The sequence below is a fragment of the Labrus bergylta genome, chromosome 15, assembly GCF_963930695.1.
Source record: "Labrus bergylta chromosome 15, fLabBer1.1, whole genome shotgun sequence".
Classification (NCBI taxonomy): Eukaryota; Metazoa; Chordata; class Actinopteri; order Labriformes; family Labridae; genus Labrus; species Labrus bergylta.
Window position 1 is genome coordinate 26167352 of NC_089209.1, and position 129248 is coordinate 26296599.

General features: G+C 42.0%; 2 protein-coding genes and 10 non-coding genes across 15 annotated transcripts; 1 reads left to right on the forward strand and 11 right to left on the reverse strand.

Moving 5' to 3' along the window:
- The first annotated feature begins 9520 nt into the window (after positions 1 to 9520).
- Positions 9521 to 14879, forward strand: LOC136182682 (uncharacterized). The gene is made up of 2 exons (XM_065963392.1): positions 9521 to 12256; positions 12437 to 14879. Exons 1-2 carry the CDS (start codon positions 11712 to 11714, stop codon positions 13947 to 13949), a joined length of 2058 nt encoding a protein of 685 aa, XP_065819464.1. The 5' UTR covers positions 9521 to 11711; the 3' UTR covers positions 13950 to 14879.
- A 2846-nt stretch (positions 14880 to 17725) lies between these two features.
- LOC110002207 (adhesion G protein-coupled receptor F5) lies at positions 17726 to 55116 on the reverse strand. Of its 4 annotated transcripts, none has more exons than XM_065963943.1 (30): positions 55045 to 55116; positions 49867 to 49940; positions 49574 to 49625; positions 43190 to 43225; positions 42778 to 42918; positions 42487 to 42654; positions 42201 to 42230; positions 40964 to 41104; positions 40673 to 40840; positions 40358 to 40387; positions 39112 to 39252; positions 38821 to 38988; positions 38506 to 38535; positions 37260 to 37400; positions 36970 to 37137; positions 36796 to 36825; positions 36074 to 36676; positions 33138 to 33220; positions 32962 to 33014; positions 31643 to 31764; positions 31278 to 31499; positions 25933 to 26130; positions 25723 to 25794; positions 25448 to 25626; positions 23884 to 24048; positions 22439 to 23794; positions 22264 to 22305; positions 20022 to 20072; positions 19868 to 19931; positions 17726 to 18228 (listed from the first exon to the last, which is right to left on the reverse strand). In XM_065963943.1, the coding sequence occupies exons 1-30, from the start codon at positions 55094 to 55096 to the stop codon at positions 18170 to 18172; spliced, it is 4839 nt and encodes a 1612-aa protein (XP_065820015.1). In that variant the 5' UTR covers positions 55097 to 55116; the 3' UTR covers positions 17726 to 18169. The 4 variants fall into 4 exon arrangements, with proteins under 4 accessions (XP_065820015.1, XP_065820012.1, XP_065820014.1 ...); XM_065963940.1 differs by having other exon boundaries at positions 25723 to 25854; XM_065963942.1 differs by lacking the exon at positions 55045 to 55116 and adding an exon at positions 54662 to 54743 and having other exon boundaries at positions 25723 to 25854.
- A 7727-nt stretch (positions 55117 to 62843) lies between these two features.
- On the reverse strand, positions 62844 to 62916 carry trnav-aac (transfer RNA valine (anticodon AAC)). The gene has a single exon. It is a non-coding gene; the product is annotated as a tRNA-Val (tRNA).
- A 413-nt stretch (positions 62917 to 63329) lies between these two features.
- trnav-cac (transfer RNA valine (anticodon CAC)) lies at positions 63330 to 63402 on the reverse strand. The gene has a single exon. It is a non-coding gene; the product is annotated as a tRNA-Val (tRNA).
- Positions 63403 to 64893: 1491 nt separating this feature from the next.
- trnav-aac (transfer RNA valine (anticodon AAC)) lies at positions 64894 to 64966 on the reverse strand. The gene has a single exon. It is a non-coding gene; the product is annotated as a tRNA-Val (tRNA).
- Positions 64967 to 65379: 413 nt separating this feature from the next.
- Positions 65380 to 65452, reverse strand: trnav-cac (transfer RNA valine (anticodon CAC)). Its single transcript has one exon. It is a non-coding gene; the product is annotated as a tRNA-Val (tRNA).
- Positions 65453 to 66496: 1044 nt separating this feature from the next.
- trnav-aac (transfer RNA valine (anticodon AAC)) lies at positions 66497 to 66569 on the reverse strand. The gene has a single exon. It is a non-coding gene; the product is annotated as a tRNA-Val (tRNA).
- Positions 66570 to 77510: 10941 nt separating this feature from the next.
- trnav-aac (transfer RNA valine (anticodon AAC)) lies at positions 77511 to 77583 on the reverse strand. Its single transcript has one exon. It is a non-coding gene; the product is annotated as a tRNA-Val (tRNA).
- A 579-nt stretch (positions 77584 to 78162) lies between these two features.
- Positions 78163 to 78235, reverse strand: trnav-aac (transfer RNA valine (anticodon AAC)). The gene has a single exon. It is a non-coding gene; the product is annotated as a tRNA-Val (tRNA).
- Positions 78236 to 78648: 413 nt separating this feature from the next.
- On the reverse strand, positions 78649 to 78721 carry trnav-cac (transfer RNA valine (anticodon CAC)). The gene has a single exon. It is a non-coding gene; the product is annotated as a tRNA-Val (tRNA).
- An 855-nt stretch (positions 78722 to 79576) lies between these two features.
- trnal-uag (transfer RNA leucine (anticodon UAG)) lies at positions 79577 to 79649 on the reverse strand. The gene has a single exon. It is a non-coding gene; the product is annotated as a tRNA-Leu (tRNA).
- A 9478-nt stretch (positions 79650 to 89127) lies between these two features.
- trnav-aac (transfer RNA valine (anticodon AAC)) lies at positions 89128 to 89200 on the reverse strand. Its single transcript has one exon. It is a non-coding gene; the product is annotated as a tRNA-Val (tRNA).
- Between the last annotated feature and the right edge of the window lie 40048 nt (positions 89201 to 129248).

Genomic DNA, 129248 nt, shown 5'->3' on the forward strand with positions numbered 1-129248 from the left:
GGAGTTATGAGAACGGGTGGAGAATGATCAGACTGAATATGCCAGTTTAAAAAGATGTGTTTTGAGATGAGATTTGAAAATGGAGAGAGTGTCGATATTACGGATTTGTGGTGGGAGGGAGTTCCAGAGGTGGGGGGCAGAGCGGCTGAAGGCCCTGGACCCCATGGTGGACAGGCGGGCAGGTGGTGCAGTGAGTTGAATGGAAGAAGAAGACCTGAGAGTGCGGGTAGGTATGTTGATGTGCAGGAGTTCAGAGATGTAAAGCGGAGCGAGGTTGTGGATGGCCTTGAAGGTGAGAAGCAGAATTTTGAAGGTGATGCGATGTTTAACCGGGAGCCAATGAAGCTGCTGTAGGACAGGGGTGATGTGATTAACAGAGGGCGTTCTGGTGATGATGCGAGCGGCAGAATTCTGGACCAGTTGAAGTTTGTGGATGGACTTGAGAGGGAGACCAAAGAGAAGGGAGTTGCAGTAGTCAATGCGGGATGTAACCAGGGTGTTGACGAGGATGGCAGTACTGCTGGGAGTGAGGGACGGGCGGAGGCGATTAATGTTACGTAGATGGAAATAAGCAGACCGGGTGACATTATTGATGTGAGCTTGGAATGATAGTGTGCTGTCAAGGATGACACCCAGACTCTTAACCTGAGGGGAAGGGGAAACTGAGGAGTGGTCAATAGCCAGAGAAAAACTGTCAAGTTTGGAGATTGTTGATTTGGTGCCGATGAGGAGAAGCTCGGTTTTGTCACTGTTTAATTTGAGGAAGTTGAAGGTGAACCAGGATTTGATTTCTTGCAGGCAATCAGTCAGGGAAGTGGGAGGGAGGAGGTGGGTTTGGTGGACAGCTAGAGCTGGGTGTCATCCGCATAGCAATGGAACTGGATGTTATACTTACGGAAGATATGGCCAAGAGGAAGGAGATAGATGATGAACAGAAGGGGGCCCAGGACAGAACCCTGAGGAACATCGGTGGTGACTGGAAATGGTTGGGATTTGAAGGTTCCGAGTTGAGTGAACTGAGTACGACCAGAGAGATAGGATGAAAACCAGTGCAAGGGTGTGTCAGTGATTCCGATGGAGGCAAGTCTGTCAAGGAGTGTGTGATGGGAGATGGTGTTGAAGGCTGCACTTAGATCAAGGAGGATGAGGATGGTTAGAAGTCCGGAATCAGCTGCCATGAGGAGGTCGTTGGTGATTTTTACCAATGCTGTCTCTGTGCTATGGAGGGGCCGGAAACCAGACTGGAACTGTTCATAGAGGTTATTGTCAGACAAATGAGTGTGAACCTGAGATGCAACTGTTTTTTTCAAGAATTTTGGATAGGAAAGGTAGATTAGAGATAGGACGGAAGTCATTTGGGTCTGCAGCAGGTTTCTTAAGTATAGGGGTTATTGAAGCTGACTTGAAAGAAATGGGAACAAGACCAGAGGTGAGGGAGGAATGTATGATGACCATTATTAGGGAAGACAGAGGGGGTAGGCAAGCTTTTACTAGGACAGTAGGGAGAGGGTCTAATGGACAGGTAGATGGTTTTGATTTCTGAATGAGGTCAGATATTTCAGCAACAGAAGGAAGTTTGAAACTTGAAAGTGAGAGAGAGGAGGTAAGAAGACTGGGAGAGATGAGATGTTAGGAGTCAGTTGCTGGTAAATCTTGTCTACTTTGGCAGTGAAAAATGACATTAAAGAGTTACAATAGGCGGTGGAAAACAGATGAGAAGTCCGGTGGTCGTAGTATGTTGTTGACGATGGAGAATAGTGTCCTTGTATTCCCTTCACCTGAGCTGATGATACCTGCGTAGTGAGTTGATTTAGCTGTAGAGAGACTGTCCTTGTAGTGGAGAAGTGTAGGTGTATTGTACATTTCTCTGTGAATAAGAAGTCCAGTTTTCTTGTAGAGACGTTCCAGGCGACGACCTTTTGTTTTGAGTAGGCGAAGTTCAGGTGTAAACCATGGAGCAGAGTGGGTGAATGAAACAGTCCGGGTTTTTAAAGGAGCCAGGGTATTTAAGAGGCTATGAAGACCATCATTGTAATGAGAAACCAGTTCATCGGGGGTGGATAAACAGTTTATGCTGGGGAGGCTGTCAGTGCCACTGGAGAGAGCAGTTAAGTTAATGTCCTTGATGTTGCGATATGAAATGACACGTGGCAGATATTTTTTGGATAGTGTAAGTTTGACATTGAAAGATATTAACATGTGATCAGAAATGGGAAGGACATCTGCAGCGCAGTCAAGAGGAGTGACACCAGAGCAGCAGATTAAGTCCAAGATATGTCCTTTGGAGTGTGTAGGAAAATCAATATGTTGCTGCAATCCAAAGCTGTCAAGGCAGGATGTAAAGTCCTTCGTCAAGGCATTGTTAGTTTTATCCATATGTATATTAAAATCTCCCAGCAATATTATGTTAGGGGAGAGTGAGCACAGATGAGTTAAAAATGAAGCAAATTCATTCAAGAAATCAGTATTGGGCTTTGGTGGACGATAGACAGTGGCCACTATGGTAGGTGTAGGCCCATTCAGTTGTAAGGCAATAGATTCAACTGAACAGGGACAGAAACAGGCGACACTTTTCAATTCTCGCGGTAAACTATCGCGAGACCTCCACCTCTGCCAGAGGCACGGGGTTGACAGATGTAAACAAACCCTGGAGGGGTACATTCATTCAGCTGTGAAAAGTCATTAGGTTGTTGCCATGTTTCGGTTAAACACAAAAAATCAATCTTACGGTCAACCAGGAGCTCCTGGAGGAGAGGACCTTTGCTGGTAAGAGAGCGGGTGTTGAATAATCCGAAGTTGACATCGTTGTGGCCGTGTTTGACAGTGACGTTAGCCGACCTGGCTAGGCTGGCTAGGACAGTGTGGTCAACTTTCCGGCTGGAGTTTCTTCGGGGTTGGCGAGATGAGGACCAGATGGATTGTATTGGTGTGGAGTCGTCAATTTGAAAGCCCCGTCGGGAACCACAGTGGATATATTTCCGATGGGCATGACGAGCGATGTCCAGGTAGAGATGCAAAGCCGGTGGAGGATCGGACAGGTGGAAGCGTAGTTGCAGGAGCTCAGCGGCTGTGTAATGGAGTACCGCTGCCGTTGGGTTGAAGACCAAGGACAGGGCAGTCCAGACGAGCACGGACCATACAAACATTTTATTAATCCACATTGTTGCCGATGATGGACTGGATAAGGGCTCCGGCAGCAGAAGCAGCCCAGGTGAGGAGTGGGAGCCCTGCACGCAACAGGTAAGCTAATAGGCTACCAGTCCAAATTAACTCACCGGGTAATCTGATCTTTTGGAAGTATGTCCAGGGAAGAATACAACAAATGCAAAAAGGTCCGTAGATCAGCAAAAACAGTCAGAGGAACCGGAGAGCAGCGGCAGCTAAACGCGCCAGCGTTCACTCGTTCCATTCCCTCATATTCCATCATTCTGTTTACATCCATTGAAACCATCAAACCCAAAACCATCTTCAAGAAAATAAAAATCAAAGAATAAGAAGAATTGAGTTGTCCTTTGCATCCTTCAACAGTTGATCAAGCAGTTTTTCAAGTTTGGGCAGAGTTGTGGTCACAAAAACACACAGAACTTGACACTTATCTATTTGGTCATCAAAACACCTTGAGACTGTTTAAACTTACCTGTTTTAAGTGCTTAAATCCATTAGAAAACACTAATACACTGTTAACACTTTAATGTGGGCCCACACAAAATAACAAAAGCCGGCATTAAAATCAACAAAACCCCATTGCAGGCCTAAATTGAGTTTGATGCAATGAACGTTGGCGGCACACCGTACTCACTCACCCACGTCGAACAGTCAGTTCAACGTTAATCCAGAAAAGGCAATAAAGAAGACATGTCCAAACCCGATTCAGCCGCGCTGAAGAAAACTCCACTCTCTGTCAGTGGAGGAAGAAAAGTCTGCACCTCCTCTCTGTGGCACTGATGAAAAGTCAGCAGCTCGTCTCAGGGGCCATCAAGCAATGTCACCAGCTGCCATCAGCCGTGGCAATGAAGAACAGTCCAGGAGCAAAGCAGAAAGGCAAAGCAAGAGGGAAACAGCGGCCTCTCTCTGTATCAGTCCGCTCCCACGACGCACTGTCTGGTGCTAAGCGGCGGCGCCACTGTCCGTACATTTGCTAGCACAGAATTAGCATTCGGGCTAACAAGCAGTAGCTGAGGAGGTTACAGTTAGCTTTCAAACAAACATACTGAATAAATCTGGTAGCTGTGTAGCACCTTACTTACATTCACTTCATCCAACTCTTAACTCAGTTATTTAGCTCATTGCTAGGAAACACACACGCAGCGGTGTGAGGAAAGCTCACGTTCACTCCGCTTCTCTCGCTACTCTCTCTTGGTCTCATCTTCTGTCCCGCCCCTCGACCAATCATAATTAAAGAAACGTAATGTGTCTCTAAATTGACCCATTAGAGGAAGATAACAAGAACACACAAAACACAGAAGATAGTCTGTCCTGCCTCATGTTGAGGTACGCATGTTTCAAACAAACTAGTGTAATCATTTTTGATAAGGGTTAGATTGTAAGCTGCCACCACCTTTGTTAATCCGGTCTGGTCCGGTGTCAGAGGCAAGAGGAATTCACACCACACTTTTAGGTATAGAAATATAGGCTTTATTAACAATATTATTTAATTTAAACAATGGCTAAAAACCCTAGGTAAAAAAGGGGCCCACTGAGGTAAACCCAACCTCGCCAAGGTAGCCACCCTACGACCCTAAAAACACAGCAAGTGAGGATAAACGCACCCTTAAGAGACACTGCACACTAATACACAGCAATCAATTGCACAGCACAATTACGGAAAAGGGTGAATGCATGCACGTCCAACAACTAGGGACCACTTCACACTGTCAAACGGTCAAAACCACTTCAAACCATAGGGGGAGGCAGAGGGGTGCCTTAGCCACAGCGTCACCCTCAATTAAGACCCAGACCGGGTATTAGCACATCCAATATTAGGTTTAATGACATATGCCTACAGTCAAAACTTAGTTGAGACTAACAAAACAAAACATAAACATGAATACGATAATTGACTTAACTCGCCCGGTCTGGCGATGAGACCCCCCCCCCGTGGGGCACAAGCATGGAATCTCCCGTATAGGATCAGGAAGTAGATTCAGCCTGGCACACAGTCGCAGCGAGAAGACGATGCATGTAGCCTCAGTGATGCATGACCTGTAGTCGGAACAGTCTAGTGGGCACGGCAAAGGCACTTACTACCCCGAGTCCCTCACTACCTAAAGGAGGCTTCCAATCCCCCCCTCCTGGCACAGGAACAACTCTCCTATCTAACTGTCTTCACTGCCGCAACACTAAAAGTCACGGCCAGCACACGTATCCCCTTATCGTTTTTAGTACCAATGCTACAGCCCCGAACAACAGCCGTTTCGTGCGTTTTCTTTCTCATCTCCTCCACACAATACCTCTCACAATCCTGGCGCTCCCCAACTCCCCACACAGGTTAGAGTCAACAGCTCATTAGTTTAATAGTTCTCCAATCTACGGAATCTCTGCCCAACAAGTGTCTGCAGGGAGCCAATCACCCTCCCCCCACATTGTTTCACTACACTATCATAACGGGACTTTCTTAAAGTGATATAACTTATTTTGTAGTAACTGTGGGGTTTCTACTAATATGTATATTTTACATTTGGGGGAAAATCATTGTAAAAAAACCCAAATTTTGTCAATACATTTCCCCCTTCAATTTAAATTCGTATACCCTTAAAATCAAAATGTCTTGGCGACACCCTGGGAAGTTGGGTCGCGAACCCCAGGTTGGGAACCACTGTACTACATGACGAATGACAATGAGAAGTCTTTTGTCCGTTTCCGTAGTGTAGTGGTTATCACTTTGGCCTAACATGCGAAGGCCAGCCGCGTGTAGCCTTGTTACCGGCTGTATTTTATATATCGGACCCTAAAGTTGGACATGTTTTCCTCAGGTTCTCTGTATAGTCCTGGTAAATACTGGAAGGCTGCCATCAGCCCGTTTACGAACCAAAAGCAGCATAACAGAAGTCCTCATTAGTATAGTGGACAGTATCTCCGCCTGTCACGTGGAATACCGGGGTTCAATTCAATTCAATTCAATTAAAAAAACTTTATTTGTCCCCGGGGGGCAATTCAAAGGCACACAGAGCAGTAAATTAACAACAGTGCAAAGAAACAAAACATTTTAACCTAAATAGAAAGTGTCAATTTAAATACAACTTAAAGCTTAAACTTAACTTAAAAATACAAAATATAAAAGAGTAGATCTAAGTGGACAGTGATCGGACTAACGGATGTAAACAGATGTAACCATAACTACGTGCAGTAGTGACCAGATGTAAACAGAACTATATGCAGTAAACGAGAAATAAATATATATATACAGAACTATGTGCAGTAGTGACCAGATGTGAACAGAACTATATGCAGTAAACGAGAAATAAATATATATATATATACAGAACTATGTGCAGTAGTGACCAGATGTAAACAGAACTATGTGCAGTAAACAAGAAATAAATATATATATACAGAACTATTTGCAGTAGTGACCAAATGTAATCATGTACTAATATATACAATATAACTGTAAGGTAAAAATTAGATAAATAAAGTGACCATAGCTGTAAAGGTAAGAATTAGATAAATAAAGTGAGCGTAGTGCAATGATGGATAAGAAACAACAGGAATAAATTAACCAGAACTGTATGAATACTGATATAAAATGGATAGAATAAAGTGATGTAGTGCATGAGACCAGATAAAGCAGAGGCAGTTAAGGTGCATGTCAATATAAAGGAAGTTCACAGCTGAGAGTCTGCATTGGGTGAGAGGTGTCTGTTGGGGGGGGGGGTTAGGAGTTGAGGAGCTGGACAGCCCTCAACTCCAACAACAAAGGTTGCTCTTCTCCTCTGTGTCCTGCAGCAGGGACAGCGAAGCCGGCGTCCTGAGGGGAGCCACTCAAACGCTGGGAAGAGAGCGTGTGAGGGGTCCTGCATAATCCGACCTGCTAGCCTGATTGTCTGTTGCTCATAGATCGATGTCAAAGTCCTTACAGGTAGTCCAATGATCTTAGAGCAGACTGTGACCGTGCTCTGCAGGCGGTTTCTGTTCTGGAGGGTGGTGGAGTGGAACCAGCAGGTTATAGAAAATGTAATAATGCTCTCAATGAAGGAGTAGTAGAAGGTCAGAAGAATGTTCTTACTGACTCCAAAGGAATTGAGCTTCCTTCGGAGGTATTTTCGCTGCTGACATTTCCTGAGACTCTCCTTGGTGTTGGAGGCGAATTTCAGCAGGCTATCGAAGATGGTACCCAGGTACTTATACTCCTCTACTAGTTCGACAGGATTCCCATGGATTGTGGTGATTGCTGATGCAGCCAGTTCCCTCTGCTTGTTGGAGAAGGTCACCACCATGTCTTTGGTCTTGCTCACGTTCAGTTCAAGGCAGGAGCTGTCACACCACTCCACAAACTCCTGAAGAACTGGTCCATGGTGCTGAGAGGGGCCTGACAGCAGAGACAGGAGAACTGTGTCGTCCGCGTACTTCACCAGGTGACAGTTTGGCTGTGTGGTTCTGCAGTCATCGGTGTAGAGGATGAAGAGCAGAGGTGAGAGCATGCAGCCCTGAGGGGAGTCAGTTTAGGTGTGTTGGAGGTTGGAGAAGGTGTTGTTGACCAGAACTCTCTGTAATCTGTTGGTCAGAAAGTCCAATATCCACAGGATAAGCTGGTCGTTCAGATGGAAGCAAGTTGAAAGTTTGTCAGCCAGGATGTGAGGCTGCAGGGTGTTGAATGCAGAGGAGAAGTCTGCAAACAGGAGTCTGGCTGAGGTGTTGGGGTGCTCCAGGTGTTTTTGAACAGTGTCTATTATGAATGTTTTTGCATCATCGACACCTCTGCCTGCACAATAAGCAAATTGTAGCGGGTCCATCTGGGAGTCGGTTTCTCTGATGTGTTGTTTTATGATCCTCTCCATGGCCTTCATCACCAGAGACGTGAGGGCCACAGGCCTGAGGTCATTCAGTGATTTGGCGGGGCTTTTCTTGGGGATGGGGATAACTGTGGAGTGTTTCCACAGCTGGGGGACTGTGCTGCTGTCCATAGAGCTCTGGAACAGGGTCTGAAACACGCCCCCTAGCTGCTCGGCACAGTGCTTCAGGATGCGGCCACTGATGTTGTCTGGACCAGGTGAGCTGCTCTCCCTTGTCCTCCTGAGGGCTCTCACCACATCCTCTCTGCTGAAGGTGAGTGCAGAGTCACTGGGCTTGAGCATGGACACTGTTCCTTCCAGCTGGGTGGTGTTGTCCTTCTCGAATCTGGTGTAGAATGAGTTGAGATCGTTGGGAGAGAAGTAGAGCTGCTGCCTGCAACCTTGATGGTTTTGATGTTGGTAGCAGCAGTGTTCACAGCAGCCATGTTTTTGAGGCCCTGCCAAGCTGAGCGGAGGTTCCCCTGTGTGAATTTTTCCTCCACTTTGTTCTTGTACTTGAGCTTGGCAGTTTTTATGGCATGCTTGACTTCTCTGTTTACCTCCTTTTTCTCCATTTCGGAGCCGGTGGAAGAAGACCCTTTTCTTCTTGTTGAGGACCTCCTTGAGCTCTTTGGTGATCCACGGTTTATTGTTGGGGTAGATTGTGACTGTTTTGGAGGGGATGATGTTGTCCACACAGAAGGAGATGTACGATGAAACAGTGTCCACATGCTCATTAATGTTGTTGGAGGGGGTCAAGAGGTTATCCCAGTCAGTGGATTCAAAGCATCCTTGTAGTGTAAGAATGCTTTCGTTGGTCCACTGCTTGATGTTCTTAACAACTTTCTTAACCCTCTTTATTACAGGAGTATATGCTGGAGCAAGCAGGACGGCATGGTGGTCAGCAGAGCCAAGAGGGGGGAGAGCAACAGATCTGTATGCGTTAGGAACTGAACCATAGCATTTATCCGGTGTCTTCCCCAGGTGGGTGCTGCATGCAATGTACTGCTGGTAGCCTTTTAGTGCTTTTTCAGGAGAGCAATGGTTGAAATCGCCCAAGATGAATTTGGGAGAGTCCGGTGATATGAGTTCCAGTTTATTTAATAAGTTTGTGATGTGTTCAGTGGCTGTGGCTGCGTTAGCTCTGGGGTGGATGTAAACAAGGATGAGAAAAAGCTGTGGAAATTCTCTGGGGAGATAGAAAGGGCGAAGGGAGACAGCCAGAAGCTCAATGTCCGAGGTGCACAGTTTCTCCCTCACGACGATCGTCGAGCACCAGCGTGTGTTTACATAAAGACACACGTCGCCGCCATGTTGTTGTTTCCCAGTGAGCTCACTGTCTCGATCAAGTCTTAAAGGGGGAGAGAAGCCATCAACGTTGAGTGTGTTATCATCGTCGTTCTTATTTAACCACGTCTCAGTAAAAGCAAGAACAGAGGCAGTCCTGTACTCATGCATGTGGAAATGTTGGCCTGTAACTCGTCCGTTTTATTGCGGAGGGAGCGTACATTAGCCATGTCTCCCGTTTAAGCCTGGCTCTGATTCCTCCCTTTCTCTTTCCCCTCCTGGTTACCTTGTTATTTTTGTGAGCGGAGTTGTCTTGGCTGACTGAGTTATCCCGGAGAATTTCTTCGGGAAGCATGTCTGTGTTGATGGCATGATGAGTTTTAAATCCGAGCTGCAGCAGAATGTCTCTCGAATAGGTGGTTCGCGACCCGCCAGGAATGTTGTTTCTGCTCGCAGTCACAAACTCCCAGAGTAGCCAAACGTGCAGAAATGTCCAAAAAAGAATTTGGGTATCCATGCTAATTGTAAATAATTCCGGGGGATGAAAAAGAAAGAAAGAAGAAGACTGCCGTGTGCTGTAGTCCGTTTGTCGCAGTGTTCACGGTTGTAAACAAAGAGCAGGGCTGCGAGAGGACGAGCGTGGAAAAAAGAACGTCTGCTTCGTCTGTGTAGTAGTGGTTAAAAGTTATAAAACACACTCTTCCTGTCTGTCTTCGGGTAAAACCATGGAAAACAATATATCTAAAGAAAAAATAAACAGTAGAAAAACGTAATGAATGCTAAATAAACGCAAAATAACTGCTCTGTGAGCCGGCCGGTCTTCCGCACGAGCCGCTCAGGAGAAATATTCTGTCTACCAGCAGTCCCATTACTTGCCACCTAAGAAAGGGGCTTCACGATAGCCCTACTCTCAAGCTGAGGTGAGGAAAAGTTAACTCTCAACCGTTTATTCAGAGTTGTCTTTTCTACCTGCTGGTGGTTATGCACAATGAACGACAAAACTACCAGCAACAAACACCACGTCATTCTGCACAGGTGACAATATGGTTACTTTCAGGATGAAAGCTAAAGAGAATGGAAAGGTAAGATGTATGCAATACACTGCAGCTCAAATGGACATAACTATTGGAAATGGACGGGGTGATTGAAGTTGCTGGTTCCTGTCTTTTGCCTTCATCAACCAATGTGTTCACTGTGCTTTATATCACAGTTTGGACAGAGTTGAGTTAGAGATAAGTACTCAGGGGGGTAAAACACGCAATAGATTGTTTCCGCCCGGTTTCACGTGTGAAGTGAATGTGATAACCACTACGCTACGGAAACTGGTCGGTGTATATCCCTTGTGATTCCTTGCATGCACTATATCACCAGCGAGTGTTGATGCAGCATGGGGAGGACTTAACCCAAAATTTGTGGGACTTTCACCACTTAACACTGTCAACGAAACTCTGCCTACTGAACTGGCTGTATTTTATATATCGGACCCTGTAGTTGGACATGCTTTCCTCAACCCTAACCCTAACCTACCCTATCCCTATTTTATATATCAGACCCCGAAGTTGGACATGCTTTCCTCAGGTTCTCTGTATAGTCCTGGTAAATACTGGAAGGCTGCCATCAGCCCATTCACGAGCCAAAAGCAACACAAAAGAAGTCCTCGTTAGTATAGTGGACAGTATTTCTGCCTGTCACGCGGAAGACCCGGGTTCTAAGAAAGGGGGCTTCATGCTAGCCCCACTCTCAAGTTGAGGTGATGTGAGGAAAAGTGAACTCTCTGTACCTGTAAGGAGGAAAAGTTAAGGACATGGGCCAAGGAGAGAAATTCATACATGGTAGGTGAAAGAAAATCAGAAATTGGCATTGTGACAGTGAATTTTTTAGTCCTTCTCAGCTGTACTTATCATCAAACCCCACACCATGATTTACACAGTGCTCCAAACATTGTGAGGTTGCCTGAGTATTGGACTGGGCACAGTCTGATTGTTATACTCCTAGCAAGCTCAGGGCGACAGACAATATTTCTGGACCTCGACACAAGCTTTGAAGGACATCCTGGCCATGACTACCAATTCTGTGTGCTGGTCATCTATAACAGTGTGACTAGCTACTCGAGACACCAGCATGGAGTTGGGGTGGAGAGATTACATTTACCACCTGATTGCTCCCTGCCGCAATAAGCAGATATGTTCTGAGAGATTAACATAAGGCTATGTAGTCGTCAGATGAGAGCAGATAGGTTCCAGGTTTGCCTCTTTTGCTCTCAGCTTTGATGGACTTCCTGCATATAAGCCAGGTCCCCTAAAATGCCATTGGTAATTGCTATTGGGCTACAAAAGGTGACCTGAATGCCTGTGAAAAGGGAGATGCGGTCCCTGCGTGAGGATTTAGCATTCAAGCAGACGTGTCCGCCAAAGGAGATTATCCACAGCAGTAATGGATGAGCTGAGGCGCAGCGGCAGATCAGCAGAGGACATGTCTAAACAGCTGACAGAGGCACTGCATTTAAAGTATAAAAGAGCTCACCTGGCCTACCTGCAGAGCATCCCCAACATCAGGGATGCTGAAGCAGGAGTCCACGGCCAGAGGACCATCACGGTGCTCCTCAGACCGACTGACACTCCTGCTCCCTTCGGTGGATACTCTGATCCTGATGGCTGGTGTGGAGTGTCCATTTCTGCCCACTACCTGGTCGACTGCGTGGTGAGTGAATATCAGCAGGAGCAGCTCCTCACTCTGCTGCTACAGGGGACCTTTGAACAGGCACTCAGGTCAGATCATACCTGCAAAGTGGCTAGGAAGGTTGTGCTTTCATCTGGCACAATGTCTTCCTACGCCACCATGAATGGGAACTGGATGATCTTGAGCTGGGTGTTGCTGCAGTCAGAGTGTGATCGGTCCCTTCATCCCATGTACGAGGGTCTATCTCACTGCTACACCGCAGCTGGAGTGGAGAAGGTCAAATTCCAGTGGGTGGACAGGTATAAAGAACACATTTTCCATCACAACATGATTTTTAGTTAATTGTATAATCTGACTCTTGCTATACGTCCAAATATATTGAAAAATGTTTTGGATTAATTAAACAGAATAAAGCATTGCATAATATAAATATATTCAACTTTTATTGAGATAATTTAAGTTTCTTTTCAATGTTTTAGGGACTGCTTTGCTGCCTTTAAGGTCCTGGACTCTAAGGCTCAGGAGCACCTCTTGTGGGACAGCTGGAGGACAACAGAGGCAACCTCCGGAAACCTGGTGAACACATGTGCATCAAGGAGCAAGTTTAACAAAGACATCACCATCAAGTTGGACTTGTGTCACTGCATGCAGCATTTGACCAGAGAGTGTGTCTCTGAGCACTATTCATCCTGTACAGCTCCTTTTTCCAGTTCCTGTCTGCAACATTTCTTGTTGTGGACCAGGGTGACCTACAACAGCTCAAGGACGCGTACAACTTCTGTGGGCTCTCTCCTGCTAATCCCACCCAGAGAGCACTGCAGGACGAAGATGCCACAGTCCAGAGAGCTGCTGCAGAGAGTTGAGGACGTTATGTATCACTTTCACCTGGCAAAGGATACAAATGATGTTCAGCTCTTCAAGGCCTCCATGCTGAAGGAGTGGAGGATTCAGCGAGTCCACATCCTGAGAGGCTGCCTAAGTGACCCAGAGGTGGGGGAGGGTATTCTATACAGGTATGGTGGCACTTTGCAGCTCAATTACACCAAGGGTCAGGGAGCTGCTGTACCTGTTTGGATCCCTGTGAGAGGCACATCGCAGCAGGAGGGCTTCCACTTCCACCAAGCCCAGTGGGTGACGGGCAACAGGGTATCCAGTGAGTTGTTTCAGGCCCAGGCCATGACTGGAGTGGTGCGCTGGAACTTCCAGAGGCTGGTGGACCTGAAGCTGCCAGGTGTGGAGCTGCCTGCTGTGTTTGACCCTCTTTTACTTGCCCAGCTGAACACAGCTTCTGTACATGTGACGGGGAAGGCGAAATATCCAGCCATGCAGGTGTCTAACAGGGACACAGGGGAGAGGTTTGGGCTGCAGTATGTGGAGCCAGGCTGCCGTCCTATTTTCCTCTACACAGGTGGAGTAGAGAAGATTGTGACAGAGATCATGGAAAAACAGCAGCAACAACAGAAGCAGAAGAAGATGACTAGGAACTGTTTAGCCTGTGGTCAGCCAAAGTCCAGATATCTTGGGGATGGCTCTTCAATCCATTTCTTTTATCAAACCCCAATTGTGAAGTACTTTTATTGTTCCACTAAGGTTTTTAAGACCTATGAACATGAAGGCCTTAAAAACCCCAGGATGTCGTTTGAGGACTTTGCTGCCACTCCGTTTTTTGAGCAGGAGCTGGATGCTGCCAAACAGAGGGGGGCAGAATGGAGAAAGGTGGTAGAGGAGAGGGCAAAGAGGATTTCAACAGTGCAGCTGCCAACAGGTTGCCTCTGCAGGTTTTGTCACCAGCCACTAAAGCAGGGTCCGAGCAGCCCTCACATTCATACATCCTTCCCGGGGGTGCTGGGAAAGTACATTTACTGCCCCTCCAGAGTGTTCTCCTTGTACAGGGCACAGGGCATGGTCAAAGAAATGACTTGGGTTGAATTTCAGCAGTCTGGCTTTTACGACACTGAAAGGGACAGATGGGTCACTGAAAATAAAAAGTGACTGCTTTAGTGCTTTTGCACTGATATTGTAAACATGTTTATAGCTACAAACTTTAAATATACTGTTTATTTCTCTTCAAGTTCACTTATTGTGTATATCATATTTGTTTTTGTGTGCTTTGGAATTAAGAATTCACAGAGGTTTTAATAATAGATCTTTATTGTTGTTGTGTTCCAAAAATAAGAATTTGTTTTACAGCTCTTCATCACAATGCTGCATAAAAGTTCAATAAGGAAGAGCAAATACATTCAAGGGAATTAAAAGTGACCTTTATTGTACAAAGTTGGTTGGATAAAAGCCTGTAGGATTCAATATGTAAAATAACAGCAGTCAGTCTTTGCCAGTGTTGGGTAAACCGAGGTTACAGTACTTCAATTCAAGTCTTTTTCTTCTTCAGTTTTTCAGTCAGTTTGTAAGGCCTTTGCTTGTCCTGTATCTTTATCTTGATTGTGCAGGGCAGGAAGAGACAGTACTGCACAATATCAGGAAAACCTGCAATGAGACTATCTTTTTCAGTATTGCAATGTTGGCATGAAGTGTGTAAGCTAAAAAATATTCCATATCGACTAACTTACTGTTCCAATGTCTTCTGCTGTCCCGTGTTTGTGACATGTCTCTCTTGAATCCAGAATAATTCCTAACTGGAGAACTGCTGTTTTTTTTATTTATAATAAGACACTTGTTATCGCAGCTGTTGAGACAGTTTAGAAGAAGAGTAAACAAGTTATTGAAAATTATATATATCTATGTACAGCATATCTAACTACATTAACTATAACAATATACAGATAAAATAACAATAGATACATATACATTTTTACAATTACACAAAACCTCATACTTCCTGTAAAGATACATCAGTGCACATAAGTTTATTTATTCTGTCATTTGTTTAGTTGTGTTTATCATTGTGTATAATAAAATACTGTGAAGGCATTTCTGTTTTGCTGTCTTTTCTTGATATTGGAACTGAAAATAAACTCACTTAGTTAGCTCAGGGACTGTTCTTGTACATTTCAGGTCATTTTCATTCACATGATATCAATTTAATGTAACCTGAAGTATCTTTTATGAAGAATTTGTTTATAGACAAGACATAGTTTATTATAACTATTCAATTTAATTAAACATTTAATAGTAACATTATTATAATCTTATCTTTCCTCATGATTTCACTTTCTCATGTACAATGTAGTGAATTATTCTGGTCCAAATATTGGATTTATTTTTTGGGTCGAGCTGGATTCGAACCTGCTCAAAGCTGAAGCGCCCCCGGTTCGTGGATTTGTCCTCTACGGTTATACACGGCTGGCCAGAAGTAGACAAGAGAGAGTTGTGATTCTTTAAAAGTGAGGTAAGCGATACGTTTCTCTCTGTGTTGGATTCAATGATCAAGTAAAGCTCTGTTTTGATTATTCCTAGTCATACTTAATCAATATTAGGACCGGGTATAAGCAGAATAAAACATTTCGTGAGAGCGAAAGCATCATTCATGATTAATCATGTTGGCCACAAACATTCAAAGCCTCTAGTATGGATTGAACAGGTATTGAAGTTGTGGTACTGTACTGTGGGATTTAATTTGGAGCCATATCACCTGTCCTAAAATTCAAAGCTTTGTGTTGAATAAAGTCAGGAAAGTTCACTCTGTCTCTCCTGCTGATCTGCACAAGATTTTGGTCGTACCTGAATATTCCTTCAGCCTTGCAGTCAAACATTTCCTGAGCAGCAGCAGATGGGAGGGAGGGGGGCGTGTTGTTCTGACAGCTGAGAGAAGGGACCAAGCATTTCTCTGACTCAGACTACAAATATGGGTGCCACACTTTTGCTCTAAACCTTTTTAAAGGTCACGTTATACAAAATACACTTCACCATGTTTTTCTAACACTAACATGTGTCTCTAGTCTGTCTACAAACCCCCCAATGATGAGAAAAGTTAATCCTCTCCATCTTTTGCCTGCTCCACTTTTCCAGAAAATGTGTGCTCAAACAGGCTGTTTGGAGATTTTCCCTTCATGACATCACAAAGAGCAGTAACCCCTCCCCAGGTGGCTGACACTCCCACAGCTAGGTGTTTGTTCTGCCCTCTGAGTCTGCCTTCTCACCGTAAACCATAGGACATGGAGAGAGAAAGCCAGAGACACCCCAGCCCTTCTAGAGAGGGGGCGTGGTCAGACACAGCTCATATACATATTTAAAGACACAGAAACAGAAACAGCCTGTTCGGAGCAGGGCTGAAATAGAGAGGTTTATAGGCATGATCTAATACAGGATCAGAGTGGATTTAGAACAGGAAACTTCACACACGTTTTGAGGAGCTCTGAGAATTATTTAAACTGGTTGAAGAGGAGGAGAATATGTGTCCTTTAATTATTTCTTATTTTCAGAATATTTTAAACCTATTTTAAAGTCAGGGTCGCAGTTTCACGGTCACATGTATTCTGTTACTACAGACAGTATATAAGAGGGGGGTTTAAAAAGTGCCTTACACCCACATGCTCAGCAGGGCGTGACTGAAATGTTTTAAACCAGTAGGTGATGTCCCGATCGCTATGACTAGTGTGTGTTAACAAACAGTTGAATACAAGCTGCTGCCTGGATCACGGTGACCTTTAATTGATCTGCCCATGTTTGTAACATGCAGAGTTACGTGTATCTAATCAGTTCACTTTGATTTGCTACAAAGAGTAGGAGCATTGCTTACTCACCTAAATGTCAACCCAGTTTAAACATTATGCTGAGCTTTTGCTTTTTTTTAAGTACATATTGATTCAAAATGTTTATTTTTGGGCCTTTTATGCCTTTATTTATAAATAGAACAGGCTACAGGTGCCCCGGACACATATTCATTTTATATGTAGTGATCATGAAGGCAGAGTTGAATCATTATCAGTGCTACTCATGTTGAAGAAGTGTAATACAATCTGTAATGCTGTTTGACATGTTGTTTTCATAGGATGGTGATATGTTGTGATAAAACGAGCAGTCGACGACATTTCATTTCACACAAGTGACTAAATTGAATTTTTCTTGTTATGCTTAGATGACCAGAAGGATGTGTTCTTGCTCAGACTTTGACATGTTTGTTCTGTATTGGACCAAATAAAATGTACACTGAGTACTGTTCTGTTTTAATTATCTGCCTCATTTTTCTTTATGTATGCATGGCAACAACATGTTCACTGGCAAGATGACCTTAAAGAAGGAGTCAGTAGAAATGTTTGTTGCAGCTTGTAAACGCAACTTTCAAACTGGGCCCCTCCTCCTGGGCTCATTGCCCCCTCCAGAAGCTCACACTCACTGCAGGACGTAGTGCATACGTTTACTGCTTGTACCTACACTGCAAGCAACCGCACGCTAACACAAGCTAACCGCAGGTGTTTGCACCTGCCTGTCCAACAGGAAAGGGAACAACTCCACGTCTGAGGGTGAAAGACGACACAAGATTCACCCTTGTTTCAGAACGAGCTTTAGCTGCCTCACTATGATTATACTTTCTTTTTGCCGCTATACCCATGTCTGGCATATTCGCAGGTAGGAAATCGCACCCAACTGCTGAACTGTTTCCACTCCTAAACTCATCTGAGCACTATCATTGGCTGGAGGAAACACAACAACTCCCCACCCAGAACCAGCCAGAGTCAACAAAAGCAAACCAAAACATAAAAATCCAGTCAGAGGACAAAGTCTCTGCAGACTCAGTCACCACCACACGTGTGTGTGTGTGTGTGTGTGTGTGTGTGTGTGTGATGTGTAAAACAGGTTATTAAAGTCTCTGCATTCAAAAAGTATTTATTATATGACAAAAACACAGTAATATAAGATCATTTATTAGGATTAATGCCTTTTATATGTAGCTACATGTTTTGTTTTTTTAAGTTCATCAAGAAATTAAAGTACCTGAAAGAAAATATCGGTGCACTTCTGCCTCTAGTGGTCAGAAATGAGAATGACGACACACATTTTCCAGAGTATATCTCCTGACCTATAGCAAGTACATGAAACTCCTTTCTCAAAGAAGATAATTAATACTATTTATCCAACATAAATTAATGTAATAACATACATATAAATGCTTGTATGTATAACAGAGTTGTAAGCTGTGCAGCAGCTTTAAAAAGAAAATCGTATTCATGATTAGTTGTCGTAACATTGGAGAAAAAGTGTCGAGCTCCGTTGGTTGTCTTTCAGAGTGGACTGGTTGAAGCGCTCTGCAAACATTATGAAGGGTCGAGAGATTGAGTCACATTAGAGTCGTTGGATGAGATGTTGTAACCATCTGGAAAAACACAAAACACAGCAACAAAATATTGTGTTTAGTCGTTGGCCAAAAAGGAAAGAAAAACGATTGATACTAAAACAAGTCCACAGACTTCCCAGCTCCTTATGAGGCTAAACCTAAATCAAATTAGCCGATACCGATAGTCACTTTATAGCCGATATTATCAGCTGGCTGATTAATCGGTCGGGCTCTAATTATTGCCTTGAGTCTGTAAAATGATCCTGCCTTTATGTGGGACAGGCATCAATACGAGATGGGCCTTTAATCGTAAACAAAACTTTTGCAATGCAAAGGTAGGACACTACTCAATTATAAATTTACCAAGGGAAGAATATTTAGCTGTGCACAAAATCAGGATACCACTAAACTAATGGAATCAAAAATCATGAATTTGATCTAGCTTTTTAAGGCAGCCCATGTCTGTCGACCTGCTGCACTTTGGGAGAGAGAGAGCGCTCTTGATATAATCACTACCGAGTGCTGTGCTGGCTTGTGGAGCTGTGGAAACACATCAGATTGTCTTTAGTTGTTTAAAGCAGATGACTATAAACCTAAAGTTGGCCGGAAAAAATGTCACCTGTTGGTTGCACCAAATGAATAAACAGAGTAGCTATACTGAAAAATATGAATAAAGGTGTGCCACAATTTGGGCATTCTCTGATACATGTTGAGATTTTTCACTGGATCAGAAAAACACCTTAACCTGCTTATTGGCTACAGGGCCCCAACACAGTATTTGGAAATGAACTTTAAAATACAAAACTTTCTGAATATCTATCCAAGTATTGTTTAATTTCAGCCCTGTTTGTGGGTAATTAATGTAAAGGAACACCTCACAGGTGTATGCCGCTATCAATCAGTTAAGTTGTAGTTTACACATGTTGTTCTCATGGGTGTAAACATTGGATAACAGAATTAAATATGTACCAGGTAAGATAAAACTCCCTGTGAATCGCCAAAAATGGACGTTGTACTGGACTCAGTGGACTTACTGTACATTTGTCACTATGGTCATAATATATTTTTTGTAGGCCTAGACATGAGTTATATGGGTACCAATGTTCATACATGTAGACTAAATGCAGTTCAGGGGCTGTACTTTAGGGGGCGCTGCCAAGCCACTTTGCGTCACACGTACAAAAACACTATCATACGTACATTTTATGCTTTCTTGAATTTTGTGCAAAGTTTCAGGCATTTTGAAGCTCTCAAATAAGCGATTTATTTGTGACAAGAATAACAACAACTCCTACAGTTTCAATAGGGTCCTTGCACCCTACAGTGTGTGCTTGGGCCCTAAAAATGTACCTGGACATAATGTCTTCACTTTATCATTTTATGCTGCTGATCCTTTGTATAGTTTTGTAATTCTTAGCGTAACTCTACTTGAGATATAACTATTGAACTTCTACCAAAGTCAGATAAGGTCATCATTTGAGTCCATTCAGTCAATTTAAAGATATTCGTTCCAGCTGCTACTTAGATATCACACTCACAAGAATAGGATAGACGGACTAATACAGCGAAAAAAAGTTTAGTTTCCGACCGTGGCTTTTGACCGAACTGAGGCATTGTGAAAACACTACAGAAGCATTGAGACAGAGCTTTTTTCTCTTTTTTGAAATTACTGCTTTACCTCGTCCTCGTCTCCAGAGCCGGAGAAATCCAAATGCACTCGATGAGTTTCCAGCACTGGTGCTCTAAAACAAGAATAATTGTAAACAAAGAAATTAGTAACCCCAATATTTCCATCAGCTTTGAAAAATGACAAAATAAATAAAATATCTTACCCTGGTGCCACTTCCGGATATCTGTGACTTTATTGTTATTTCTGACCGCACCTGAAAAAATTAATCAACAAATTAGCTTGGTTTTTGAAAGCTCCAAAAGTCTGATGTTGCAATAAAAAATGTTTGTAAAAGGGCAACTTCTAAGATGAAATGCAGTTCAGTAAGCGGCAGATTTGAACTGTGACTTATTTATGGTTGTAGCTCACTGATGGGTGGAAAAGGTTGACATATAAACCAGAGCTGATATGCTTGCTGACAAATCAGTCTTATTATTGTATACATATTACTTGGCTCTGTTGAATATTGTTAAAAGTCACATATTATGACACTCGCTTTCCTCGCTCAACAGAGCTTGTTAGCTTGTTTTACAAAGTGGTGATAACGGTACATTAATTAAGATTAAGATTAAGATTTTGGCGCGGGAGTCGGGAAATTTCAGTTTTTGCACTCTGTAATTCATGCAACACAAGCACTAATAGAGAGATGTCAGAGGGACAGAGCTGCCCACAGTGGGCGCTCCTGAGCTGGTGGTGGGGAGGGGGTTTGGTGCCTTGCTCAAGGGCACCTCTACAGCTACCAGTCCAACGTCCTTGGTCCGCACCGGGACTTTAACCGGTTACCCTCCGGTTCCCAACCCAAGTCCCTACAGACTGAGCTACTGCCAGTCTGTCATCACATTCTACAAGTTCTCACATCACATTCTACAAGCTCACGTCACATTCTACAAGTTCTCACATCACATTCTACAAGCTCTCACATCACATTCTACAAGTTCTCACATCACATTCTGCAAGCTCTCACATCACATTCTACAAGCTCTACAAGTTCTCACATCACATTCTACAAGCTCTACAAGTTCTCACATCACATTCTACAAGTTCTCACATCACATTCTACAATAAACATCAAATTCTACAAGCTCTCACATCACATTCTACAAGCTCTCACATCACATTCTACAAGCTCTACGAGTTCTAACATCACATTCTACAAGTTCTCACATCACATTCTACAATAAACATCAAATTCTACAAGCTCTCACATCACGTTCTACAAGTTCTCACATCACATTCGTCAAGCTCTCACATCACATTCTTCAAGCTCACATCAAATTCTACAAGGTCTCACATCACATTCTACAAGCTCACATCATGCTCTACAAGTTCTCACATCACATTCGTCAAGCTCTCACATCACATTCTACAAGGTCTCACATCAAATTATACAAGCTCTCACATCACATTCTACAAGCTCACATCACATTCTACAAGTGCTCACATCACATTCTACAAGTTCTCAAGTCACATTCTACAAGCTCTCACATCACATTCTACAAGTTATCACATCACATTCTACAAGTTCTCAAGTCACATTCTACAAGTGCTCACATCACATTCTACAAGTTCTCAAGTCACATTCTACAAGCTCACACATCACATTCTACAAGTTCTCACATCACATTCTACAAGCTCTCACATCAAATTCTACAAGCTCTCCTATTTTGCAACATATCTGCCTTCATAGATGTGTCTTTGTTAAATAAATTCTGTTATAATTTATTAGAGCAGTTGTTTGCAATTACTGGTGTATTTTGCATTGTGAAATAAGCTGGGTGCGAGGGCTTTGTGTACGGATTTCACGCCTTCAATTAATTAAATACAGTTATTAATTATTTATAATATTAGTAATTCATTAACTAATTTGAGACTGAATTTAGTGATATTTGGTTATTTGTACTCTGATCTCAGAATGGTGCTCACCAAGTTAATTAAACGTAGTTTAATAATATTGTTATTTATATGAATTAATAATTAAATAAGTAAAGTAAAGTATAAATAATATAACCAAATTTGACTAGATAAAATCCCAACAACAGCGAGCGTGAGATCATGCGCGATGCATCGCGATATCTACTGTTACTGAAAAATTAGACTTAATCAGATCTCTAGTTTATCTAATAACAAAACCACATGTATAACTACTATTGTCAAAATAACTATGTATCTCAGTAAAAAAAATGTAAAATAAAAAGTTTTGGCAGCTACAGACTCGACTTGACTTTGATTGACGAATACTAATCTCTTTGGAGATTCTGTTGTTGTCAGTGTATTACCTGCACATGTTGCAGTGCACATTTTGCAATGATAGGGAAAAAAGCAAAGGAAAACTATAATTCAGAATGTTTTCATCTAGTATTTAACCGTGCAATTAAATACAAATATGAATATTGAGTCTTAAATACCTTTTTGTCCAGCAGCAGTCCAAACACCAATATGAAGAAACCCTTTCAGGACAAAAGCACACAGTGGCATCACAAGGCTTTAATGACAAAACACACACTCATAATTCAAAATACATCAAAAGCGTTAGAATTATACAGAATGTCACACAGTTATGTTTAACTATAGTATTCATACCTGCAGTGAATTGAAGAATGAAAAAGCAATGTGGATGCCTTGATTTTCTGGGTCGGCCAGGGTTCCAATTCCCAGACCCCAAGTTAATCCAAATAATGGTGTGAGGACAGCCAGGGTCCTTGCAATAACCAATAAAACATTCCTCTGACCTGCTTGGGCAGAGTCTGTCACTGCCCTTCTCCTCAGCATTTTGAATAATACCACAATCAAGATGATGAGGTGAAACAGCACTATCGTCAGAGCAGGCAACACAAAGGCTATTATGGCGAGGGACTCTGTAAAGTTGAGCCAGCAGAATATACCTTGTGTGTACCTTTCACTGGGTGCAGTGGCAGCTATAGTTATGACCGCAATGATAATAGGCCCTCCGTAGCCTACAGAGAATCCAATAGCCAGCATAGATCTTTTGGACAAACCTCCATCAAAGACACTGACTGTGCGGTAAAGCAACAGAAGGGCTGAGGCTAACATCCAGAAGAACATGGCTAGGTAGAAAAAATGGATGAAAAATGTAGCTGCAGAGCATGCGTCACGGTTATCACCCGGTGCTTCTGAAATAGAAGCCCCTATGATAAACCAAATGTCTGCAATCAGGAGAGACACGGCGATGTTAACAATGGAGACATGACGCAGGTAAGATGTGGTGTTCCTTCTAATTTTTCTCCATATGACAGCCTCAATTATTAAGCATATGACCAAGGAGGCCATGGATATGCCAACTCCAATAAATGTTATCAGAGAACACACTTCGCAGTTAACGAAGGGCGACATAAGGATGGAGAAGGAGGTCAGGTGGTTGCAGTTGCAGGTGACGCTTCCATTTTTAATTTCTACAGGCATACAGCCTTCGTTGTCCCATCCCCCCCGATCATCAAAGAGGCTGAAGTTCCAGAATACACACTGTGGGTCCACCAGTGAAGTGTTATTGAGGTTAAATGTAAAGGAAATATTATTAATGGGGCTGTTTCCAATGCTGGTCTGAACAAGAACGACTCTCCCATTGATGTCAAATCTGGAGGAATTTGCTTCGTCTCTCGCGGGAAGAACGTTATCCATTGAAGCAAATGTCATCACAGTGATATTCTTCTCTCCTTCACCAGGTTCTGATATAACTATCGTCACTGAAGAATTAAAGCTGGCATTGAAAGAGTCTGTGAATGTAGTTTTGTTTAAGAGAATAGAAGGTGTGTCAATTGCTAAAGAGACACCAGTAATGAGACCTGTTATAGTCTCCAGTGACTGCAAGAATGTGGAGCTTCTTCCTGTCTGTGAAGCATTTCTTGTGCCATTGTTCAGGGACTCCCAGGACGCCCTTGCACCATCTGTGGTGAGGACACCTGCAGTGAGAAGGATATCCTGCATTGATAGGAAAGGAGACATTAGACCATGTAAAATGTAAAGTATACTGTTACATAAAGTAAACCTCACCCTTCTTGTTCACATACCTCTGCTAAGTCACTATTAATAGGTAGGGATGTATTTGCAACATTGCTGAGTATATCAACAATGGCATTTATGTTTGTGGGAGATTTAACCACTTCCTCAGTGAAGTTGACGGTGACATCGCTGAGTGTGTCCAAGAAACCTGGCAGTGAATTGGTATTCAACAACTGTGAAATTTGAATGAAAAAATATCATCAATGTTAAAAGTATATCAAGGATGAACATTGAAGTGATAATGTCAAAGTTGTTGTTATTATTAAAGACGGCTCTAAATGTTTTTCTGTTGGGAGGAAAGCCATAAAAATTTACTAAGGGCGCCCTCACACTAGGCAATCCGTACACACGGTACATGTTCTCGGCCTTGGCACGGTTGGAGGAAGTGTGTTTTGGCTAAGTAGACAGCCTTCGTTAATGAAGAAATCCCAGAGTGTTCTGTCTGTATCTGAGTAACATGACTGAAAATAAGTAGCAGTCTTGTTCTCTGTGTTGTTCTCCAATGTGCGGATGCGGTCTCAACCGCTCATCCCTTTTTTATTTTTTGAGTCCATCTGTCTTATGAACTGAGCACGCTTCAGTATCACCTAAAGCCATGCATGTGTTGTATTACGATGTTATGTACAAGAAGTCAACGTGCTCAGGCCCGGTTTGTCCTGGAGCAGTGTGAGTGCAGGTCAGCGGAGGAATGGGGAGGGGGAACAATCAGGCTTCAGCACAGTACGGAGCAACTGGGCCTATGAGTGCATCTTTAATGGTAAATGGACTTGAGCTTGTATATTTATTTTCTAGTCTTCTGACTACTCAAAGCTCTTTTACCTCGCAGGTCACACCTACACATTCACACACTGATGGTAGAGGCTGCTGCGTAAAGAGTCCATCAGTATTAACTAAGTCGTACACATTCATATGCCGCCATGTAAGCAGCAGGAGTGACTTCGGGGTTAAGTGTCTTGCTCAAGGACACCGTGGTTGCTTTTACGTGGGGACAGAAGGTTGTAGAGATGACCGAATCTACCACTGAGTCACAGCCACCCAACAAAATACACAACTACACAATCCTACTGCAAGTGCAGCAGTTATTGCCTTGATCCACCAGTGATCAGAAAATGAGCGGATTAGATCTTCCAGAAAACGTAGGTGTTTAAGGCGTCTTTTATTCTTGATATACCAGCAAAGGTGCGCCTTCTTTTTGTAGCTAATGCATTCTGTAAAAATCTTTATGTAGATTCTTCTTACACTCATATTAGTGTAAATTGTAAATTAATAATAATCTTTATACAGTCTATGATTTAGACTAATAACTCAATTATTAGATGAAGCCTTCATTCTTTATTGTAATTTAATTGTAATGTCATAGAACAGGTTGTCCTAAATTAATGCAAAGACAAAGATAATACAGTTGAAGCTCAGACGTCGTTGTGGTTCTACAATAATAGTTTTAGAAAAGAAAAAGTTACCAGTAGCCTGATTTTTGTGACAAAGGCTGGAGCAGCAAGGAGTTTGCTTGAGGCCCCCAAATTATTATTATTAAAAATATGTTGTGTAAGCATGTGCTGGTAAATTCCTCACGTCAGACTGCAGGAGCAGCTCCTGAACCGGTCCTAGGATACAGTTGTTTTCAACTTCTCTCCATGATCCATCTTCCTGACAAACTCCTTTCCTCTCTCCCACCTCGTCACGTTCACAGGAACCGACGGCCATCTGGCCAAGATTTCCAGTACCAAATACATCATCTTCACAAACAGGATCTAGGAACAAAAGAAATGAATGAAACAACATTACTTTCAAGGGAAGAAAAATATTTTGATCTGATCTGTATTTCATTCCCTTTAATCAACACTTACCTCCTGTAGTTATCTCCAGCGTAGTTCGTTTTAATTCTTTGCGGCCGAACACTTGACAGGTGAATGTATGTTCTGTTGTTTCACAGATGGGGATGAGAAACGAGTTGCTGATAGAATTACCTGTGCCTAAGACTGCAAAAATTCAATTTATTAATATGAATATAAAATATAAAAGATTAGCCTTTTGGTGTTTGTTTGGTTCAGGCTTACCTCCAGTCGAGTTTCTTAACTCAACAGTGTAGGGTTCGTTGACAGAGCACTCTATTTTCACTTCTCTTATGACCTCACAATGGATTTGTCTGCTGAGCGGCGTCAGTTGTATCAGAGGTTGCTCTTGGAGTGTAAAGTTTCGATTGGATCTCTCTCTGAAGATTTTCTGGCCAGACTTAAGCCTACATTCATATTGACCTAAAAATCAAAGGGGATTTAAAGTTAATGTGAAGTAGCAACACCGGGTTCTAAAATGGAAACAATCTGAAGCAGCATTCATGTAGTGACTTTTAATGTCCTAATGTTCTAACCATACTTTTCCTCCATCGATGTATTGGAAAGGTCTTAACGCATTTCTAAAAGATAAAGAAATGTCCTAAATGAAATGACTTTGAGTGGTGTTCCCGTTTATTGCGAAAGGTGAAACAGACAAACTGTGATGATGATATCATGAATGATTGTTGCAGACATTGTAATTGTTCGGTGACATTCGGTTACTAAGGTTGACGTGTGTTCCCACCAAGCGACGACCTCCGGTGTTGAAAAATGAAGCCATTGCAGAACTTCAAAATCCTGCAGTTCCCTAAGTGTCCTCTTGAGGCTGGCTGCAGAAGCATCAGAAGTCACATACACACCACATGCAAAAAACTAACATGTTTACAGCCTGGTACAAAAATGAAATAGGTCTGATTAGTTTTTGTCCTCACTAGAACACACTGTACGAGGGTGTAATAAGGTAGAAGTTATTTTCTGATATTGCACATTCTTTTACGCATGCTTTGATACTTTGGGTTTTATTCATGTTGTGATATTTACGATTTGGTTTTATTTGATTGCCATTGCTGTGTTTTTATCAATACTCTTGGTTTTATGCTTGTTTTTATATTGATATATATATATATCTTTCTGCCTTTGGGAGACTGATGACAGATTACCTGCATCTGTGTAGCTTTGTTTTATTTCATGCTCAGTGAGGAGCAACAACAGAGCTGCTTTGTCCAATCGGCGGCAAAGGGGAGGGTCATAAACAAGAAACACGGAAGAAAAAACAGGAAGAAATCAGAGGAGAGAGAGACAGACGAGAGGCAGATTAGGTGAACGAGAGAGCGGTCCCCGGAAACTTAAGAACACAACACGAGAGCGGAGCAACGGCGCAGGAGGACGGAGAAGGACCTGCTGCAAGAGATGCCGAGAGACGAGACAGAGAGCCAGTCAGGAGCTCTGCCAGCGGTGTGAGTATACCTCTGGGACAGTAGTAACACTCTGGTTTTGGAATTACGGTCGGTGGTTGTGTGATTTGGTGTGGGTAGACACGATTTTCTTGTTTCGGCAGTGCCCAGCCTGCAGCCCGTGTATGTGTCAAGCGACGAGAGGAGACCCTACAAGGGAAGCAGAAGGCGTGGGCAGTCGCAGATGATCGGGTCAATTTGCTCACTGTTTTAATTTTGTTGGAACTGAGTGACTTTTAGGCTAATACCTTTTAAGTGCAGGACTTTTAGCTCTCCCTTATTTTATCAGACTTCTATTCCTCTCTTTTAGACCACTTTTTCAATGGCATTTTAAGACAATTTTATTTGTTTTTAAGTGGAATTTAATTTGGTGAAATTTAACGTTAACCTACCCAAATTGGCTCATATTGGTTTTTTTTAAAGTTATTTCTGAGGCTTTTTTGCCTTTAAAGGCTTTATATGCGATTTTTTGATCCAGCAGATGTCGCCCTTGAGCACCAGCATGAAACCAAAACAACTCGTTGTGCATTGTTGTGTTAGCATGCTAATGCTAGTGATCTTTATCATGCTTGTATCTTCACACTGCATGTAAATTTACCCGAAAAGGAGCTGGGGGGTACCCGCATCAATGTACAGCTGGCATACATGGGCGTGCAGGTCTTAGCCCTCCCTTTCTTACAGTACACACAAAAAATGGGGAAATTATTTTCAAAGGACTTAAAACAGTTCGTTTTTAATTGTGTTGGGACCCTGAGCAGCAACTGAAACTAAAAGCTAAAAAAAAATTACGCAATATTTCTAAATGGGAAATCTTTTTTTTTTTACAGCCAAAGCACTGTTAGTGGTAAATGATAAAAAGGACTTGAGCTTGTATCATTTTTTTCTAGTAAAAGCATTTTTTACTCTGCAGGTCACAACCTCACATTCAAACATTGATGGTATAGGCCACGGTTGCCAGGTCTGTGTGACAAAACAAGCCCAAATGAAACCTATAAAACCTCAGTCAAGACTGTGCGCGGGTGCATGGGCTTGTGGGTGCGGGCACATCGCGACTATGTGTCTGTGTGAGTACATGTGTATTTGGTTGCGGGATATGTTCTATATGTTTGTCGATTTGGTTGGTTATTTATTTTATTATTCATTTACATCACAAATTAATAAAAAAAATAGGTCCACTCAAATAATACCTGTGGCAGCAGCTAAAAAGTAGCCCAATTCTGCGGGAAAATCGTGGCCCTGGCAACCCTGGAAGAGGCTGCTATGTTAGGAGTCCATCAGTATTAACTAATCCATTCATACACATTCATACACTGCTGACGAAGCAGAATGAGCAACTTGGGGTTTAGAGTCTTGCCCACGACCACTGAACCACATCCACCGCCACTGTAGAATTCTCAGCTGCTGAGAAAGTCACGTAGTATACCTTTGAACTTGAAAAGATCTATTTTACTTAACATTTATAAATACAAAGATTTACAATCTTCAGTAAAAATCAGTAAGAAACTGCTGCCCTCACCGGGAGAGCAATCCACCAGTTCCACTGCCAGGGAATTCATAAATTGTGGTGGATGTAACATTTGGGGTTGGGATAAATAATTTGGGCTAGCAAATAAATCATCTTTAAAACAACATTTGTGAAAAAATTAACAGCTAAATACTAAGGTTACTTAAATAAATTTCAAGGCTAACTTTTTATGTTTTCTCTTTATTTGATTGGTTTTTTTTTTTTTTTTTTGTTTATTTCTTCTTTTCTTTTTTCTTTTTTTATTGCTTTTCCCTTCTTCCAAAGTTTTCGGCTACATGTTACTTACAATCCTTCATCAGACATATCATCATAATTAGTATTGCATATTTATTATTATTATCCCTGTTTCCCCTTTCTTTTTTCTTTTTTTCTTTTTATATATATACTGATCTTTCCTCACACACACACACACACACACACACACACACACACACACACACACACACACACAAATACACTCTGTCACACCACCCAAACAAATCACCACAGAGCTGTTTTTGTTGGGGAGGATGCTCAAGAGGGAGGGGCATGACAATAACAATACGGGGGGTGGGGGGGGCTCCCTCCTCTGGGTCTGGTGGCCCCTCCCTCTCGTGTGCTCGCTGAACAGGCCGGGTCCTGCAAGCGACAAGTCCCTTCCTGAGGGTCTGGGGGCTGCTGCTGCAGGACCCGGCCAAAGAAAAGAAAAGAAAAGAAAAATAATAGCTTTGCCTCTCCCTCCATCCTCCCCTCCAATAAAATAACGTTCAAACCAACCCCAAAACTTCCGCTAAAACATAATCATTACACAAACTCTCACCTCTCACACCACATCATTGTTTAACATCAACATATTCAACACATACCACTGCTCAACTCTTCAACTCTCTTCCACCTCTCAAGTCCCCCTTACTAAGCACCTTCTCTCCCTCCCCTTCTCTCGCTCTCTCTCTATCACCTCTTTCACTTTTTGTATCCTTTCTTAGGTATTTCATATAGTTTTGTAGTTTTTCTGTTCCTAGTATGATGTGTGTCTATTGATGTCTTATTTTGCTGTCTTTATTTATTTATTTATTTTTTACTGTATTTTGGAGTCGTTGTCCTGACCTTGTCTGTTTGGTTTTTTTGTGCCTAATTTGTATATCACCAGTTTGTCACTTTATTGCACCTAATTAAAAATAAAATAAAATAAATAAATAAATAAATAAATAAATAAATAAATAAATAAATAAATAAATAAATAAATAAATAAATAAATGAATAAATTTCAAGGCACAGTGGTCAATCACAAAGAAGTAATGTGCTAAACATCCCCTGCATTGAAGGCAGAATGTGGGATTTTTGATCCAGTAGATGTCGCCCTTGAGCACCAGCATGAAACTAAAACAAACTGCTGTTTGGCCACAGCTCCTCCTCACTAAATCCTCCTCTCTCCTACAGCGGCACACCTCCAACCCCCCCTCTCCCCTGATTTTGGTGCAAAATCGAGTAATAAAATTGGAACCAACATTAATTAAGCGCCAAGTGCAAGTGCTGGACAAAATTGTCCTTGTCTCGTGCTGCATTGTTGTGTTAGCGGGCTAATTTTAGCACACTTTAGTTAGCTCGTAGCTTCACATGGCTAATACATTTACACTGAATGGCCATGATCTAAAAACGCTTATGTGACATTCAAATAAGCAGTGAGCATGTTCTTCTTCTTGTCTCTAGTTACAGAGGATGTACTTCATTCTGCTTCATTTATGTTTTATGTATTCACATTCTACCTTTAATCGTCTATTTTACTCTAAATGGGACCTAAATATACAAAACAAGCATCATGCTGTATTGAAGATGACTGAGTTGGGTTGACAGGCCGTTTTAAGGTACACCTATATACTATGAAACTGTCTTTTTGCAATAACTGAATGTAGATATCTGCCAGCTATTTAGTCATTACTAGGGTGTGTCTATTGTTGACTAATCTGCATTACTGCATACTTTGGCATTTGTCAGTATCGATTCCCCGTCCTGCAATTTAACTTTTAAATTCTGGGCTTTAGATATATACCGAAATCAATGAATCAGTTATTCTTATAGTGAAAAAATTAAAAAATTAAAAATATCTCATGACAATTAACAAATTGAGCAGATAAAAATGGAGCAGTTCTGAAAAAAAAACCACTTCCTTACAGTGTGTGCCGATCAGGACAATAACTAATCAGACCTATTTATTTTTTGTACCAGGCCTTAAAAATGTTAATTTGTGCTGTAAAAAACTGGCTTTTTTGAATGGGTTTGTATGTGACCTCAAGCGGATACTCGGCGAAACCCAACATTTCTCCACCATTAGCGATAGTGGAAATGAAAAAACTTCCAGTAAGAGGCAGAAATCACAAGCAGAATGAGACTCATTATTGATAAGCCATCTGCCATGACCATATGAGCTGAGAAAGTAAAGGGAAAGACAAGAGGTGTAATGGTGACGGCAAAAAAGACTGATGCAAAAACTATGGGTTTTATTTCAGGAGCAGTCCTCCTGAAATTAACTAGATATGGGATACGATAAAGCAGCTTTGGAGACAGAAATAAAATCTACAGATGAAATGCATATTACTTGAATGATTTCTTACCAATGTCTGTACCAAAGAATCTTTTCAGAGTTAACACTGCTTTTTCATTCACTTTTGAAAATTCATAGAGATTTTCATCTCTGGTTATTGGTCTGTTGTTGAACCTCCACTCTGCAATCCAGTTGGTTCCTAAATTGAGATCAGCTGGAGGAGGACCACATGTCACAGTTGCCTCTTGCTGTGAGATAACTGTAGTCGGTTCCAACTTTAAGGATGACTGACCTAGGAAAAAAATAACGTGTTCAAATGTGCAAACAAGAGTACAAAATGATCAGATAAGATAAAAATGTGTATGGAACCATTGCAAAAATTACAGAAAAATATAGTTTCCTTCATTTATTAGAGAAAAATTAAACCTGTCATACTGTCAAATATTATAGGGTAGGTTTCCGACAGGTTTAGAAAGATCCCTGTTTGTATAGCTTGAAGCTCTGTGTCTGATAATGAAGGTCCTCTTATGGTATAATCTCCAATGGTGCTTCCCGGTCTGCAACACAGAAAATACATTTATGACCATTTGACATTCGACTTGGACACCATCTGCTCCTGAAACCATGATTACGCTTTTCCACATTCACCCGTTGAAACAATGAATCTGTATTGACATTGGGTCATATATGTAGTAGAAATGTGAAATACATTTTGAAGTTGGTGCCTTCTTGGCTGAGAAAAGGCAGAAAGTGTCTTTTTGGCTAGCGGCCCCGGTGGCTAGCGCGATTTTTTTGCTTTGTGTCACCAGTTCCCACATACATCTATAAAACACTAATATGTCCCTGTTTTGGACAGTCCCTGTTCCGGTTTTAACCAACTAAAACACTACACCATGTAGTGTGCAACACTGATTCGTCTCTTTATATGTCAACCAATGTCGATGCAGAGGCTGTTTCTGTTTTAACCAATATAAAAACATCACTAAAACATGTCATAGTTCAACACTGCTTTGTCTTTACATGTGTCAATCAATCTCAAGGTTGCTGCTGTTTCTAAGCGAGCCCAGCTTCAAATGCTAACAAGACCTGTGGGTAATGACAGGTAGGCTAGCTGTCATGTCCAAAAGGAAGCCAGCATTTTCCAGAGCTCCAGGCTACAGCCTCATGCATAAAGTACCAGGCAATGAATATGCTGCTTTGTTCACAGTGCAAGGGACCACCGGCTGTGGCTCAGTTGGTAGAGCCGTCATCTCTCAACTGGAAGGTTGAGGGTTTGATCCCCTGCTCCTGCACCAACAAGTCCACAGTGTCCTTGGGCAACACACTTAACCCCGAATTGCTCCTGCCACTTCGTCGCCAGTGTATGAATAGGATTAGTTACTTCTGATGGTCTTCATAGCAACCACTGCCATCAGTGTGTGAATGGGTAGGTGTGACATGTGGTGTAAGAGCCCTTTGAGAAGTCTGAAGAATAGAGAAGTGCTATGTAAGTTCAAGTCCATTTACTTTCAGTCGCCCATGTGAAATGCTGACATACAAAGCCATAATAAAAAGAGCAAACGCAAATGGTTGGTACAGGCAGTAGCTCTGTTGAGATCTTCTTCAGTGAGGCAAACGCCAGCAGGACTCACTGTGGACAGTCATGACTCAGAGAAACATGTACACAATATATACTTGACTTCTGCTGTATGATGTGTCAAATGCTACACCTTCTGCCTTTAAAAGAGGGTATAAGATGAAAAAAACGAGCTTACCTGAATCCACTTAACTGACAAGATGATTGTGGAGTCCGACATTGCGTTTGAATCTGTTAAAAGAATGTGACAAAAGCTTGTCTGTTATTGGTTTTAATATTACTCTTTTTTTAAATCAATGATTCAACTTTAGAATAAAACAATATGACTGAGAAAGAAGAAACACAAAGACTTACAGCTCTGTTTGCATTGATGAAAACAATATCTGATTCTTCATTGAAGGATTCGTCAAAGTCTATATCCAGGACAAAGGAAAGTTCTACGACAGATACAGCAGTTATCACACGGGGGTAATTTCATGTGAAACATAAAACTTAATTACTTTTTTGGTTGATTTGCCTTTTATTCCTTCCTTAAATAGATATCTATGAATGAAGAATCAGTGGTTGGGGGTGTTGAGAGCACAAGAGGTGATACACATACAGTACTTAGAGTTTTTAGAACAAGGTCATTCCGTGTAAATTTACATGCAATATGAAGCTACGAGCTAACAAAAGAGCGCTAACATTAGCCTGCTAACACAACAATGCAGCTCGAGACACGGACATTTTTGTTCTCCGCTTGCATTTAGGGCTTAGCGCTCAGTGCTTAGTGCTTAATTAATGTGTGTTCCAGTTTGATAACTCCTTTTGTGCAAGGGGAGAAGGTTTGGAGGTGTGTCCCTATAGGAGAGCAGAGGATTCAGTATGATTCAGCCAAACAGAAGTTTGTTTTTGTTTTGTGCTACAAATGTACCCGTTTGATGCAGTCAAGCATCTGTGCCGGCGCTTCAGCCAGTTTCTCAATACAGGGGGCCAAGCTGACCGCCATCTCCTAAGAAGAACCTCATACAACGGCACACCAAAAACCTGAACTATCCCTTTAGATTATCTAACAATTTTCTCGACTTAACATTGTACAGTTACACTGTAAATGTCCAAAGATAAGGATCTTTATGAAGGTAGATATGTTGCAAAATGTGAGAGCTTGTAGAATGAGATGTGAGCTTGTAGAATGAGATGTGAGCTTGTAGAATGATATGTGAGAGCTTGAAGGAAAAAAAAGTGAACTTGTATGTAAAAATCATAATTTACTCAGATTTGTTTTTATTACTGGTGCCTATTATTTTTTACAACCACAACTCTCCAATTACAACTTCTCAAATCTGCAGCTACAACTGCACAAACTACTTTTCTCGTGTGAATCTGCGCTGCTTGAGTTTTGCAACACATTTTGCGAGACGTCTGTATCAAAACAAATTTGTACTTGTAGAAATGCCCCCCTCCCCCCCCCTCTCCCGTGTGTGTGTGGGGGGAGGGGGGATTGACCAATCAGAAGGGAGGAATTGCAGGTACCGGGGTGAAGATAGTTTCATATTTGACATTCGCCTGTGTTCACGTCGATTACCTTCAATAGCTCCGAGTCAAAGCCTCGATTTCTCACAGTTTGGGGATATGTTGGAGAGCAGATTAAGGCAGACGTTTCACAGTTTTGATAAACTTCAAATAACCAAAAATGACGATGCAGCTGTGAGCGCAAAGAACTGAATGTCTGTCCAACGCGCCGGTGACTATAGGCGGAGTTAGGGACCGTCGTAAAAGTGCAATACAGCTCATTTCAATATTCAATAACTTCTTTGTTTTTCAACATAGACATCTCAATCCACTGCTATTATAGAATGTGACAGCCCTTAACATTTCAGACCAATGAATACAAAAGAAAAAGAAAGAAAAAGAAAAATAACTCTGCAAATCATCATTATCAATGACATATTGCCTTAAATAAGCACATTTCAAGGTTATAATCTCAATAGATTTCTCATTTTTGATTTTATTGACATCAAATCAACTCTCATGTGTCCCAAACATCCTCTCACAACTTTCACAGCTCATAGTTTGTGAAGAAGGCCATTAACAAATGCCTTAATACCATTATCAGGGGCCTGTCGCTTTAAATGTGCAATTTTCAAGGTTGGAATGGAAAATTAAAATGCACCATCAATATTCAATTAATGTGTACTGGTTCCTGTTGACACACACTCCTTGAAGAAATGTTGTGTCTGTCCTGCCTTCATTTTCCCTTGAGGTGGGAAATCTTTGTATTTCTATGTCTGAAAAGGAGCTTCCAGTGAGGCAAAATGACGATTTTTGCATCACAAGACCCGTCTGTCAAAAAATTAGAACTCTATTGACATTATAACCTTGAAATGTGCTTATTTAAGGCAATATGTCATTGATAATGATGATTTGCAGAGTTATTTTTCTTTTTCTTTCTTTTTCTTTTGTAGTCATTGGCCTGAAATGTTAAGGGCTGTCACCTTCTATAACAGCAGTGGATTGAGATGTCTATGTTGAAAAACAAAGAAGTTATTGAATATTGAAATGAGCTGTATTGCACTTTTACGACAGTCCCTAACTCCGCCTATAGTCACCGGCGCGTTGGACAGACAATCAGTTCTTTGCGCTCACAGCTGCATCGTCATTTTTGGTTATTTGAAGTTTATCAAAACTGTGAAACGTCTGCCTTAATCTGCTCTCCAACATATCCCCAAACTGTGAGAAATCGAGGCTTTGACTCGGAGCTATTGAAGGTAATCGACGTGAACACAGGCGAATGTCAAATATGAAACTATCTTCACCCCGGTACCTGCAATTCCTCCCTTCTGATTGGTCAATCCCCCCTCCCCCCACACACACACGGGAGAGCGGGGGGAGGGGGGCATTTCTACAAGTACAAATTTGTTTTGCTACAGACGTCTCGCAAAATGTGTTGCAAAACTCAAGCAGCGCAGATTCACACGAGAAAAGTAGTTTGTGCAGTTGTAGCTGCAGATTTGAGAAGTTGTAATTGGAGAGTTGTGGTTGTAAAAGATAATAGGCACCAGTAATAAAAAAAAAATCTGAGTAAATTATGATTTTTACATACAAGTTCACTTTTTTTTCCTTCAAGCTCTCACATATCATTCTACAAGCTTACATCTCATTCTACAAGCTCTCACATCTCATTCTACAAGCTCTCACATCTCATTCTACAAGCTCTCACATCACATTCTACAAGTTCTCACATCTCATTCTACAAGTTCTCACATTTTGCAACATATCTACCTTCATAGATCTTGATCATTGTGCCTCACCATTTATTGTTGTGGTCACTGGCATTGTTGTTGTGGTCACTGGCATCATTGTTGTTGTGGTCACTGGCATTGTTGTTGTGTTTGGCATTGTTGTTGTGGTCACTGGCATTGTTGTTGTGTTTGCCATTGTTGTTGTGGTCACTGGCATTGTTGTTGTGTTTGCCATTGTTGTTGTGTTTGGCATTGTTGTTGTGTTTGACATTGTTGTTGTGATCACTGGCCTTGTTGTGTTTGGCATTGCTGTTGTGTTTGACATTGCTGTTGTGGTCACTGGCATTGTTGTTGTGTTTGGCATTGTTGTTGTGGTCACTGGCATTGTTGTGTTTGGCATTGTTGTTGTGGTCACTGGCATTGTTGATGTGTTTGGCATTGTTGTTGTGTTTGGCATTGTTGTTGTGGTCACTGGCATTGTTGTGTTTGGCATTGTTGTTGTGGTCACTGGCATTGTTGATGTGTTTGGCATTGTTGTTGTGTTTGGCATTGTTGTTGTGGCCACTGGCATTGTTGTTGTGTTTAGCATTGTTGTTGTGGTCACTGGCATTGTTGTTGTGTTTGGCATCATTGTTGTGTTTGTTGTTGTCCTCACTGTTGATGTTAACATCTCTGTTAAACACAAGAATTTAAAAGACTCAGCATCAATAAATAATTTCATTTCCCGACCTTCAAATACTCCAAGCTCTCCTAACTTGATCAACAAAAACAATAGCAAAGAGTACCCTTACCTGGAGTTGGAGTGGGACATGGATTGATGCCTGTGGAGCGACATTTGAGTTTGAGTTTTTTCATTACAGATATGATAAGAAAGTCACATCTTTAAAGATAATTGAACACAACCAAAACCATGTGTCAGAGCAGATATCCATTTTCAAGCATTTCGCAAATGTGGAAAATCTTACTTGTGATTGGTTCACAGTACTCTCCGTCAGAAGGACGTCCATTGATGCACTCACAGGTTGGACCGGTGACATTACTGCATGCACCGTAGACGTCACACTTGTCACACGGCCAAGCAAACTGATCCTCGCACTGACACTGCAGGCCTCCGGTGGAGTTTGGAAAGCACGCTTTCAAAGAATATAAGAGAGAATAAAGCAGTGTGTACAATTCATGCATTTGTGGACAGTAATTCATTGATTTAGTCATTTAAATTATACCTGAAAATGAATAAAGCAGCTGAAGTTCTTACCTGTGGTGAACTGAATATCCAATACTTGTAGAGACTGATTGAGCGTGAAGGGGAATGAGATGCTATTCAGACTGTTCCTCAGTAGTGGCAAAATGGAGACTGGGATGGTCAAATCAAGCAATAAATCAAAATCCATTGGTACTGCGGAAGAAAACAGGATAAGCCGTAAACTGGTAAATATGGTAAATGGTAAATAAACTTGAGCTTGTGTATTACTTTTCTAGTCTTCTGACTACTCAAAGCGCTTTTAAGGCCCTGACACACCAAGCAGACTGTCGAGAACTGGTGGTGACGAAGGCCACCTGTGGCGACGGCGGGTGACGCCTTTTGTCTTAGCCAAAAAGTTGCACTAGAACACACACTTCAATGACTGCAGTATATGGCCAAACAACCATGGACGTTCTGCGCACACGCGAGAGGCAATAACTCTCCATGCCAGCAGGTGGCGATAGTCTGTAATCGTCAATCCAAAAAGGGGAAACCAGAAGAGGGCGAGGAAGAACGCGGAAAAATAAACCGTTCTTTTGACACGAGAAGACAATTTTCTCACCGCTGTCGCACAACACTAGGTACTTCTAATGGAGAATAATATCTGATAAAAAGTTGAAAATGGCACTGGCGTTGTCAGCCCTTGGTCTTTTATTAGTGGAACAAGAATAGAAGAGGCGCTTCCGTATTTCTTCCCGTGCACTGGCTCTCCTGTTTCGCTGAGCTGAACAGCCAATCAGGGAGATTCCTACCCCCAACTGCGCCGGCTCCTCAGATTCAACATGAAGAGTCGGCCAAAAAAAGGCCAACTGGGGCTGACGGGTAGTGATGGAGCTGGACACACTGCAAAGACTAGGGTGGTGACCGCTCACCAACAGACCGACGTCGGACGGTCTCCTTGGTGTGTCAGGGCCTTTACACCCCAGGTCACACCTACACATTCCCACACTGATGGTAGAGGCTGCTGTGTAAAGAGACCATCAGAAGTAATTAATCCATTCATACACATTCACACGCTGCTTACGATGCAGCAGGAGCAACTTGGGGTCTTGCCCATGGCCACATCAGACATGTGGCAGCAGGAGCTGGGGGTCAAACCCCCAACTTTCCGGTTGACCCACAGCCGCCTGACTTTAAGAAACTTTTTGCATCAATAACTAATCTTATTGACCCTTAAATATTCTCAACTAGTAGCTTTAACTATGGACATCTAGGTTCAACTTTAGTAATGCAAAACATAGAAGGTAATTTTCCATACCAGGAGTTGGAGTGGGACATGGATTAATACCTGTAGAGAAACATGAGAAAGAAAATTGTGAGGAAATCACATTCGACTTGACTCTGTGGTTAACGAATCAAAGAACACAACCAAACTTGTGTTTCTGACATTATTATTATTATTATTATTATTAGGTGTGCAGGACGAGTAGGCAGATAGAGCATATCTTCAGATATTAACCTTATAATAATCACAAAAGCAACACAGCACTGATGTTAACTTACGATCCAGTATAGTGCTCCAGAAAACTGAGCAGTTTTATTATCTCAACACATCCAAAATAGTGACGCTTACTTGTGATTGGTTCACAGTACTCTCCATCAGAAGGACGTCCATTGATGCACTCACAGGTTGGTCCGGTGACATTACTGCATGCACCGTAGACGTCACACTTGTCACACGGCCAAGCAAACTGATCCTCACACTGACACTGCAGGCCTCCGGTGGAGTTTGGAAAGCACGCTTTCAAAGAACATAAGAGAGAATAAAGCAAGTGTTTACAATTCATGCATTCGTGGACAGTAATTCATTGATTTAGTCATTTAAATTATACCTGAAAATGAATAAAGCAGCTGAAGTTCTTACCTGTGGTGAACTGAATATCCAATACTTGTAGAGACTGATTGAGCGTGAAGGGGAATGAGATGCTATTCAGACTGTTCCTCAGTAGTGGCAAAATGGAGACTGGGATGGTCAAATCAAGCAATAAATCAAAATCCATTGGTACTGCGGAAGAAAACAGGATAAGCCGTAAACTGGTAAATATGGTAAATGGTAAATAAACTTGAGCTTGTGTATTACTTTTCTAGTCTTCTGACTACTCAAAGCGCTTTTAAGGCCCTGACACACCAAGTAGACTGTCGAGAACTGGTGGTGACGAAGGCCACCTGTGGCGACGGCGTGCGACGCCTTTTGTCTTAGCCAAAAAGTTGCACTAGAACACACACTTCAATGACTGCAGTATATGGCCAAACAACCATGGACGTTCTGCGCACACGCGAGAGGCAATAACTCTCCATGCCAGCAGGTGGCGATAGTCTGTAATCGTCAATCCAAAAAGGGGAAACCAGAAGAGGGCGAGGAAGAACGCGGAAAAATAAACCGTTCTTTTGACACGAGAAGACAATTTTCTCACCGCTGTCGCACAACACTAGGTACTTCTAATGGAGAATAATATCTGATAAAAAGTTGAAAATGGCACTGGCGTTGTCAGCCCTTGGTCTTTTATTAGTGGAACAAGAATAGAAGAGGCGCTTCCGTATTTCTTCCCGTGCACTGGCTCTCCTGTTTCGCTGAGCTGAACAGCCAATCAGGGAGATTCCTACCCCCAACTGCACCGGCTCCTCAGATTCAACATGAAGAGTCGGCCAAAAAAAGGCCAACTGGGGCTGACGGGTAGTGATGGAGCTGGACACACTGCAAAGACTAGGGTGGTGACCGCTCACCAACAGACCGACGTCGGACGGTCTCCTTGGTGTGTCAGGGCCTTTACACCCCAGGTCACACCTACACATTCCCACACTGATGGTAGAGGCTGCTGTGTAAAGAGACCATCAGAAGTAATTAATCCATTCATACACATTCACACGCTGCTTACGATGCAGCAGGAGCAACTTGGGGTCTTGCCCATGGCCACATCAGACATGTGGCAGCAGGAGCTGGGGGTCAAACCCCCAACTTTCCGGTTGACCCACAGCCGCCTGACTTTAAGAAACTTTTTGCATCAATAACTAATCTTATTGACCCTTAAATATTCTCAACTAGTAGCTTTAACTATGGACATCTAGGTTCAACTTTAGTAATGCAAAACATAGAAGGTAATTTTCCATACCAGGAGTTGGAGTGGGACATGGATTAATACCTGTAGAGAAACATGAGAAAGAAAATTGTGAGGAAATCACATTCGACTTGACTCTGTGGTTAACGAATCAAAGAACACAACCAAACTTGTGTTTCTGACATTATTATTATTATTATTATTATTAGGTGTGCAGGACGAGTAGGCAGATAGAGCATATCTTCAGATATTAACCTTATAATAATCACAACAGCAACACAGCACTGATGTTAACTTACGATCCAGTATAGTGCTCCAGAAAACTGAGCAGTTTTATTATCTCAACACATCCAAAATAGTGACGCTTACTTGTGATTGGTTCACAGTACTCTCCATCAGAAGGACGTCCATTGATGCACTCACAGGTTGGTCCGGTGACATTACTGCATGCACCGTAGACGTCACACTTGTCACACGGCCAAGCAAACTGATCCTCACACTGACACTGCAGGCCTCCGGTGGAGTTTGGAAAGCACGCTTTCAAAGAACATAAGAGAGAATAAAGCAAGTGTTTACAATTCATGCATTCGTGGACAGTAATTCATTGATTTAGTCATTTAAATTATACCTGAAAATGAATAAAGCAGCTGAAGTTCTTACCTGTGGTGAACTGAATATCCAATACTTGTAGAGACTGATTGAGCGTGAAGGGGAATGAGATGCTATTCAGACTGTTCCTCAGTAGTGGCAAAATGGAGACTGGGATGGTCAAATCAAGCAATAAATCAAAATCCATTGGTACTGCGGAAGAAAACAGGATAAGCCGTAAACTGGTAAATATGGTAAATGGTAAATAAACTTGAGCTTGTGTATTACTTTTCTAGTCTTCTGACTACTCAAAGCGCTTTTAAGGCCCTGACACACCAAGCAGACTGTCGAGAACTGGTGGTGACGAAGGCCACCTGTGGCGACGGCGGGTGACGCCTTTTGTCTTAGCCAAAAAGTTGCACTAGAACACACACTTCAATGACTGCAGTATATGGCCAAACAACCATGGACGTTCTGCGCACACGCGAGAGGCAATAACTCTCCATGCCAGCAGGTGGCGATAGTCTGTAATCGTCAATCCAAAAAAGGGAAACCGGAAGAGGACGAGGAAGAACGCGGAAAAATAAACCGTTCTTTTGACAAGAGAAGACAATTTTCTCACCGCTGTCGCACAACACTAGGTACTTCTAATGGAGAATAATATCTGATAAAAAGTTGAAAATGGCACTGGCGTTGTCAGCCCTTGGTCTTTTATTAGTGGAACAAGAATAGAAGAGGCGCTTCCGTATTTCTTCCCGTGCACTGGCTCTCCTGTTTCGCTGAGCTGAACAGCCAATCAGGGAGATTCCTACCCCCAACTGCGCCGGCTCCTCAGATTCAACATGAAGAGTCGGCCAAAAAAAGGCCAACTGGGGCTGACGGGTAGTGATGGAGCTGGACACACTGCAAAGACTAGGGTGGTGACCGCTCACCAACAGACCGACGTCGGACGGTCTCCTTGGTGTGTCAGGGCCTTTACACCCCAGGTCACACCTACACATTCCCACACTGATGGTAGAGGCTGCTGTGTAAAGAGACCATCAGAAGTAATTAATCCATTCATACACATTCACACGCTGCTTACGATGCAGCAGGAGCAACTTGGGGTCTTGCCCATGGCCACATCAGACATGTGGCAGCAGGAGCTGGGGGTCAAACCCCCAACCTTCCAGTTGAACCACAGCTGCCTGACTTTAAGAAACTTTTTGCATCAATAACTAATCTTATTGACCCTTAAATATTCTCTTCCTGCCAAAACTAGTAGCTTTAACTATGGACATATAGGTTCAACTTTAGTAATTTTCCATACCAGGAGTTGGAGTGGGACATGGATTAATACCTGTAGAGAAACATGAGAAAGAAAATCGTGAGGAAATCACATTCGACTTGACTCTGTGGAATCAAAGAACACAACCAAACTTGTGTTTCTGACAAGGTGTGCAGGACGAGTAGGTAGATAGAGCATATCTTCAGATATTAACCTTATAATAATCATAACAGCAACACAACACTGATGCTAACTTATGATCCAGTATAGTGCTCCAGAAAACTGAGCAGTTTTATTATCTCAACACATCCAAAATAGTGACGCTTACTTGTGATTGGTTCACAGTACTCTCCATCAGAAGGACGTCCATTGATGCACTCACAGGTTGGTCCGGTGACATTACTGCATGCACCGTAGACGTCACACTTGTCACACGGCCAAGCAAACTGATCCTCACACTGACACTGCAGGCCTCCGGTGGAGTTTGGAAAGCACGCTTTCAAAGAATATAAGAGAGAATAAAGCAAGTGTTTACAATTCATGCATTTGTGGACAGTAATTCATTGATTTAGTCATTTAAATTATACCTGAAAATGAATAAAGCAGCTGAAGTTCTTACCTGTGGTGAACTGAATATCCAATACTTGTAGAGACTGATTGAGCGTGAAGGGGAATGAGATGCTATTCAGACTGTTCCTCAGTAGTGGCAAAATGGAGACTGGGATGGTCAAATCAAGCAATAAATCAAAATCCATTGGTACTGCGGAGAAGAAGAGGTTGAAATATATAATACAAGTCTAGCACCTATTTAAAACTGTTTTTTCAAAACAAATATTCCCATGTAGAGAGATTAAAACATGAATTACTGTACGCTGAACTAACTGTTGGTGTACAAAATTTCTGTGAGCCTAGAGGCATACATACTGAATATTTTCTGCATAGTTAAAAGCTATGCCATTTGATTTACTTTACAGAGCCAGTGGGTGTGATTAAAGACACCAGTACAGATCTCAGCATGTCATGCGTCATACCGTTAATTGTTGTAGCTGACGGTTGTGTTGGTGACACTGTAAATATACAATACAAAACAAAACAAAAAAAATGATCAGTATTCATATCATAAATTTCCCAAACATTTTCAAACACAGCGGAGGCAAGGCAAGGCAAATGTATTTCTGTCGCACTTTTCAGAAACATGCCAATTCAAAGAGCTTTACACAAGACATCAACCAGTGATGTGTAGTCGTGAATGATTTGTTCAAAACGAACGAATCATCTGGGTGAAAGAACTGAACTGAATCACTTACTGAAAAGAGTTGTTAATTTCTCAACTTCATTTGCGCTCTCCTCTCTCCCGTCTCGTGTCTCTCTCTCTAGACCGTAAGAGTCGCTCAAAGCCCGCCCTCCCTCTCCCTTTCATGTCAGTGATACGTACTGACTGAATCAACAGGACGGAGTCGGTCGGGAGCCCTGTATCGCTCAAGCCCGCCCCTACTTCTCCCTCTCATGTCTCCAAAATTGAGGAAGTAGAAAATATATTATTTAACATTTAGGTGTCGCGAAAATGTTTGTGCTTTTTATAGCTGCTGTCAGTTTGCAAACGGCTTTTATATCCAACTTAATTTCACTCAGCTGACTGTTTTAACATCTACTAATGATCGTGTTTCAGTCAGTACAGTGTGTGTGTGACTGAGGCTGGTGACTCGCAGTCTTGCTCGTTCACGTTCAGTCAGTGTTTCGTTCACTGAACGTGCTGACTGAAGCTCTGACACGAATCACTCACTGAACGTACTGAGAGGGAGAGAGAGATTCAAAACTCCTGTTCTGTGCGTTCAGTGAATTAATGACTGACTAACCCACAATTCACACATACTCCGTGCGGGCCGCGGACCGTCAGCACCACAGTTTTGCTCTGTCGGACGACTCGCGGCCATTCACACTGGAACCGTTTCTGGGACGTCAGCACAGCGGAGCGCACCCATGACACATCACATGAGAACTACAAGATCCCGCGGGAATAAAGACAAAAACATGCAAACAACATGTTGCTTTGTCTTTCTGAGGATGCATTGTTGTTAATTCGGTGTCTGTTTTGACGTAATGTTGATAAAGTGGTGAACAATACGATCGCGAGTCTGTATATTGTGTTTTATTTTGAAATTGACCGGATTCTCTGTGCGTTTTCTTGTCTGACTTCCTGTCCGGGCTGTCATATTCTGTCCAGCTTGACGCAAACTTGCAGCGTACTCCGGTGAAAATAGACTCGCTGCATATTTGGACGGCAGTGCCGTCGGTGGCTCGTGCCGGAGACGGACCGCAGCGCGCCCTGTGTGAACACAATGATTGACTAGAGTGAAGTACAACGTAGTGCGCGGCGCTGACGGACCGCGGCGTGCACGGAGTATTTGTGAATTGGGCTTGAGAGGGAGAGAGAGACTCATAAAGTAGCCTAAGCCCATCATTTTTTTTGCTCTGCGTATATAATTTAAAATATAACTGTTCTGGCATAGAATATATTTGTGGGGGGCAATCGTGCTTGGGTACAGCACGGTACAGATGACCAGTGAGACCGCGCCCTGACTGATGCTCAGTGAGTGACTCGTTCACTGAGCGGGAGCTCCGAGTCACTCTCTTCCTCTCAGTCGGTCAGTCAGTGAGTGATTCGTTCACTGAACGTACTGAACGAGAGCTCCGCCTCCGAGTCTGTCTCTCCCTCTCAGTCAGTCAGTCAGTCAGTCAGTGAGTGATTCGTGTACTGAACATACTGAACAGAACGGTCAGGGAAAATAAATGTGATTGTTTTAGCAGCTTTCAGTTTGCAAACTGTAGCTTTATCCAACTAAATTCTCAGCTCATTGGCTTATTATTCACCACCGGCTGTTCTCAGTACGATCGCGAGCAGAACTAACTGTTCGGCCGTGTTTCAGCTTATTAAATTCTGATTCACAGGCAGAGCTGCAGAGAAGTACTGAACGATTCGGTGAACGAATCTTTTGAACGAATCACTTTAATGAACTGATTCTACTGATTCAGTACACTGAAAAGAACTGCTTTTCCCATCACTAACATCAACAACATCCTGACAGATGGGAAAAAGACAATAAAGAGGGAAATAAAAACAGCACAAAGAATAAAAGTTACAGTACACTGTGAATGTGAAGGTATGGGATTTGTTGATACAGAGCGGGAATGTGGTGTGAAATAGATTTACAAAGTTAAGAAAACATCAATTTAAAAGAAGAATGTGCAACATTTTACACATAAATTTATCAGAAATCCAGTCTATCCTCTGTAAATGTCTCTCTGAGTCTTGACTGTCTACAATGAGTGAGACGCTTGAGTCCCGCTGGCTGTGTTGTTGTCAGAGCCGTGTTTACATGGACGGGACGGCCGGCTCCTCCCCTTGTGTATAAAAGCTGTTTTAGTCAACTACTAGAGAAAAGAAGAAGAACATACTCACTACTTATCTGAATGTCATGTAAGCATTTTTAGATCACGCTCATTCCATGTTAATTTACGTGAAGCTATGAGCTAACTAAAGAGCGCTAACATTGGCTCGTTAACACAACAATGCAGCCAACAGGCAATGGCAGTTCAAGCCAAGAACAATTTATGTCCGCCACTTGCGCCTAATGGTGTTCAATTATGGTGCGTTCCAATTTATAACTCCTTCATGTGAACAGCATGGTTTCATGTTGGTGCTCAAGTGTGAAATCTACTGGATCAAAAGGTTGCACATCCTTCCTTTAAAGGTCCCATATTATGCTTTTTCTGGGTTTATATGCTCTTTAGTGTGTTTTCCAAGTGTCCTGTGCATGTTTAGGCACATCTATGTGCAAAAATTCAAAGTCCGCGGAAACGCGGCTTCTCCTACGTCCTCCTATTAGCTGCAGCATTAGCTGCACGTAACGCTCGGTTCTAGACCCCCTCGATAAAAATTTCATCATTGTCAGTGTGATATCACTGATCTAAGCCCATTGGCTCGTTGTGGCAAGCCCAGCAGCTCATGTTGAAATTTCCGAGAAGCGTGCTGAGCAACTGACCAATAACAACAGAGCGAATCGGCAGACCAATCAGAGCAGACTTGGCCCATGTGGGGTCTAACAGTGTGGGCTCAGCAGAGTGTAGCTGACAGACTCAGAGCGTAGAGGGAGCAAGGAGGAGCAGTACATGAAAACAGACGCTTTTTTCGGACTTAAGCTATTGTGAACGTACAAAAGTAGGTACATAGATTAAATATACGAACCCCAAAAAGGACATAATATGGGATCTTTAAAGGAGTAATAAGTAGCATATGTAGTGAATTAACTGTTAAAATGACCCAAGTGTACCCCAGGGGAAATTTTTTGCAACAGTCTTGCACAGTTGGTAAATTTTTATACATATCTGAGTATACCGCGATTTTAGGGAGGAGTTTGGACTGCAGTACCCATTTTAAACACTAGGGGTCAGAGTTACATATTGCTTCTTTAAAGGGGCTATATGTAACTTTCAAAAATACTGTGTTTGTAGCGATACTGCATGGCCGTTAGGCGAACTGCACCTGTTGCTCGCTCTCCCTCGCACGCTCGTCATACATGCTCGTACGTATACAAACGAGCATCATCATCAGCCGCGAAACACTAGATATTTAGCGATTTTACAGAGAAGGTAAGTGATCATACACATGTGAAAGTCTGTGAAGGAGTCTGTGTGTCTGTATTCATTCTCCATCCTACAAACGACAGTCTCTGCAGGCACTGGCTGAGAGCAGGAGTGTGTGATGAGTTTGTACTGTTGATCTCTGTAAGCGGAGCGGAGTGAGGAGGACGCTGAGAACGTGCATAAAATGTCACTCCCTGGAACTTTAGCGGAAAATACGACTCGGGGAAAAATTTTATACAGGCAACACAGATAGACAGTGAACATCTACTTTTTCACATCAGTTAACCGTTCGCTTATTAATGGGCGATAAAAAATGATTTATATATTTAAAAAGTTATAGCCCCTTTAACAACACAGCATTTAGAAAACAATTGAATACCACAACTCTACCAAACACCAGTATCACAACACAACACTTGCATGTCTCTAAACATGTGTTGAAAAAGTCAATGCAATGTTTTAATATGTTTATTTTTGTGTATAATTAACATACTGTGTAGTTATTATTGTTATTGTGGTGAAAATACATTTTCAACTTTATGTACACTGTGTGCCTGACGTTGCTTTTCTATAAAACTGTGAATGTTCAGACCACATGTGTAACAATTGCAGCTCTGTCTTGGCGGCTGTAACGCTGCACATTTCTTCGTTGTGGGATAGATCAAGGTTAATCTTATCGTATCTTTTTCTGTATTTCACAGTGTGTTGAGATGTTACATAGATTCAAGTAAACCATACAAAAACATGACATACTTTTACTACATATTGATTTTTCCAAGTAAAAACTGCCTCAAATTACTCAGAAAAAAGTGAAAAATAGTAAACCACAAAAACCCCTGTCTCAATGAATTACTGATAGGACAATCATGAAAGCGAGGAGTATCTTTGCAGATAACTCCCATCCCCTTTCTGCCAGTTAAATGGAAATGGAAAATGGACTTGAGCTTGTATATTTATTTTGTAGTCTTCTGACTACTCAAAGCATTTTTACACCGCAGGTCACACCTACACCTCACACACTGATGGTAGAGTGTGCTGTGTAGAGAGACCATCAGTTTTAACTAATCAATTCATACAGTACACATTCAGACACCGACAATGAAGCAGTGGGAGCAACTTGGGGTTGTGTGTCTTGCCCAAGGACACATCAAACATGTAGCTGCAGGAGCCCGGTCTTCCGGTTGAGAGACAATTGACTACCAACTGAGCCACAGCCGCCCACAGTTTGAGCCTCTGAGCTCTGAGATACGCTATAGAGTTCCTTTGGCAACTAAAAATGTGTTTAATTAAGAAGTCAATTATCCCGAATGCAGTAAACAACCTTAATCTTACAACATAACCAATGAGATCTGAACTGTTTTTAATGTGTAAATGTAGCTGCTATGTTGTCTAAGTTATTGGCTTCCTACGATAAAGATGTATTCTATTATATTATATTCAAAGAAAACATAATGGCTTCAAATTTTAATCTTAAAGGTGGATTTAATTTAACACTTAAAAAATTATATTCATATTCTGAGGCTTGTAGGACATAAACAGGAAAAGTTGTAATCTCTTGACATGGAAACCCTGTGGGTTTTTTTTTATCACACTGCATGCCTCGGATTCCAACGATCAGATCAAAGTTCTCACACCTGTTTCAGAAAGAGTATGAGGAAGCATTCCTTTATCTTTCACAGATACTTCTTTGTTAGGTAAGGTAATTACCCCACACAGCATAAATCAGACAGAAACAGAGCCTTTAGTTTAGGGTTTCAGGGCATACAACACATCAGCTACTGGCCAAATGGTACTGTAAATGGACTTGAGTTTGTATATTTATTTTCTAGTCTTCTGACGACTCAAAGCACTTTTACACCTCAGGTCACACCTACACATCCACACACTGATGGTAGAGGCTGCTATGTAAAGAGTCCATCAGAAGTTACTAACCCCATTCACACACATGCATACGCTACTGACGAAGGCAGTTGGAGCAACTTGGGGTTAAGTGTCTAGCCCAAGGACACATCGGACATGTAGCTGCAGGAGCTGGGGATCAAACCAATGACCTTCCGGTTGAGAGAAGACCGACTCTACCACTGAGCCCCAGCTGCCCCAACAATTTATGAATCTAAAATGAGTAAAAGACTATAACGTTTGTCTACAAAGGTTCCTGATTTAAAGTCAACCACATTTTGCATTGGATTGTGTTGAATATCACTTTTAAAATTCTGTTGCCTTCAGAGATCTAATCAGTGAAATACCTACAAATTGAAAATGACTACAGTGTTATTTGAAATGTGCGAGTTGTCATAGCAACACTAAATAATGTGTGCACTAATATGAGGAATGTTAATAACTTTTGATCAGTAGTTTTCTGTTTATGTCCTAAAAGCCTCAGAATAATAATAATAATTAAGTGTGAAATGAAATCAACCTTAAAGAGTAACATTAGAAGCCACCATGTTTTCTTTATAGAATAGAATAGAATAAATCTTTATTGCCTTCAGCTCTCCAGGCAGTCAATAACTATTTGGGAGGAGAGAGTGGGGGATTCTGCAGTGTAGCTGAGCTAGTAGCGTCTTTAAGTTGTTGTGACGTGTGTTTTCCTGAGCAGGGCATCAGGTGATGATTTGTTTGACAATTTATTTGACCCATAGACAAGAAAAAGACAGCCAAACAAGTGAACACTCTGTGCTCTGTTGAGCGCACACACGTAGCAAAGAGCACCACTTATAGAGCTGAAACATTTGGATGAAATCGGATCTGTCGTTGAAAATGTGACTCACCCTGTCTTTTGCCTCTGGAATGATTATATGATGCTTTTGTTTCCATCACTTCCTGGAAAACATATACAATAAATAATGATAATTATAATAATTCACTCGTAAAGCCCGTCTTAAACAAAAGCAAATCTGCACCTCATTACCAAACATACAAAACATGATAAATTATTTGTTATGTCACCAAATCACTCCAGATGCAGTATCTCATGATGCAGCACTTCCAACTTGAGGGCTATAACTTAATAATTGTTTTTGATTCTTATGTGAAGAACGACATGTAGAGACTGTGTTCCTACCTGATTATCCAGACTGTAGTATATAACCAGGAGAACAGCTACGCATGCTGCGGCCTTTGGCAACCCCATCCCGACTAGAGAGGAAATACAGCCAACACAAAGTTTTGTCATTACTTATTTGATTTAATGGGAGGAAATAAGTAGAATTTCTAGAGATACTGAAAATGAGAAGGTGGTTAAGAAATAGATACAGTTTCAAACATCATTCTTTATCAAAGACGGAGAGTGTTAGCGTGGCTGCAAAGGGCATACCATGTATTTGTAGGTCTGCCAAATGAGACGTATTTTAAAATAAAATGAAATCGTGATGAATCACTATTTGTTCAAGGTTCATTTTGGGGCTTTTTTATGCCATTTAGAGATGGGAGAGAGTTAGAAATCATGGAGAGAGAGAGAGTAGGGAACAACGTGTGGACTTGAACCCAAACCACAGCCTCCGCGCACTTTTAAACCAAGGCCACCAGCACCCTAATCACATTTAACTCACATGTTTAACATTTTCTTATTTTGCATTGCCTTATTTCGCCGGTTCATTCCAAGGGGGGGATAAATCTGGAAATTGGTCTTGCTCTTGAGCAGGCAACGAACCCAAGGCCGAGGTTAGATTTGAAGACCCCAGTTGCTAGATTATAGCCTCTGTACGTGGGCTATCAGGTACCCCAAAGGTTTAAGAAGGTCAGATGTCTGTGTAGGTTCTCAGTCATCCAGGTCATGGTAAATGGACTGGTTGAAGACCTTGAAGACGTTTCACGTCTCCTCAAAAAGGCTTCTTTAGTTCTAGACTCTCTGACACAGACCTCATTAGAGCACGTACAACCACCCAAACAGATCCCAACAGAGCAACCCGTCTCCCACGGCACCAGCAGACAGCCACGCTGGGAAGGAACAACGAGCGTCACGGCCACTTTCAGACCAAAACCACTTCACCAACAACCGGGCTCTGCCGTGCCACAGCGATCCACCACGAGTGGAAACGAAAGGAGAGAGGGAGCCAGGTATGACCCCACCTGTATTTAATGGTGCGCATGGCACCGCCCCATCATTAACATGCCGGTTAACCTGGCACAGTGCCATACAGCGGCAGGGAGGGAGAGAACCCCTCACTACACTAAGATTGTGACATACTGTATATGACGAGCTGTTTATAAACTCTGCACAAAGTTGAAAGCAGATTACCTAATCGTAAGGTTTCTGCAACAATGGTTTATCTTTTTACTCCGACAGTATCAGAAATCAAAGCCTAGAGTATGGTATGGGTTTTGCATGGTTAAAAATGACAGAAAGGTTTTTGAATCTTTAGGAAGATTATGACTTGTTTTAATTGATTAAATATGATAAGTATTTACTGTCTTTTGTTTCTGAGTGCTCTAAGCAGGTGGTAGATTCCATTCCACCAGCCGAGACCACTGTGCATACCTTCCAACCAGGTGACCACTTCCTAGTTTGAAACTTGAACCCAATAGAAAACAAAATACATTATGAACCACCCACACGAATGCTTCAAGAACTAGTTGAGGTTAAAGGACAACTGCAATAGATGCTGTGCATGCATCCAGAGTCAATGTGGCACCACAAACGTCTTCAACATTAGACACAACATCACATAACCACATTCTGAACAAGTGAGATATCTACAGACCGATACAACAATCTGATGGTGAAGGGACACAGCAATACTCAAAAGCCATACTTGAAATGAGCATGTAAGATTCTCCTGGTCTATTTGTAGTATTCGTATTTCTACATTGAAATTTTAATCTTTTTGAAATTGGCTGATACAACAGATTTTTGTACGGTGTATCGGTGAAGATGTCCACCACCTATCATATCGTCCAATAGGAGATCTAAGTACAAGCAATCTTAGACTAAGGCATTTTAGGCAAAGAACTCCACATTTTTCATAGTCAATAATTCTAATTAAAGATAAGCTTCTTATTGAAAAAAAAAACATGAAATGTTGATAATGTTCAAGAGTGAAGTTGTGTTTTATTTTGCACAACATCCTCAATTCAAAATAATTCAAATACATTCAACCATATCTAAAAGAAGGAGTTGGTCTTGTTTTAATCTGCTTACTTCTATTCTAAGGTAATTGTTTTTAATCAATTTCAATTAGCGATAAAGTTTTTTCCAATTTGAGATCCATCCAAGCCTTTTGTCATTGGACTTTCTACTGCTCTCATTGCGATGAGTACTTGGGACACCCAGACACCAAGGCCAGGTCTTGCACGACATGATACAGTAAGCTGTTTACATAAACATCAGCAGGGTGTACCCCACAGAGAAAGTTTCCGAGTCAAATCCGAACTACCTGTGAGACCACAGCAAATACAGCTGTGACAAATGGTTAATGAGCTCTGTGATCCAAAATACATCCAAATTCTCCCTTTTCTAATTAACACAGGTTTTCAATTTCAATTTCTTTGCATTAATTATATTCATTTTACCACAGTAAATCATACTACTCTTGCTCAGTAACTTCATTCATGATCATTTTTTTAATACCGGTTACCTATTATACGAGTTCCAGTATTTCATTTATTCGTTAGATCATTCTTCTTGTAACAATAATTGATGACCTACATGGGAAAGTTATAGTTAAACTCAAAACTAATTAAATGTTGACCATTTTTGGGATTTTCTTAAATTTTGAATAGAGCTGTACTCCTCTTTACTGTCTTGATAAGAGTTTCTATTGTTATGAGTTGTTGTTTTATTTTTGTTTGTGCATTGATTCTAAGACCTATCAACTCAGTAACTAATTTTACTGTTCAAAACCTGATCCTAGACCGTATAAGAACTACCACATTGTTCCATGGAATCTGAAAGATTTTTCTATTTTTTTTGTTTAGATAAAACGTTTTTTTCTCTTGTTTTTTGGATAGACAGGAAGGTCAGAATTGTGTTTATTTTAAACATCATGTGAGATTTCTTTCATTTCTAGTTAGCAGAGATTTTGTTTGTTATTTTGAAGTACCCTGAAGTCATTGCTTTTATTCTATAGATTAGCCTATCTTTCTAAAATATATATCTGCTAAAACATTTTATCTATTGTTGTAAAAAAAATAGCAAAAAATGAAAATAAGAATAAAAAATAGGCTATGTGAAAACAAGACTAATTAAAAAAGTGCGGGATGCGATATAAACTATTTGATTTTGGTTTGATTTTACAGAATGTTTTAGATATCATTAAATACATTAAGTTTTGATTATTTAAACATCTTTGTTTTCAAATGTTCTGTAAATTCACCACTGACAATATCTTTAGATTTCATTCTTTGAAACTGAACATGATCTGAGTTTCCAAATAGATCATTAAAGGTTTTCTACCTTTTCTGTTAAGTTTTGGTATCTATGTATAAGTATGTGACCTATGATCTACCTATATTTTCTAACCACTCCTAAAACATTTTGATGTTATGTGGACAGTGTTAAATCGATCTTATTGTCTTAAGGGTGAAATTCAGAGGCCATGTACTTAAAGAAGGCAATTGGTGAACACCTCAAAGAGAAATTAAAATCATGTTCAAACTTTACTCCCTTTAAAGAAAAATATGGTTAAATTAAAAACGGGGGAACTGTTAGTACATATTTTCATGAATTCATTCATCTTGATAATTGTGTGGATATATCTTTGAATTGTGTCAACCATCTTGGAGTAATTCTTCTTTTGGGTCTGTGAAGCTGTATGGTAAAACATATTTTAAAATTAAAATTTTAATTAAAACATAAAATTGTAGCAGATCTTTATTTGTGTAAGAGCCAACCATATGTTGTCAACAACTGTTTGCTAGACAAAGAGTCTACATCTGTTACATATACAAATCAGTGTCATGTCATCTTTATTGTTTTATAGTGATGTACCCAAATGGAAAGGAATTTGTGGGCAGTACCTTCTAGCAGAATATAAGCAACACTGTGAAGATGAAGACTTTGCCATTTTGCCACGTTGCCAATGATTGTCAAGGATTGTGAGATCTTGGTCAGCGATGGTCTGCACTTTGTCAGCCATGTGTGTTTTGTTTCTATGTTGTCTGACCGTGGCCGATCTAAGATGATCCACAGTCTATTTCACGATTTCATCATTGTCCATCTACTAAAAAAATAACCCCCACCTAACACTAACATAGGTAATTTTCATTTCAAGACACCCGATTGGCAAATATTTAAATGTATCAAAAGCAATTCAGGCCTTACAGTGTTTTTGGATTTTTCATATCTTGATATCATATTATTATCTGGACAGCTTAATGTGGCTGAAAATAAGTATTAGATATTCCTGAAAAAGAAATCAGACAAATATTACTAAGATTTGTAATTTTGCAGTGCCTTTTCTGAGATATTCGATACAAGTCAAATTTGACTAAGAACATCCTCAGTGTACAAAATATGAGAGTCTAAGAAAATTACAATTACAATTTCATTTCTGTATTTTGAGTCACTTTAGGAAAAGTCATGTCTAAGGCAATGACATTTAGGGCGCTTTAACAGATGCTGTCAAATGTCAGAACGGGTCATGAACAGTATATCACCCAAAAAAAACAGACAGTTTTCTTTGCTTTGTCAGGACCTCTTCATGCTCTCTTATGTCCCGACATGCTCGGACAGAGATTAGGAAGAAGCCTGGAATCTGTTGCAGAACGACTTTAAAGTCAAGGAGCTGGTGTCCTTAAATGTTTAAAAATCTACCACGGAAGCCGATTCTACAGGATGCCGATGTTTTAAGCTCGACTGCTTGAACTGAATCATAGATGGTTCTCTCTTGATGCAAAGTTTACTGTTTTGTGAATCATACTTTTTCTCCTTTTGTGTCTTTAGCTTTGTGTTTTTGCTGCTGACTGTCTCGGACAGGTCTCCCTCTCGGACAGGTTTCCCTTTGAAAAGAGAGTGCTCATGTCACTACTGTTTCAATAACTCAAAGTACATTTGTAGTAATTACCAATCAAAACTAAAGTTCTAATTTCTCCTTATTTGCCTTTCCTAGCTTCTCTAAATCTTAACTGTTGTCGAAGATATGATATGTGGTACTGGTTTATTTTCTACTTTCAAGGTTAAGACTGTCCTAGCTCATTCAAATCTGTGCTTCCCCTGTATTGTGAAGAATCTCCCCCCTAACATATGCCTGTAAGGACAAAGAAATAACACACACAAGCTGTGACAAGAATCAAATTTGTTTACCTCGATTTGTCTCCCGTCTCCAAAAAAAATGCCTCTTGTCAGGAGGGAACATTTAACTGCACCTCTCCAGAAATGTAGACTGATAATCAAAGACACACACACACACGCACGCACGCACACACACACACACACACACACACACACACACACACACACACACACACACACACACACACAAACACACCTGTCTGGCAGGTTAGGCGACCTGATCCGTGGTATGACTTCAGATGCACCTGTTGATTGTAGAGAGGAGAACAGTGATTTAGATCAAAATGTTTTTTCAGTATCAAAAGACAGTCGGAAGGTGGTTGTGGTCGGGTGTTCTGACTGCTTAGAAGTCAATGTATTGTCAAGGTGCCTCAGGTTTAAGACTTTATTCTCTATGTGCGGATTATGTGTCGAGCCACCTTGACTGCCAGAGGGCTCTGTTGCACATTCTTTTGTGCCTCAAGCATTTACCAAAAACATATTCCTGTGAAAACAAAGCACATGACACCACATACACCCTGAAAGCTACTTCCTCCAAGGCCAAAATAGAAACAGAAATGGAGTTTGCTACAAAAGTCTGGAAAGGCTACACAAAAGTCTCGGCTAGATTTTTTTATTTATATCAGCATGTCTAAGAATTAATTTATTGACCATTGTGTCCCGGGGGGAAAAGGTACAATGACAAACTCTGTGTTGTTGGTCTCAAGTGTCACTTGTGCTTTCCTTGTTTCTGCCAAAAGTCAAAAATCTTTAAAATGACACCATTAACATTTCAATTTTCTGAATCTGTGTGTGTAGAAAACTGTCTTTGGGTATCACATTTTGTGTTGCTTTCCCTGTAATTCTATGTTTTATTAGGGCTTAGTGTTCATTGGTCCAGGAGCAATCAATCATAGCAGTCTCCAATAGGCTATATGCACGCAGGGGTGGTGACGTAGTTCCGGTAAAATCTCAGCCAACCTCATCATATCCGGTTAATTTCCAGTTTCTGATCGCTTCACTGCTGCTTCTAAAATCCGGTAATATCGGGGAAAAGCTATACATTTCAACGGACTATTAGTTCTACATTGTTGTGTGCCATTATGTACTGCATCAAGTAAATGCAATTCGGCACTCAGTTTTCACACGTTTCCAACGGATTTTGAAACAAGACGAAAATTGATTTATGCTATTAGGCGAGATCACTTCGCGGTTAGCCCCCATACCCGCGTTTGTAGCCGGCATTTTACAAACGAAGATGTTTGTGAGCCCCTATCTGAGACAGCAAGATGGTTGAGGAAGGGAGCAGTCCCTGCCTTGTTCGAGTGGAACAATCTCTCTCTTCCACTTTCAAGACAGACGGGGGTGTGGGAGAGGAGAGAGCGGCCAGTAGAGGAGGAGAACACATCATGTGAGGAGGCAGCTAGCATCACAAATGACCACGACTACGCGGCAGCTCCAGATCCGGCAGTTGTAGACCTAGCTCTCGATGAAAACAAGGCCCTAAGAAGTGAGATCGACCAGCTGAGAAAACAAGTCCATACACTTCATTTGAAGCAGCGGCTTGGCATTCACCGGTTTGCTGGCTCAGACAGACACATACGTTTTTTCACAAGGTAAGATTCCAGCATACCTGTTAACCTACATTCCTGGGAGGCAGAGGTGTAAATGTGCAAAACAGTGACAGTTACATTATAGACAGCTGTTCATGTGCAAATTCAGCATTAGACATCTAAGGTCCGTCTGATTTACTAAAGGTTTGCATGTGTTAAAACAAGTAGCTGATCGACGCATATCTTAATGAGTCGAGCTTGCTGTTGAATTAATGAAACTAGCATGTGTGACCTATGTAATAGTAGGCCGTCTTCAGTGAATCAGTCTCTGGAGCCGCTCATGTGGGTTGTAACAGCCATTTATTACATCTGCATTGTAATAAGACAAACAGAGTAGAAAGATGAATCTTCGACGTTACAGCACATACACCTGCCTTCGGTAAATCCTTCATTGCTGTTAAGGGATTTACTGTATAAAATAGTTAAATATATCTATAATCTTTACAGGACATGGCAACATACTGTGATCGTATAGTGGATAATTAAACTGAGGCATACTGGCAGAATGTAAATAAATAATAAAATAAAAAGTATTTCTGTCATTCTTACTTTAAACAGCATGGACATATACAGAAAAATATAAAACAAATTATCTGCACTGTTACTTTGGCTATTTTAACAACAGTATAAAAACAGTGCATTGTTTTTTTTAACTTGCATCACATCACAAACTATCAAAACCAGCAAAGGCCAATTACATGAAATAGTAAACCTCCGTGTTTTTGAACAACATTTCTTAACTTAAGGCACAGCACAACATACCTGCATTGTAATAAGACAAACAGAGTAGAAAGATGAATCTTCAACGTCACAGCACATACACCTGCCTAGAAGATGGTAAAATGCTAATGTTAGCGAGCGATCTTTTAGCAAACTTTTAAATGGACAAAACGTACAAAAACAGAGCTTCAGCTTATCAAAAACATGACGAAATTACTGTTGAAACTTATTACAATTAACCAGATATGGCCATCTTTACTTGTATGTGCATTAACGACACTTTAATTGTAATTTCTCTGAGGAATTAACAGAAAGTTACCTTCTGTAAATCCTTCGTAGCTGTTAAGGGGTTACCCACAATACCTTGTGATTTCTACTCTGGCGCTGAGCTGCAGTTGCTTATTTCTGACAGCAGGTGTCATTTTTGTGCAATTTAGCTGTATTTAATCCAGATCTTATTAACTATGTTACACATGCAGTGCTGCCTCAAAATTTGTGTGCAGGATTTAAAGTATGTGGCTATGTAGAGGAATAACAGCTGTCAGAATCCTTGTACATGTAATATTTAAAACATATTCTTGTCTGTGTGTGTGTGCGTGTGTGTGTGTGTGTGTGTGTGTGTGTGTGTGTGTGTGTTTGTTTGTCTGTGTGTGTGTGTGTGAGTGTGTAAGAAATCAAGGCTATGTTAATCATATTTTATGGTGGTTTTTATGAAAAATACAACCATTCGAATTTGGATATTAACATCTAAATTTTATTATTTAAGGCTTGGATCTTATGACCTCCTCATGCGCTTCTGGACCCAAATACAACCTGCAGTACCATCTATGGTCAGGGTGACACAAGCACAGAGAGGCAACTTCACAGAGCCCACTTTTCCAGCAGTAAGTACTGTTAATAATGAAAATAGCAACAATAATTATTTTTCAACTTTACCAGTTTGACAAAGATCAGTTTTGACTAGACTGCACAGAGCTGAGGTGCCAGTGTCCGAAATCACAGCTTCTCCAAAGCGAGGTATACTCTGCATACAAGTCCAATTGCACTCTCAAAGGGCTGCTTAGTGCGAAATATTAATCTTGTAAATAGCAATTATCTGTATATACTAACATGAAATGTGTTTTATATTCTTCTAGTGTGAAATGTTAATCTTGTAAATAGCAATTATCTTTATATACTAACATGAAATCTGTCATGTATAAATGTAATTTCTAAAGAAAAGAAGGTAAGCAAACTAAATCTGGGTCCAAAGTGAATGTATTTCAACAGACCAATATTCAATGACTTCAACAACACTCCTACAACAACATGCTATTGATCACATTGTATTGCAGAACATATATTTTATACATGAAACACTCCCATGCTATTGATCACATTATATTGCAAAACATACATTCTCACAAGTGTAAAACATTTCATTTTTAAGCACAATGGAAACATTATAACCAAAAAATTAACGTAGGGCAAAACAACAACATACATTTAAAATTGAATCCATCATGGAGAACACACTGCTGACTCCTTTGCTTCCTACTGAGCATTTTTGCTTGGCAGTCTAATTTCAGTCTAGCTATCTAAGGAAGTGGGTAGGTACTCATAGAAAAATAAATGGTCATTTTTTTCTTTTGGTTTTTTGTGGTTTCCATGTCTCTGGGAATTTTCTGGATAAACATGTCTTCCTGTGTATAGACAACAAAGTCACACCAGTCTAAACTGGAAATCAGCATCTGGCCCTGGATTTGCCAAAAGTAAGGATGAGACTTTCTGAGTGTGTGTGTGCCCTCACTGATCTTTATATATGGGCAGTCCACATAGCTCACTACATTTGGGCATTTAATTTCTAGGAGGCCAAAGACTGGTTGCCCCTGTGGGTCATAGACAATACCATCAGGTGATGATCCCATCCATGGTGCGCCGGGGTGGATGAGGAACCCACAAGGGTAGCGGTTCACATCCCTTGCTCTGCAGTACTCCTCTACAGCTGCAGGCTCCATTTCAAGCCCCCTCCTCATGTCTGCAGTCTGATGGCTGGGTCTCAGGAGCCTTTTAACAAGATTTACAGCAGAGCTGTGACTTCTGGTGTGACAGATCTCTCTAAATTTGGAGGATGTGACTCTGTATCTTCTTAATTGGTGCCACTCAATGCAGGAGCTCTGCTCTTTTGTACTTGATTCAATTTTATGTGCTGTTTCGAAGGATGTTTCCAATGACATCATGTGGAGCTGCTGATGTTCAGTGCAGACAAAATAACATGTACATGGTCCCAGTCTGTACTGGTGAAGGGGCAGCTGTGGGGGAGAAGGGGCATCTGTGTGTGGACAGGTTTTTGGCACTCTTTTTGTTGGTATGTGGTAAGATAATATCGAGTGCATTTGGATTCCTCCGGCTCTGGAGACGAGGAAGAGGTAAAGCAGTAATTAAAAAAAAGAAAAAAAAGTCTCAATGCTTCTGTAGTGGTTTCACAAGGCCTCAGTTCGGTCAACAGCCACGGTCAGAAAATAAACTTTTTTTCTCTGTATTAGTCCGTCTATCCTGTTCTTGTGAGTTTGATATCGAAGTAGCAGCTGGAACGAATATCTTTAAATTGAGCATTACACCCATGAGAACAACATGTGTAAACTACAACTTAACTGATTGATAGCGGCGTACACCTGTGAGGCGTTCCTTTACATTAATTACCCATGCAGTCCACTACTGAAATTAAACAATACTTGGATAGATCTTCAGAAAGTTTTGTATTTTAAAGTTCATTTCCAAATACTGTGTTGGGGCCCTGTAGCCAATAAGCAGGTTAAGGTGTTTTTCTGATCCAGTGAAAAATCTCAACATGTATCAGAGAGACTGCCCAAATTATGGCACACCTTTATTCATATTTTTCAGTATAGCTACTCTGTTTATTCATTTCGTGCAACCAACTGGTGACATTTTCTGGCAAACTTTAGGTTTATAGTGTGCTGGAAATTTCTGTTAACGATGCAAAAGAAAGGATCATGAGTCAATCAATGTCTTTGTTTAGTTTAATTCTTCTTGCAAGTAGAAGGAACAAAGCTTTCAGAGTGTCAATACAGTCTGAAGGAAAAGCTCGAAGTAATCACAATATGCTTGGGTTTATATACACATGCTTCACAGATAAACCTTCATGATTATATAAGGATTGCAGATACAGGCGCAGTCAAATATCAAATACATTTTGTCATACATTTTAACACATCGCACAACAGTAATGTCAAAGAAAGTTCAAGTCTGAGTATCTTTGATATTTAACTATTTGTGAGAAACCTTCATCCTTGGGTAAAGACAAAACAAGAATATTACGTATTAACTTATTGTAGGATTTCTCAAGCGAGCTGTAAGTAAAATGTGTCCTCGACAGTAAACAGAATTTTTCCATGACAATAGTCATCTGCTTTAAACAACTAAAGACAATCTGATGTGTTTCCACAGCTCCACAGGCCAGCACAGCACTCGGTAGTGATTATATTAAGAGCGCTCTCTCTCTCTCCCCAAAGTGCAGCAGGTCGACAGACATGGGCCGCCTTACAAAGCAAGATCAAATTCATGATTTTTGATTCCATTTGTTTAGTGCTATCCTGATTTTACAAAATCAAGGCAATAATTAGAGCACGACCGATTAATCGGCCAGCTGATAATATCGGCCGATATTAGCATATCAAGTGACTATCGGTATCGGCTAATTTGATCGCATAATGCGCTGATATTTGTAGCTTTATTCACTAGTCAAATAGAATTTCATTTGAGTTTAAGTGCATTACACTAGCAGTTCTCTTTCTGGCTGTAGAGTGATGATGCATGTTGTAATCCATTTAGCACACTTTTCTGGTGTCAACCATTGATGGACGTAAATGCACAGTTACTTTCCAGTTGTGTTTGATAACTGAATTTGAGGGATCAACGCAATATATGTGTATATCTATCTCTGCGAATCGAAGATCGATCTAAGAAAGGTATCAGCCAATATATCCGTGTCGGATGTTCTGTCTCCCCCATATTGATATCGGCCCCAAAATTCCCATATTGGTTGGGTCCTAGCAATGAGAGCCCGAGCTGTTATTTTGAGTATCATTCAGATTGTTGTAGATTTGTCATTGAAACAAAGAAAGCTCATCACTGTGAGCACCAAGCAGTAGCACTACAGCGAAGGTTTAGCCTCACAAGGAGCTGGGAAGTCTGTGGACTTGTCTTAGTATCAATCGTTTTTCTTTCCTTTTTGGCCAACGACTAAACACTTTATTTTGTTGCTGTGTTTTGTTTTTTTCCAGATGGTTGCAACATCTCATCCAACGACTCTAATGTGACTCAGTCTCTCGACCCTTCATAATGTTTGCAGAGTGCTTAAACCAGTCCGCTCTGAAAGACAACCAACGGAGCTCGACACTTTTTCTCCAACGTTACGACAACTAATCATGAATACGGTTTTCTTTTTAAAGCTGCTGCACAGCTTACAACTCTGTTATACATACAAGCATTTATATATATATTATTACATTAATTTATGTTGGATGAATAGTATTATTTTCTTTGAGAAAGGAGTTTCATGTACTTGCTATAGGTCAAGAGATATACTCTGGAAAATGTGTGTCATCAATCTCAGACCTTCTTAGTGTAGTGTACAGTTTCTCCACCTGTCACATGGAAAACCGGGGTTCGATTCCCCAACAGGGAGTACTGTTCTTTCTACCAGCACTCCTATTACTTGCCACATAAGAAAGGTGCTTCACTCTCAAGCTGAGGTGAGAAAGTGGTGAAAGTCCCACAACTCTCCCACAACTCTCTGTACCTCTAAAGAGGAAAAATTAAGGAAAATTGGCCAAGGAGAGAAACTCATACATGGTAGGTGAAAGGAAATGAGAAATTGGTGTTGTGACAGTGAATTTTACAGATTGTGACAGATTTTTTAGTCCTTCTCAGCTGTACTTATCATCAAACCCCACACCATTGTTTACACAGTGCTCCAAACATTGTGAGGTTGCCTGAATATTGGACTGGGCACAGTCTGATTGTTATACTCCTAGCAAGCTCAGGGCGACAGACAATATTTCTGGACCTCGACACAAGCTTTGAAGGACATCCTGGCCATGACTACCGATTCCGTGTGCTGGTCATCTATAACAGTGTGACTAGCTACTCGAGACACCAGCATGGAGTTGGGGTGGAGAGATTACATTTACCACCTGATTGCTCCCTGCCGCAATAAGCAGATATGTCCTGAGAGATTAACATAAGGCTATGTAGTCGTCAGATGAGAGCAGATAGGTTCCAGGTTTGCCTCCGGTTTGCCTCTTTTGCTCTCAACTTTGATGGACTTCCTGCATATAAGCCAGGTCCCCTAAAATGCCATTGGTAATTGCTATTGGGCTACGAAAGGTGACCTGAATGCCTGTGAAAAGGGAGATGCGGTCCCTGCGTGAGGATTTAGCATTTAAGCGGACGTGTCTGCATAAGGAGATTATCCACAGCAGAAAGAGAACAGGTACTTGTTTCCTCCTGGTCTCGAACCAGGGACCTTTTGCTTGTTAGGCGAACGTGATAACCACTACACTACAGAAACTGACAGAAGGATTCTCCTGGTCATTCGTCATGTAGTCAACTGGCTTTCTGAATTCAAACGCTTCAAATGCTGGACAACCGATTATTCAGAGTTGACTTTTCTACCTGCTGATGGTTATGCACCATGAACGACAAAACTACCAGCAACAAACACCACGTCATTCTGAACAGGTGACAATATGGTTACTTTCAGAATGAAAGCTAAAGAGAATGGAAAGGTAAGATGTATGCAATACACTGCAGCTCAAATGGACATAACTATTGGAAATGGACGAGGTGATTGAAGTTGCTGGTTCCTGTCTTTTGCCTTCATCAGCCAATGTGTTCACTGTGCTTTATAGCAACACGGCACGTGATGTTTGGACAGAGTTGAGTTAGAGATAAATCCTCAGGGGGGTAAAACACACAATAGAATGTTTCCGCCCGGTTTCGAACCGGGGACCTTTCGCGTGTGAGGCGAACGTGATAACCACTACACTACAAAAACTAGTCAGTCTGTGTCCTTTGTGTTTCCTCGCTTGCACTCAATCACTGGCGACTGCTGATGCAGCACGGGGAGGACTTAACCCACAATTTGTGGGACTTTCACCACTTATCATTGTCAGCGAAACTCTGCCTACTGGACCGGCTGTATTTGAAATGCTGGTAAATGCTGGAACACTGCCATCAGCCCGTTCACGAGCCCAAAACAACACCACAAAAGTCCTCATTGGACAGTATCTCTGCCTGTCACGTGGAAGACCGGGCTTCGATTCCCCGACGGGGAGTACTATTATTTCTACCAGCACTCCCATTACTTGCCACATAAGAAAGGGGTTTCACTCTCAAGCTGAGGTGAAAAAGTGGTGAAAGTCCCACAACTCTCCAGGTTCCAGGTTTGCCTCCGGTTTGCCTCTTTTGCTCTCAACTTTGATGGACTTCCTGCATATAAGCCAGGTCCCCTAAAATGCCATTGGTAATTGCTATTGGGCTACAAAAGGTGACCTGAATGCCTGTGAAAAGGGAGATGCGGTCCCTGCGTGAGGATTTAGCATTTAAGCGGACGTGTCTGCCAAAGGAGATTATCCACAGCAGAAAGAGAACAGCCACTTGTTTCCGCCCGGTCTCGAACCGCTGATGCAGCACGGGGAGGACTTAACCCACAATTTGTGGGACTTTCACCACTTATCATTGTCAGCGAAACTCTGCCTACTGGACCGGCTGTATTTGAAATGCTGGTAAATGCTGGAACACTGCCATCAGTGGTGAAAAAGTGGTGAAAATCCCACAACTCTCTGTACCTCTAAAGGGGAAAAATTAAGGAAAATTGGCCAAGGAGAGAAACTCATACATGGTAGGTGAAAGGAAATGAGAAATTGGTATTGTGACAGGGAATTTTACAGATTGTGACAGATTTTTTAGTCCTTCTCAGCTGTACTTATCATCAAACCCCACACCATTGTTTACACAGTGCTCCAAACATTGTGAGGTTGCCTGAATATTGGACTGGGCACAGTCTGATTGTTATACTCCTAGCAAGCTCAGGGCGACAGACAATATTTCTGGACCTCGACACAAGCTTTGAAGGACATCCTGGCCATGACTACCGATTCCGTGTGCTGGTCATCTATAACAGTGTGACTAGCTACTCGAGACACCAGCATGGAGTTGGGGTGGAGAGATTACATTTACCACCTGATTGCTCCCTGCCGCAATAAGCAGATATGTCCTGAGAGATTAACATAAGGCTATGTAGTCATCAGATGAGAGCAGATAGGTTCCAGGTTTGCCTCCGGTTTGCCTCTTTTGCTCTCAACTTTGATGGACTTCCTGCATATAAGCCAGGTCCCCTAAAATGCCATTGGTAATTGCTATTGGGCTACAAAAGGTGACCTGAATGCCTGTGAAAAGGGAGATGCGGTCCCTGCGTGAGGATTTAGCATTTAAGCGGACGTGTCTGCCAAAAGACATTATCCACAGCAGAAGGAGAACAGCCACTTGTTTCCGCCCGGTCTCGAACCGGGGACCTTTCGCGTGTTAGGCGAACGTGATAACCACTACACTACGGAAACTGACAAAAAGGTTCTCCTGGTCATTCGTCACGTAGTCAACTGGCTTTCTGAATTCAAACGCTTCAAATGCTGGACAACCGATTATTCAGAGTTGACTTTTCTACCTGCTGATGGTTATGCACCATGAACGACAAAACTACCAGCAACAAACACCACGTCATTCTGAACAGGTGACAATATGGTTACTTTCAGAATGAAAGCTAAAGAGAATGGAAAGGTAAGATGTATGCAATACACTGCAGCTCAAATGGACATAACTATTGGAAATGGACGAGGTGATTGAAGTTGCTGGTTCCTGTCTTTTGCCTTCATCAGCCAATGTGTTCACTGTGCTTCATAGCAACACGGCACGTGATGTTTGGACAGAGTTGAGTTAGAGATAAATCCTCAGGGGGGTAAAACACACAATAGAATGTTTCCGCCCGGTTTCGAACCGGGGACCTTTCGCATGTGAGGCGAACGTGATAACCACTACACTACAAAAACTGGTCAGTGTGTGTCCTTTGTGTTTCCTCGCTTGCACTCAATCACTGGCGACTGCTGATGCAGCACGGGGAGGACTTAACCCACAATTTGTGGGACTTTCACCACTTATCATTGTCAGCGAAACTCTGCCTACTGGACCGGCTCTATTTGAAATGCTGGTAAATGCTGGAACACTGCCATCAGCCCGTTCACGAGCCAAAAACAACACCGGGGTTCGATTCCCCGACGGGGAGCACTGTTCTTTCTACCAGCACTCCCATTACTTGCCACATAAGAAAGGGGCTTCACTCTCAAGCTGAGGTGAAAAAGTGGTGAAAGTCCCACAACTCTCCCACAACTCTCTGGACCTCTAAAGGGGAAAAATTAAGGAAATGGGCCAAGGAGAGAAACTCATACATGGTAGGTGAAAGGAAATGAGAAATTGGTATTGTGACAGTGAATTTTACAGATTGTGACAGATTTTTTAGTCCTTCTCAGCTGTACTTATCATCAAACCCCACACCATTGTTTACACAGTGCTCCAAACATTGTGAGGTTGCCTGAATATTGGACTGGGCACAGTCTGATTGTTATACTCCTAGCAAGCTCAGGGCGACAGACAATATTTCTGGACCTCGACACAAGTTTTGAAGGACATCCTGGCCATGACTACCGATTCTGTGTGCTGGTCATCTATAACAGTGTGACTAGCTACTCGAGACACCAGCATGGAGTTGGGGTGGAGAGATTACATTTACCACCTGATTGCTCCCTGCCGCAATAAGCAGATATGTCCTGAGAGATTAACATAAGGCTATGTAGTCGTCAGATGAGAGCAGATAGGTTCCAGGTTTGCCTCCGGTTTGCCTCTTTTGCTCTCAACTTTGATGGACTTCCTGCATATAAGCCAGGTCCCCTAAAATGCCATTGGTAATTGCTATTGGGCTACAAAAGGTGACCTGAATGCCTGTGAAAAGGGAGATGCGGTCCCTGCGTGAGGATTTAGCATTTAAGCGGACGTGTCTGCCAAAAGACATTATCCACAGCAGAAGGAGAACAGCCACTTGTTTCCGCCCGGTCTCGAACCGGGGACCTTTCGCGTGTTAGGCGAACGTGATAACCACTACACTACGGAAACTGACAAAAGGCTTCTCCTGGTCATTCGTCATGTAGTCAACTGGCTTTCTGAATTCAAACGCTTCAAATGCTGGACAACCGATTATTCAGAGTTGACTTTTCTACCTGCTGATGGTGTGGTAGAACTGGGCCTGCAGAAAATCAGCAGAAAGAGGAAACCCTCCGACCCTTGGGACGAGAGCAAATAAAAGAGACTTTCAGAAACTGTTGAGTTGCTAAGTCACCCAGTTTATTACATGCAGCATGGAGAGAAGTTCAGCTATGCGTACAGGATACACAAAGTAAGTTCTCTGCCCGCTCTTGGGGCGTACAATCTTTATATACTTGAGCATATAGTGTGATCGAAACTTACAGAGGAGGATCAAAGAAACAGGTGCAGCTTTATCTGTGTCAGCACCTTGTGGTCAGTGTATAAATATGTGAATGTAGCAGTAACTTGTCCTTGAGAGTTTAAAAAATAGTCCTTATAAGGAGCTGTTGTTGAGTCTGTGTACGTGAGATAAAACACCTGTGGTGAGGTGAGTATCGTGCAAGGTTCGTGTGTTGCAGTGGTCATATAAGGACACGGTGCATGTATACGTGATATGTGTAATGCTATGTGTAATGCATTGGATCAGTTAATGAGCAAACATAAAAGTATAAAGAATATAAGATTCCACATTCCCCCCTTTTGTTCTTTAGAACAAACTACAATAAAACAAAATAAAACATAAAACATCCTTCACACATCACTCATCAAAGGGGAAGAAACTGAGATCGGGGTAGCCTTCATTTTCATCATCAGCGTCATTAGCATCACCATTAACCGCTAGCAGCGGGAAATTTTGCACAGCATCTTCAGGATGTGGGGGTGAAATAGCACGGTCAATCAAGCGAGTCATAAAAGCTCTAATACATGGGATACAGCAACAACCACAGAGAATGAGAATTGCAGCCATGACTGCAATTGAAAGTAGGACAGACATAATTAGACCTTTCCATTTACCAAACAAATTGCTCATCAATGCTGATTTCTAGGAAGGAAAATCTGAGGAATGGTCTTATGAGTTTGTTTGGGAGAAGGTGTGAGACAAGAGACAGTGGTAGAGGATACAGACCGTCTTTCACGTGGTTGTTGCTGTGGAGAAAAGGTGGTGTTAACATCGGGTGCTGTAGAGTTGGTGAGAGAGGGTTTAGTGGGAGTGGTTACAGATTTAGTGTTAGTTTCTTGCAGCTGATACCATAACCAAGGTGCTAGCACAATGCTAGCAAAAATTAGGAGGATACATGTCGTGCCTCGGAGGCCACACAGGCCTTTATGATTTCTAAAAGGATGCCATGGTCTGGGCCTGTCTCTCTTCTGACCTCGTGGCTGCCTCTCAGTCAATGGCAGGAGGGTTGGAGTTGGAGCCATGTTGCCTGCTGTAGGAGCAGAGCACGTCGTACACTCCTGTCGACTAATTCCTCAACGCTCTAATGCTGTCTTGTCAGCCGTTGCAGCAGGTGGTGTTACCTTCTTACAGTGGGATGCGTGGATCCATGTAGGTCGACCTTCGACCTTTACTGCGGTGTTTGTGACGAGTAGAATCTGATAAGGTTTGGTCCACCGGGGCTGCAGTGCAGTCTTCCTTTGGTGGATCTTTATAGCCACGTAGTCACCTGGTTGCAGTGGATGTCCTGGTTCGTTCAGGGGTTGTGGTTGTCCTTCACGAACCTGTTTGTGAATGGATGAGAAGGCATAGTGCAACGCTTTGCAATAGTTTAGTACACTATCATGTCTCAGGGCCATTTCTTGAGGCACTATCATAGTGCCCAGAGATCCTGGGGTGCTCATGGCTCGTCCTGTAATCACCTCATATGGAGATAAATGATTACGTCTGCTAGTAGTAGCTCTGATACTCATCAGGGCCAGAGGAAGAGCCTCCGGCCAGCTAAGTTGTGTCTGTGCACATATTTTAGCTAGTTTGAGTTTCAGAGTCTGGTTCAACCTTTCAACTTTCCCTGCACTTTGTGGATGGTAAGGTGTGTGCAGGTGGTGTTTGATTCCTAGTGCTGTAACAACATCTTGCACTATTTGTCCAGTAAAATGAGTCCCTCTGTCACTATTAATGGATACTGGGATACCAAACCTTGGAATGAACTCTTTGAGTAAGGCTTTTGATACTGCTGTTGTGTCTGCTTTTGCAGTAGGAAAAGCTTCGGGCCATCCTGAGAATGTGTCCACCATGACCAGGACGTATTGAAACCGTCCGTGTTTTGGCATTTGGATAAAATCAATCTGTAAATTTGAAAATGGTCCTGGTGGAGCAGGATGAGCACCTTGTTTCACTTTTGTTGTCTTTCCAACGTTGTGTTGTTGGCAAATGGCACATCTTTGTACAAAATCAGTACATGCCTGGGATACATTATTTGCATACCATACACGTCTAATTATCGCTTCCATCCCCCCTTTGTTCACGTGTGCTACACCGTGAACAGTCTGTAAGAGGTAGGGGAGGAGCGACTGAGGGCAACACGGGCGCCCGTCGACAGAGTAATATACATTATTTACAAGAACACATTTTGTCTGCCAGTGAGATCGTTCCAAGGGTTCGGCAGCTAACTGTAAGGCAGCTACGTCATGGACGGAGGGATCCGGGCTGGGAGAAACCAGTGTTGAGGTCGCCAACACGGGAGCAAGGGCTCCTGACACCGCAGCGGCTTTTGCTGCAGTATCAGCTCTTGCGTTACCGAGGCTCACAGGATCTTTGGAAGATGTATGGGCGTCACATTTGAGAATAGCAACTTTAGAAGGAAGAAGGAGAGCTTTTAGGAGAGCCTCTACTAGGGAAGCATTTTTAATAGGGGTGCCTGCAGATGTTAAGAAATCACGATGTCTCCACATTCCACCAAAATCAAGGCAGACACCTAAAGCATACCGAGAGTCAGTGTAGATGTTAACAGATTTATTCTTTGCATAGATACATGCCTGAGTGAGAGCCACTAGCTCCGCCTGTTGAGCAGAGAAGTGGTCTGGAAGTTTACCTGTAAGAATGGTGCCAGTGGGAGAAACTACAGCCCAACCTGAATCAAGGGTGCCCTGCAGGTTTCTAGAAGAGCTGCCGTCAGTGAACAGGGTAAGGTCAGGGTTAGACAAAGGGGTGTCAAAGAGATCTTCACGAATGGTGTAGGTCATTGTTACCGTCGCCTGGCAGTCATGGGGCTCACTGTCAGCAGCAGTAGGAAGGAGAGAAGAGGGATCGAGAGTTGGAGATCTGTGAATAGTAAGATTAGGCATAGACAGCAGCAACAATTCATAATGACTCTGTCTGGCTGCGGAAAGGTGTTGTGTGCTGGCTCTGGTAAGCAGAGCACTCACTGCATGGGGAACATAAAGTTTACACTGAGAGTCCAATACCAGGTCAGACACGGTTCTTACCATGAAAGCAGCAGCCGCCACAGCTCGGAGACACGGGGGCAAACCCAGCTCAGTGTTGTCAAGGCGAGTGGAATAGTAACCTACTGGGCGTTTGTTAGAGCCATGTTGTTGAGTGAGAACACCAGAGGCAAACCCATTGCGTTCGTGAACGTACAGCTGGAAAGGTTTGCTGTAATCAGGGAGACCCAGCGCCGGGGCCTGTGAAAGTGCTTGTTTTAAGTCAGTGAACGCTGTCTCTGCATCCTCCGTCCATTGGAGGTGCTCAGGAGCTGCCTGCAGGAGCATGTCTTGAAGGGGCCTGGCTCGAGGGGCAAAGTCTATGATCCATGGTCTGGAGTACCCGAGGATGCCTAGGAACGACTTCAGCTGCTTCTTGGTGTGGGGTTTTGGAATGTTCAAAACAGCAGAAACACGTTTACTACTGACTTGGCGGGTGTTACCTTTGAGAACATGGCCCAGGTAGATCACTTCTTGTTGCACCAGCTGGGCTTTCGTGGCGCTGGCCTTGTGTCCCTTCTCAGCCAATGACAACAACAGAGCTCTTGTGTCCGTTTCGCATGCCTCTTTGGTGGGGCTGGCTACCAACAGGTCGTCCACGTACTGGATCAAGGCACTGCCTCCAGGGAGTTGAACGTCAGCTAGATCTGTAAGAAGGGCTCGGGCAAAAAGAGTGGGGCTGTGAATAAAACCTTGTGGGAGGTGAGTCCACGTGTACTGATGCCCACCGTAGGTGAAAGCAAACAGGTACTGGGACTCTGGGGAGACAGGGATGCTGAAAAAAGCAGAACAGAGGTCAACAACAGAGTACCACTGAGTAGAAGCAGGAATAGAGGTTAGGATGGTGGTGGGGCTGGGTACTACAGGAGTCATGGGAGCCACATAGTCATTAATCAGGCGGAGATCTTGAACAAACCGCCAGTCAGGGGAGTTAGGTTTCTTAACGGGTAGAATAGGGGTGTTACAGGGGCTCTGACACGGCACCAAAACTCCTTGGTCTAAAAGGGTAGCGATGACAGGCTTAATGCCTTCCAGAGAGGCCTGTGAGAGGGGGTACTGCTGTTTTCTGGGAGCAGGACCTGATTTTACAGGAATTGACACAGGAGGGTGAGACAACATTAGGCCACACTCATTAGAGTACTGAGACCACAATGTGTCTGGGACTCCCGCTGTGGCAGGGGACTGAGGAGGAACAGAAACTGAGAACAGAGAAAGAGGGTGAGACATGTCAGTGGTCTTAAAAGGTGAAATGGTGCATACAGGATCTTTGTCATCAGCTAACCATGAGTCATCTACTGTCACTGTCCATGCCACGCCCTCATAGTGGGAGTACACCATTCCTTGGTACAAATGTGAAATGGTTGGAGTCAGAGTCTGTAAGGTCTTTGCTATGGGACCTAAGTCTTTAGGCTCGTAACCTTCACAGGTGTAGAGAGTCAGGTGTGGGGCGGAGTCAGGTTGCTGGAACAAGCTGGAGGCTACTGGGCCCAATTGATGTGTCAATAGGGCACCCCCCTGCTTACACAACAAAATGGTGCACGCAAAAACACTACAGGCCTGTCCTAAGAAGGGAGAAAAATGATGGAAATACTCAAGGTCTCGTCCTGTAGGGTCAACGTGCAAAGTCCAGTGCATGCGGTGTGGAGGGACACAAGCTGAGGAAACATCAGGGAGGTCTGGGCTGTCTGAGAGAAACTCCTGCAATAGATCAAATGTAAAAGGCACCATGCTTCTTATAATAATATCTGACTGAAAGTCATTATACATTAGGCTGTAGAAAAGTCCAGGCTGGTTAACTGTCATGGACATCTGGGAAGTTGGAGGGAGCTGTAATTCAACAGAATTAGCATGGCATACCAAAGTGGCTTTTAACTTACCTAATAAATCTCTTCCCATTAAACTTACTGGTGAGTTGTCGCCCATAAATAGAAAAGAGTGCTCCAGATTTTGACCCTGAAAAGACACTGCAGCAGGTTGTGAGACATAATTTTGTTGCGTAATTCCAGCCACTCCTATGGTACTTAGGGTTTCTGTGGTGGGTGCAACATTAGCAGCAGCTGCATCAGAGGGAGTCAGGGTAGAAACAGTAGCCCCAGTGTCTACTAGCATCTCAGTTGAGGTCCTGTTTATTTCCATCACTGCCTTCGGATCTGGAGAAACAGAAAGAGGAGCTAATAAAAGGGGAATTAGTGTTTGTGTAAGTGTGGGTGGCTTACTTCCCTGTGAGCCTAGGTGTGGAGCCTCGTTGGCCTATTGTGGGTGCACAATTTGCTGTCTATTCATGCCTCTACCTCCGCCCCCTCCTCTAGGAGGAGCCCAGTTACTTCTGTAGGCGGGTTTGTTTAAACCTGGGGCTCCTCCTCGGCCACGCCCTCGTTGGCTGGCCTTCAATCTACAGTCTTTGGCCCAATGTCCACTTTGGCCACAGTACAGACATTGATCTGGTCTTACCTGTTGACCTTGGGGTGGCTCTCGACTGTGAAAGGGGTTGGTTCCTTGAGCTGCTGGAAAGGGGTGATAAACTGGCCACTGTGTGGGAGCTGGAGATAAAAACTGTGTCTGTGGGAGAGAGGAGGGTTGGGTAGGGGCAGCCTGCTGAGGCTGTTGCACAATCATTTGTTTTACAGCACCAGAATATTGTTTACGTTTGTCTTTCTTTCCCTTATTTCTGTGTCTTAGTTTATTTTTGTTTTTACAATCGGTGTCAGACTCTGAGCTAGAACTATCAGAGGATTCAGCATTTCGTCGATTTCTTTCCAAGTGTTTGGCTATAGCTACACACTGTTCTAGAGTTTTTACCTCCCACGCGAGGTCTTGTTTTATCACTTCTCTGGAATGTCTTTCTAATCCGTCAACGAATGCGCGCGGAAGAAGCGGGGCGAACTGCTCTGAGGTTAAGCCTGAGTATTTCTTAAATGTGTTTTGCAACCTAGTCACAAAATCTTCCACCTGTTCCTCTTCTCTTTTATGTAGTCCTGACAGTTTACCCCAATCTGGGTTGACTTTGAATTTAGTCTGTAAATCCTTCATTATTTCTTCCAACATAAGTTCGCCCCTTTCTTCTGTCTGATCTTTTGCAGCTGCGCTCTGTGCATCAAGATGTATTCTCCATCTATCCTCGAGCTTAGGCCAACGCGCCATACAAAAGCTGTACCAGTCACCCTGACAGGGATGGAAACATCCAGACAGTCTCTTTAGATATGTTATAGTCTGAGTCACGTCCTTCTTAGGATCTGGGGTATCGTCAGTCAGTTGTTTTAATTCCATTTTAGTCCAGGGGCGGTATGCAGTGATAAGAGACCCATCCCCATTTATTCCTGGAAATATTCTTAAAGGGGCTTCGAGCACGTGTGTGCCTCCCTGTCCTGATCCGCTAGCTCCTTTCTGACCCTGCTCCTTTTTGTCTTGTTCTTTTTTAAATTTTTGCTGTTTAACTCTTTCAGATTGCTTCGGTGCTTTTTGTTCTTCATCTGATCCGCCCGAAAGCTCCTTACTGCTATCTCCCCCTCCCTCTGCTCGCTCATCCTGTTGTTGCGGTGCAGCTGCAGCCCGTCCGCTTCTGCCCTGTCTGGGTGCAGGTGCTCGTGGTGTATTTCTATACAGGTACAATTCGTCATCTGAGCTATAGTCAGGGGGAGAGCCTTCTTTTGTTAACAGGCTGGGGTACAACTTAACAGTTGAGCCCTTTTTACCAAATGGATTATTCGGAGACCAAGCTGTAACTTTGGCTTTATCTGTTTTTGGGGGTTTGCTTGGCTCTCCTGGCTGATTAACTGAATGTAACATTTATCTAACTTTCTCGTTTGCTTCACCTTCCTGCTGTGTCTTTTCTGACATTTCAGCCGCTGTTTTCAGCGCTGTTCTCTCCCTACTTACTGCTGCTTTCTTTTCAACATGACCTTTCACAAGCCCCCAATGGAGGTCTTCACTCTTCTTTGGTCCTCCTTTTCCTTTGCCATCTTTTCCCCACCACTTTTCTTTCAACATTTTATCCACTTTTGCGCATTTCTTTGGGTCGCAAGTGCCCAGTACCGGCCATTTTTTTTTTTTTTTTCTATTTATTTATTTATTTATTATTATTTTTTTTTTATTATTATTATTATTATTTTTTTATTATTATTATTATTTTTTTTTTTTTTTATTGTTCCAACGTTTGAAAATTTTAAGCCAATCTATGTCAGGGTACCCTGTTTTCATTTGCATTAAGATTGATCTATCCGGAGTATTACCTTCGCCATCAGGCTTTAGTTTACTGGTTGATTTTCCCATTGTTCCTTTTATTTGTTTGTTTTATTTTATCACTTTAGCATAGCCATTTTACTTTATCCTTGTTTTTGCAATTCTTTGCTTAATTTCTGTTTTCACTGTACTCCCTCAAACGTCTCTGAGGTTTCCCATGAAACCCAGATTTTTAGTTTAACATTCTGTTTTCACTGTACTCCCTCAGACGTCTCTGAGGTTTCCCATGAAACCCAGAATTTCAGTTTAATATTCTGTTTTCACTGTACTCCCTCAAACGTCTCTGAGGTTTCCTCATGAAACCCAGAATTTTAGTTGAACAAATTCGTTCCCACTATTTTATACAAATTTAGGTACTTGATTTTATTATTCTTCTTTTATTTACCTTATTTTATTCTTCTTCTTTTATTTTTTTCACTATCGTCCGATGGTCAGAGTGGTTTCACACAGTTCTGGTTCTTTACCCAAAATTTATCAGGGATTCCGTTACCAAACCTAGAGCTCCCTTCTCACAACTCTATACTCTCCACCCCTAAACTGTCAAACTTTAGAAAAGGTGTTTGACTTACCTATTCCTCAGTTGATTTGGGTGGAGAAGTTGTTTCGGAGGAAACTACCCGGTTGATGTTAGGAATCCCATCCTCGTCGCCATGTAATTGTGGTAGAACTGAGCCTGCAGAAAATCAGCAGAAAGAGGAAACCCTCCGACCCTTGGGACGAGAGCAAATAAAAGAGACTTTCAGAAACTGTTGAGTTGCTAAGTCACCCAGTTTATTACATGCAGCATGGAGACAAGTTCAGCTATGCGTACAGGATACACAAAGTAAGTTCTCTGCCCGCTCTTGGGGCGTACAATCTTTATATACTTGAGCATATAGTGTGATCGAAACTTACAGAGGAGGATCAAAGAAACAGGTGCAGCTTTATCTGTGTCAGCACCTTGTGGTCAGTGTATAAATATGTGAATGTAGCAGTAACTTGTCCTTGAGAGTTTAAAAAATAGTCCTTATAAGGAGCTGTTGTTGAGTCTGTGTACGTGAGATAAAACACCTGTGGTGAGGTGAGTATCGTGCAAGGTTCGTGTGTTGCAGTGGTCATATAAGGACACGGTGCATGTATACGTGATATGTGTAATGCTATGTGTAATGCATTGGATCAGTTAATGAGCAAACATAAAAGTATAAAGAATATAAGATTCCACAATGGTTATGCACCATGAACGACAAAACTACCAGCAACAAACACCACGTCATTCTGAACAGGTGACAATATGGTTCACAAAAGTCCTCATTGGACAGTATCTCCGCCTGTCACGTGGAAGACCGGGGTTCGATTCCCCAACGGGGAGTGCTATTCTTTCTACCAGCACTCCCATTACTTGCCACATAAGAAAGGGGCTTCACTCTCAAGCTGAGGTGAAAAAGTGGTGAAAGTCCCACAAATCTCCAAGTTCCAGGTTTGCCTCCGGTTTGCCTCTTTTGCTCTCAACTTTGATGGACTTCCTGCATATAAGCCAGGTCCCCTAAAATGCCATTGGTAATTGCTATTGGGCTACAAAAGGTGACCTGAATGCCTGTGAAAAGGGAGATGCGGTCCCTGCGTGAGGATTTAGCATTTAAGCGGACGTGTCTGCCAAAGGAGATTATCCACAGCAGAAAGAGAACAGCCACTTGTTTCCGCCCGGTCTCGAACCGCTGATGCAGCACGGGGAGGACTTAACCCACAATTTGTGGGACTTTCACCACTTATCATTGTCAGCGAAACTCTGCCTACTGGACCGGCTCTATTTGAAATGCTGGTAAATGCTGGAACACTGCCATCAGCCCGTTCACGAGCCAAAAACAACACCACAGAAGTCCTCGTTAGTATAGTGGAAAGTATCTCCGCCTGTCACACGGGAGACCGGGGTTCGATTCCCTGACGGGGAGTACTATTCTTTCTACCAGCACTCCCATTATTTCCCACATAAGAAAGGGGCGTCACTCTCAAGCTGAGGTGAAAAAGTGGTGAAAATCCCACAACTCTCTGTACCTCTAAAGGGGAAAAATTAAGGAAAATTGGCCAAGGAGAGAAACTCATACATGGTAGGTGAAAGGAAATGAGAAATTGGTGTTGTGACAGTGAATTTTACAGATTGTGACAGATTTTTTAGTCCTTCTCAGCTGTACTTATCATCAAACCCCACACCATTGTTTACACAGTGCTCCAAACATTGTGAGGTTGCCTGAATATTGGACTGGGCACAGTCTGATTGTTATACTCCTAGCAAGCTCAGGGCGACAGACAATATTTCTGGACCTCGACACAAGCTTTGAAGGACATCCTGGCCATGACTACCGATTCCGTGTGCTGGTCATCTATAACAGTGTGACTAGCTACTCGAGACACCAGCATGGAGTTGGGGTGGAGAGATTACATTTACCACCTGATTGCTCCCTGCCGCAATAAGCAGATATGTCCTGAGAGATTAACATAAGGCTATGTAGTCGTCAGATGAGAGCAGATAGGTTCCAGGTTTGCCTCCGGTTTGCCTCTTTTGCTCTCAACTTTGATGGACTTCCTGCATATAAGCCAGGTCCCCTAAAATGCCATTGGTAATTGCTATTGGGCTACAAAAGGTGACCTGAATGCCTGTGAAAAGGGAGATGCGGTCCCTGCGTGAGGATTTAGCATTTAAGCGGACGTGTCTGCCAAAGGAGATTATCCACAGCAGAAAGAGAACAGCCACTTGTTTCCGCCCGGTCTCGAACCGCTGATGCAGCACGGGGAGGACTTAACCCACAATTTGTGGGACTTTCACCACTTATCATTGTCAGCGAAACTCTGCCTACTGGACCGGCTGTATTTGAAATGCTGGTAAATGCTGGAACACTGCCATCAGCCCGTTCACGAGCCAAAAAGAACACCACAGAAGTCCTCGTTAGTATAGTGGACAGTATCTCCGCCTGTCACATGGAAGACCGGGGTTCGATTCCCCGACGGGGAGTGCTATTCTTTCTACCAGCACTCCCATTACTTGCCACATAAGAAAGGGGCTTCACTCTCAAGCTGAGGTGAAAAAGTGGTGAAAGTCCCACAAATCTCCAGGTTCCAGGTTTGCCTCCGGTTTGCCTCTTCTGCTCTCAACTTTGATGGACTTCCTGCATATAAGCCAGGTCCCCTAAAATGCCATTGGTAATTGCTATTGGGCTACAAAAGGTGACCTGAATGCCTGTGAAAAGGGAGATGCAGTCCCTGCGTGAGGATTTAGCATTTAAGCGGACATGTCTGCCAAAGGAGATTATCCACAGCAGAAAGAGAACAACCACTTGTTTCCGCCCGGTCTCGAACCGGGGACCTTTCGCATGTTAGGCAAACGTGATAACCACTACACCATGGAAACTGATAAAAGGCTTCTCCTGGTCATTCGTCACGTAGTCAACTGGCTTTCTGAATTCAAACGCTTCAAATGCTGGACAACCGATTATTCAGAGTTGACTTTTCTACCTGCTGATGGTTATGCACCATGAACGACAAAACTACCAGCAACAAACACCACGTCATTCTGAACAGGTGACAATATGGTTCACAAAAGTCCTCATTGGACAGTATCTCCGCCTGTCACGTGGAAGACCGGGGTTCGATTCCCCAACGGGGAGTGCTATTCTTTCTACCAGCACTCCCATTTCTTGCCACATAAGAAAGGGGCTTCACTCTCAAGCTGAGGTGAAAAAGTGGTGAAAGTCCCACAACTCTCCAGGTTCCAGGTTTGCCTCCGGTTTGCCTCTTTTGCTCTCAACTTTGATGGACTTCCTGCATATAAGCCAGGTCCCCTAAAATGCCATTGGTAATTGCTATTGGGCTACAAAAGGTGACCTGAATGCCTGTGAAAAGGGAGATGCGGTCCCTGCGTGAGGATTTAGCATTTAAGCGGACGTGTCTGCCAAAGGAGATTATCCCCAGCAGAAAGAGAACAGCCACTTGTTTCAGCCCGGTCTCGAACCGGGGACCTTTCGCGTGTTAGGCGAACGTGATAACCACTACACTACGGAAACTGACAAAAAGCTTCTCCTGGTCATTCGTCATGTAGTCAACTGGCTTTCTGAATTCAAACGCTTCAAATGCTGGACAACCGATTATTCAGAGTTGACTTTTCTACCTGCTGATGGTTATGCACCATGAACGACAAAACTACCAGCAACAAACACCACGTCATTCTGAACAGGTGACAATATGGTTACTTTCAGAATGAAAGCTAAAGAGAATGGAAAGGTAAGATGTATGCAATACACTGCAGCTCAAATGGACATAACTATTGGAAATGGACGAGGTGATTGAAGTTGCTGGTTCCTGTCTTTTGCCTTCATCAGCCAATGTGTTCACTGTGCTTTATAGCAACACGGCACGTGATGTTTGGACAGAGTTGAGTTAGAGATAAATCCTCAGGGGGGTAAAACACACAATAGAATGTTTCCGCCCGGTTTCGAACCGGGGACCTTTCGCGTGTGAGGCGAACGTGATAACCACTACACTACAAAAACTGGTCAGTGTGTGTTCTTTGTGTTTCCTCGCTTGCACTCAATCACTGGCGACTGCTGATGCAGCACGGGGAGGACTTAACCCACAATTTGTGGGACTTTCACCACTTATCATTGTCAGCGAAACTCTGCCTACTGGACCGGCTCTATTTGAAATGCTGGTAAATGCTGGAACACTGCCATCAGCCCGTTCACGAGCCAAAAACAACACCATAGAAGTCATTTTTAGTATAGTGGACAGTATCTCCGCCTGTCACGCGGAAGACCGGGGTTCGATTCCCCGACGGGGAGTACTGTTCTTTCTACCAGCACTCCCATTACTTGCCACATAAGAAAGGGGCTTCACTCTCAAGCTGAGGTGAAAAAGTGGTGAAAGTCCCACAACTCTCCCACAACTCTCTGTACCTCTAAAAAAAATTAAGGAAAATTGGCCAAGGAGAGAAACTCATACATGGTAGGTGAAAGGAAATGAGAAATTGGTATTGTGACAGTGAATTTTACAGATTGTGACAGATTTTTTAGTCCTTCTCAGCTGTACTTATCATCAAACCCCACACCATTGTTTACACAGTGCTCCAAACATTGTGAGGTTGCCTGAATATTGGACTGGGCACAGTCTGATTGTTATACTCCTAGCAAGCTCAGGGCGACAGACAATATTTCTGGACCTTGACACAAGCTTTGAAGGACATCCTGGCCATGACTACCGATTCTGTGTGCTGGTCATCTATAACAGTGTGACTAGCTACTCGAGACACCAGCATGGAGTTGGGGTGGAGAGATTACATTTACCACCTGATTGCTCCCTGCCGCAATAAGCAGATATGTCCTGAGAGATTAACATAAGGCTATGTAGAATGTTTCCGCCCGGTTTCAAACCGGGGACCTTTCGCGTCTAAGGCGAACATGATAACCACTACACTACGAAAACTGGTCAGTGTGTGTCCTCATTGGACAGCAGAAGTCCTCATTGGACAGTATCTCTGCCTGTCACGCGGAAGACCGGGGTTCGATTCCCCGACGGGGAGTACTATTCTTTCTACCAGCACTCCCATTACTTGCCACATAAGAAAGGGGCTTCACTCTCAAGCTGAGGTGAAAAAGTGGTGAAAGTCCCACAACTCTCTGTACCTCTAAAGGGGAAAAATTAAGGAAAATTGGCCAAGGAGAGAAACTCATACAAGGTAGGTGAAAGGAAATGAGAAATTGGTATTGTGACTGTGAATTTTACAGATTGTGACAGATTTTTTAGTCCTTCTCAGCTGTACTTATCATCAAACCCCACACCATTGTTTACACAGTGCTCCAAACATTGTGAGGTTGCCTGAATATTGGACTGGGCACAATCTGATTGTTATACTCCTAGCAAGCTCAGGGCGACAGACAATATTTCTGGACCTCGACACAAGCTTTGAAGGACATCCTGGCCATGACTACCGATTCTGTGTGCTGGTCATCTATAACAGTGTGACTAGCTACTCGAGACACCAGCATGGAGTTGGGGTGGAGAGATTACATTTACCACCTGATTGCTCCCTGCCGCAATAAGCAGATATGTCCTGAGAGATTAACATAAGGCTATGTAGTCGTCAGATGAGAGCCGATAGGTTCCAGGTTTGCCTCCGGTTTGCCTCTTTTGCTCTCAACTTTGATGGACTTCCTGCATATAAGCCAGGTCCCCTAAAACGCCATTGGTAATTGTAAGAGCCAATATGCAAATTATTGATTAATATTAAATATCTAGTTAAAAATGATTAAAATCTAATAACAGTAATTTCATGTAAATTCATAACGTTTAAAATTGTTTTAAAGGCATAATTTAGTCATTTATAAATGATAAAAAGGTTATTGTTTATGTTTTTTGGATGTTTATGTTATGACAGCAGTGCGTAGTTAAAGTTGTGACGGATGTGACGTAAGCAGTTTGGAGACCAATATTGATGGAAGCTACACAGTTTTTTGACCGTGCGTTAGACCGTTTGTTAAACCTGTATTTCATTTTAAAGTTTTTTCAGTAAACCTTTTAAAACGAAGGAAAGCTGTCCTGTCTTTTCGCTCGCGTTGCAAATACTGTGAGTTGACTCCAAAAAGTGGTATAGAGGACGAAGAAAGAGACAGAGTGCCACTACATTTTGTCAAAAAACTAGTTTAAAGGATCAATAAGCCGGAACGTGCCGGGCTCGGGGAGAGCGCAGCTGTCCGCTCAGGAGAAGGGGAGATAAGAAAAGAGAGCTCACCTAATGAAGCCAGCAGAAACGGGTTATCCTTTAAAGTACTCTCCAAGAAAAGGTAACGTGAAACCTAAATACTACCCTTGTGCATTTCCATGGAAGGATGTAAAGCCGACGCAGGAAGATAATTGAAGCCCGTGCCGAAATTAAAGGAGGATTGCAGGAAATAATTCAAGTTGTAGTTTCTCCGTGTCAGCTCGTATTTTAAGCCTTGAAACAGTCAATGTGGATTTCGGCCTTATTTAAGAAGTTGTTTGCACTCGTTTTATGAAGAAAAAGTGCCTTAAAGGTTAAGTGCTTTTAAACCTTTGCATTCAACTAGAGCCTTACTCTGCAATATTAAGATGATTGATGAAAAGGAAAAAGAGTTTGGATGTCTTGAGGATACAATGGATTCAGGACGGACACGCAGGTTGACAGAGAAAGCCTTAGAGGAGAAATTGCAAAAAATATAGCATTAAGAAGAAGAAAATTGGGAGCTCTCACAAGTAAAAGAAATGAAGTGGAGAAAATGATGAGTGATGCTCAGAGTTTACAAGGTGTTAAAGATGTGATGGAAAATGATTTTTCACTCGCTGTAGACGAGTTTAGTTGCCTCAACAAAGAAGTTGCAAGCCTTTTGTCTGAAGATGAAAAAACATTTGATCAGGAACAATGGTTTGAACCCAAAATGGCATCCATCAAAGAATTCATAAAAGCTACTAAAACATGGATCGCCGCTGTGCATGAACGCTCTTTTCAAAAAGAGGATGATGCGGAAATTGACCCGCAAGATGCTGTTAAAGCAAGTGACAGTATTTCACAAATAGGTGTCAGCAATGTTGGACACAATCGTCAATATGGATCTCAAGTAAGTCGCAGAACAGCCATATCACAGGTGTCCTCGACACGTGTTAGACAAGAGGTGGAACATGCAGCTCTGCTTGAACGTGCTGCGGCACAGAAGAAAAGGCAGCAGCTTGAGTTTGAAATGGCCAGAATCAAAAGCGCAAAAGAAGAACTTGAGTTGGAAACCGCATTAGCAGAAAGCAGTGCAAAATTAAAAGTTCTCAAAGAATATGAAAGATCAGAGGATGGTTCCAGTAGCCCTGGTTACAGTAGTCACGCACTAGTACAAAAGCCAAGAGGTGGGGGCATGAAGCGGGAAGAAACCAGTGTATCGCTTCCTCAGCCAGTTGATCCAGGCTTTCATGCTCAGTTGCAAATGTTGCACTCTCAAGTACCAAAAGTGGCTCAACAAGATTACAGCAACGCTCAGGCCAACAGAGGTGACGAGATGCTAAAAGTGATGCAAAATCAGAATGTTATCACTGAGCTTCTGGTAAAGCAACAAAAGCAATCCCAGTTACCAACAAAGGACATTACTGTCTTCAAGAGCGACACATTGCAATACAAATCTTTCATTAGATCGTTTGAGCACTCAATAGAACAAAAGACAGACAATGATCAGGACAAATTGTACTTTTTGGAACAGTTTACAGCCGGTGAACCCCAAGAGCTAGTTCGCAGCTGTGCTCATATGCCACCTAGCAAAGGCTACTATAAAGCGAAGCAACTGCTTCATGATCACTATGGGGATGAACTACAGATCGCCAGCGCGTACATTGATAAAGCACTGAAATGGCCGCAGATCAAATCTGACGATGGAAAGGCATTAAATGCTTATGCAATGTTTTTGGTTGGATGTCGCAACACTATGGAAGACATAGAATTTCTAGAAGAGATGGACAACCCTACCAACTTACGGACGGTGGTATCCAAACTACCCTTCAAAATGAAAGAACGTTGGCGTGCTGAAGCTTACGATGTCAAACAGCGAAAAGGCAGAAGAGCAAAGTTTGCTGATTTGGTGAACTACATAGACCGCCAAGCTAAAATAATTATCGACCCACTGTTTGGTATTATACCAGACAGCCGCCCAACCATAATTGGAAAGATCGAATAAAAGTAAAGGCATCCTCCTAAGAGAGAGGTCCGTGGAAGCAGTTTCGCTACCAACGTTTTCCAAAATAAAAGACATCAAGAAACATATGTGATGTCAGGTAATTCAAGCAAAACCAGGATTGCCTTTGAGAAGCCATGTTTGTACTGTCAGCAGTTTCACATTCTAACTTCATGCAACAAAATAAAAGATCAGCCACACAAAGAACGTGTTGAGTTCTTGAAGTCAAATGGCTTGTGTTTTGGCTGCTTAACCCCTGGCCATCTCAGCAAGTTCTGCAAAAGACGAATGGAGTGTAAAGTATGTGGGTTAAGTCATCCAGACATTTTACACATGGAAAAAAGAGAAGATTCTGTCTCACCTGAGAAGAATGAAGGTGCTCACGGAAACAAATTATCGTGTGCTCAAGTTTCTGTCACGCAAGAGTCTTGTAGCCTAACGGGGGCCGGAAAAGCTGAATGTGTGTTGTCGATAGTACCGGTGAAGATTAAATCAAAAAAGAGCGACAAGTATGTTGAAACGTACGCCTTCATGGACCCGGGAAGCACAGCAACGTTCTGCACAGGAGACCTGCAAAAGAAACTGAACGCTAAAGGGAAACCAACACAATTACTTCTCAGCACAATGAGTCATGACAAACCTGGAGAACAGAAGCTAATAAATAGCTATGTGATATCGGACCTGGAAGTGTGCGGCCTGGAAGACACCAAACATATTGAGCTACCAAAAGTGTACACTCACAGCAACATACCAGTTCACGCCGAAAATATACCCAGGCAGTCAGATATTCAACAGTGGCCTTATCTCAGCGAAGTGCGTTTGCCAGAATTAGAAGCAGATGTAGGCCTACTTATTGAAGCAAACTGTCCAAAGGCTATGGAGCCATGGCGCATCATTAACAGTCAAGATGGAGGCCCTTATGCTGTTAAGACGGCCATTGGATGGGTCGTGAATGGTCCCATGAGAAAGGAACTGGAGGACACAGAGAACAAACCGCCTCAGTGTTCAGTGAACAGGATCTCAGTGATGGAAGTTGAGAAGTTACTTGTCCAACAGTACAACACTGACTTCCCAGAGCGCAACTACGACGACAAAGAAGAGTTGTCGCAAGAAGACAAACAGTTCATGCAGTCTATGCAGAAAACAGCAATGCTGGAAAACGGACATTACAGCATTGGATTGCCGCTCAGGAACGCGAAGCTCCAGATGCCTAATAACCGCTGTGTGGCGGAGCAGCGCATAGCCAGTTTGCACAGAAAGCTCAAGAAGAATCCTGAGTTCTTTGAAGAGTACAAAGACTTCATGGATACTATCATAAGCAAAGGCTATGCTGTCCAAGTTCCGGCACACCAGCTGAATCGTGACGACAACAGGGTGTTCTACATACCGCACCATGGGGTGTATCACCCTAAGAAAAGAAAACTACGAGTGGTCTTCGACTGCACAGCCTCGTATCAGGACCGGTCTTTGAACTGTGAGTTACTGCAAGGACCCGACCTGACCAATACGTTGGTTGGTGTCCTCTTAAGATTTCGTGAGGAGTCAATAGCCATAATGGCAGACATCGAGTCGATGTTTTATCAAGTTAAGGTGCCAGAAAAAGACGCAGATCTCCTCCGCTTTCTTTGGTGGCCCAACGGCAACTTGAATGGGCCAATGAAGGAATTTAGGATGGCAGTGCACCTATTTGGGGCCACTTCATCGCCAAGCGTTGCTTCGTATGCCCTTCGAAGAACCGCTGAGGACCATAGAGATAATGCCTCCCCAGAAGCTGTCCAAACAGTCCTGCGCAACTTTTACGTGGACGACTGTTTGAAGAGCGTAGCTACAGAAGACAATGCAAAGACATTGGCAAGTGATCTCCGTGCCTTGTGTGCCAGAGGAGGTTTCAATCTGGTGAAGTGGATGAGTCATAGCCGAAAGGTGTTGATGTCCATTCCAGAAGTACACAGAGCTAGTGGAGTAAAAGATTTGGATCTAAGCCATGAAGCTCTACCAGTCGAGAGGACTCTTGGCATACAGTGGGATACAGAAACGGATACCTTCACTTACAGCATGAAGCTGCAAGACAAGCCGTTGACGAGGAGGGGCATTTTATCCGTCGTCAATTCTATCTACGACCCCCTCGGCTTTTTGGCTCCAGTCATCCTGCCAGCCAAACTTCTGCTGAAAGAGCTTTGTAAGGAGCAGCATGGTTGGGATGAGAACATTGGTGAAAAACATGCTGAAGAGTGGAAAAGATGGAAAGAAGACATTACTCACCTTGCTGACTTCCACGTGAGCAGATGTTTAAAACCCACAGACTTCGGATGCGCTGCCACAGCGTAGTTACATCATTTCTCGGATGCCTCAGAGTACGCATATGGCACTGTGACTTATCTGCTGCTAGAAAACAAACAAGGCAAGAAACATTGTTCTTTCCTGATGGGAAAATCAGGAGTCATCCCACTCAAGCAAGTTACAATACCCCGGCTTGAATTGACTGTAGCATTCATGGCAGTGAAGATGGACAAGATGTTACGTCAAGAACTTCAAGTTCCACTTCAACCATCTATCTTCTGGACAGACAGCACTACCGTACTCAGGTATATTGACAATGAAACAGCACGATTCAAAACTTTTGTTGCGAACAGAGTTACACTGATCCGCGAAGCCACCAAACCATCTCAGTGGAGCTACGTCGGATCAGCAGAAAATCCTGCAGATCAAGCCAGCAGTGGTCTGAAGGCCAAGAGTTTGATGCAAAAGGGAACATGGATTAATGGACCGAACTTCCTGTTGCAAAATGAACATGATTGGCCCAAGCAACCCGTGCAAAGAAAGGAAAGCCTTCAAGATGACCCAGAGGTCAAGAACCCGGTTATAGTCAACACTATTAAAATCGAAGATAACGTTGAACCAATGAACCAGTTGATCAACTACTACTCGGACTGGCATAAACTTAAAAGGTCAGTGGCCTGGATTCTAAAGCTGAAGGAAACCTTGCGCCAACTGAAAGATGAAAGAAAGGAGTTCTCGAGAACAGTCAATCAAACCGAAAAGGACCCTGAAAAGCAAAGATCAAAGTTAGAAAGGCACATGGAAAAATACAAAACAACAAAAGGAAAGAAACCGCTTACCTTAGAAGATTTGGACACTGCAGAATCTGCAATAATCCAGTTCAGCCAAAGACAGCAGTACAGTGAAGAAATCAAAGCTCTGCAAAAAGGAAAACAAGTCAGTCGAAACAGTCAGCTGTTCAAACTGGATCCGATTCTGCAAGATGGCACATTGAGAGTTGGCGGAAGACTCAACAGGTCGGCCATGCCAGAGAATGCCAAGCATCCAGGGATACTCTCTAAGCATTGTAGAGCTGCCACATTGATCTTGAGAGACATACACCAAAGAACAGGACACTGCGGACGCAGTTATGTCATGGCACAATTAAGAAGCAAGTATTGGATCCCACAAGCCAATTCTGCTGTCCGAACAATAATCAACAAGTGTGCAGTATGTCGCAGGATCAGCGGAAGAGTTGGAGAGCAAAAGATGGCGAACTTGCCTGAAGATCGCCTCTTGCCTGACAAACCTCCCTTTACGAACACCGGCCTTGATTATTTCGGGCCTTTTGATGTTAAGCGGGGCCGGAGTACAGTCAAGAGATATGGCGTATTGTTCACCTGCCTTACCCTTAGAGCCGTGCACATCGAAGTTGCAGACAGCCTTGATACCGACTCCTGCATCAATGCGATTCGGCGTCTAGAAGAGGTCAAGTTACCATCATGCGCTCTGACAACGGCACAAACTTTGTCGGTGCTGAAAGGGAGATGAGGGAAGCAATTGAACTCTTTGATCATGACAAAATTGAAAGGCTCTTCCAATCAAAGGGGATACAGTGGATATTCAACAGCCCAGCAGCTTCCCACCAGGGCGGGATTTGGGAAAGACAGATTCGAACTGTGCGAAGAATCCTCAATTCTCTGTTGAAAGAACAAGCTGTGAATGATGATTGTCTTCAGACAGTAATGTGTGAGGTTGAGAGCATCATCAACGGCAGGCCACTCACAAGTATCTCAGATGACGTGAATGACCTTGAGCCTCTGACACCCAATCATATGTTGTTGTTGAAGTCACAACCTATCATGCCTCCAGGCATTTTCAGCAAAAATGACACATACACAAGAAAACGCTGGAAGCAAGTCCAATATCTAGCGGACTTGTTTTGGACCAGAATGACCCGCGAGTACCTCCCACTCCTCCAGGAACGACAGAGGTGGTCAAAACTACGAAGAAACTTCATAGTCGGAGATGTTGTGTTGTTGGTGGACAGTTCATCACCTCGCAACTCCTGGCTGATGGGCAGAGTGGTAGAGACCTTACCCGACTCCAGCAGAGCAGTTCGTAGGGTGAAGATAAAAACCAAGACCAGCCTCTTGGAAAGACCTGTTACCAAACTGTGCTTGTTAGAAGAAGCGGCGTCAAACGAGAAGATTTGAGAAAAAAAAAAAAAAAAAGGAAGAAGCACAGGGAATAACTTTAAGTTGGACATTTCATGGACATTTGATTTATTTGGCTCTTAATGTTTTAATTTGTAATTGTTTAGTCCGCCTGCCTAACCAATTAGGGGCCGGGTAATGTAAGAGCCAATATGCAAATTATTGATTAATATTAAATATCTAGTTAAAAATGATTAAAATCTAATAACAGTAATTTCATGTAAATTCATAACGTTTAAAATTGTTTTAAAGGCATAATTTAGTCATTTATAAATGATAAAAAGGTTATTGTTTATGTTTTTGGATGTTTATGTTATGACAGCACTGCGTAGTTAAAGTTGTGACGGATGTGACGTAAGCAGTTTGGAGTCCAATATTGATGGAAGCTACACAGTTTTTTGACCGTGCGTTAGACCGTTTGTTAAACCTGTATTTTATTTTAAAGTTTTTTCAGTAAACCTTTTAAAACGAAGGAAAGCTGTCCTGTCTTTTCGCTCGCGTTGCAAATACTGTGAGTTGACTCCAAAAAGTGGTACAGAGGACGAAGAAAGAGACGGAGTGCCACTACAGTAATTGCTATTGGGCTACAAAAGGTGACCTGAATGCCTGTGAAAAGGGAGATGCGGTCCCTGCGTGAGGATTTAGCATTTAAGCGGACGTGTCTGCCAAAGGAGATTATCCACAGCAGAAAGAGAACAGCCACTTGTTTCCGCCCGGTCTCGAACCGCTGATGCAGCACAGGGAGGACTTAACCCACAATTTGTGGGACTTTCACCACTTATCATTGTCAGCGAAACTCTGCCTACTGGACCGGCTGTATTTGAAATGCTGGTAAATGCTGGAACACTGCCATCAGCCCGTTCACGAGCCAAAAACAACACCCCAGAAGTCCTTGTTAGTATAGTGGACAGTATCTCCGCCTGTCACACAGAAGACCGGGGTTCCATTCCCCGACGGGGAGTACTGTTCTTTCTACCAGCACTCCCATTACTTGCCACATAAGAAAGGGGCTTCACTCTCAAGCTGAGGTGAAAAAGTGGTGAAAGTCCCACAACTCTCTGTACCTCTAAAGGGGAAAAATTAAGGAAATGGGCCAAGGAGAGAAACTCATACATGGTAGGTGAAAGGAAATGAGAAATTGGTATTGTGACAGTGAATTTTACAGATTGTGACAGATTTTTTAGTCCTTCTCAGCTGTACTTATCATCAAACCCCACACCATTGTTTACACAGTGCTCCAAACATTGTGAGGTTGCCTGAATATTGGACTGGGCACAGTCTGATTGTTATACTCCTAGCAAGCTCAGGGCGACAGACAATATTTCTGGACCTCGACACAAGCTTTGAAGGACATCCTGGCCATGACTACCGATTCTGTGTGCTGGTCATCTATAACAGTGTGACTAGCTACTCGAGACACCAGCATGGAGTTGGGGTGGAGCGATTAAATTTACCACCTGATTGCTCCCTGCCGCAATAAGCAGATATGTCCTGAGAGATTAACATAAGGCTATGTAGTCGTCAGATGAGAGTAGATAGGTTCCAGGTTTGCCTCCGGTTTGCCTCTTTTGCTCTCAACTTTGATGGACTTCCTGCATATAAGCCAGGTCCCCTAAAATGCCATTGGTAATTGCTATTGGGCTACAAAAGGTGACCTGAATGCCTGTGAAAAGGGAGATGCGGTCCCTGCGTGAGGATTTAGCATTTAAGCGGACGTGTCTGCCAAAGGAGATTATCCACAGCAGAAAGAGAACAGGTACTTGTTTCCGCCCAATCTCGAACCGGGGACCTTTCGCGTGTTAGGCGAACGTGATAACCACTACACTACGGAAACTGACAAAAGGCTTCTTCTGGTCATTCGTCACGTAGTCAACTGGCTTTCTGAATTCAAACGCTTCAAATGCTGGACAACCGATTATTCAGAGTTGACTTTTCTACCTGCTGATGGTTATGCACCATGAACGACAAAACTACCAGCAACAAACACCACGTCAATCTGAACAGGTGACAATATGGTTACTTTCAGAATGAAAGCTAAAGAGAATGGAAAGGTAAGATGTATGCAATACACTGCAGCTCAAATGGACATAACTATTGGAAATGGACGAGGTGATTGAAGTTGCTGGTTCCTGTCTTTTGCCTTCATCAGCCAATGTGTTCACTGTGCTTTTCACGGCATGTGATGTTTGGACAGAGTTAAGTTAGAGATAAATCCTCAGTCACTAACCACCTACTTTCCTGAGAGCTCTTGAGCTCTCTTAGGCTCCTCAAGAGCGTTGCTTGACGCCCTGCCAGAACACTTCTTGTAAAGTGTCTTGAGATAACACTTGTTATGAGTTGACGCTATACAAAAATAAGTTGAATTGAATTGAATTGTAGACATATTATAAGCAGATACTATACAATATAATGGCGAGTAGACAGCCAAATGAGGTGAACATGAGTGCAGGGATAATTTGTAAATTTAACATGTGCAGAACAGATTACAGTATGGAGAGACAGATATTATCATGATGACAGTTCTCTGCTCTCATGAGTTGAGCTGTTGTACAGAGTTATGGCCTTCGGTAAGAAAGATTTCTTGTATCTGTCCTTGTAACAGCGGAGTTGTATCAGTCTGTTGGAGAAGCTGCTCCGCTGTTTGTCCAGTAGGGTGTGCAGAGGGTGATCAGGATTATCCATAATGGATAACAGTTTGTTAAGAGTCCTCCTCTCTGTCACCACTACAAAAGAGTCCAGCTTGCAGCTTATCACAGAGCAGGCCTTCTTGATGAGTTTGTCCAGTCTCTTTGTGTCACCCGCTCCAATGCTGCTCCCCTAGCAGACCACAGCAGAGAACAGTGCACTGGCCACAACAGACTAATAGAAGATCTCCAACATCTTGCTGCACCCGTTGAAGGAGCTCAGCTCATCTCCCTGGTCTTATCCAAGTTCAGAATCAGGTGATTTCTTCCTGTCCACTCCACAAAGTTATCCACCAGCTCTCTGTACTCCCCCTCTTGCCCATGACTTATACACCCCACCACCGCAGAGTCGTCAGAAAACTTCTGCAAGTGGCATGACCTGGAGTTGTACTGAAAGTCAGATGTGTACAAGGTGAAAAGGAAAGGAGACAGCACAGTCCCCTGTGGAGCTCCTGTACTACTCTCCACCATTCCAGACTGAACACTGCCAAGTCGGACAAACTGTGGTCTGTCTGTCAGGTAGTCAGTAATCCAGGAGGTGATGGACGAGTCTACACCCATCAACTGCAGCTTCTCTTCCAGCAGTTGTGGCGGGATGGTGTCAAATGCACTGGAGAAATCAAAAAAAGTGATTCTCACAATGCAGCCGTTTCCCTCCAGATGTGAGTGAGCATGCTGCAGCAGGTAGATGATACAAATGGAGGCTGTAAGGTGTGGAGTACAGGGGTGTTGTTTGAGGCGGGGGGGGGGAGAAAATACAGAGGGAGACAGGGAGGTGTGAAGGACAGGGGTGTTGTTTGAGGTGGGAGAGGCAGATGAAGGCTGTGCACTAAACCTGTTGAAGAACAGGTTTAGCTCATTCGCCCTCTCCAGGCTGCCAGAGTGTTGTCTTTCTCTCCCTTTGAAACCAGTGATTTCCCTCATTCCAGTCCACACATCCCTCACGTTGTTCTGATGGAGTTTGGCCTCCAGATTTCTCCTGTATGAGTCCTTGCACTCCCTCAGCTTTTCCCTCAGATCGTGCTGTATCCTTTTCAGCTCCTCCCTCTTTCCAGACCTGAAGGCTTGTTTCTTTTTGTTGAGAAGGGCTTTCAGGTCACTGGTGATCCAGGGTTTGTTGTTAGGAAAACAGCGTACAGTCCAGGCCGGTAAAGCAGTGTTTTCACAGAATTTAATGTATTCTGTGATGCAGTCAGTCATGCTGTTAATGTCCTCTCCATGTGGCTCGCAGAGTACATCCCAGTCTGTGGACTCAAAGCAGTCCTGAAGTGCCTCATTGCTCTCCTGTGTCCACCTCTTAACAGTCCTTGTGGTCACAGGCTGCCTTTGGACCAGGGGGATATACTCTGGTGTCAGTAGGACCAGGTTGTGGTCTGATCTGCCGAGGGGGGAAGGGCAGTGGTACTGTATGCTTCCTTAACGTTAGCATACAGAAGGTCCAGTGTTTTATTTTCTCTTGTTGGACAGTTAACATATTGATGAAAAGTGGGTAGTGTTTTGTCCATTTTTACATGATTAAAGTCCCCGGTAATGGCTACAAAAGCATTTGGATGCTTAGTTTGAAGCTGTGAAACAGTAGAGTGAAGTGCATCACTCACAGACTCGGCATCAGCTGACGGTGGGATGTAAACAGCTATAACAATGGCCTACGTGAATTCCCTGGGCAGGTAATACGGGCGCATTCCAACAGCTAACAGTTCAATGTCTGGGCTGCAGAGACGTTCCTTCACACTAACATGGCCAGGATTACACCATCTCTCACTCACATACAATGCAATCCCTCCACCTTTCTTCTTAACGCTCTTTATAACGTCCCTGTCCGCCCGAAAAGTCCTGAAGCCAGGTACCGCCACGCTGTGGTCTGGGATGTCCGAGTGCAGCCATGTCTCCGTGAAGCACATAATACTGCACTGGCGGTATTCCCACTGGTGTCGAACAAGCGCGTCGAGATCGTCTGTCTTATTGCCCAAAGACCTCACGTTCCCCATAATCACCGCTGGTACAGAAGGCTTATGCTTTCTCTTCTTAGCTCTCCTCTTAGCTCCAGCTCTGCAACCCCGGCGTTGCCTCCTCAGCTCCCCCGGAATTACAGTCCTTACTCCGGGCAGTAGCACCTTGGAGAGCGCCATCAGCTGATCACGTGTGTAAACAATGCCCCCACTCAGCTGTGCGCTGCTCTCCGTTACAGAGTGTCCAAAGTATCAGAAAAACAGCCCAAAAACTTCCAAGAGCGAAAGTAGCCATTTCCACACAATAGATTAAACTAATACTCAAAAAACACACAGTAAAAACAAATAATAACTAATCAAAAAATACGATATAACGACACGGACAACGGGAGCTGCTGCAACCGGCAGCCACCTCTCACAGCGCCGGAAGCAGTCCGGCTGAGTCCTTCTCAGCTGTACTTATCATCAAACCCCACACCATGGTTTACACAGTGCTCCAAACATTGTGAGGTTGCCTGAATATTGGACTGGTTATACTCCTAGCAAGCTCAGAGCGACAGACAATATTTCTGGACCTCGACACAAGCTTTGAAGGACATCCTGGCCATGACTACCGATTCTGTGTGCTGGTCATCTATAACAGTGTGGCTAGCTACTCGAGACACCAGCATGGAGTTTGGGTGGAGAGAATACATTTACCACCTGATTGCTCCCTGCCACAATAAGAAGATATTTTCTGAGAGATTAACATAAGGCTATGTAGTAATCAGATGAGAGTAGATAGGTTCCAGGTTTGCCTCCGGTTTGCCTCTTTTGCTCTCAACTTTGATGGACTTCCTGCATATAAGCCAGGTCCCCTAAAATGCCATTGGTAATTGCTATTGGGCTACAAAAGGTGACCTGAATGCCTGTGAAAAGGGAGATGCAGTCCCTGCGTGAGGATTTAGCAATCACGCGGACGTGCCTGCCAAAAGGAGATTATCCACAGCAGAAAGAGAACAGCCACTTCTTTCGGCCCGGTCTCGAACCGGGGACCTTTCGCGTGTTAGGTGAACGTGATAACCTCTACACTACGGAACCTGACAAAAGGTTTTTCATCGTCATTCGTCATGTAGTCAACTGGCTTTCTGAATTCAAACGCTTCAAATGCTGGACAACCGATTATTCAGAGTTGACTTTTCTACCTGCTGATGGTTATGCACCATGAACGACAAAACTACCAGCAACAAACACCACGTCATTCTGAACAGGTGACAATATGGTTACTTTCAGAATGAAAGCTAAAGAGAATGGAAAGGTAAGATGTATGCAATACACTGCAGCTCAAATGGACATAACTATTGAAAATGGACGAGGTGATCGAAGTTGCTGGTTCCTGTCTTTCGCCTTCATCAGCCAATGTGTTCACTGTGCTTTATATCAACACGGCACGTGATGTTTGGACAGAGTTGAGTTAGAGATAAATCCTCAGGGGGGTAAAACACACAATAGAATGTTGCCACCCGGTTTCAAACCAGGGGCCTTTGACATATGAGGCGAATGTGATAACCACTGCACTACAGAAACTGGTTGGTGTATAGCCTTTGTTTTTCCTCACATGCACTCAATCATCGGCGACTGCTGATGCAGCACGGGGAGGACTTAACCCAAAATTTGTGGGACTTTCACCACTTATCACTGTCAGCGAAATTCTGCCTACTGGACCGGCTGTATTTGAAATGCTGGTAAATGCTGGAACACTGCCATCAGCCCGTTCACGAGCCAAAAACAACACCACAGAAGTCCTTGTTAGTATAGTGGACAGTATCTCTGCCTGTCACGCGGAAGACCGGGGATTGAATCCCTGACGGGGAGAAATATTATTTCTACCAGCACTCCCATTACTTGCCACATAAGAAAGGGGCTTCAGTCTGATTGTTATACTCCTAGCAAGCTCAGAGCGACAGACAATATTTCTGGACCTCGACACAAGCTTTGAAAGACATCCTGGCCATGACTACCGATTCTGTGTGCTGGTCATCTATAACAGTGTGACTAGCTACTCGAGACACCAGCATGGAGTTGGGGTGGAGAGATTACATTTACCACCTGATTGCTCCCTGCCGCAATAAGCAGATATGTCCTGAGAGATTAACATAAGGAAAAATGGACGGGGTGATTGAAGTTGCTGGTTCCTGTCTTTCGCCTTCATCAGCCAATGTGTTCACTGTGCTTTATATCAACACGGCACGTGATGTTTGGACAGAGTTGAGTTAGAGACAAATCCTCAGGGGGGTAAAACACACAATAGATTGTTTCTGCCCGGTTTCAAACCAGGGACCTAACTTTTCCCATTCTTTCTCTATGGTAGTCCTTAGAGAATGAATGGGAATATCATTCATTTTTCGTGTTTGCAAGCATTTTTAGACTACCGTTTGAGGATTTGGCATGGGAAATATCATTTTGAATCTAAAATAGATATAGGTCAGCATGCCAAATCCTTGATAGGCAGGTATTCTGTTTAGTGGTCAGTACTATATTCTAGCCTCGCGACTCACCTGCAAGGCCTGTAAAAAGTACTGGCATGCTGACAAACCCCAATGGCTGGAGAAGCTACCAAAGCGCATCAGTAACATAGTGCCAGCTTTCCTGACCTTCAAAAAGGCCATTTGTAGATCAGTAATGGATGAGCTGAGGTGCAGCGGCAGATCAGCAGAGGACATGTCTAAACAGCTGACAGAGGCACTGCATTTAAAGTATGAAGGAGCTCACCTGGCCTACCTGCAGAGCATCCACAACATCAGGGATGCTGAAGCAGGAGTCTACAGACAGAGGACCATCATGGGGCTTCTCAGACCGACTGACACTCCTGCTCCCTTCGGTGGATACTCTGATCCTGATGGCTGGTGTGGAGTGTCCATTTCTGCCCACTACCTGGTCGACTGCGTGGTGAGTGAATATCAGCAGCAGGAGCAGCTCCTCACTCTGCTGCTACAGGGGACCTTTAGACAGGCACTCAGGTCAGATCATACCCGCAAAGTGGCTAGGAAGGTTGTGCTTTCATCTGGCACAATGTCTTCCTATGCCATCATGAATGGGAACTGGATGATCTTGAGCTGGGTGTTGCTCCAGTCAGAGTGTGATCGGTCCCTTCATCCCATGTACGAGGGTCTATCTCACTGCTACACCGCAGCTGGAGTGGAGAAGGCCAAATTCCAGTGGGTGGACAGGTATAAAGAACACATTTTCCATCACAACATGATTTTTAGTTAATTGTATAATCTGCCTCTTGCTATACGTCCAAATATATTGAAAAACGTTTTGGATTAATTAAATAATATTGCATAATATAAATATATTCAACTTTTATTGAGATAATTTAAGTTTCTTTTCAATGTTTTAGGGACTGCTGTGCTGCCTTTAAGGTCCTGGACTCTAAGGCTCAGGAGCACCTCTTGTGGGACAGCTGGAGGACAACAGAGGCTGTGGTGACAGAGGCAACCTCCGGAAACCTGGTGAACACATGTGCATCAAGGACCAAGTTTAACAAAGACATCACCATCAAGTTGGACTTGTTTCACTGCATGCAGCGTTTGACCAGAGAGTGTGTCTCTGAGCACTATCCTCTGTACAGCTCCTTTTGCCAGTTCCTGTCTGCAGCATTTCTTGTTGTGGACCAGGGTGACCTACAACAGCTCAAGGACGCGTACAACTTCTGTGGGCTCTCTCCTGCTAATCCCACCCAGAGAGCACTGCAGGACGAAAATGCCACAGTCCAGAGAGCTGCTGCAGAGAGTTGAGGATGTTATGCATCACTTTCACCTGGCAAAGGATACAAATGATGTTCAGCTCTTCAAGGCCTCCATGCTGAAGGAGTGGAGGATTCAGCGAGTCCACATCCTGAGAGGCTGCCTAAGTGACCCAGAGGTGGGGGAGGGTATTCTATACAGGTATGGTGGCACTTTGCAGCTCAATTACACCAAGGGTCAGGGAGCTGCTGTACCTGTTTGGATCCCGGTGAGAGGCACATCGCAGCAGGAGGGCTTCCACTTCCACCAAGCCCAGTGGGTGACGGGCAACAGGGTATCCAGTGAGTTGTTTCAGGCCCAGGCCATGACTGGAGTGGTGCGCTGGAACTTCCAGAGGCTGGTGGACCTGAAGCTGCCAGGTGTGGAGCTGCCTGCTGTGTTTGACCCTCTTTTACTTGCCCAGCTGAACACAGCTTCTGTACATGTGACGGGGAAGGCAAAATATCCAGCCATGCAGGTGTCTAACAGGGACACAGGGGAGAGGTTTGGGCTGCAGTATGTGGAGCCAGGCTGCCGTCCTATTTTCCTGAGCTTTGAAAAGAACAAGGAGCCGCACACTATCTCAGCTCCTCTAGACATGGAGACACAGCAGCAGTCCTCCGTCCAGGATGAAGTGCATCCTTGTCCTACTGCTGAAGCTGGCACAGACTCTCAGGTGATCTACATTAATATCTCACTGTCAATTACTGACTCACAGACAGACTGCTTTACTTACCTCTTTATTTAATGCCTCAATTCAGGAAACCAGTGGAACTGCCCTGTGGGAGCCGTGCCAATCCTGTCCCAGTCCAGGCCACTTCCTTCACCTGTATCTGCCACAGTCAAAAGCAGAAACTCTTACTCCAATGGACACAGGTCAGTCAAACTACACTCTCCATCTCACACACCTGCCCTCATGATTTTAAACAGACATTAACTTCTGGTCAAAATTCATTTTAGGAGAATTGTTTTAAGATATTGTCATGAATTTTGATTAAGCAACTGTATTCAAATATAAAAGCAATGGGAAAATATAAAAATACAAAACATTGAACTGTTCATTTGTTTAAAAAAATAACTCTCTACTTTACCTAACTATGATTTGAACTCAATTTTAAATATCATTTTATTATATTACAGCTGTTAATTATCAACTTGTGTAACAATCTTTTGCTTTATTTTTTTTAGACTTTACAATGCCTACTCTGCTCCCTGTATCCTCCTCTCCCCGGGCTGCTCGCACTGGTCCCATTAAGACAGAAGGTCGGGTTCAGGTCCTGGACCACAGCCGGTGGACAGAGCCCATGAGAGCTGCCATCGATGGGCTCCTAATAAAGCACCATGGAGCTAAGGAACTGTTGAAGCGTGTTGATACAGACTATGCTGCCATGGTGCACAGGGCATGCACTGACCCCAACAGCCTTCTCCATCCTACCACATGCCAGCATATCTCAAGATATGTCAAACATCTGGAAAAATTAAAAAAACACCAGCTCCTCCCTCAACACCAGCCCAGCGAAAGTTTGGGAAACACAGCAGCTATGGCAAAGGTTGACTACAAGCAGCCAGACAGTCAGCGTTCCTGTCACAATTCTTCCTACAGCTGCTGTCAACCCTCCACCTGTGACCCCTCCTCAGGAGGAGTCACTGAGCCAGGCCACAGTAGAGAAGATTGTGACAGAGATCATGGAAAAACAGCAACAACAACAACAGAAGCAGAAGAAGATGACTAGGAACTGTTTAGCCTGTGGTCAGCCAAAGTCCAGATATCTTGGGGATGGCTCTTCAGTCCATTTCTTTTATCAAACCCCAATTGTGAAGTACTTTTATTGTTCTACTAAGGTTTTTAAGACCTATGAACATGAAGGCCTTAAAAACCCCAGGATGTCGTTTGAGGACTTTGCTGCCTCTCTGTTTTTTGAGCGGGAGCTGGATGCTGCCAAACAGAGGGGGGCAGAATGGAGAAAGGTGGCAGAGGAGAGGGCAAAGAGGATTTCAACAGTGCAGCTGCCAACAGGTCCCCTCTGCAGGTTCTGTCACCAGCCACTAAAGCAGGGTCCGAGCAGCCCTCACAGTCATACATCCTTCCCGGGGGTGTTGGGAAAGTACATTTACTGCCCCTCCAGAGTGTTCTCCTTGTACAGAGCACAGGGCATGGTCAAAGAAATGACCTGGGTTGAATTTCAGCAGTCTGGCTTTTATGACACTGAAAGGGACTGATGGGTCACTGAAAAGAAAAAGTGACTGCTTTAGTGATTTTGCACTGATATTTTAAATATGTTTATAGCTACAAACTTTAAATATACTGTGTATTTTTCTTGAAGTTCATTTATTGTGTATATCTTCTTTGTTTTTGTGTGATTTGGAATTAAGAATTCACAGAGGTTGTAATAGTAGATCTTTATTGTTGTTGTGTTCCAAAAATAAGAATTTGTTTTACAGCTCTTCTGTCATGATTTGGTCTTATTTAGTTTTGCATTTCAGCGTTTAGGTTTCCATGTTTTAATTTCTCCTGTCCATCCTAGTGTTGCTTGTTTCCCTTGTGTGTTTTTGTCTTTTTAGTCTTTAGTGTTTCCTATCCTTGTGTTTCTTTGTTCTAGTGGTAATGTTACATTCTTGAGTTCTGTGTGTCTTTAGTGTTTCATGATTTAGGTTGTAGTTCTCCTCAGTGTTTCTTGTATTGTATTCCTGCCTCTGTGTGTTTCCCTCAGTGTTGACTACCCTCATTGTCTTCACCTGTGTCGTTAGTCTCACCTGTGTTTGATTACCCCTGTGTCTATTGAGTCTCTGTGTTCCTTCCCTCATGTTGTCAGATCATTGTTGTAAGTTGTATGTCATTTGTAGGTGTTGTATTTGTATTTATTTGTATTTTCTCATGTCGGTTTTCGTTGTGCTCCTGTGACTCCTCGTGGCTACCTGTGTTATCTACCCTTTGTGTTTTTTTTCAGTTTGGACTTTTTGAATAGTACGTTTTTGTTTGCCCTTTTGTTAAGGCGAGACACTACAGGTGAATAGGGTAAAAAATGTAATAATAGATATCACCATGAAACTTTCTCAGTTGATTACTTGTGTTAAGATAAGAAAAAAATGTATTGCTATTTTTTTGTATTTTAATGTGTAAATATGCAAATTTGGGACTACCTAATTAAATATGCGCTAATTTGCATATATTTTAAAAAACGAAATCTGATCATGTGATAAAGCCAGGTTCAAAATTATTTTATAATTTTGTTGACATATTAGATGGAAAAAAGATAGAGGGATTTATGGATATATACTTTTGTTATCCTATAAATCAGAATATACTGTCAATTTCTGCCATGTTTTTTGTAATAAAATGTTACATAATCAGGCTAGGAATAGTATATTTACAAATCCCTCTGTAAAAGTCTTCATAATGTAGCTAGGTCCAAGACTGGAAAGATTGGTGTGTATAGGTGCAACTAAAGTGGAGATTTTGGACTTTGAGTATGAGAGAAAACTCATTTTGAGAAAACGGCATTTAAAGATTTATATTGTAAAATTCCACACATTTCTAAAGGAAAGCATTGCTAACAAGCAAAACAACTTCTGAGTTCATTGGTTATAACAATGTAGACCATGTCTAGAACATGGACATTAACAATTGAATAGAACAATATTGCCATATAAGACCTTCAACTGTAGACAACCACATAAATTTGCCACCAGAACTGCAAATCTAGTCCGCTGTATGTCCATCAGAACAAAAAATTTCCACACAGAACACAAAGTTCACCCATGGGTTTTTACAGGCTAGTAGGCACTGCCTACTGCCTACTGACAGATTGAGTAGGTACTTAGCAATTCGGATACAGCCTTGCTGCTGCCTCAACCCTACTCTTCCCAACAAACACAGTTTTTGGACAGCAGGCCCATATCACAGAGTTGAGGCATTCATTAGCATTTTGAGTGCCACCATGCTGCATGCGCTGCAGCAGGCTGTCACTAGACATGCGGTGGTACACAGGGAGAAGCTTCTGGCCCACCTCCCAAGATAAAAAGTACCCTACATGGAGTCTGTGGCTCTCCGGAGTTTCTCCATTTTCCTCCGCTCTCCTGTACCAGCACCAGGACGGGTTGCACCTGGTGTGCAAGGGTACTTTGTCACAGGACATGCTGTGGAGGAGACCAACCCATATTTCGCTCTTCATCCTGTCTAGGGAACTAAAATTGCCCCCCTGTAATCATTTTGCAATGTTTTACATTTATTGGCCGTTAATTTTCCCAGACCCTTCCCCCCCCAATTTGCGTTCAGCACTTAATTTGTGAAGGGCTGTTCCCATGCACTTATGGGCATCGTTAATACATTCTAACTTGACTACCTCATGCTCAGGGTATGGGTTGAGGGATACCACTTCCTTGAATGCAGCACTGCCCCCATCTGACAGCATCTGAGTGTATCTAAGCTGGTGACGACTCACGGACCTGTCCCACATCCTTTTCGCTGCCTCCTGCTCCATAGCCTTGCTTGAACCCCAAAAGTTTCTTGCACAGTCGTGCTTTTCTCTCCAGATGTCAATATCCTCCTCCTTAATCTTTCCCTCATGCCTGGCAGCTTCTTTAAGGGCACAAGCATGACAATAGGAGGATAGGACCTCAAAGTCTATCACCAGTCCCGTAAATATATCAATGCACACCCCGATCCCATAGTGTGATGTGAACCCTCTTTTCTGCCAAGTGCCATCAAAAGACACACTGATGTTAATCACAGCATCTGCATCCGCCCTGAGCAACTCTGCCACATCTGCATCAACATCTGCATAGGCCTGCCTGACCTGCTCCCTGGTCCTGTGTAGTGACTCCAGAGCTCTCTCAATTTCCACAACTAAAATTAAATGTGCATTGTATTAATAACTGTTCATTTGGTTTGGTTTTATTGATACAGCAGTGTTTCCCACAAAATGATGTGATACCTGGGCGGTGGAGTATGTGCTGGGGACGGATCGACATATATATATATATTTTTACTCATAGGATATATTTTAATATTAGGTTTGTATTTATATGAAATGTGTTTTTCCCCTCTATAATTTTGTTTATAGGGGGTTGCTTAGGGCATGTGCGGAGCAGCTCACTGGGGTTTTTACGGACATCTTCAACCTGTTTTGTTTTTGCAACAAACAACTTTAATCTGCTTAAATTTATCTACGCACCCGCACAGACACGACTACCCCTCCCGTTTTGAAAATGTTCACTCGATATTCCGTTATTTATAGGAGTCCAGCACAGCATCAACAGCAAGCAGCTGTCCCCAAGTACTCCCCACTCATCCAACGTGTGAAGCCATCAGTGACAACGATTAAAGTGTGGCCAGCGGGGACAGACTCTGTACTTCAGGACAAGTTCCATCACACAGACTGGAGTATGTTTGCTTCGCAGGCTACCTTGGGCTCTCACACGAACATTGACACCTACACTTCTTCTGTGCTGGATTATATCAACACCACCATCGACAGTGTTACAACATGGAAGCAGATCACCACGTACCCAAATCAGGAGCCATGGATGAACAAGGAGGTGCATCTCCTGCTGAAGATGATGATGATGCAATGGCCTACAGCGTATCCAGGGCAAACCTGAGGAGGGGCATCATCAAGGCCAAGCACTGCTACAAGCTGAAGGTTGAGGAACACTTCTCCAACTCCGACCCCAGACGCATGTGGCAGGGCATCCAGGCCATCAGTGACTATAAACCCAGAAACTCCACCCCGATAACCACAGATGTCTCCTTCCTGAACGAGCTAAATCACTTTTATGCTCATTTCGATAGAGACAACAGAGAGACACAGACCACGAACAGACCTCCTGCAGACAACCAGCCCCTCTCACTCACCTCCACAGACGTCCACGCTGCACTGAGCCGGATCAACGCTCGAAAGGCTGCTGGTCCAGACGGCACCCCCGGGCGCGTGCTTAGGGCATGTGCGGAGCAGCTCACTGGGGTTTTTACGGACATCTTCAACCTGTCCCTCGCCCAAGCAGCTGTGCCAGCATGCTTCAAAGCCACCTCCATTGTCCCAGTGCCGAAACACTCCAGCCCGACAGGCCTGAACGACTACCGCCCTGTGGCACTCACACCCATCATAATGAAGTGCTTTGAGCGACTGGTCCTAGCACACCTGAAAAATTGCCTCCCACCCACACTGGACCCATTCCAGTTTGCCTACCGCAGCAATAGGAGTACAGAGGATGCAGTCTCCACTGCGCTGCACTCTGTGCTCACTCATCTGGACAATAACAACACATACGCACGAATGCTGTTTGTTGATTTTAGCTCAGCATTCAACTCTGTCATCCCCTCCAAGTTGAACACTAAACTCGGAGACCTGGGCTTCAACTCCTCCCTCCGTCACTGGATAATGGACTTTCTGACCAACAGACCCCAGTATGTTAGGTCAGGACACACCTGCTCCACCACCATCACACTCAACACAGGCGTACCACAGGGCTGTGTGCTGAGCCCATTCCTCTACTCCCTCTTCACCCACGACTGCAGACCTGTACATGGATCCAACACCATCATCAAGTTTGCGGACGATACAGCGGTGATTGGCCTCATCAGCAACAACGATGACACGGCCTACAGGGAGGAGGTACAGCATCTGGCCGCCTGGTGTGCTGACAACAACCTGCTCCTCAACACCAGCAAGACGAAGGAGATCATCGTGGACTTCAGGAGAGAAAGAGGAAGCACGCACAACCCCATTCACATCAACGGGATGGCTGTTGAACGTGTCTCCAGCTTCAAGTTCCTGGGGACCCACATCACAGAGGACCTCTCCTGGTCCACTAACACCTCCAGTCTGGTTAAGAAGGCTCATCAACGCCTCTTTTTCCTGAGGACACTGAAGAGACACCACCTGTCGTCAGCTGTACTGATGAACTTCTACCGCTGTGTGATCGAGAGCATCCTGACCAGCAGTGTCTCAGTCTGGTACGGAAACTGCTCTGTCGCAGACCGTAAGGCGCTACAGCGGGTGGTAAAAACCGCCCAGCGCATCACAAGGTGTCCACTTCCTGCCATTGAGGATGTCCAAAGAACACGCTGTCTGTGGCGAGCTCGTGGCATCCTTAAAGACTCCTCCCACCCTGCCCACAGACTGTTTACCCTCCTGCCCTCCGGCAGGCGCTTCAGAAGCCTCCGGACCAGAACCAGCAGACTGAGGAACAGGTTTTTCCCCAGAGCTGTTTCTCTACTGAACTCTACCCCCCGAACTCTGAACTCTGTCTCTCTCTCTCTCTCCCTCTCTCTCTCCGCACCCTGCTGACCCCCCTTTTCCCCTCCATATCACCTCACACCCATCATCCCCCCACCACTCCTCCTGGTCACACACACACATCTCTCATCCATCTGTATTATTGTATTATAGTATGTTCATATTCTTTAAATTATCTGTAAACTTGTATAACATGCTCACTGCATCTTAATCTGTATATTATTAGTATAGCATGCTCACTGCATCTTATTCTGTATATTATTAGTATAGCATGCTCACTGCATCTTAATCTGTATATTATTAGTATAGCATGCTCACTGCACCTTAATCTGTATATTATTAGTATAGCATGCTCACTGCATCTTAATCTGTATATTATAATCCTAAAAACACACTTATTTTGTAGCATTACTTATTTATAGCATTTATTTATATTTATTGCATCCCATTAATCCAGCCATCCAAATAATTAACTTTTTTTGTCTACATCTGTAAATTTTGCAATTACTGTACATAGCACAGACTCTTGCACTCAATTACTGTACATAGCACAGACTCTTGCACTTTCTGCTTATTTGCACTTCTGGTGAGATGCCAAACCTCATTTCGTTACTCTATACTTGTATATGTGTAATGACAATAAAGTTGAATCTCATCTCATCTCATCTCATCTCATTAACAATTTCTATGAAGCTGATGTGATTCTGCAATTTCGTTTAGCTGTGACTTATCTCTCCGCAGTTTTTTAAAATGAGAGTTTTGCTCCTCATGGATCTGTCCTCTCGAGTGCACTAGCCCCGCTCTCTCTCGCGCAAGGAGCAATTTTATGAATTAATAAGTAAATACATACCCGCCAGGTATCGTCTATGTGTGGGAAACACTGGGTGGTAACAGCCACGCTCATTAGGGTATATCTGACATTGGAAATTCTACAGACTGCTTCAACTTTTCTGACACAACCCTCTTTCCACAGCCTACCTGTCACTCTTTTGTCGTGCCTCTGATAAGTTTTAAGGTGAAGGGCAGGGACCCCCAACACCTTGCTGATTTTTCTGAGAGCCGCATATCCCAGACCTAACTCATGTGCCAAGAGGACCTTCGCACATTCATATCAAACGCGACATCCTTCCTGGACTCATCTTGAAGTCCCGTGGATGTGTACACACTCCTGCGGTACTTGTCACTCTCGCACAGATGGCACTCGAGCAATAAACTGCTACAGAACCCATGATTCTGTGGATCTATATTTATTTTCATCCCTGACCCAGCACAATTCAGACAAATTAAATCACAAAGCAGCTCATTCAATCGGGCAACATGAACAAGCAGCCACTGCTGTGTGGCATTCACTTCCCTTTTATCTATATCTAAATCACCCCCCCAGTTTCCCATCGACAGCTTACGTTCAGATGCGCTTCCCGAGGGCATTTCGCGGGGTAACGCATCACAAACTTTCCTTTTACATCCCCTTGCAAGTGACAACTGTTTTCTTTTCATTGATTTTAAGACATTTTCATTCATTCCTCAAAGGTCCCGCGGAAAGATAAATAAGGAAGTGTCAAAGTATACCACGTGATGCGTCTAAACCAGTGGTTCTCAAACTTTTTAGACTGCGTACCACCTCTGAAAATATTTGGCTCTCCAAGTACCACCATTATGGTAGATGTTAAAATACACTGTAGGCCTATTTCTACACACATTTTACGCAGGAGGCAAATATATTCATAAAAATAATATTATTTATTATTGACTGTTGGCAGCCACACTATAGGCCTACTAAGGGCTAGCGCTAGAACTGGCACTTAAACTCCACACAACTCTGACATTTGCCCAAATCAAAAAAAGTGCAGAGCAATAAAAAAGACAACTTTATACCAACAACATGTTTGAAAATATTTAATCTCCAGTGTTTCCCACACAAAGACGATACTAGGGCCCAAGTATATTTCAGACCTGTTCTTATTTAATTTTCATTTATTCATAAAATTGCTGCATGCGTTAAAAATGTTAATGTATTGCTGCTTGCCACCGATTCTGTGCTGGATTCCAATAAATAACAGAATATTTGTTAATGTAGGTCTACAGCTGCTTTCTGTTGATTCAGTACTGAACTCCTGTAAATAACAGAATATCAAGTGGAACTTTTAAAAACGCAAGGCGTACTCCTGGTGTTGTTTATGTCTGTGCATGTATTGAGAAGATTAAAGTTGTTTGTTGCAAAAACTAGATTGATTTAGAGGGGAAAACACATTTGATATAAATACAACCCAATAAATACAAGCTAGCTTTTTTTAATATTGTGGAGATTCCTTTGCATACTCCCACGTACCACCACTGGTCTAAACGAATCACGTTATCAGAAACCAAACACAAGCCAATGAGATTACGTGCTTAGCATTAAACCCCCCTCTGAACTTTCAGGATTGGATGCTGGTAGAAAGGAAGTTGTCCTTATTTGGGTTACATAGCGTTGTGCAGGAGAGAGAGAGCTTTACAGAGATATCAGTCATGATGGGCAGCAAAGAACAGCAGTTATACTGCACGTCGCATTAGAATGCTAACTTTCGAGCAAATTTACGAGAAATCTCACGCCGCGATCAGACAAAATGTATTAAAATATACACAAATGTATAATTTGGATATTTTCTTTATGGTAGTTTAAAACATTACAAGTTCAGGGAGTGATCTACCCCAACATCTCCAAATTGACCAGTGCATAAAAAACGGATGTTTTAGCCTGCCGGGCATAATGATCTGATAACACGAGGGAAAGAACACAGAGACTAAATAGACACAGGGGTAATCAAACACAGGTGAGACTAATAACACAGGTTAAGACAATGAGGGTAATCAACACTGAGGGAAACACACAGAGGCAGGAATACAATACAAGAAACATTGAGGACTACAACTATAAACTGAATCATGAAACACTAAAGACACACGACTCAAGAATGTAACATTACCATTAGAACAAAGAAACACAAGGATAAGAAACTACAAAATAAAACAGGAAACACAAAAGACTAAACTATGAAACATTAAGACAAAAACACACAAGGGAAACAAGCAACACTAGGATGGACAGGAGAAATTAAAACATGGAAACCTAAACGCTGAAATACAAAACTAAATGAGACCAAATCATGACATCTTCATCACAATGCTGCATAAAAGTTCAATAAGGAAGAGCAAATACATTCAAGGGAATTAAAAGTGACCTTTATTGTACAAAGTCGGTTGGATAAAAGCCTGTAGGATTCAATATGTAAAATAACAGCAGTCAGTCTTTGCCAGTGTGGAGTAAACCGAGGTTACAGTACTTCAATACAAGTCTTTTTCTTCTTCAGTTTTTCAGTCAGTTTGTAAGGCCTTTGCTTGTCCTGTATCTTTATCTTGATTGTGCAGGGCAGGAAGAGCCAGTACTGCACAATATCAGGAAAACCTGAGACTATCTTTTTCAGTATTGCAATGTTGGCATGAAGTGTGTAAGCTAAAAAATATTTGAAGTCCATATCGACTCTAACTTACTGTTCCAATGTCTTCTGCTGTCCCTGTGTTTGTGACATGTTACAATCTATGCTACTTATGGGAAAGATGTGAGTCACTGTGTGTCCTCTTTTATGCATGAATTTGTTTATAGATAACATATTTATATTATTAAAGTTAATTAAACATTTAATAGTCTTGATGGCTACCTCCTAGTTGAAGGTCCTTGGTTTGATCTATTTGATTTCCTAAAAGGTAAAGCACAGAAGATCAAGACAATCTAACAAGGCAGGATGATGTATAACTTTGATTAAACAAACAGATATAGCTACACTACTATGGATTAATTCTCCTGTTTATTCTTTCAGTATCATTCATAAGAGCAGTTGAACGTTACTTCCGGCTCGCCAGAGTGACCACGCCCCCGTTTGGGTGAAAACAAGCCCTGAGAATGTATCGGTGGTAGATTAGAAAACACTGGTAGCCGTGCAATTAAACACGATTACGTAGCTTTTTGTACTTCAAACTATTTTAAAAACACAATTTAATATCGGGTTTTCATTTACAAAGGACATCTTTTGTCCTTTGTAAAGAAAGAAGAGCTCTGTGTGTTTGGACTGAAACTAGAGAGTATTATCCGGGTCTTCTGCTGGTCTAAGCTCCACAAAGTATCCTTTGGCCTCATCTTGAACCCCTTCCTCCTCAGTGGGTTTGTGGTAAATTGTGGGACCGCTGTCATGTTCCTGCTAGCTTGAAGGCAGCGATTGCTCCTTGACAGAAGAGAAGTCTTAACAGATTCTTCACACATTCATTAACTAACGTATTAACAACGTTTCAACTGTCACGTCACATACATGTGTTGGTGAAAATATCTCTAAATGAAGGAACACTACACCAAATCCTCTTCTTGAAAAATAAATGTCAAAATAAAAAGTTCGCTAGCTCGATATAACACCTCGTTTCGCCCTACTCATCATATTTACACTCACGTATGAATACAAAAGTTTTAATATCATCCAGGTGACTTTACATATGTTATTCTTTTCTAAATCAGCTGATAACTCAGAGTGTATGTCCCCTTTTCTCTAAAATAAACGTCTGTAACCACTCCATTACAGCTATGAACACTGTTAGAAACTATTACAAATAAATATTATTTAAAAATAAAGATCCCTCTCAGGTAACACAGATAATAATTACTCATCAGGTGTTTAAAGTCAGTTTATGACTCCTCTGATGACTCGTTTGAGCAGTTTGACGGAGAGAGATTGAACAGACACTCACGTACATGGTTAATTGTATACTGTTATGATGCTGATCTCTGTTCAGAAATGTCATATTTTAAATGTTTACATCACTGGTCATCAGATTTAGGCTCATACTTGCCGTTTTAAAGTATGGTTTTAATTTTTTAAGACTTTAAATCGGTAAAGACCCCAACTTTTCCATTAACCGCCATTCATTCAGATAGAATGATTTCACCCAGAAAGGGGCGGGGCCGGCATCGTTTGGGCAAAGTACCCAGATAGATTGCTCTCATGAATTCATCAGAGCAGTCGAACGTCACTTCTGGCTCGCCAAAGTGACCACGCCCCCTTTTGGGTGAAAACAAATGCTGGCGGCTCAGGCGAAAACACAAGATCACCATGCCTAAAAGCTGTTGTGTCGGACTGTGTACATCAAACAACAAAAAAAAATCTAGATTTGCGATTTTCTGTACTTCCTCAAAGAGAGAGGGATGTTAAAAGAAGAATGTTGTGGCTTCAGGCCATCCGCAGAGAGGATGAGACTGGTAAACTCTGGGACCCGGCCAGTCAATTCGTGTATGTCTGTGGCAGACACTTCATTACAGGTGAGTAAACGATTTAAAAGCCTTCAGTTTTTGTAGTAAAACTGGGACTGGTGACTGATTACGTGATTGATAAGTCATCAGTTTATAGTTGAGCGGGAGACAATCCTGTGGAAGACCCTTGCACTACACTACACTACACTACTATTCATATTGGTAAGCAATGCATACACTTTTATCTTATGATTGAATAATTTAGATATATATATTTATAAACGTTTTTAGTTTATTTACACTGTCTTACATAATATATAGTCATATATGTGTTCCTATTGACACAGTGATCGTTATTCTTGGTAATTTAGACACCTCTGTTGTTTAACTGTTAGGCTAGCATCTTTTTAATTTGTTTTTGGGAAATCTTTACGATCATGTACAGTTTAAACAGCTACACTAAATTAATCTGGTCTGTTAGCTACCGTGAGGATTTTGTCATATTTGTATTTGCTATAAATTACATTAAACATTTACTGTGAATTCACTGGAAGATGTAGATGTGTGAAGTTAGCTTGCTGACATAGCCGTTAGATGACGGTTGGATAACACAGAGCTAGTAGGATAAGGTTTGCTGTGGAGAAAGGAGTTTATTTAATAGACAACCAAACATATGAGAAAGAAGTTTGTGAAAGAAGATGTTTTTTTTTTATTTCCACCTTTTTTCTGACGATGGGTTATGTTGCTGTTATTCTAGTTAATTTACCATATTATTGAGAGCCTGTGGGGAAAGATAAATAGCAACCCGTGATGTTAAAAATATAGGTGGATAAATGCAGGTTAATGTGTACCAATGTCTGGACATAACCTGGCTTGTAGTCACAGTTATTGAAATAAACCATCTTGATTAACTTCATTTTTTGCTTCAGGATTCCATGCGAATAATCCTGTGCATCCGGATTATGTCCCATCCATCTTCCCACAACATCGGCAATTGACGAGAGACACACTAAAATTGCAATGCTATGAAAGTGTCAGGAAGAGAGAGGCTTGTGTTAATAATATATCAGCTAAAAAAAAGGCGAACAAAAGCACCTTCAGAAGCTTCTCACTCTGAGCCCAATGGAGCTGTACCCCGCCCTGAAACATCAGCCACTGAAGCTCCTTCTATTGAAACCCCTTCTACTGAAGCATCTCTAACTTTGCCCACTACAGATGATGACAGGCCAGTGTTACACAGGGAGCAGGTGGCAGTTGCCAATCTCAGGAGGGAGAGAGATGAGGCAAGAAGAGAAAGAGATGCTGCACTGCAGAACTGGTCTAAGGAACGGTTCTCTGTGAAAGCATTGCATGCAGGGCCATGACTGGGCTCAGCTTCACTGTGTTTGACTGTCTACATCGATACCTTGTTCAGTTCGTCAAATCACCAAAAATCTTTCAAATGTCTACTGAGGATCAGCTTCTCCTTTGTTTGATCAAGCTCCGCCAGAACCCATCAATTGCTTTGCTAAGCCCAATACTGGACAAACAACAGTCTACCATCCGCAACATATTCCAGCGCTGGCTAAATCTTTTTTAAGCCAAGATTCCTTTCCTCATTCACTGGCCTGACAGGGAATGCATAACCTGGACAATACCACCTGTGATGAAGGCCAAATTTCCTCGACTGACATCAATTATTGATCGCTTCGAGATCAGAATTGAGAGTCCAAAGGCCCTCAAAGCAAGGTAAAAATGCTAAAAAAATAAAAATAAAAATTAAGTACTAACCATGTTTTATTTTATTCATATTTTTGTTTTGTTTTTCCAAAAGGGCAAAGTCTTACTCCAGCTACAAGAAGTGGACTACAGTCAAATATTTAATTGCCTGTAGTCCCACTGGCAGCATTACCTTCTTGTCTAAAGGCTGGGGTGGAAGAGCATCTGATGTCAAGATAGTTAGGAATTCTGGATTTATTTCCCCACTCTACCACCATCCTGGGGACCAGGTAATGTAGTTACCAACAAACAGTGTAGAGGTGGAATGTAAAAGATATAAGATTACTTATTCTTTATCAACAAACAATAGATAGGCCTACATCTAACTTTTTTTTCAGATCTTGGCTGATAGGGGTTTTACCCTCAAAGAGAACTTTGCATTGCTGGGTGCCAGCCTTCAAACCCCATCCTTCACCCAAGGCCGAAAACAACTGCCAGGCAAAGATGTTGAAGAGTCCAAAATCAAATCAAAAGTCCAGATTCATATTGGCAAGTTTTTTTTAACAGCCTAAAAAAATGCTGACACATCTATAGGAAGCCACATGAAATAGTAACCAAGCTAATTAAACATGTACATAAAATAGATATATTTAACTTAACATAACAGTTCAAAGAATGAAGCAATATGAAAAAAAAGTGCCTTTACAAATACTGTGAAATAACATACAATTTAATGCTAAAAAAGACTCAAAAACACTTTGATTTTTTTACAGAACGGGTGATTGGCGTCTTGAAGTGCAGGTTCCACATCCTGGATGGGCCAATTCTTCAAAGCTTTGTGAAGTCCCTGCGAGATGAGATTGAGAACAGGGATTTAGCTACTATTGATAAGATAGTACATGTGTGTGCTGCCTTGATTAACATGTCAGGTAGCATTGTATTCAATAAAAATAGACAGGGTGATGTGTAGGGATGTAAAATAAGTGTGTCAATTTGACTCTTTTATGTTTTAAGTTATTGTAACATAGTTTTGTGCATTAAACTGTCTAAAACGTAAATGTGACAAAAGCACACATACATTATTTATGTTTACAAACTGCACTGATTGATGATTGACATTGAACTATATGCTACCTTATCTTCCAAAAGCTACCTTACTGCCCTTCTCTCCAGCCTGCACTGACAGTGGGATCCACCTCAACCTCCTGGGAATGTAAAAATGTTTGTAAATTCTGTTGTTATAAAGTTCATACAATATAAATTAAGGAATTTAAATAAATATGACTGCAGTACACTGTTCCTTATTGCAGAATATTCTACCTGAAGTTCCTGCTCTCTTTCTGGGACTATATAGTCTGTAGACTCTACCTCAATCTTCTGAGTTGAAAACATAAAATCTTTGATAAATTCTGTCAACATTCACCTCCTACTTCAGAATATTTTTTAACCTGAAAATAAGATTTATTCATGTTTACATATTGTGTGTTTTACCAGAGGCTCCTGTTCTCTATCTCGGACATCAGTGTCTGTTGACTTCACCTCAGTCTCCTGTAATTAAGATTAGTTTGTCATTAATTCTGCTAGGTTTCACTACATTTGTTTGACATATGTTACATTAGGATTAATCATCGAGGTGTCCAGGTGTCCATTCCGTTCAGCAGGCCAGTGATCAGGGGAAGAATCACTTGCCCACCTTAAGGGAGACTTTGCCTCCACCACCCCTTTCCCACTGCAGTCACAGGAAATGTAAGCATCATAGCTTACACCAATGTAAGGCTTTTCTCTGCACACTCTGAAGCCTGCCTTCACAAGTTGGAGGTTCTTGTGGGTTTTGTACACTTTATTTGTAATTCTGATGGAAGTTTGTGCCTTGTGTGTGTTTTGTAGCCCCAGTGCATACTTATATGTGTCAATAGCATCCCTCTCATGCTCCTTACTCCAAACAATGCCTGGAGTGGTCAGTCTTCTTCTCACTGATCCTTTCTGTGTAATATTTCTCAACAGGGTTTTGGATGGCCTTTCTAAAGATGTATGGATTACTGTGTGTGCCGTTGTGCCCGTCACCCTCCCAACTCTTTCCTGGTGCCAAGAAGAACATTCTGCTTGGTGTTTTGTTTGTTCCTCTATGGTCTGTACTTGTTCATCAGAAAAATCAGACAGATTTTCATACCACGGCTTTAGCCTGAAAGAGTCTGCATATTTTCCAAATGTGCTTAGACCAACAGGCAGTTCTCCAGTTGCAGACAACATTTCAAGGAACTGTTGTTGGTCTTCATGTTTTGCCTTTGGGACAGGTCTGGACGTTTTTTCCACTCCCCTCTTTCTTTTTGAGTTGTTAGTGTAGAACTGTATATCCTTGATCATGTCTGCCTCAACCCTTTTTGTGCAAACTTTTTTTGTTCCAGGCACAAGCAATGCTGGTTGGTGCCACACTTGTGTACCCAAGGTGGACAGATGCCTCCAACTTAAAAAGGAGTGCCCCCACATGGGAAGTCTGCCCAGTCTACAATAAAATACAATACAATTAACATTTTGCACCAAATAGGAAGAGCTTTTTTTTTACATTTCAGAATTTGTTTGTGGCCTTGTAATGTATTATGTTACTTTTGGTAAGCTTACCCTGCCATGCAATTACAGTGTGCTGCTTTGTCTTCTCCAGTCCTCTTAGCAGCAACCCAAGTGTCATGGGACTTTTCTGTGACCCTATACGATGGTTTGACACGGGTTTTGAAAATGGTGACTTCAGCAGAGGGTTTGTAGTGCAGTACAACATCCACCCAGCCACTGGTGAAGAACTTATGGGCTTCCAGGGATTTGAAGTTCTTCATTTGATTTGTAGTATAAATCCCTTAATGAATGTTACATTTTCTGTTAAATGTGCTTGCTAATCTAAAGACTAATAAGTGTAGATAGATAGTCATCTAGATAGATAGATACAATTCAATTCGATTAAAAAAACTTTATTTGTCCCGGGGGGGGCAATTCAAAGGCACACAAAGCAGTAAATTAACAACAGCGCAGGCAAACGAAAATATTTTAACCTAAAATATAAAGTGTCAGATAGATAGATAGATAGCCTATATAGCTAGATAGATAGATAGATAGATGGATACTTTACTTTTACTTTATACTTTATTTCAGACCCATAGGTCCATATCGTTATAAAAAGCACATATATAAATACAGGACATTAACAAAGGGACATCATCACTACATATGATTAAAATACAAAGAGACATTTACACCAGTGTTTCCAGAAACATGAGGAATACCTTGTGTCATTAAGTCTGGGCTGGGTAAGTGACATTATAATGACATTTTCTGAGCTATTTAACCAACACATAAATTTGAACATAGATAGAGTTGTGGGTAGTAGCCTACAGGGCGCTAGCTTATTAGCTTAATTGTTCCATAAATTATCCATTATTGACACAAACTTCAAAAATAGTCTCTTAGCAACAGAAAACGTAAGGGATGTCAAACATTTATTACCTGGTGATTCAATTAGGTAATTATAAATGTCAGGGTATGAAACCTCCGGCCACAAGGTGGGGTCGTTGGTCCATTTGTGTGAAGGGATGGTGAACGGACACTCTTGGGAGGCCTACGTCGTGGATTTTCTGTATATAACGACGCCGATCGTCTACCGGTAACCCGTCTATTTAAATGCCCGATATAGTCGCCTTAGCAATCGAGCTAAAAAATGGATTGAAACGCTATAGTTTTTTTATTTAACTCGCTAAATGGGCAAAAACTCTGTAATTTTCCATTAACCGCCATTCATTCAGATGGAATGATTTCACCCAGAAATCGATTGGGCAAAGTACCCAGATGGGTTGCTCTCATGAATAGCCAAACAGAATAACAGGCCGTTACTTGGCAACATCAAAGAAATAACCAACATTCTGAACTATGACATCACAAGATGAAAGGATGGATTTCAGCAGAGGATTTAGCGAGTTATGTGAGCTTTGTGAAAGCACAATTTTATGAATTCTTCAAAACTTGTAGCATTTGCTACATAACTCAAATCATCAGCATTACATATAGTTCTTAAGGTAAGGACATGTTCTTCAAGTTGGAGGTTTCTCTTGAATTCTGTGCTCTGCCTCAACCCTTCCTACCTTCCTGTTTTCTTACAGTGCAGACGCTTTTCTTCTTGCTCTCTGCTTTGCTTACATTCTTTTGCTGATATCTTCTTTTTTTTAAACCTAATTTAATCGACAGCTGAACTGAAACTGGCTCCCACGCAAAGTTTGTGATCTATAAAAACAAAGCTGACGGTAAAATGTGCGCACTGGTAAGCAAACTGTGACCCAGGTGTATGTTCATTTTGGAGGCACGGGAAATTGGTGACACAGATGGTGAAGTGGTGAATTGAAGCCTGCAGATACATATTGATGTCTCTCCCACAATTTATTTCACTAAATATCAAACTTTACTGACAGATCCACGTCATTATAATCATTCAAACCGATGGTTTTATTTAGGCTATAATCACGCATGTGGTGAGCCGTTTCCGATAAGTAACTTTCATTATGACAATATATAAACATAAAAAATAAAAATAAAAAAGTCCGCCACATACATATTGTATCAGCGCCGTCTCACCTTCATTATCCCAGACGGACCTCAGAGGACCGGACTGTACACTAATGTAATCACTGATGTAGAGTTAAACATTAGACTAACACAAAGACCATAGAGCCACCAGTTTTCATTAATATCTTTCAATATCGCGCATTTATCATCAAGTGTGGTTTTTAGTTTTAATAAAGATGACTGCTTCAAGATGCACAGAGCGCACAGAGACACAACGGTGGCATCACACATTTCGCCTCCTCCATACTCAGCACATCTTTATCAGCAGCACATATTTATTCTGTAAATAATTCAAGTGTGGACATTAATTCGGGGCATCTCTGAAACGATCATTAGGTCTATATATCCTCATAATTAGTCACAGAACAGACGGAGTTTCCCACAAAAAAATGTGGCCAACAATCAAACGTTTTTGATCGTTAATATCGATAATAATATCAAACAGTGAGGCAGACTGCTGACTGAAGTGACCTCTCTGACAATATGAAAGAGTCAGTGTGGGTCCCGTAAACATGTAAACTTTGCAGATATACTTGTGCGTAATGATGAACGGCGTATGTTTTGGCACATAGGACAGGGTGAATGCAGCAGCGACGTGGTGTCATTCTCTGATTTTTGTAAAGTTTGTGATCCTTCTGCTGCAGCAAACTACCGATATGTCCATTTCATCCTTCACGTCATTCACAAACTCCTCCGTTTATGGGTCAGAAAGTTTTGTTTCTTCGACTAAACTTCCAGGTTTGGCCGCAATCCAGCGCTGGAAACCTTTGATCTGCCCCCTCATTTTGTGACAGTTTTACTTAGCGATATGATGATCCTTTAATATTTTGTTTTGGGGGTGCCAGCCAGGTCTCTCTCCTGGCATTTAAGACAGGTCGGTTGTTTTTTTGTTGTTTTAAGTTTTAGTTAAGTTTCTTGTTTGGATTATTTGAACCAAAAAAATTGTCACACAAGGATTGTACATATAAAATGTACACCCTTACACAAATAAAAACTCCACAACCAATAATAAGTAACTGAAGCAAAAATAGTATTATATTAATAAACCACCATATAAACTCGCACACTCAAAAAATAACAAATACTCAATATTCCACAATCCCTCAGTCCTCACAAAGAAAAAAAACAGTCTAACTCAAAATTCCACTTAGGGTTTTTACTCAGTTCCAACAAAAAAATGGGAAAAATATCTTCAGTTCAGTTCAAGTCAGTCTGTCAAAAGGTTTGGTCCAGTCCAGTCAGTCCAGAAACCAGTGCTGGTTTTACTGCTGTGTTGAAGGAGGTGACGGACTTCCGTGTTTGGATGACAGGTAGAGAGTGAAGGCGAACTATCCGTGAAGGTTATGGAGATGAGGGTGATCGGAGTTATTGATGTCGGTGGAAAATGAGTGAAGGGATTAACTGCCTTGCTGATTTTCCGTCTTGCTTTTTCGCTTGTTTTACAGACGCTTATTCTCTCAGCTTTCCTCTCCTGCTGCCTTCTCTACTGCTCGAGTTTTTCTGCCCCCGTTTGGCAGCGGTGACGTCATTTTTATGCGTCCCAGAATCAGCTGGACGCAGACTCCGTCCAGTCAAAACAAAGAGGCAGGCCGATCTCTCAGATGAGCGAGTCGGCTCGTTACAGTTTGTATGCATTTTCATTCACAAGCTGCTTTGCATTGACCGTTTATGGTTGATTGTGGGCGTGTAGAGGGCGGAACATGGGACTAATCTACGTGCACACATTTCCGGGTGGATCGTGATTTATAAAGGGAACATTGCGTGCAGGTGTGCGTACGAACGGTTTTATAAATCTGAATCATTTTGCCATTCCCGAGTTTTTGGCACACATACATTTTTAGTATGGATTCTACACATTCTTTTATAAATGAGACCCCTGGACATTTCTAAATCCGGGCTGTATTTTTTGATAGATACTGGAGGTCTTTAGCCATATTTTAAACATTTTTTGACCTCTACATCGCTACACGACTGTGGCCTGACAAGAGCACAAGCCTGTGCGCTGTACACAGCTAAAGCTAATCAGCAACAAGATGCCTCCCTTCTCCAAGGACAATTACCACAAACTTCTTAATCATATTGCAGTGATGGTGTAGCGTAATGAAATTATTAAGATGTTATATCTTTATTTAACCTCGTATTAAAAGAAGGGGCACCACTTCCTGTTAAAGGAAGAAAATAACTTTAATGGTATAAGTTAATTAATTAATCAGTCAGTTTCATATCTTGAAAGAAGTAAGTTCTGGAAATGTTAAACAAGAAAACACACAAAGTCCTGAATTTTATGTGTAAAATTTAATATAAAAGGGGTAAACAATAATGTATAGATGAAACAGATAAAGAATATGATTATTATGTCATTATGATTATTAAGTCAAAAAGAAAAAGTTGATAAAGGAATTTTGGGATTATATTTGGATTTAAAGGAGGGCTCTGAATAGACACGACTCAAGACTCAATCTTCCAACACCCCTTGCCACCAGCAGTCTTACTGTGAGATGTGTTCAATTGAACTCCGCTGGCTGGTCCCGTGTTTCAGTCTCTGGCAAGTGGTTCTTTTCAGGCCCAGAGAGGTCCACGGGCCAGGTTAGATGCCTTAACACCTGGGTCGGAGTATGCAGCTGGGATGGAGATTGTATGTCGGTTCAGCCGTCGTTTCAGAAGCTCCAAGAGGATCTAACAGGAAAAAAATATTGAAGAGTTTTTTGATGCGTCGATTTCCAATTCAGATTAACCAGATGGCCATCTTGATGAATCCAAATTAAGGAATTGACGTTCAAAATTGAAGAGCAAAGACTTTGGAGAAGAAAGTTCAAAAACCTTGCTTGAGCCAGAAAGAATTGATGTTCCAAAAATTGTGCGTGAAAAAGAAAGTTTGGCAGAGACTCGTCTCTACGGCACAAACTTAAAAGAGCTGAAGCTCTAAACTTCAAGAAACCAAAACTAAGAAGAACCCAAAGATCTAAGCTCAGTGTGAACTCTTATCACCTGGATGGGAGGAGGGGTGCCGCCCACAGGTGACTCCCATTCTGACCGGAGGACATTTGTTTAAACTAAACCGAGTTTACTCAATACGATTAAGAATAAGACTCTAAACATATATATGTCACCATACATTCATTTCGATATTATTTCTATCTGATCCATGTTGATGTAGGTTCACGTCATATATTTAGACAAACATTTCTATCAGATTCATGTTGAGATGAAAATCACACCATCTGGGAACATCCTCAGTTAATCCCAGCCTGTAGGTGAACAAAAACATGTTATACAGTCAGCATTCTTAAAAAGACATATTAATAAAGTAGGAAAATAAATTGGTGTCTTTAAATAACACCTTCTATAGCTAAAAACAAAGATTATGCTTTATAACACGTCTAAATGTATAATTATGAAGGTTACGTATTCATGGATATTCTAACACTAGATGGCAATAGCGCTCCACGTCAAATTCCTATTAAACATGATATAACTCTTGTTCCTATTCTGAAAATCAGATTTTGAGTTTAAAAAGATGATTATAATACATTCAATGTGACAATTACAAATATCTAGATGAAGAAAGACATAAATGTTAATTTGATGCAGAATTGAAAGCTGTGGTTTAATTCAGCTCTTCAGCAGTCCTTCAACAGATGGTCAATTTTATGACTTTGCAGAGACTGGTTTCGGTCACAGTTCATGTCTTTGGGGTCAATTCGTAGATAGCAGAGTGTTCTGTTTCCGCTCGGTTGTTTATTCCAGGTGTTGTAAAAGTTCACAATATCCTGTCTGAGAGGGAGACTTAAGTCATTGATCAGTTCCTTTGTTCCTTAGTAAAATAAACCCAGATGTTAATCCACAGTCCTGAGTCCTGCAGGAAGGGAGGTTCTAAACGTGGCTGCTGATAACGGCTACACTGGAGACAAAGATGAATCGTCTAGAAGTAAATGTGGAAGTGAACGGACTGTGCGGGAATGACACCACATTACCACTAACTCAGAATAGTGGACAAGCGCAAACTAACACACGGCTAAGGAGCACAGAGACAGCTACAAAGACAAAGGTGGGCTCTGTTTTGTCTAATAAGTCTATGAATGGTAGTCCTCCTTGGAACTGTCTTGGTGCTAAAACCTCCCCCACAAATGAATGTGGAACTGACCAGTCTTCCAGTCAGGTTTTAGACAAAATCACAGCACCGAGACAGCTCTGGTTAAAGTGTTTAATCATATCCATTTAAACACAGACAGTGGCAGAACCTCAGTCTTAGTTTTACTTGATCTCAGTGCTGCGTTTGACACAGTTGACCACAATATATTACTCGACCGACAGGAAAATTTGGTGGGAGTTTCTGGCACAGTACTAAACTGGTTTGAATCCTACTTAAAGGACGGGGATTTCTTCATGTCTATAGGTAACTTCAAATCTGAGCAAACAAAAATTACTTGCGGAGTTCCCCAAGGTTCCATCCTGGGGCCTCTTCTGTTTAACCTCTACATGCTCCCATTAGCTCCGATTATAAAAATCAATAAAATAAGTTATCATAACTACGCAGACGACACACAAATATATATTACAATGTCGCCAGGCAACCATGGTCCCATAAAAGCACTGGGTAAATGCATAGAGCAAATCAATGAGTGGATGTGCAAAAATTTTCAGCTAAACAAAGACAAAACTGAGGTTGTTGTTTTTGGAGCCAAGGTGGAGCGAGTAAGAGTCAGCAATCAGCTTCAGTTAGTAAGACTTAAAACCACAGACCAGGCAAGAAATCTGGGCATAGTGATGGACTCAGACCTCAATTTTAAAAGCCACATTAAGACAATTACCAAGTCAGCCTACTATCACCTAAAGAACATATCAAGAATTAGAGGACTTATGTCCCAGCAGGACCTGGAAAAACTTGTCCATGCTTTTATCTTCAGTCGTCTTACTGCAACAGGGTCTTTACAGGTTTGCCTAAAAAATCAGTCAGACAACTGCAGCTGATCCAGAACGCTGCTGCTAGAGTCCTCACCAAGACCAAGAAAATGGATCACATCAGTCCAGTTCTGAGGTCCTTACACTGGCTCCCAGTCTGTCAGAGAATAGACTTTAAAATCCTGCTGCTGGTTTATAAAGCACTTAAAGATTTTTAATTTTAACTCTGCACTGTAACTTTTAACTCTTTTTATATTTTTACTTTATTTCAATTAATTTCATTTGAATTATTTTTACTTGAACATATGTTCAGATTTAATACTTTCAGTGATTTTTAAATGTTCTATTTTAATGTTTATTTTCTTTCCTCTGTCATGATGCTTTTGATGTCTTGTGTGAAGCACTTTGAATTGCCTTTTTTTGCTCCCAGTCCTTTACTGTAAGTATAATCATCAAACTGAAGCAGACAAGCCTTTGTTAAAGGCTTAGCTAGCATTAAGGACTATGATACCAAAGTGATTCCATGCATGAAATATATCACTGGACATCCTGCCTCAACCTTTCCTGCTGTGGATATCTCCTTTGGAGGACACGTCCGCTTGAATGCTAAATCCTCACGCAGGGACCGCATCTCCCTTTTCCCAGGCATTCAGGTCACCTTTTGCAGCCCAATAGCAATTACCAATGGCATTTTAGGGGACCTGGCTTATATGCAGGAAGTCCATCAAAGTTGAGAGCAAAAGAGGCACTGGGCATCTCCCGGAGGCAAACCTGGAACCTATCTGTGACAAGGGTTTCAGTCTGTATTAGGTTTTGTTTTGTGTTTTGCAAATTTAATATTATTTTCCAGGGTTTTGTTGTGTTTTGGTTTTCACCCTTGTCTGTCTTTCAGATCCTGCCCCTCTTGTTCCCGCCTTGTGTGTCAGCTCCGCCCTGATTACCCTCACCTGTGTCTCGTTGGTCCCTGATTGTCTGTGGATTTAATCCCTGTGTGTTCTCCCTCCTGTTGCCAGTTCGTTGAGTTCTCCGTGTTCCCTCGTTCCAGCATTATTAGTTCTTGATCCTTGTTATGACCATCGCTGCCTTTTTGACCTTGCCTTGCCTAGCCCTCTGGATGTGTTTATCATTGCCTTACCGTGTACCGAACTCTGCCTGGATTAAAGGACTGATTTATAACTCTCCCTCTGAGTCTGCGTTTGCTCCATACTGTGCAATTTTGTCAATCTGCTCTCATCTGACGACTACATAGCCTTATGTTAATCTCTCAGGACATATCTGCTTATTGCGGCAGGGAGCAATCAGGTGGTAAATGTAATCTCTCCACCCCAACTCCATGCTGGTGTCTCGAGTAGCTGGTCACACTATTTTAGATGACCAGCACACAGAATCGGTAGTCATGGCCAGGATGTCCTTCAAAGCTTGTGTCAAGGTCCAGAAATATTGTCTGTCGCTCTGAGCTTGCTAGGAGTATAACAATCAGACTGTGCCCAGTCCATTCACTGTCACAATGCCAATTTCTCATTTTCTTTTACCTACCATGTATGAGTTTTTTTCTCCTTAGTCCATTTATTTTATTTTTTCCTACTTTGAGGTACAGAGAGTTAACCTTTCCTCACCTCACCTCAGCTGGAAAGCAATGTCAGCCTGTTGTCTTTAAAAATAAAGCCAATGGGGAAGTAAAATCCTTCATTTGTCGAGTTTCCACTTCAGGCTGGCTCCAGGAACACCTGAAGGCACATAAACTGAAAAAAATTATACTTTGAACCAACCTAAAAAAATTACTGTAATTTGTTACAACTAATTTTATTAGTTTTTGTCAACGTATATTTATGACTTGATTGAAAATGAAAAGTTTAATTTTGTTCAAATCAAAATAATCCTTCTGTCCAAGAAAAAAAATTACATTCACGCAAAGTAAAAATATTGTTTATTATAGAGACCATAAATCTTTTTTTTTACTTTAGTAAAACTTACATTTGTACGTTGGAAAAACCTACTTTTTTAATAATCCAAGTATAATTTTTAATTTGAACTAAAGTAATTAAAATGCTGTAATTTGTTACAGGCAATTTTAAGTTAAATTTATGATTCAGTACAAACTATGTTTTTCAGTTATACCATATCAATACATTTTCTTTGGTCACAATACTAAACTTAACTTATGTAGGTCATTAAGTCTAACAGTCTTAAAACTTAACATTCTTGGGACAAAATGACCAAGATGTATGAACGTCACATTATTTTGAACCATTACAAATGCAATATCAACATTTCTGTATCCATGACCACATTAATGTGGTATGAAAAGCTTAAAGTGGTATAAAATAGCAAATAAGAAGTGTACAAATAGAGTGTTTAACTGTCATAAAACTTGGCTTTCCTTTGACAAAATGACCAGAATGTACTGTATGTAAACCTCCCCATCGGAAATTGAGAAAACTTTTTCAACTAAGGGGTACCCCCAGTTTAATTGCTGTGGATGTAATCCATAAACAAAAGGTTGGTCTTAAGTGCATATTCAGTTTAAGAAAAAAACATTACCATTACTATTGCTGCAATTATGAACTTTGCATTATTCAAATGTGCAGTGTTGATATCAGTGCCACAATATTTATACCACAGAAACTGTTCCGTAAACACAGAAAATCAGAATTGTCAGCCCCCAATGTCATGTGGGGGCTGGAGAGGATCCTCCTCTTCCTTGATGACATACATTGTACATCTCTCAAGCTCTGTTTCAGCTTCCTCCTTCTGAACAACCTGATAAAAGAAAGAGACAAGACATTTATTACAAAGTTATTTTGATGAAATCTGTGTCTGGTGTGCCTATATATGCACAAAAGATTCTAAACTAAAAACAAGACAAATTGGAGGTCTAGTGATAAGAAAATGTAATGACTTGCAAAAGTCCAGGAGATACTAAATGTTGACTCTTAAAAATATTTTTCTCATAGCAATTTGACTAGACTTTATCATAAGTAAAACATTGGTACAAGTATTATATTACACCTATCTTCAAAAAGTAACATGCTGTGACAAAAATATGAAGGTATATAAAGTAGTATACGTATCACTTCAACCAAGATTAAAAGATACAACTGCCTTGTGTACTCATATTTTCATTAATTTCAGAAAAATAGCCACAGACTGACACTTTACAAAATGCAAAATTTGGATAAGATTGTCATTTTAATGACCAGTATTACACACTGCTCCATCTGTACTGCTGCTGCTCTAAATGACACATATTTCAGAATGCAATTAAGATACAATATACAGTGTTCTACAAGATATAACTTACAAAATATGCACAAGTATTTTGACAGGATCTGAGACCATGTTTATGAGCTTAAAGGTTAAAAAGATATGCAATATTTCATCTTGTCTAAAACTTTAGTGATTAATGCAAAACTACTTACCCGATACTCCTTGATGAGTTTGTCCACATCTTCTCCAAGGTACACAATGAGGCATTTTAGCAGACACTCCCTTTTTTTGATTCACCTTGATGCTTTAGGTGATAGCACAAACACACCCATAATGCATTACTCTGCAGTCCAATTTTGCAACTTCCACTTATGCAAACAATACACTATGCACACACACTCATGTGCTCAAACAGTTAAAAGGCCTACTCTAACTCCACAATCAAACTTGTTGACAAAATGAACACTATTTCTTCTATTTACAATGTTACTCTTTATGTGATATGAGTAATACATTTTGAGGTATTGAGCAAGTACATACCTGATCAAGAAGATTCAGTATACTCTGGGTCTTCTCTCTGACAACTTCTCCCTTGTTTCTGATGACCTCTATCAGCTTGTTGTGGTGCTTGTCCAAGGAAGCCAGGAATCGCTGTTGAAGTGGAACAGTTGTAATTTTCATAAATTCAGCATTGATCTTTAAAAAGAATAGCAAAGGTGAACGTAAATACATTTAAACTGTGTGGTGTTTGACATCAGGTGCCAAAACATGCATTTTGGCTAAATTTTTTTGGATAATAAATTACTTGTTACCTGTTAGTCATTCCTATTTAAACATGTATGCAAATAATGTTCACCGTTGTTTCCTTTGGGACTCACCAAATCAGCAATAAGGCCAAAATCATGAAATTTCCAGGGAACGTCAAACCTGTAAACACAAAGGAAAAGCAGAGATTTCACATTTTGTTTTTTTGTTGGGGCAGTTAGCACTATCCATAATAAACACTACAAGCTGTAAATCATTAATTAGACCTAAATCATACTGGTAATATTGTACTATACTGCATTATAAACTGACAGATGAAACAATGGAATATGACATCTTTCTCTTCAATCAGAACTCTTTGTCTATAATGTAATGTATTTAATTAATCACACCTTCTATTGCTTATCTGAACGGATTCACTGTTTGGAGTGTGTCGGATTATAATAAAGGAGTGCATGTCTGAAATGGCTTTAAACTGAATGTTTACATGCAGTAAACAAACGGTGACTCTACACATACCGACAATGGCGGAGAGACACGGCAGGCGAACCAGCGGCAACCTTGTCAAATTAAGTTTTAGTAAATGTTTTTTTTTTTTCTGGTTGTTTATGCCACTTACAGTCGGGAGCATTTCAGTTGTCACTTCTTTAAACTATGTCCCCGCAGTTTCACTCTGTGCTCTGCAGCCAGCCCCCCCTGTGTGTGTGTGTGTGTGTGTGTGTGTGTGTGTGTGTGTGTGTGTGTGTGTGTGTGTGTGTGTGTTGATGGTTGCAGTACATGTGAGATAAATAATAAAGCATATTCACTAAAGACAAACGACACTCCCATAATATTTCCGTTACATCAAAGTAAAACAATATTAACAACAAACTTAATTTTGCATTTGACCAACAGGTGCATTGCGATAGCCTGGTTTAGCTAGCTTTAGGCAACACGTGCAAAAACACAGTTCTCTAATGTAGCTTAGTTTACCACTAATCATAAATGTGAATGAAAAACACTTGTTCTCATTAAAATAATACAGTTTTTGAATGCTTACCCTATCAAAAAGAGATTTCCTCCTACTGGGCCACGGAGTGACGGAGTCTTCACATTCGAAGCAAGGTAATGGCGGACGGTAAAAACGTTGGCTGGCGCGAGCAAGGAGATGTGACGTCGAGTGGTCACATGACATGAAAACTTTTTTTTTTTTCCTTCTGGTCTGAAGTAAAATATGATTGAAGTAAAATTGTTCTTTTAATTTGTTCTAGGGGTTCATTATCTGCTTTAAGGCAAACTAGAAAAAACAGGTTTGAAACAGAAAGCATGATTTTCACTTCGTCCAATATAAAAATGCACTTCAAATAAACGACACAGCAGTTTCACTTTTTTCAGTGTACACATGACTGGCAAAAAAGCCATTTTTACAGAGATACTGAGGGAAGCATGTCCAACTACGGGGTCCAATATCTGTATCTTGATTGGTGTGAGCCCAAGTACTGCTGACTTCCCTAGGCCTATCCCTGACTCCAGCTGGTCAGTGGCATGACCATGTCCTCATCTGATTGGTTGCCTTTTGTTTTTTTTCACCATGGCATACTTTTTTCATTTGGCCTCCATGAGAACATGACGGAATCAAATAGTTCATGTAAACCACAGTTCAACCACACATCTACCACATAACAACTTAGAGAAGCACTGTTTCACTCATTTTAAAATGAGATATGTGGAAGATTAAAGAAAGCAGCAAAACATAAGAAAAATAACCTAAGCCGTTTTTTATTAAGATCAGTCTGGAAAAAAATCGCAGGGGAAGCCTGTCTACCCTTGGCCTTCAGAGGTACCACTGAATTTAACAAGAGATTTACAGTCAATGAATTGGTGTTGCACAGAACCAGAGGTGTGGACTCGAGTCACATGACTTGGACTCGAGTCAGACTCAAGTCACAGATTTGATGACTTTGGACAAAGTCATGAAAGACTTGCAACTCGACTTGGACTTTAACACCAAAGACTCGTGACTTCACTTGGACTTCAGCCTAAGGATTTGAAAATACTCAAGGTTTAATGTGTTATTTTAAGGTTCTATGACTTCCGTGATGCGGAAAACAGGGACGGAATCACAGAGTTTGACAATGAAAATATAATCAACAGTAAAATGCAGAGTATTTTGGGATTTGCCTCAACATCGGTATGATTCCTAAAAATGGTTTACGTTTTTTATACCATGGTTTTATAAAATGTAAGATGAGTTTTAAATGCATTTTGGTGTACCTGTAGCTTCTCGCTGCTGCGTTGTTTCGTCATGAGCCGGGGATCCAGCCTGAAGATTTCTGTCTTTTAATAAGGCAGTTTCTTCTTACCACTGTAACTTTTGCTGCTTTGCTAAAGTGCTCATGATGGATTAAGCCAGTCTTTGTAACATAGCAATAAGTAAGGTCTTTTACCTGCTTTTTGTAACATAACAATGAGTAAGGTCTTTTTACCTGCTCTTTTGTACCGTATTTTCCGCACTATAAGGCGCACCGGATTATAAGGCGCACCTTCAATGAATGGCCTATTTTAGAACTGTTTTCATATATAGGGCGCACCGGATTATAAAGCGCATAGAATAGAACGTGTTTACAACTGAACAAGGCTGGGAGATATTGTGAATATATAAATATAAATACGTATAAAACGTAACGTATAAAACTACAAAAACAAAAGTACATAAGACGATTTCCCCAAATAATAAATTATTTCTTTGACGTTTCTCTTAACTCTCAAAACGTAGTTTTATACGTAGTGCATTCACAATAACTCAACGTTGTTCAAACGTTAATGTGCATATTCACAATATCTCCGCTAATACCGCTAATTCAAACGTTAGTGCAGGGGTGCCCAAACAGTTGATCGCGATCGACAGGTAGATCGCTGACTGATTCTCAGTCGATCTCGAGATGTTTTGTCAATATAAAATACAATTGTAAAATAGAAAAGTGATTTCAATTTCATCTCATTGCATTGTTTCCCACACACGATACCTGTGTTGGGAGCCCAAGTATACTTCCGACCTGTGTGTATTTAATTTTTCATTTATTCATGAAATTGCTGCGTGCATGAGAGAGCGCGAGAGAGCGAGCGGGGGAAGTAGAGAGAGAGAGAGAGCGCGCGCAAGAGAGAGTGCAGGCATGCGCAATGACGTGCAGGTAAAACTGGGGGGGGGGGGGTAAATGTTTTACCAAAAAGTCATATATAGAAACTATGCTATGAGTATTAAGCGCATTTGATGAAGCTGTGAGCATCGCGGGGGACGAGACACACCAACAAACAGCGCAAACGCACACGCACACGCACACACACACACACACACACACACACACACACACACACACACACACACACACACACACACACACACACACACACACACTTGCACTGGAGCGCCAGCCACCACGCGAACCTTTTTACTTTTTACTTTTAGTGCTACAGCACACAGTTGATCCGTGATCTTTACGGACCGAGGCGGGAACACACGTGACCCGGTCAAACAGTCGGTTGGACTTTACTCCGTTCACTCTCACCGTGTCTGCAGCTAATTTAACAAAAGCAAAATCATCTCACAGCAGCCTGCTGTAGTCTGTGAGCATCTCCACACAGATTAAAGTTGTTTGTTGTAAACTAAATTAAGGGGAAAACATATGTGATATAAACACAAACTTAATATTAAATTGTAGCCTACCCTAAAATAAGAGTTTTAAAAAAAGTATGTCGATATTGCATTATTTTTTACAGAACTCTCATTTATTATTTTCTGTTTGTTGTGTGAGTATTAAATGCGTTTGTAGGCTGTTGGTAAAGGCTATGGCTCACTATGTGGACTGGTAGATCTCGGCTGACTGGTAACTTTAAAAGTAGATCTTGGTTCAAAAAAGGTTGGGCACCCCTGCGTTAGTGCATAACTCAACATTGTTCAGTTACGTATAACACGTAAAGCTCACTTTTTCCCTCATTCCCCGTCCACGAATCCCTCGAATTCTTCTTCTTCAGTGTCCGAATTGAACAGTTGGGCGAGTACGGCATCCAACATGCCCGGCTCCCTCTCGTCATTATCCGAGTCAGTGTCGCTGAGCGCCGTGTACAACCAGTATGGATCAACCAATTAACCAATTGATCCATATATAAGGCGCTCCGGATTATAAGGCCCACTGTCGTTTTTTGAGAAAATTAAAGGCTTTTAAGTGCGCCTTATAGTGCGGAAAATACGGTAATATTAAAGGACAAAGAGTAAGGTCTTTTACATGCTTTTTGTAAAGTGTCTCGAGATAACACTTGTTATGATTTGATGCTATATAAATACAAGTTGATTGATTGATTGATTGATTGATATTATATTTATAATTTCTCAATTATCTGATCTAATAAAATGATCCAAATCCGTGTTCTGATCCAATTTAACATCATTAAACACAGAATTCAGAGACAAAAATGTGGATAAAAACAGAATTTAGGGAAAAATAAAACAGAGTCAGTCCCACTGATACTGTTATTTTATATTAAGAAGTACGCTTAATAAAATTAATTTAAATTAGATTAAATAGGAATCATGATTTGTGTAAATGTAATAGATTTTTACTCTTTACTCTCAACTTTAAAATTGCAGTTCATTTTGTGAAGAGAGCTAATGACTTGCTAAGTACTCGAAATTCAAAGTGAAGGACTTTTGACTCGACTTGAGACTTGCCTGTCATTACTTGGGACTTGACTCTGGACTTGAGACCAAAGATTTGAGACTTACTGTTGACTTGTAAAACAATGACTTAGTCCCACCTCTGCTCAGAACACTGTACAATATGTTATATTTACAAATTGGTTGGAAATCTTTCAGGGAATGGTTTAAAATACTGAGAAGATCTTTTAATTATGACGTCACATAATTTTTTGTTTTTTTTCTGTAAATTTAGGGGAATAAAGAATAATCTCGTAAATTAATGAGTTCAAGACCAGCCTGCGCGAAAATGATGAAAGTATAACTCTTAAAGTCTTTAAAGACTAAAGAATAAAGTGGTTATTTTAGTCTATATCAGAAGAGCAGCAGCAGCCTATTCTCAAGTGACAAACATGTAGCATCTTGTAATACTTTAGAAAAGGTTTCACCAATAAGGAAATGTGTAGTTGGTAAAAAACAATGCGTTCAAGAGAAGTTTTCACTTCAACTTGCAAGACCTTGTTTATCTGTAAAATTATGTATGAACAGGACACAAACTGTCTCTGCACATGAGACACTTTAACCAGGCAGACCGATAACAGACACAAATAGTTGTGTTGGGGCTTTACTTATACAGATATGAAACTACACACGCTTTTGGCACATCATCATCTTCACATTGTCTTTAAAATATCAGCACCCTGAAAAGATACTGCAAGAAACTGTGGCTTTTCCGAAGAAAGAACCACACCGACTTGGAGGAAGTTGTCTGCAGCTGAAAAGACTCTACTTTCATCATTTCCTACTTTCACCATTTTCGCGCAGGCTGGTCTCAAACTCATTAAATTATACGAGATTATTCTCGTAAATTTACATCTTTATTCTCGTAAAAATTAACAAATTTAATCTCGAAATAAAAAAATAAATATGTAGTGTGATCCTAATCCTCTGTATTTAATCTACTTTTGATATGTCAAAAAAATAAATCTGAAACTTTGGATTGAATTTGAGCACTGGGCCATGTTGATTACAAGATGATTACAGGGACCACAATGATCATTTTAATCCATTATTTAGCGTTATTCAAGATATTTCAGCGCTGGATTATTCTTATATCTTCAATGGTATT

Excerpts from the sequence above, each read along its gene's own strand:
- LOC136182682 (XM_065963392.1), top strand. The coding sequence starts at position 11,712 with ATGGATGAGCTGAGGCGCAGCGGCAGATCAGCAGAGGACATGTCTAAA. Across the intron at positions 12,257-12,436 it reads AAATTCCAGTGGGTGGACAG|GGACTGCTTTGCTGCCTTTA; the intron begins GTATAAAGAACA and ends TCAATGTTTTAG.
- LOC110002207 (XM_065963940.1), bottom strand. The coding sequence starts at position 55,096 with ATGTTCCCTCCTGACAAGAGGCATTTTTTTTGGAGACGGGAGACAAAT. Across the intron at positions 36,826-36,969 it reads GTACTGTGAACCAATCACAA|GCATCAATCCATGTCCCACT; the intron begins GTAAGATTTTCC and ends GTCGCTCCACAG. Across the intron at positions 31,765-32,961 it reads TGTCAGTTAAGTGGATTCAG|ACCGGGAAGCACCATTGGAG; the intron begins GTAAGCTCGTTT and ends TCTGTGTTGCAG.